Source organism: Neoarius graeffei, chromosome 5 (assembly GCF_027579695.1).
Source record: "Neoarius graeffei isolate fNeoGra1 chromosome 5, fNeoGra1.pri, whole genome shotgun sequence".
Classification (NCBI taxonomy): Eukaryota; Metazoa; Chordata; class Actinopteri; order Siluriformes; family Ariidae; genus Neoarius; species Neoarius graeffei.
In genome coordinates this window covers 8,359,456-8,503,634 of record NC_083573.1, presented here as the reverse complement: position 1 = coordinate 8,503,634, position 144,179 = coordinate 8,359,456, and the positions used below count along the sequence as shown (strand labels likewise).

At 43.3% G+C, this 144,179-nt stretch overlaps 1 protein-coding gene across 6 annotated transcripts; it reads left to right on the top strand.

Annotated features, from left to right (window-relative positions):
- The first annotated feature begins 40,134 nt into the window (after window positions 1-40,134).
- Window positions 40,135-132,555, top strand: kcnc3b (potassium voltage-gated channel, Shaw-related subfamily, member 3b). 6 transcript variants are annotated; one of them, XM_060921137.1, is made up of 6 exons: window positions 40,193-40,819; window positions 94,073-95,054; window positions 97,386-97,388; window positions 103,951-104,139; window positions 113,036-113,056; window positions 132,401-132,555. In XM_060921137.1, exons 1-6 carry the CDS (start codon window positions 40,193-40,195, stop codon window positions 132,553-132,555), a joined length of 1,977 nt encoding a protein of 658 aa, XP_060777120.1. The 6 variants fall into 6 exon arrangements, with proteins under 6 accessions (XP_060777125.1, XP_060777120.1, XP_060777124.1 ...); XM_060921142.1 differs by lacking the exon at window positions 97,386-97,388 and having other exon boundaries at window positions 40,135-40,819; XM_060921141.1 differs by lacking the exons at window positions 97,386-97,388; window positions 103,951-104,139; window positions 113,036-113,056 and adding exons at window positions 126,716-126,756; window positions 128,362-128,379 and having other exon boundaries at window positions 94,073-94,950.
- Window positions 132,556-144,179: the final 11,624 nt, after the last annotated feature.

Sequence of the window (144,179 nt, the reverse complement as noted above, 5' to 3'; positions counted from 1 at the left end):
CCGGGTTATTGGTGTGGATCAGACATCTGCAGTCGAGCTGTACAATGAGCTTATTTTAAGAAAGATGGATCAAATTTTAACTGACCCAACACATCCTCTGTTCCCAAAGTTTTTAAGAAGCACCAGGTCTAATAACAGATTTCTGCAGAGGCCAATCAGGACAGCGAGGTAGCACAAATCATTTGTACCCACAGCAATAAGACTATACAATAACAAACCAAAAACATCTGTTGCACTTTAGTTCACTCATCTGTACAAATTTCCTTTTATGCATTTTTATTTATTTTATGTAGCGCACAAATTTCCTTTTATGCATTTTATTTATTTTATGTTGCGCACAGTTTTTATCTTTGTTTTTATCTCTTATTGTTTTTATCTTACATCACAACTTTTATCACAGATTTATTTTAATGTGGTATGTCTATTGTCTGTCTGTCTATATGTCTTTGGTATGTTTTGAGGAGATGTGCAATATGGACCACTTGAGTTTCCCCCTGGGGGATAATAAAGTTTACCTTGACCTTTCTCCAGCTGCTCCAGTTTCCCCCACAGTCCAAAGACATGCAGGTTAGGCTAATTGGTTGCTCTAAACTGACCATAGGTGTGAATGCGAGTGTGAATGGTTGTTTGTCTCCATGTGTCAGTCCTGCGATGTCCTGGCGACTTGTCCAGGGTGTACCCTGCCTCTCACCCATCGTCAGCTGGGATAGGCTCCAGCTTGCCTGCAATCCTGCACAGGATGAGCGGTTATGGATGATGGATGGATTGTCATATTACCAAGAAACCACAAAGCCTCTGATTCTGGAGATTCCTTCCAAAAATGCAAAACACAAAAATGCCACTATATCTACAATTACATGCTTTTTTGTGAAGCATCCACTTTCCAAGACTTTGTGTAATGCCACGCTATTCTGGCCAATCAAATTTGGGAATTCAACAGCACTGGAGTATATTCTATGTAGCAAAACAGCTAAAGTTGGTAAGAAAGACCATACCTGAACCTCCTATGTTTAAACATTCTCACTTTTCCACCTTGTGACACTCACCACTTCTAGGTCTCCCCCATACTATTCGATGGTTGCTGCCTGAAGATCTTTCGTCAGGGGCCTGACCATCTTGCACAAAGCAGAATCATCCCAATTTCTGAGAGTTCTTCCCCATCATTCCCCATGCCATGTATTTAAAACTGGGCTCGTACTTAACTTTTCACAAAGCAGAAGCATCCTGATGCACTATAGGGCCAAACATATGTGGACACCTGACCACCACACCCATATGAGTATCATCCCCAAACTGTTGCCACAAAGTTGGAAACATGCAATTGTCTGCAAAGTCTTTGTATGCTTTATCATACAAAAGATTTCCTGGATCTATGTGGCCTAGCCCAAACCTGTTCCAGCATGACAATGCCCCTGTGCACAAAGTGTAGTCCATGAAGACCTGGTTTGCCAAGGTTGAAGTGGAAAAACTCAAATGGCCTGTACAGAGCCCTAAACTCAACTCCAATGAACACCTTCGGGATAAACTGGAATGCCAACTTCGCACCAAACCTTAATGCCAGACATCAGTGCATGAACTCTTGTGCTCTTCTGGCAAAATGGCTAAAAATCCCTGTAGCCATGTTCCAAAATATACTGAAAAGCCTTCCTAGAAGAGTGGAACAACTCAATGTTAATGCTCATGGTTTTGGAATGGGGTGTCCAATGGTCAGGTGTACACATACTTTTCGCCATATTGGATGCCTATTGGATGCCTTCTACAATATGTCACCAGATGTAAGGTAAACATTCTTACTGAAACGTTTCACCACAGCAGCTCTAAGAAGTTTCCCATCTTTCAAAACAATACTGATATCCGGATCCTTCTGGGCTTTATTAATAGATTGAAACCCAGAATCGTGTTCCCTGCAGAGAACTACAAGTTGCATGTGATCAATCTTTCATCCTATTTTTGTGGCAAAATGTCAACAAGAACATAAGTGGCGCCTTCAAAACTTTGTGCTTTTGACATCTGGCATGTCCCTGTGAGGAATGTTTGAAAGATACGTCATACTGTAGGAATCGGAGTATGTTAAACCACTACAGTAGTCGCAAAACCTTTTGGTAAACTGGGCAAGATATAGCCAAGACCTGGACAAGATCTGACCTTCAGGCTTATGAGGTTATCAGGCAGGTTAGTGGTGTGTAAATGAGATTTTGTTGCATGTTTCCTGACAGGCTCAGGTAAAGTCTGTGATTTGGTGGTTGCAGTGTCAGTCAAATGCAGGCCTGATAGCTTTCAGGCGCCACGCCGGAATTCCGGCGTACCGACGTGTCTGTGAAAAAAAAAATTCAGGTTCGCCCAGTGATCTGACACTTCTCTTGATCTGACAGGCTCAGCTTTCACTCTAACCCACACCAAGGCCTACTAGCCATTAAGCCAATCAGAAATAGGGTAGGGGCAGGTCTTGGGTTTTGGCCAAACAGATTGATAAAGATTCAGCAGTCAGTCCACGTGCAAATGTGTTTCCCACACTGGCAACGCGAAACGTAGCCTAGGTCATGGAACGCAACTTTATGAAGCCAGGGGAAAACACCAAAAATATCGATAAAGACATCAAGAATAAATGGCGCTGAGCTTGGGTACAGGAGGTGGGTAGAGACGAAAAGCCCTTTGGAAGCTGGTGTCAAAAGCTCCGGCAACCAGGAGCATGCTTCTGCACTTTGTGCGCAAGGAAAATATGATAAGGAACAAGTGGGAAAAAAGTGGTGTCATGGCACGAATTAGACCCTAGTCATCAAGCAGCTATCCGAGCAATCCAACACACCTCACGTTTGCCGGGAGCAACAGCCACGACAGATATCTGACCCTCAATGACGGATCGCGTGGCTGATTTAAAAATTCGCTTGTGCTCCTTCATTGCTGAGTTTGACCTGTCGTTTACTATTGCTCATCCACTCGTCACTTTGTGTCAGAAATTAGCGGAGGATAAACCCGCCCTCACGCATCTGTCCGTCTCAAGGCAGCATGCAAGATATCTTATTACACACGGCATCTTGCCAGAGTTTAAAGGTCTCCTTGCATCGTTTTTTCATTAATTGTGCGGTGGTCTCTAGTATGAATGAATGCCCTGTGAGCTGGTTTTGGTGAAAAAAATGCTGTGGTTCTCCTGTTTCAGGCTGTTCTAGTTTGCTGGAGGAGTGGGTGGCAGGAGAACGACAGGATTTCAGCTCTTACTCATTAATATTCATGACATGTAAATGTGTTACCTCTGATTGGCTAACAGCACTGTGACGCTACCTCCAGTGAGTCAGAACAAGTGGATGTGGGTGTCTTACTACAGCGAGAGAGAAGGAACAAACCGCGAAGGGAAAAATACCGCGTGCTGATGTAATTGAGGTGCGATGCGAGGAAATAAGAAAAACTGTTTTGATTGGCTATTATGTTTGTTTGGCTATTATGTTTGTATTTATGTTTACTGTTTGTAAAAACTGTTTTGATTGGCTATTATGGTCTCGACGTCGATGTTTTGACCAATGACAATGTAGATAACACGAATTTTACATCACGTTCAACGAGATTTAAACGAGACTAAAGATGGTGACTTACAAATAATGTGTAAACATCGTTGGAGTTAATAAAGTTTGAACAGCATGAAGGAACATACCCCAACCCCCCAAAATTAATTTAAAAAAAAATTCTCAACGGATTTGGCATAATATAAAAAGGTTGTTTTTTTACTCAGAAAAAGCGGAAAACTCTTATCCCTGCCTAGCTTGTGACCATGTCATGCATGCTAACGTGGAGAATATGAACATGCTATTTTGTAACAAAAAGCTCATGTTTTACTTACAGCTTGTGAGCTGGTGGTTGATAGTCTTGACGGCACAGATCTAGGGATTAAATGCAACCTCGAAGCAAAACCACTACTGAAGGCACCGAAGTTTGAAAAGTCACTGTGGTTGAAATGATCAGGACACAGTACTAACGCTGTATTATACTTCGCTGGTGGTGTTCCAAAGATAAATTCCAACCATTTCTTTTTCACCTCTTCTATCTTGGGCAAGAAATGCAACGTTGATGTCTTACTGCCACAAATAACACAGGCACAAACTTGTTCAGACATGTTTTCAACTTGCTGTTAGGGCCTCTTCATTAGCTACTGACGAGATGGACGCTGCTCAGTGTTGCCAGATACTGCTGATGTTTTCCAGCCCAAAATATGTTCAAATCCGCCAAAATGCACTTAAAACCGCCCAATCTGGCAACACTGGCTCTGCTATCTCTCCTCGCGCTTAAATCCGAACTTCCTTCCCATGGGCGGTCGCAAGCCAAGGTGGGTGAGGCCATGAATACTAATTTACGAAGTGATGTAAGATCGTATGGCTTTTTCAGATCCGCTTGTTTTTCCGACTATTTTCTTTCATAAGCTAATACAGGGAATGGGAGTAGAATTACATTTTCACATGCAGCATGCATATGCAACTCAGAGTGAACTATGGTATTTCAAAAAGAGCCAGTATTAAACGTTTTTGGTGGAAGGGCACCTTTAAGAAAAATCTGTCCAACAAGCTAAAGAATGCCATGTTTTCACTCAATATCGATGAGGCCACGGACAAAAGGATGGATAAAATTCTTAATATTCTGGTCTGATTTTATGACAAGGATGCAGGCAGTGTAAAAATGCAGCACCTTGCCAGCAAAAGAGTAAACATAGCAAATGCCCCAGCACTGATGCAGGAACTGAAAGATGTCCTGCAGTCATATGGGCTGGAGTGGGGACAAGTCACCAGTATTCTACTGGACAACTGTCTAGTCATGAGGGGAAAGAAATCTGGGCTTGAGACTCTAGCTAGGAAGGAGAATCCTAGTCTGCTGGACATACCAGGAGACACTGTGCATGAATGGTAATTTTTCTGAAGTAAGCTATATTTTTTAGTTTTCTATTAAATAATTTTCTCTGAAGGTGGCACGGTGGTGTAGTGGTTAGCGCTGTTGCCTCACAGCAAGAAGGTCCGGGTTCGAGCCCCGTGGCCAGCGAGGGCCTTTCTGTGTGGAGTTTGCATGTTCTCCCCGTGTCCGCATGGGTTTCCTCCGGGTGCTCCGGTTTCTCCCACAGTCCAAAGACATGCAGGTTAGGTTAACTGGTGACTCTAAATTGACCGTAGGTGTGAACGTGAGTGTGAATGGTTGTCTGTGTCTATGTGTCAGCCCTGTGATGACCTGGCGACTTGTCCAGGGTGTACCCCGCCTTTCACCCGTAGTCAGCTGGGATAGGCTCCAGCTTGCCTGTGACCTTGTAGAACAGGATAAAGCGGCTACAGATAATGAGATGAGATGAGATGAGATGAGAATTTGTCTTCGTTCGTCTATGCCAGCGATGTATAGTGACAGGCAGAACAATTAAATACTCTTCCACTAGATGGCAGCAGGTAGCTAATTAACCTGTGTATCTACCTGTTGCCATTCAAACAATAGAATTAATAATGCTTCGGGTGTGACAGTGGTGATAGCGATGGATAAGTATTTGAAAAGAAAAAGTACACAATCCAAACTGGGTCCTGGAGAAAATTCTGACCCAGATAAAGGCCCTAGTATGAGTAGAGGTCAGAAGAAAGCAAAAAAAGTGATTTTCCACAACCTATATGCGAGCTGGGCTTTTCAAGCATGACTGCTATAAAAACTAAAAAAGGAGAGTGACTCAGAGCTGTTGAGGAAGATCTTCGTGTGTGTCTTTCTTCAATTCCTGCGAGTATATCAGCTTTGTGTTCAACTAAACAGGCACAGGTTTCACACTGAGTAAGTAAATTGTGAGTAAATTGAGACTAGATGATCATTATATTTCATTATATATACTTTTTGTGACATTTTTGTTTGGTGTTGTGCTGTGGGATTTTTCGAATGTAAAATATGTGCCGTGGCTCAAGAAAGGTTGGGAAACACTGTGCTATATAAGCAATAAGTAGCCAGGTATGTGACTAGTTAAAAGCAGGGATGGATTACTGAACAGGCCTGCCAGTCCCAAGAGCTCTGGTGCTCTGAAAAAAGATGCTACTGTAACATAGGCTTATATTGGGTTTGTTCATCTCATGTCTGAATGTTGTCCATTTATTTCGACAAAATTCACCACAATCTATCATTTAAGGGAGTAATTAAAAAAAAATCTCCCAGGGGAACATACCCCTGAACCCCACTTGACAATAATGATGATCATGGTTATACACAGACATATATCTGGGCCCAGGGGCCAACAAGTTATGTGTTAAGTGTGTCGCATACATAGCACCCCCACCCCGCTCACCTCCCGGGCAGGGAAAAAAGTTCAGGCTCAGGAATTTTTTCCACTATCACCCCTGCAAATGGCCAGTGAAGGCTGTATTTTGTTCATTAAAACAGGGTCAGTGTACTACTATATATAGTGCAATTAAATAAGCAATGAAAGGTGGGTGTGATGAAGCTATGATGTAATGAGATACGGTTACCACTCGATTATTTTCCAATAACAGCACATCTGGATGTCACTGATTAAGGAATGAGACTTTTTAACCATTTGTAGTTACATTCAACAGTTATTCCACAAAATCGAGTCATGCGTAAGATGATAGCCGACGAGGCACGTAGCACCGAGTTGGCTATATGCCATGTACAACTCGATTTCGTGGAATAATTGTTTTATTCTATCCACATTCACTGGATTTTGAGAAACAGCATTTTTATTTTTATTTTTTGCAAAGTTGATAAAGAAAAACTTTATACAAAACATCCGACAAACTCATTTCCGCTTAGAATGTAAAGAAACTGGCGAAGTGACAGGAGCAATTTGTGAAAAATGCAATAATAATAATAATAATAAAAATAATTCTTGAAAAAAAAAAAAAGATACGTTCTTACCATCAAATACTTTTATTCCATATTTTGTTGCATTTTTATTTTGGGGGGTTTTGTTTTCGAGTAATTTTTATTTCGTCCTCAGTTGATTCAGCAAAGCACATGTTCCACCATTTTGTTCTTCTTCTTTAGGGTTTTTTTGGCAGTTGGCAAACCAACTTAAAGGTGCATTACTGCCACCAACTAGGTTGGAGTATGGAGCAGGAGGTATTGGGGGGGGGCTATATTCTTTTTGCTATTTCTGTTTCTTTTAAATACTTGATAACAAAGCCACCATTTTGTTTTTCTCTACTCATGGTATATGAGCTGATATCCTAGTAGTAGAGTAGCCAATCAGAGCACGCGATTGCTCATTTCCAGTGAATGTGGATAGAATAAAAACAATTATACCCTCACTAGCCTCTCTTTCATTTTGAATTTAATAAGACAGTAAAACAGCTTGCCATGTTGCTGAGTTCTGAATTCCTGCAACTTTTTGTGTGTTGGAAAACTTTGTGTTGCAAATCGCTGATACTGGAGACTCTTTCCATAAATAAAATCACATTGTGCTGTCAAAGTCGACTAAATGGGAGTTTCGTCAAATGAAGCCTCAGGACACACACACACACACACACTAGGGGTGGGTGATAGGGGTAAAAAAATAATATCTCGATTTTTTTTTTTCGTTTTGACGATATAGATAATTGGACGATATCCTTAAAAATGTGATTTTTTTCAATGCCTGAGTTATAACTCATTCGTTGTTGCTTACCAATCACATCTATGGACACAATGTTTCAGAACAACAGCTCTTGCTTATTTTCTTTAAACTTAAGCATTCAAGTAAAAATAATTCAAAGACTCCTCATAATTAAACTCCAATGTAGAAACACTGAATGGGTAAACATTCAGATTCTCTGCTGTGAGGTAAATTGTGCAGCATACGAGCAAGAGCAAATAAATGAAATATTAGATATTTGTTAACATTGTAAACAAAATGCTCCATGCATGTTCTGCAAAACATTGCACACCAACTTAATTTATCTTATGGCCTTCTGCAAAACATTGCACACCAACTTCATCTATTTTATGGTCATATTGAACATTGACCAACTTCAAGTTATGTCCAGGGCTGTACATAAATCACACAAAACCAAAACAGGAGAATATGCCCAAACAGGTTTGCTCCATATTATCTTAGGTATTGTACAAAAATATAGTAAAAATTGCAAACAAGTGTCATTAAATTAAAATGTAAACAAAATCCACAATTTTAAATCAAATAGACAAACAATACCAAGTATTGTTACTACAGCACACACTGGCATAAACAATATGCTGGAACTCCGCAGAAAAAATTGTAGGCCAACTGTTCACGTGCACAGGTTATTTACTTCAAGTTATGAGCCAAAAACACCAATCTGTCCACAGCATCAGGCTTGAGTGAAGCCCTGTGACAGGTTGCAACGTTTCCACTTGTGCTGAAAGCCCTCTCTGAAGGGCTGCTTGAGGCAGGGATGCAGAGATATTTTCTGGCCAGTTTTGCCAGCCTGGGGAAACTGACCTCTTGCGATTCCCACCACTCAAGAGGATTGACTTCACTGTCCACCTCAGGGATCATCAGGTAGCTCTTGAGCTCATTTTCAATGGTAGTAGCAAGTGACTCCCCTCCTCTGACTTCTTGTTTTTTGAAGTAACGTCCAAACGATTTTTTGGGTGGCTCCCTGGTGTCATCACCACCTGCTGCACCTTCTGCAGTGGTACCCTGAGCTGTAGCGGTTGAGGGGCCTGGGGAAGCGCGGTCTTCCTCTGTTGCCATGGTCATAAGCTCAGTGGTGATCTCATCTCATCTCGTCTCATCATCTCTAGCCGCTTTATCCTGTTCTACAGGGTCGCAGGCAAGCTGGAGCCTATCCCAGCTGACTACGGGCGAAAGGCGGGGTACACCCTGGACAAGTCGCCAGGTCATCACAGGGCTGACACATAGACACAGACAACCATTCACACTCACATTCACACCTACGGTCAATTTAGAGTCACCAGTTAACCTAACCTGCATGTCTTTGGACTGTGGGGGAAACCGGAGCACCCGGAGGAAACCCACGCGGACACAGGGAGAACATGCAAACTCCACACAGAAAGGCCCTCGCCGGCCATGGGGCTTGAACCTGGACTTTCTTGCTGTGAGGCGACAGCGCTAACCACTACACCACCGTGCCGCCCCCTCAGTGGTGATTGTTGATGAAATGGCTTCAATCTGGTCATCATCATTGTAGCAGTTTTTAAAGCGGGGGTCAGGTGTGGATGCCAAACTTAAGAGGTCATCCACATTGTCTTCTTTGTATTTCATGTTTAGGTATTCCAGAATGGTTTCTTTGATTGGTTTGGTTAACCATCAGGACCTCTGTGTTGAACAATGCCAGGACAGGTTTGAGGTACAGTAGGAGACTGTTACAACTTGCTCACCTGAAAGCGCATCCAGAAACTCTAACAGAGGACCAAGTGCTTTGCTGATTGATTTAAGCACCTCAACATCTTGCCAGGTTGGGATGAGATGCCGGCACTTTCTGTCTGCACCCAGCACATGACGAATGGCCTTCTCTTGTTCAACAAATCGCTCAATCATGTGCTGTCTGGAGCCCCATCTTGTGGGTGATTCGGTGATTAGTTTATGTTCAGGAAGCTTCAGCTGTTCTTGAGCATCACTCAGGGCTTTCTTCATTTTCCAGCTGTTGGAAAACGCTCCAACCACCTTCTTACAAACTCCAATGGCACGGCTTACTCTAGGATCATGCATGCTCCTCTCTGGAAAACATTTCATATAAACGAAACATTTGTTCACCAGTTAAACATTTTATGATATAATGATGTTGCACTTCGTATGGGTGGGTGGAGCACAGAAGGACGGCAGGCCAGAACTGAGTTCACAAAACTTTTATTGTTGCTTTTCAGCCTTCTTTCACACTCTCCTAGTCACCCGCGCACGCACACACACACACACACACACACACACACACACACACACACACACACACACACAAGTCGTCTGGTTGGGGAGAGAGCGCCCTTCCTCTACTCTCTCTCTCCTTATGTAGGGCGCGGTTACTGGGGAAGACACACAAACACAGGTTAATTGACATCAGGTGTAGTGATTCTGCCACTTACCTTCCCTGACTCCACCCTCCGGTCACAGACCGACGCTTGACCACGCCCCTGCTGCCTAATACCCCCACCGCCCGACTCAGGCCGGGCGGCTGTCCGGCCTGCAGCCGACTCCCCCCCCCTTTGATGGGAGAGGAAGTCCACCACGACCATCTGTGCCCCTGGCCTGTGGATCACCTCGAAGTTAAAGGGCTGGAGTGCCAGATACCAACGGGTGATCCGCGCGTTGGCATCCTTCATGTGGTGGAGCCACTGGTCCGAACAGAGGGTGAAAGGGCGTCCCAGCAGGTAGTAGCGGAGGGCGAGGACCGCCCACTTGATGGCAAGGCACTCTTTCTCGATGGTGCTGTAGCGCCCCTCACGCACCGACAGCTTTCTGCTGATATACAGCACTGGATGGTCCTCCCCCTCCACCTCCTGGGACAAAACAGCCCCCAGCCCTCTGTCCGACGCATCCGTCTGTAATATAAAGGGGAGAGAAAAGTCAGGGGAGTGTAACAGTGGCCCCCCACACAGTGCAGCCTTCACCTCAGAGAAAGCCCGCTGGCATTGCTCCGTCCACTGGACCGGATCTGGTGCCCCCTTTTTAGTGAGATCAGTCAGTGGGCTAGTGACGTCCAAATAATTAGGTATAAACCTACGATAGTAGCCAGCCAGCCCCAGGAACTGTCTCACCCCCTTTTTGGTCTTGGGCCTCGGGCGGGCCGCAATCGCTGCTGTCTTGTTAATTTGGGGACGCACCTGCCCATTGCCCAAGTGGAAGCCCAGATACCGTGCTTCCACCCGCCCAATCGCAGACTTCTTCGGGTTGGCCGTGAGACCCGCTCACCTCAGCGACCTAAGGACAGCCCTCAGGTGTTGCAGATGCCACGGCCAGTCATTACTATGGATTATTATGTCATCTAAGTCTGCGGCCACGTAGGTGGCGTGGGGGTGGAGGACCCTGTCCATAAGCTGCTGGAATGTAGTGGGTGCCCCAAACAGCCTAAAAGGAAGTGTAACAAATTGGTGTAAGCCAAACGGTGTGGAAAAGGCCGTTTTTTCTCAGGATAGTGGAGTTAAGGGGATCTGCCAATAACCCTTTGTCAAATCCAGTGTCGAGTAAAAGCGAGCCGTGCCTAGTCGATCCAGCAACTCATCAATACAAGGCATTGGGTACGCATTGAATTTAGACACCGCATTGACTTTTCTATAGTCTACACAGAACCGGACCGACCCGTCGGCCTTGGGCACCAAGACCACCAGGCTGCTCCAGTCACTGTGGGACTCCTCGACGATGCCCATTTCGAACATGGCCTCGAGTTCTCCCCAAATCACTTTTTTCTTGTGTTCAGGTAGCCTGTAAGGACGGCTGCGCACTACCACCCCCAGGGGCCTCTCGATGTGGTGTTCTATGAGGTTGGTGTGGCCGGGCAGGGGCGAGAACACGTCCGAAAATTCGGTCTGCAACTGGGCAACCTCCGTGAGTTGAGTCGGGGAGAGGTGGTCTCCACAGGGGACCGGAGAGGTATGCGATGTCAATGTTCCCTTTTGAACCTCTGGCCCCAGCTCTGCCTTCTCCAGAACCACCGACACCAATGCCACGGGGACCTCCTCGTTCCAGAGTTTGAGCAGATTGAGGTGGTAAATCTGTAGCACCCCACCCCGTCTGTTCGCCTCATCTCATAGTTGATGTCCCCGACTCGCCGTGTGACCTCAAAGGGTCCTTGCCACTTGGCAATCAATTTGGAGCTCGATGTGGGCAACAGTACGAGTACTTTATCTCCCGGTGCAAACTCCCTCAGGCACGTACCCCTGTCGTACAGGCGGGTTTGCCGTTCTTGGGCCTGCCGCAAATTCTCCTGGGTTAGGTGTGTGAGTGTGTGGAGTTTTGCGCGCAGGTCAATAACGTATTGAATTTCATTTTTGCTCGGGGGAGGTCCCTCCTCCCAATTTTCTTGCAGTACATCTAGGATGCCGCGCGGCTTACGCCCATATAATAATTCGAATGGGGAGAACCCCGTGGAGGCTCGTGGGACCTCTCGCACTGCAAATAACAAGGGTTTGAGCCATTTATCCCAATTATGTGCATCCTCGCAAACAAATTTTTTAATTATATTCTTGAGTGTGCGATTGAACCGTTCGACTAAACCGTCCGTTTGTGGGTGATAAATGCTGGTGTGGATCGGCTTAATTCCCAATAACCCATACAGTTCGCTCAGTGTGCATGACATAAACGAGATGCCTTGATCAGTCAGAATCTCTTTGGGGATTCCAACTCGGGAGATGACGTGGAAGAGCGCCTCCGCAATACTGCATGCTGAGATATTGCGAAGAGGCATTGCTTCCGGGTATCGCGTTGCATAGTCCACCAGAACTAAAATAAAGCGGTACCCTTGTGTTGACTGATCTAATGGCCCAACAAAATCCATCCCAATTCTTTCGAATGAGGTCTCGATTAATGGGAGAGGGCACAAAGGCGCTTTTGGAATGGCCGCTGGATTTACTAACTGGCATTCGTGGCATGCTGTACACCACCTACGGACATCGCCGCAAATCCCTGGCCAATAGAACCGGGCCATTATTCGGGCTAGTGTCTTATCCTGCCCCAAGTGTCCAGCTATGGGAATATTAATTCCAGGCGGCTCTTTGGAATCAAAAGCTGTGTAATCGGCTCCTTAGTCTGAGTGTCCTGCGTCACTCGGTATAATCTATCCCTCATAATGGAGAAATAGGGGAAGGACAGGGTGGCGTTTGGCTGGAGCATTTGACCATCGATTACTCTCACTTGGTCAAACGCATGCCGCAGGGTCGTGTCCCATGAGTGTTCTAACGGGAAATCCGCAAGGGATTCCCCGAGAGAAGGAGGAGGAGCCTGCGGCTCCTCCCTCTGATGCGGTGATGACGTAGATGGCTCTGTGACAGCTGCTCCCACCAATGCCACACCGGGACCTCCCCCTGCTGAACTACGGCAGGACCCACTCTTCACTAAATGCCTCATTAACTCCCGAAATCCCGTCCAATCAGTCCCCAAAATTATTGAGTGGGTAAGGTGAGGATTAACCGCTGCCTTTACACTAAATTTTTTCCCTCGAAAAAGAATGTGGACCGACACTAAAGGGTAGTTGTGAACATCCCCGTGCATACACAACACCTTCACCAATTGTGCTCCCCCCAATGCCTCGTCTTGCACCAGGCTTTGGTGGATTGAGGTCTGATTACAGCCAGAGTCCACCAACACCTGATATGTATCCCCTTGGACACACACCAGTATGCGATATGCTCCGGCCCGATCGAGGGCGGCTCCTGGTGCGTCGGAGATCCAAACCACCGCGCCCACCTCCATTGCCGAGCACTGCTGCTGGAGGTGGCCTGGCTCCCCGCAGCGCCAGCAAACCGGCCCGGGCTTTCTCTCTGCACCGGCGCTCTGGGGCTCACTCACCTGAGGGGGGGAAGAGACAGACACAGAAGTGGGAAACGGGAGGGTACCGCGGGCTGCGGCAGGTCAGCTGGGGTGGGGCCGGCCCCCGCCTCCACGGTGGGGGAACGGGGTGAGGACGAGACACAGAAGGGGAGAGAGAGAGGAGAGGGGAGAAGAGGAGATCTGCTGTCCTGCCATCAGAACAGCCGCCAAATGGTCCTCCGCCAGCTCGATGGCCTGATCCAGCGACGCCGGGCGATGGCACTGGACCCACTCCACGGTCCCTTTGGGTAGTCGGGCGATGAACTGTTCCAGTACCACCTGATCGACGATTCCCTCGGCGTCACGATTGTCAGCCCTCAGCCACCGCCAGCAGGCGTCCCGGAGTTGCTGGCCAAACGCGAACGGCCGGCCGACTTCCTCCAGGCTCAGAGCGCGGAAGCACTGTCGGTGTTGCTTGGGGGTGCGCCCCACACGCTGGAGGACGGCCCGGCGGAGGTCCGCGTAGACCAGCCAGCTGTCGGCGGGGAGTTGTAGCGCGCCAGCTGCGCCTTGCCCATTAGCAGAGGGAGGAGGCGCGCCGTGCGCTGTTCCACCGGCCAGCCCGAGGCCTCTGCTGCCTGCTGAAAGAGCGTGAGGAAGGCCTCGGGGTCGTCATGTGGGCCCATCTTCGTTAGGGTGAGGTGGGAAGGGCCCGCGGCGGTGGAGGTGGTGGACCCTGCCGACGCGAGGAGGTGCCGGAACGCCTGTTGATCTTCCTGCTGCGCCAGCACCAGGGCCTCGAACCTTTGCTCCTGCTCCTTCCGGAGGGCGATTAGCACCTGGTGCTGGCTCTGCTGGGCCATGGCGAGGGCGTGGACCAGGTCTGCGAAGGGGGTGGACTCCATGGGGCTGTTCTTCTCTGTGCTCCGTCCCAGGTTTCGGCACTACTGTTGCACTTCGTATGGGTGGGTGGAGCACAGAAGGACGGCAGGCCAGAACTGAGTTCACAAAACTTTTATTGTTGCTTTTCAGCTTTCTTTCACACTCTCCTAGTCACCCGCACGTGCACACACACACACAAGTCGTCTGGTTGGGGAGAGAGCGCCCTTCCTCTACTCTCTCTCTCCTTATGTAGGGCGTGGTTACTGGGGAAGACACACAAACACACGTTAATAGACATCAGGTGCAGTGATTCTGCCACTTACCTTCCCTGACTCCACCCTCCCATCACAGACTGACGCTTGACCACGCCCCTGCTGCCACAAATGACATTCTCAGGCATGTAGGCTGAATATTACACAGTTGTATTATTATTATTATTATTATTATTATGCCTTAGGTTACTGCAGTTTAACATCTTTCATGTGGTAGAGTTGAGTTTATTAAATTGTCAAAAAATGTTTCTTATTTTTATTGGTTCTCTTTTATTTTTGTTATCCAAAACAGCTATTTTATATCAAATGCATTTAAAAAGAGTACAGGGGGCCTATTAGGTTACTCACCAATGGCAATATGAAGCCGGTGCCCAAAACATGGTAGCCTGGTCCAGCTGTTGATTCGGAGTGCACTGACTACGTTTGAACCACTGTTGGTAGTCATGCAAGCCATGTGATCTTCACTCAGCGACCATGAGGCGAGGGCATCTTTCAGACCAAGGGCAATGATATCACCTGTGTGGTCCTCTGGAAAGTATGACGTCTGCAAGCAGTAGCTCTTAATTAGCCAGGACTCATCAATAAAGTGCACCATCAAAGACAGGTAAGGCTCGGATGTCCTGCTCGACCATAAATCCGTGGTTGTTGAAAAGTGTGACACATTTTGCAGTTTCTTTGACAATATTTTGCGACTTGACAAGTTAGGTAGAGCAGTTTGGCCAAGATATTTGTGACTTGGCACTGTATATCTTCAGTATCAGATGTTCACAAGCTGTCTAAAGCCTTTGGTCTCCACCACTTGAGCTGACTCATTTCTTTGGCTATGAAATTAGCGATGGCGTTCGTGATGTCTTGCCATCGTTTACTTTTTTTGTCATGTGGCACGTTTCTGCTGAATGACTCACTGAGGGTTTGTTGAGTGTGTTGTGCAGATTTACTCTTCTTTTTTTTGGCTGCAGTAGTGCTTGCGGAGTCGCAAAGTTTTTCATATTCCTCATACTCTTTTGTGTGGTTAGTTGTAGAGCTGAGTTTCATGGCAACAGTTTTTCGGCATATCTTGCAGATAGCCGTATTTTGACCTATGTCAGTCTTGTCAAAACCGAACCACTTTCATGCTAGAGAGGTAGACCCACGTCTCGCCACTAAATCATCTGATGACGTCGTTGCGGGGTGGGGGTGGGGGGATTCCTGTATGTTTCCTCCGAATTAGCATAATCATACGCGGCTCTGATCTGTGTGTTGCCGCCGAGGCTGCTGGTGAGAGATCACATGATCACTAAGACCGTGTGACTGTGAATCCTGCCTGATGTATGGCTTCTGCAGCACGTATTCGGCGAATGAGGAGTTTCAATGCGCCTTTCATAGTTTTTTTCCGAAATAATTTAAATACTCGATAATGTCAAATTGCACATCGTCAAAACAACATTTAAGATATTATCGTAGACAATATATATCGCCCACCTCTAACACACACACAGACACACAGTGTAAAGACAGGTCTGCCCCCTTCTCTCCACTCACTCAATCCCATTCTTGGGTTTCACGTGACGTCACATCCGCCTCATTAGTTATTCAAAACTTTAGCTGGTGGTCTACCAAAGCTCAGTTGACAAAACGTTTGTACGGAGAAGGTGCATTGCTCGCATGAAAAATAGCTTATTTTTGCGTTGTTTTAGATTGTTCGAATCGATCAGACTGTGAAACTGATCAAAGTTTCTTCAGGGTTCTCTGTGAACTAATAAAAAAGGCTGAACGAACACAGGATTTCACAAAAAGACGTCGAGAAAGGTGGCTTTCGAACCTCTCAGTGAAATCGAAGGGAGCCGAGTCGAAGCATGCTCGAGTTTGCAGTGATCACTTGGTGAAAGGTTTGTATTTCCCTCTCAGCTCTGTCCTTAGTGTTTTCCAAGTATTTTTCTTGCTATGTGTCATTATTTTATGGTACTTTTTTTAGTCACAAAACGCTAAAGTCCCCAGCTGTTCCTGTGTTTACTCCTCACAAAGTCCATCTGCATGAAGGTCGCGACAAAATTCTTACCCAGCCGTACAGTTACAATGTGCCGTGATCACGTCTCCATCTTGTTTAACAAAGATCCAGGTCTTTAAAGGAGTTTCTGATGATCCTTGTGAATGATTTCCCTGAGAGATAAGAGCCAATACAAGTGAGAATCAAGCCAACTGTTGTTTGTTCACACTTCAACTTGCAGCACTTCATTGTAAAGATGCGAACAAAAAGCTTAAAAAAAACCATACTTACATGGGCAAAAACAATACAGGATTCATTCTGTAGCGACTTGATAGTGAGGTCCTTTACCCAGCCACATCGAAAAAAGTTGTAAGCCTCCATACTCTTCCACGCTTTCATCTGTTTTGCGGTGTCTGCAACACCAGATAGTTTGAGATGTCGGGGAATTCGACTGAAGGATCGTTTTCGAGATGGTATGACAAATCCTTCTTTTGCAGACTGTAGGGGTCAATTCCATTGCACATAGCGATCTTCTGAATAGATCTAAAGCCAGCAGTGGATTCTAGATTATGAGCATATTCTGAAAAGTTATCACTAGTTGTTTGCACTACAGCAGCCATTTTGGTTTGCGAGACCACCAGCTGTTTTACATGACTGAAACCCAAGAATTCTGTTCTGCAGACTTGTCACTTCCTCCACAATTTTTTGTTGCTCATGCATTCGAGGGCAGCGCAATACAGTCAGAAGAAAGCACTATCTGCCCTATTCCACATACACGGTTTCACAGACGCTGATGATTGGCTAGTGTGACTATGATTAGCAATGATAGGCCGTTTTTTAAAGTAGTCGTCATCGTGTTGTGTAATGTATCAAATTAAAGAGCATGAAGATCTGAATTGGGCAGCACGGTGGTGTAGTGGTTAGCGCTGTCGCCTCACAGCAAGAAGGTCCTGGGTTCGAGCCCCGGGGCCGGCGAGGGCCTTTCTGTGCGGAGTTTGCATGTTCTCCCCATGTCCGCATGGGTTTCCTCCGGGTGCTCCGGTTTCCCCCAAAGACATGCAGGTTAGGTTAACTGGTGACTCTAAATTGACCGTAGGTGTGAATGTGAGTGTGAATGGTTGTTTGTGTCTATGTGTCAGCCCTGTGATGACCTGGCGACTTGTCCAGGGTGTACCCCGCCTTTCGCCCATAGTCAGCTGGGATAGGCTCCAGCTTGCCTGTGACCCTGTAGAAGGATAAAGCGGCTAGAGATAATGAGATGAGAAGATCTGAATTGAAAACTTGTTTAATTTTGTAAATATGTCTTAAAAAATCCAAAGTTATGAACATTTCAAAATCCAGTGTTTTATAAAATTTCCATTTCTGTCCGTTGCCCCGGTCACAAACCAGCAATCATTTTCCATTGGTTTAATTTTCCATTCATGAGAAAAAAACTCAATCAGAAATTAATAGACCAAAAATAGAGAATTAGAATTTTGAGTATCAGGGTAAGAATTACAAACAAAGCCTTCTTCTTCTTCTTGTAGATCACAATTCTGCACCTCAAAGGCTTCAAAGTAATACATCACTGAAATTGGTCCATCCTTTGTGTTTGAACATAAAAGCCAGAATTTAGCGGGTATCTTCACTTTACCGAACATGACTACACACCGAACATGACTTTCCTTTCGACAGTAAAGTGTTCAGCCGATTTTACTGGAAAAATCAAGTCTACGTGAGAGATTCGAGCACGAGGTGGGAGTTTCAAGCTGATTGAACCAACAGTGAGTGAGCGAGCTGGAAGCGACAACAAAACACACGGAGTAAAAGCTCATCACAGCACTGCACAAAATTAACAATATATTCCGTAAATATGTCATTCATTCTTGAATTGACACTATCCATCCATCCATTATCTGTAGCCACTTATCCTGTTCTACAGGGTCGCAGGCAAGCTGGAGCCTATCCCAGCTGACTACGGGCGAGGGGCGGGGTACACCCTGGACAAGTCGTCAGGTCATCGCAGGGCTGACACATAGAGACAAACAACCATTCACACTCACAGTCACACCTACGGTCAATTTAGAGCCACCAACTAACCTAACCTGCATGTCTTTGGATTGTGGGGGAAACCGGAGCACCCGGAGGAAACCCACACGGACACGGGGAGAACATGCAAACTCCACGCCCTCGCCAGACACTGGGCTCAAACCCAGGACCTTCTTGCTGTGAGGCGATAGTGCTAACCACTACACCACCGTGCCGCCTGAATTGACACTAGTTTATGTAAATTAAACACTTTCAAATCTCTTTAACGGCCAAACGAAAACATGCTGTTTTCCCATCCAAACTTACGGGAGGTTCATCAGTACAGCAGCACACTCTCAAGCCAACTATGATTGACGGGGAAAGAGATTATGCCACGCCTACCCAGAAAGCACAGCCAATTTTGCTCCCTTGACTCTCCGTGGCATCACCAGGATTCAAAGTGATGAGCTCTGGATGAGAGGGCAAACACTTTTCAGTCAGGAGCATTCTGTTCTATTCTAGTCTAGTCTATTGTGGTATGTTCTATTCTATTTTACAACCCCAATTCCAAAAAAGTTGGGATGCTGTGTAAACTGGAAATAAAAACAGAATGCGATGATTTGCAAATCATGGAAACCCTATATTTCATTGAAAATAGTACAAAGACAACATGTCAAATGTTGAACCTGAGAAATTTTTTTTTTTAAATATATGCTCATTTTGAATTTGATGTCAGCAACATGTTTCAAAAAAGTTGCGACAGGGGCATGTTTACCACTATGTTGCATCACCTCTAGTTTTCACAACACTCTGTAAACGTTTGGGAACTGAGGAGACCAATTGCTATAGTTTTGAAAGAGAAATGTTGGCCCATTCTTGCCTGGTATAAAATTTCAGTTACTCATCAGTTCGGGGTCTTCTTTGTCATATTTTGCACTTCATAATGTGCCACATGTTTTAAACGGGAGACAGGTCTGGACCGCAGGCAGGCCAGTTTAGCACCTGGACTCCTTTATGACGGAGCCATGCAGTTTTAATATGTGCAGAAAGCAGTTTGGCATTGTCTTCCTGAAAGAAGGAAGGCCTTCCCTGAAAAAAGATTTTGTCTGGATGGCAGTATATTGCTCTGAAACTGTTTATATCATTCAGCATTAATGATGCCTTCCCAGATGTACCGTATAAGCTACCCAGGTCATGTGCACGAATGCCCCCTCATACCATCACAGATGCTAGCTTTTGAACTGTGCACTGATAACAAGCCGGATGGTCCCTCTCCTCTTTAGCCTGGAGGGCATGGGGTCTATGATTTCGAAAAAGAATTTCTACTTTTGATTCATCAGACCTCGGGACAGTTTTCCACTTCGCCTCAGTCCATCGTAAAAGAGCTCGGGCCCAGAGAAGGGGGCAGGGTTTCTCGATATTGTTTATATCTGATTTTAACTTGCATTTGTGGATGCAGTAATGAAGTGTTTTCACAAACGATGGTTTTCTGAAGTGGTCCTGAGCCCATACAGTGATTTCCACGACAGACACGTGTCTGCTTTTAATGCAGTGTCTCCTGAGGGCCTGAAGATCACAGGCATCCAGTGTCAGTTTTCAGCCTTGTCTCTTGCATACAGAGATTTCTCCAGATTCTCTGAATCTTTTTCTGATATTATGGACCATAGATGATGTCTCATCTCATTATCTCTAGCCGCTTTATCCTTCTACAGGGTCGCAGGCAAGCTGGAGCCTATCCCAGCTGACTACGGGCGAAAGGCGGGGTACACCCTGGACAAGTCGCCAGGTCATCACAGGGCTGACACATAGACACAGACAACCATTCACACTCACATTCACACCTACGCTCAATTTAGAGTCACCAGTTAACCTAACCTGCATGTCTTTGGACTGTGGGGGAAACCGGAGCACCCGGAGGAAACCCACGCGGACACGGGGAGAACATGCAAACTCCACACAGAAAGGCCCTCGCCGGCCCCGGGGCTCGAACCCAGGACCTTCTTGCTGTGAGGCGACAGTGCTAACCACTACACCGTGCCGCCCCATAGATGATGTGAGCCCCAAATTCTGTGCAATTTTACATTTGAGGAACATTATTCTTAAATTGTTGTACTGTTTGCCCATAGAGTCTTTCACAGAGCAGTGAACCCCTCCCCATCTTTCCTTCTGAGACAATCATGTGACTGACCTGTTACCAATTAACCAAATTAGTTTTTTTTTTGTCAGCATTACACAACTTTTTCTGCCCCGTCCCAACTTTTCTGAAACGTGTTGCTGATATCAAATTCAAAATGAGCATATATTTTTCAGAAAACAACATTTCTCAGGTTCAACATTTGATTTGTTGTCTTTGTACTATTTTCAATGAAATATAGGGTTTCCATGATTTGCAAATCGGCACATTCTGTTTTTATTTACAGTGTACACAGCGTCCCAACTTTTTTTTGGAATTGGGGTTGTATTCCATTATTATTTTTATTCCATTCTGTTCTATTCTACTGTGTTCTATTCTATTCATTCTGTTGTTTATTATTTTATTCCACTTTGTTCTTGTCTATTCTGAGCATACTCAGTGAGAGACGGAGAGAGAGAAATAGATACAGACAAAGATGGGGGGGGGGTTTGGAGCTTGTGTGGAGATGATCATGGAGGATCATGAAAGGATGTATGAGAGAGTGGTGAGGGGCGAGGGGGTGGGGGCGTGTTGTCACTGCATGGAAGTGGGAGGGGACTGCAGTATTCTGCATGGCTGCAGCACCACCTTTGTCCTGCTGATGGCGCTTCTAAAGGACGCGAGAGAGATAGAAAGAAAGAAAGGTAGAGGACAAGTGCAGGGGACGGAGATGCAGGAGGAGTGCGAGTTTGAGCCTCAGGCATTCTCTACAGCACAGCGGTGGAACACGCTGCTGAAGGACAAACAAATCTCCCAAGCATCTTCAACGTCTTCTCTCTATCTTTCCGTTTTTACCCCTTCCCTGTTTTTACACTTTGCTCTGTTGCTTTCTTCTTTTGTCTTCCTCCCTCCATCCTTCCCGCTGTATGGCCAACGATAGCACCTTTGTCTCTCTGCCTTCCTCTCTTTTTCTTCCTTTTCTCCTTCTGCACTTCCTGCTTACTCCACACCTTACACCTTCCTCTCCTGTCTTCTTTCTATCTGTCTGTCCATAACATTTCTCTTTGTCTGGTTTCCAGTCTCTGTTTTCTGTCCCTGTCCATCCATTTCTCCATCCCTCCCTGTCTCTACACTCCATTTCTGTAGCTCCTTTTTCTTCTTTCCCCGCTCTCGAGCTTCCTCAATACCCTGTCTTCATTTCTCCACCTGTAATCTCCTTTTCTTATTCCTCTATTCCTCCACTTAACTCTTTCTCTTCCTTTCTGTCTCTGTCTGCATCTCTTCTTTCTCTTTCTATCTCTCATTCTATACATCCTTTCAACTCTATACATCCACTCTTCATCCCTCTCTCTCTCTGTGCCTTACTTTACAATTCTCTGGGTATGTGCTTCTCTCTCTCTCTCTCTCTCTCTCTCTCTCTCTTTTTTTCTGTTTGATCTTCTCTCGCTCCCACATCGTTCACACTGTACATGTAAATTCTTGCCTCGCTCGTCCTCCTCCCTCCTCTCACGTCATCTCTCTGCGCTATTCTCCCTTTTCCTCTCCTTCCTCCATCCTGCCATCCTTTAATCCCCCTTCACTCTTTTTACTTTTATAGAAGAGGTTTTGCATTTTTGACATCACTCACTCTCAGTTTCTCTCTCTCTCCCCCTTTCTTTTTTCTTTCTTTCCCTCCCCCCATAGCTGCAGTGTTTGCTCATGTATATTCGGCCCAGATCTCTTGCTCTTTTTCTTGATAACTAGAGTTTTCCTCTCATTTCACACACACACACATTGTAGTGCAGCGGTAGAGGACACAGTGAATGTCATCTGTGCTGTAAATGCTCAGTAATTAAACTCCACTCTCCATCTCTTTTGTTCATTCTCTCATCTACACACTCTCCTCGTCTCCTTTCCTATTGTTTCCTTACATTGTGTTTCGCATCGTCTACCCTTCATCCGTGTCTGTTTCGAACAGCCAGCTGTTGGTTTCTCTGGTTTCTCACCATCTTGAAACTAGCCTAAAAATATTCAACGTCGAGAAAGGGAGATGTGTTTTTCTTTTTTCCTCAGAGGGAAACAAGGTCACTGTGGTGCACACGCATTTCTGATGGACACACAAACCAACTAGGCCACATCATTAACTATTCTGTCCGCTCCTCCTCTTAACACAAAAAATGCTCCTCAACAAATCATGTTGCAGCGTGATTCTTACCCCAGTGAGCCTGTAGGACTGCTTTGCATTGTTAACTCTTTGGTGCAATCATACTGTAGGTGCTTTCAGACCGGTGGAACTTTTTTCATAGTTCTGAGCAGGCTTGTAGTACTTGAGTCCGACTTGTGCCCTAATTTTAAGGACTCGTGACTTGACTTGGACTTGAGCAGTTATGACATTCGGACGTGTAAATTGGAGACAAGGACTCTGATTTTTTTTCTTTATTTTTTGTAACATGCCATAATAATTTGGCAAAGATATTTATATCTGGGCGGCACGGTGGTGTAGTGGTTAGCGCCGTCACCTCACAGCAAGAAGGTCCGGGTTCGAGCCCCGTGGCCGGCGAGGGCCTTTCTGTGTGGAGTTTGCATGTTCTCCCCGTGTCCGCGTGGGTTTCCTCCGGGTGCTCCGGTTTCCCCCACAGTCCAAAGACATGCAGGTTAGGTTAACTGGTGACTCTAAATTGAGCGTAGGTGTGAATGTGAGTGTGAATGGTTGTCTGTGTCTATGTGTCAGCCCTGTGATGACCTGGCGACTTGTCCAGGGTGTACCCCGCCTTTCGCCCGTAGTCAGCTGGGATAGGCTCCAGCTTGCCTGCGACCCTGTAGAACAGGATAAAGCAGCTAGAGATAATGAGATGAGATGAGTGTTACACCTGCGCGCCTTGGCGCGTGCATCAGATAGACTCTCGGGCGCGCTCCAGACAGCGTGCACGCCAAGCGGACTTTCTCGCTTGCCATTAATGGCTCGCACCTGCACAGGATTAAGGCACAATCAGCGTGCCAATATAAAAACTGTGAAAACGCATGCACTTTGCGAAGTATTGAGTTGCGTTACTGACACATAACCAAGCCTTATTTCCTTGTTTGGTTTCCTGATCTCTGATTTCCTGTTTCCTCAGAGGGAAACAAGGTCACGGTGGTGCACACGCATTTCTGATGGACACACAAACCAACTAGGCCACATCATTAACTATTCTGTCCGCTCCTCCTCTTAACACAAAAAATGCTCCTCAACAAATCATGTTGCAGCGTGATTCTTACCCCAGTGAGCCTGTAGGACTGCTTTGCATTGTTAACTCTTTGGTGCAATCATACTGTAGGTGCTTTCAGACCGGTGGAACTTTTTTCATAGTTCTGAGCAGGCTTGTAGTACTTGAGTCCGACTCGTGCCCTAATTTTAAGGACTCGTGACTTGACTTGGACTTGAGCAGTTATGACATTCGGACGTGTAAATTGGAGACAAGGACTCTGATTTTTTTTTCTTTATTTTTTGTAACATGCCATAATAATTTGGCAAAGATATTTATATCTGGGCGGCACGGTGGTGTAGTGGTTAGCGCCGTCACCTCACAGCAAGAAGGTCTGGGTTCAAGCCCCATGGCCGGCGAGGGCCTTTCTGTGTGGAGTTTGCATGTTCTCCCCGTGTCCGCGTGGGTTTCCTCCGGATGCTCCGGTTTCCCCCACAGTCCAAAGACATGCAGGTTAGGTTAACTGGTGACTCTAAATTGACCGTAGGTGTGAACGAGTATGAATGGTTGTCTGTGTCTATGTGTCAGCACTGTGATGACCTGGTGACTTGTCCAGGGTGTACCCCGCCTTTCGCCCGTAGTCAGCTGGGATAGGCTCCAGCTCGCCTGCGACCCTGTAGAAGGATAAAGCGGCTAGAGATAATGAGATGAGTGTTACACCTGCGTGCCTTGGCGCGTGCATCAGATAGACTCTGGGGCGCGCTCCGGACAGCGTGCACGCCAAGTGGACTCTCTCGCTTGCCATTAACGGCTCGCACCTGCACAGGATTAAGGCACAATCAGCGTGCCAATATAAAAACTGTGAAAACGCATGCACTTTGAGAAGTATTGAGTTGCGTTACTGACACATAACCAAGCCTTATTTCCTTGTTTGGTTTCCTGATCTCTGATTTCCTCTTTCTCGTCTTTGATTCTGCCTAGTTTACGATAGCCTGTTTGTGCCTCGCTCGACCTATTGCCTGTTTCACCGTTTTACGATTTTGCCTGCCATTCTGGATTGTTTACCTTCTTCACTTATATTAATAAACACACCTTCTGCACTTACATCCGTCTCCCAACCATCTCTGACAGAATACTTCACACTCCCTGACAAAGAGAAGCACATTCACCTGTTCATACGTCATGTTCAGGAACAAACTAATGTTAATGACGCTAAAACAGCCACCGTCAAATGGTGCGGTTGGAGTCTTGTTCTCGGACTTGACTCGGATCAATAGTGGACTCGACTCGAAATTTTTTTAATGACCTGGACTTGACTCTGATTTGAACACTGGGGACTCGAGACTGAACGCGGACTTGAGGTTTAGTGACTCGACTATAACACTGGTTCTGAGAACCTTTGGAGGAATTTCTCCTTTTTGTGTGTCTGCACTAGAACAATCATAGTTCTTAGTATGCTGTTTTGATGGACTTTTTTTTGCGCATACTTCAGGGTTGGTACTATCCCAGCACAAACAGTACTGTGAGTGACATAAGTATGCGTTGACTGGTCGAACACAAGCCAGTGCAGTGCTGGCAACCACTATTTTGAAAAATCCGTTTAAAACGTCAGCCGTGTAAACAACAACTCATGTTAAGAGTGTTAAAAAATACACAGACAAATGGACCAACAGAGAACTCCAGGCTTTATTTTATGCAATGGAGGAAATACAGCGGGCGGCACGGTGGTGTAGTGGTTAGCGCTGTCGCCTCACAGCAAGAAGGTCCGGGTTCAAGCCCCGTGGCCGGCGAGGGCCTTTCTGTGTGGAGTTTGCATGTTCTCCCCGTGTCCACGTGGGTTTCCTCCGGATGCTCCGGTTTCCCCCACAGTCCAAAGACATGCAGGTTAGGTTAACTGGTGACTCTAAATTGACCGTAGGTGTGAACGTGAGTGTGAATGGTTGTCTGTGTCTATGTGTCAGCCCTGTGATGACCTGGCGACTTGTCCAGGGTGTACCCCGCCTTTCGCCCGTAGTCAGCTGGGATAGGCTCCAGCTTGCCTGCAACCCTGTAGAAGGATAAAGCGGCTAGAGATAATGAGATGAGGAAATGCAGCACAATTTTGACGTGTCTAAGCAAATCATGAAAATCTCTGATAGCGTTTCCTGCTAATGTCACGCTGGCAAGCTGGCTTATGTCACTTCAGTGGTCCTATTGGTGGTGCGAATGCAAACCACCACAAAAAGCCCTTGAAGGTATATACAAACCCCATTTCCTGAAAAGTTGGGATATTTTCCAAAATGCAATAAAAACAATCATCTGTGATTTGTTAATTCACATGAAACTTTATTTAACCGGTAAAAGTACAAATAAAAGATTTTCAATAGTTTTACTGACCAGTCAAAGTCCCTCTCATGCTAGAATCTGGTCTTCCCAGGCAGTCTCCTGTCCCAGGACTAACCAACTCTTTAAAGCATATGGGTGCGGTGCTGATCTCCGTTTCTATGCCCTCGGCCTCTCACCTATACAGCTAGGGTTACAGTGGAAGGCTAGTCCTCTGGTAACTGCGAGAGTTTGACTTCCCCATTCGCATCTGTATTGCAGCATGCCTTGCCAGATGGGAGTAGGTAACATTTTTATGATGGTCTTTGGTATGACCCGATCGCGAGTGGAACTCACGATCTCCCGGTAGAGAGGTGGACACACTAACCACTAGGCCAACTCACGGTTTTACTGACCAACTTAATTGTATTTTGTAAACATAAGCAAAGTTAGAATTTGATGCCTGCAACACACTCAAAAAAAGTTGGAACAGAGGCAAAATAAGACTGAAAAGTTTCAGATATTCAAGTTACACCATTCTGGAAGATTCCACAATAAGCAGGTTAATTGGGAACATGATCAGGTATAAAAGGAGCATGCACCAAAGGCTCAGTCTTTGCGAGCAAGAATGGGTCGTGGCTCACTCACTTGTGCTAAAATTCATGAGAGAGTTGTTAGTCAATTCAAAAAGAACATTTCTCAATGCAAGATTTTAGATCTTTCAAAATCTACAGTACATAATATTGTGTAAAGATTCAGGGAATTCAGAGACATCTCAGTGCGTAAAGGGCGAGGTCAGAAACCACTGTCAAATGTGCATGACCTTTGAGCCCTCAGGTGGAACTGCCTGAGAAACCGTCATGCTGCTGTGACAAATATAGCCACATGGGCTTAGGAGTACTTCAGAAAACTGTTGTCACTTATCACAGTCCACTGCTGCATCCAGAAATGCAGCCTGAAACTGTATTACGCAAGGAGGAAGCCATTCATCAATTCTATGCAAAAACAATGCTGATTTCTTTGGGCCTGAACTCATCCAGATGGGCCAAAAGATACTGGAAACATGTGCTGTGGTTAGATGAGTCCACATTTCAGCTTCTTTTCAAGGAAATCAAACGTCGAATTCTGAGTGCTGGAGATGAAGAAGGTGCAAAAGACAGCATCTATGATGGTATGGGGGGGCATCAGTCCCCACGGCATGGGTGTGAAGGTGCCATTGATGTGGAGGCGTATATTGGGATATTAGAGAGACATACTCATCAAGGTGACACAGCTTCCTGGAAAGTCCATGCTTACTTCAGCAGGACAATGCCAGGCCTCATACAAGCATGGCTTCGCAGACCTAGAGTGCGTGTCCTTGACTGGCCTGCTGCCAGTCCAGATCTGTCTCCTATTGAGAATGTATGTGGCATCATGAAGAGGAGACTCAGACAACATTGACCATGGACTGTTGAGCAGCTGAAGTCTTGTGTCAAGCAAGAATGGACAAAAATTCCAGCTGTAAAACTGCAACAATTAGTATCCTCATTTCCCATACGATTAAAAAGTGTTATTAAAAGAAAAGATGATGCCATACAATGGGATAATTCTGTGCCAAATCACCAGAAGGCTCCCGGCTTACCAACTCAGATTTGCTTCATAATTTTTTATTTTGATGCCCTTGTAACTAATAATTACTGTGCAAAATTTTAGGCCAATATCTCCACTAGTTTTGGAGATATTAAGCCTTCAAAAAGGGGGCGTGGTCCTATATTTAGCAGAAAAACAAGTGTTACAATCAAACATCCATAGTTTGATGGCTAATAACTTTTGAACTGTTCACACTAAATGGTTCAAGTTTTCACACATGATTCTCTGATACAATAAGGCTCTGTACATAGAAGGAGAGCTTTGTATGTGACTTATTTGCAGATTTATGGCGTGCCAAATATGGCTTCCTGGAATGCGCATTTGTCCATGGTAGTACTTTTGGCTCTCTATATCTCCAGATTTAATGACCCCAGATGTCTGATTCTTTTTAATGTATGATACATGGTATAGTACTATCAGGAAAACATGTTATATCTGTGACAAAAATTATACTTGTCTCATATATAGGCCCCTAAAAATGGAAAAAAGCTTGTCACATCTGTATTTTGAATGCTTATAGCAAAAAGCTGACAAGGTCTACCAGAAAACAAATTAGACCAGTGAAAAGAGCAAGGTCTAATTGATATTTGTACCAAATATGAAGTTGGTGCTGTGAAGAAAACTATTTCATTCAACCTGTTGAATATAGAAGGTTTTAAGACATGCGAAAATGCCATTCACAAGGTCACATCACATGTTACATCACTGTATTTTCCCTTCTAAAAGGCAAAATACATTGTAATTGCATGGTTTCTTATTATTCTTTTCGTTCTTCCGCTCTTTCCTTTGGCATAAAACTCCTCCCAGGATTTTAATCCTCGTTAATGATCCATTATAGATTTCTGTTGGGGAGAGGTCAAGGATGTGCAAGTACAATTTATGCACCCTCATGGTCCTGCAAAGTCTTCCAGTTGGCCCAGAAGAGAAGATATCTGTTGGGTTCCACTGATACACGTCATAAAGATCATAGATGCACCAATCACATCAACTGGTAGACAATATGTACCGTAGTTCTGTCTGGTGTGGTGAAAGAAATTGACCAGTTATTCAAACGCTTCAAATAGACATGCTAAGTCTACAAAATAGAATTAAATTTGTCATTGACTTTTGTGAGATTTGTAAATCATTCATCATATTTACAAATATACTACATATATGTATAGTCAAGAGAATTTGAATTAATAATGATGTAGCATGTGATGTGACCTTGTGAATGGCATTTTCGCATGCCATAAAACCTTCTACTGTATATTCAACAGCTTAAATAAAATAGTTTTCTTCACAGCACCAACTTCATATTTGGTACATATATCAGTTAGACCTTGCTCTTTTCACGGATCTAATTTGTTTTCTGGTAGACCTTGTCAGCTTTTTGCTATAAGCATTCAAAATACAGACGTGACAAGCTTTTTTCCATTTTTAGGGGCCTATATATGATACAAGTATAATTTTTTGTCACAGATATAACATGTTTTCCTGATAGTACTATAACATGACTCATATATTAAAAAGAATCAGACATCTGGTGTCATTGAATCTGGAGATACAGAGAGCCAAAAGTGCTATCATGGACAAATGCGCATTCCAGGAAGCCATATTTCTCATCTCATTATCTCTAGCCGCTTTATCCTGTTCTACAGGGTTGCAGGCAAGCTGGAGCCTATCCCAGCTGACTACGGGCGAAAGGCGGGGTACACCCTGGACAAGTCGCCAGGTCATCACAGGGCTGACACATAGACACAGACAACTATTCACACTCACATTCACACCTACGGTCAATTTAGAGCCACCAGTTAACCTAACCTGCGTGTCTTTGGATTGTGAGGGAAACCGGTGCACCTGGAGGAAACCCACATGGACACGGGGAGAACATGCGAACTCCATGCAGAAAGGCCCTCGCCGGTCACGGGGCTCGAACCCGGACCTTCTTGCTGTGAGGCGACAGCGCTAACCACCACACCACCGTGCCACCCGTATCAAAGAATCATGTGTGAAAATTTGAACCATTTAGTGTGAACAGTTCAAAAGTTATTAGCCATCAAACTATGGATGTTTGATTGCAACACTTGTTTTTCTGCTAAATATGGGGCCACGCCCCCTTTTTGAAGGCTTAATATCTCCGAAACTAGTGGAGATATTGGCCTAAAATTTTGCACAGCAGTTATTAGTAACAAGGACATCTCATCTCATCATCTCTAGCCGCTTTATCCTTCTACAGGGTCGCAGGCAAGCTGGAGCCTATCCCAGCTGACTACGGGCGAAAGGCGGGGTACACCCTGGACAAGTCGCCAGGTCATCACAGGGCTGACACATAGACACAGACAACCATTCACACTCACATTCACACCTACGGTCAATTTAGAGTCACCAGTTAACCTAACCTGCATGTCTTTGGATTGTGAGGGAAACCGGAGCACCCGGAGGAAACCCATGCGGACACGGGGAGAACATGCGAACTCCACACAGAAAGGCCCTCGCCGGTCACGGGGCTCGAACCCAGACCTTCTTGCTATGAGGCGACAGCGCTAACCACTACACCACCGTGCCGCCCATATCAAATAATCACATGTGAAAATTTGAACCATTTAGTGTGAACAGTTCAAAAGTTATTAGCCATCAAACTATGGATGTTTGATTGTAACACTTGTTTTTCTGCTAAATATGGGGCCATGCCCCCTTTTTGAAGGCTTAATATCTCCGAAACTAGTGAAGATATTGGCCTAAAATTTTCCACAGCAGTTATTAGTAACAAGGACATTAAAATGAAAAATATATGAACAAATTCTGAGATGGTCAGTTGGGAACTTTCTCTAAAATCTGGTGATTTGGTATGGAATTACTCAATGGTAATAATGCCTCTGTACTAACGTTTTCTGACTGTGTGGCAGGCATCAAATTTTAACTTCAGTTTTTATTGCATTTTGGAAAATATCCCAACTTTTCTGGAAACGGTGTTAGTAGTTCTCAGAGGAGCTCCCCATGCATCGTTCCTCTCAATAAGTCCCGAGAAGTGTTTAACCCAAAAGCACATTGTACCTTAGTAAATCAATGGCTGTCAGATAGCAACAGACCCATAAAATGGTTGATTATTCAAAACAGGTAATTACTATTTCAGTACAATTTAAAATGTATTGAGTTGAGAACGAGGACTTTGTGAAGCTCTGCTCCACTTGCGCCAATAGACGAGTCACCACTGGCATCATTATTTGATAGTATGAACTTTCTTTTTAAGACTTTAGAACACATTGGCATACAGGATACACCCATTTTCCATTTCTGTTCTCGTCACACTGCCTGTCTGTGGTGCTGACACTCAGCTGTCCTGTCTCAAATACACCCTCCACTGAGATTAAAAAGCTTCCCTTCAGCTAAATTTAGGAATTTTCGCTGAAGTTTATAGGTTTGATCACTTGATTCCCTCTCATTCTGCTTGAGTTAACCTTGATGTCATGGACTCTTGCTTGAGTGTATGATATGTAGACCATGAACCTTCGATTTGGGTCTCAGAAAGCTGCACAATAAAAGGCTATCAAGGATAGGTTCTGTACAGAACCCTACAATATACAGGTTTCCCTTCTGAAAAGGTTTCATGTAGAAACTTTTTGGAAAATTAGAACCATTAACCACTTTAGTCAAAGATTATATCTGAGTTATTCTAGTTACTAGTTATGGTAGAGCTGGTTCCAGTCTTTAATGCACTACTGGCTTCATGCCATGTTTCTTCTAAATCACTGATGATCACGTATTACAGATTTGTCGGAAAAATACCAGCGCTAGGGGGCGCATCAAGCACTCTTATCGACTTAATGAAGCTATAATCCGGGCTGGAAAGAAATCAGTCCCAGCCTTGCTTCTTTAGTGTATTATTCTTACGGCCGTTTGTTGGTGCTGTCGCGCTCATTCAAACAAAGGTCCAAATTATTCTGACGTTTGTCAACAGCAAATGATCCGACGTGGACGCCAAAAACGAAACATTATATCTCATTATCTCTAGCCGCTTTATCCTGTTCTACAGGGTCGTAGGCAAGCTGGAGCCTATCCCAGCTGACTACGGGCGAAAGGCGGGGTACACCCTGGACAAGTCGCCAGGTCATCACAGGGCTGACACATAGACACAGACAACCATTCACACCTACGGTTAATTTAGAGTCACCAGTTAACCTAACCTGCATGTCTTTGGACTGTGGGGGAAACCGGAGCACCCGGAGGAAACCCACGCGGACATGGGGAGAACATGCAAACCCCGCACAGAAAGGCCCTCGCCGGCCACGGGGCTCGAACCCGGACCTTCTTGCTGTGAGGCGATAGCGCTAACCACTACACCACCATGCCACCTGAAACATTATATCGATTGATGTATTATTATCTTTGTAAAGCAGGATGGGCTGAGCCTTGCTAGCAGTCATGCCCATGAAAGCAAGTCATGCTGGACAGACTTTGTGTCGGAAGCATCCTACCTCGCGTTCGGCCGTCTCGATCCGTCACTCAAGTTTGCAAACTTATGGCAAGAACCCAGAGATGGAAGGAAGTCAGAAAGAATGGAATGGAAACCGACTGGAATAAATGAAAACAGGATGAAAATGGGGAAAAAAGGAGAGTTGAGGTTGATGCGAGCAAATGGATGCAAGAGAGAGAGAGAAGGGAAAGGGAGAAAGAAAAGTGAAGAATGTGGGAAAGGATCCTAAATGTGGAACCTGAGGGGGAGAGAGAGAGAGAGAGAGAGAGAGAGAAGTTAACATATTAGTTTGCATATGGGCAACCAGGAAGCACAAAGGTAACACAGGCAGCACTGCAGTGACAGAGAGAGAGAGAGAGAGAGAGCAGAGGACGAAAGCAACTCCAGGTTTTACTGCAGCAGAAAACTCATCCCCCCCAACCAACCCCACCTCCTGCGAGTGACGTTAACATGGGAGCGCAATACTGCTGAACACACATTCTCTCTGTCTCTCTCTCTCTCTCTCTCCACATTCTCATTCTGAACACCTCTTACAGTACTCTCCAGACAAATCCTTGAATTAACAGCTACAGTGCAGAATTACACTGAATACCAATGGATTTACACGTTTCATACTGCAGTGCTTTTAAATAAATACTCAGTTCTGATTGGTCAAAAGGTGTGATTAATTCTCTATAACAGCAGCTCTGATAGTAGTTCCTGCTGGATCAGGGGTCATAGTGCTGGCAGACATCGTTAATAAAGAGTCGGTCAGAATTGTAACGAGGAAAGACAGCATTTAAAAGAAACCATGAAGTACAAGGAGCGAGAAAGCAAGGAATTCATGGAGGGGTGGGGTGAGAAACTGCACGATAAGACTTCACGAAGACACCAAGACCCGTAAGGATGTAAATAGACAAACTAATCGAGGGTCAAACAGTGAACAGGTGAGTGCAATCGGGATATTAAAAAAAAAAAAAAAGAATTAATGGGCAGACACAAGACGGAAAATCCAACCCCAAAAAATACTCAGACAATCACACGATGCAAACAAAACCACATGATATGAACATGGTGAAAGGGGAAATCTGTAACAGCTGTGGTGAAGTTTACTGCAAGGAGATGTTTATTTAACATTGAAATGATATTGGCTGGCTTTGCGTGGCATATGAGATACAGTGGGGCAAAAAAGTATTTAGTCAGTCACCAATTGTGCAAGTTCTCCCACTTAAAAAGATGAGAGAGGCAATGAGAAAAAAAAAATCCAGAAAATCACATTGTCTGATTTTTAAAGAATTTATTTGCAAATTATGGTGGAAAATAAGTATTTGGTCAATAACAAAAGTTCATCTCAATACTTTGTTATATACCCTTTGTTGGCAATGACAGAGGTCAAACGTTTTCTGTAAGTCTTCACAAGGTTTTCACACACTGTTGCTGGTATTTTGGCCCATTCCTCCATGCAGATCTCCTCTAGAGCAGTGATGTTTTGGGGCTGTCGCTGGGCAACACGGACTTTCAACTCCCTCCAAAGATTTTCTATGGGGTTGAGATCTGGAGACTGGCTAGGCCACTCCAGGACCTTGAAATGCTTCTTACGAAGCCACTCCTGCATTGCCCGGGCGGTGTGTTTGGGATCATTGTCGTGCTGAAAGACCCAGCCACGTTTCATCTTCAATGCCCTTGCTGATGGAAGGAGGTTTTCACTCAAAATCTCACGATACATGGCCCCATTCATTCTTTCCTTTACACGGATCAGTCGTCCTGGTCCCTTTGCAGAAAAACAGCCCCAAAGCATGATGTTTCCACCCCCATGCTTCACAGTAGGTATGGTGTTCTTTGGATGCAACTCAGCATTCTTTCTCCTCCAAACACGACAAGTTGAGTTTTTACCAAAAAGTTCTATTTTGGTTTCATCTGACCATATGACATTCTCCCAATCCTCTTCTGGATCATCCAAATGCTCTCTAGCAAACTTCAGACGGGCCTGGACATGTACTGGCTTAAGCAGGGGGACACGTCTGGCACTGCAGGATTTGAGTCCCTGGCGGCGTAGTGTGTTACTGATGGTAGCCTTTGTTACTTTGGTCCCAGCTCTCTGCAGGTCATTCACTAGGTCCCCCCGTGTCGTTCTGGGATTTTTGCTCACCGTTCTTGTGATCATTTTGACCCTACGGGGTGAGATCTTGCATGGAGCCCCAGATCGAGGGAGATTATCAGTGGTCTTGTATGTCTTCCATTTTCTAATAATTGCTCCCACAGTTGATTTCTTCACACCAAGCTGCTTACCTATTGCAGATTCAGTCTTCCCAGCCTGGTGCAGGTCTACAATTTTGTTTCTGGTGTCCTTTGACAGCTCTTTGGTCTTGGCCATAGTGGAGTTTGGAGTGTGACTGTTTGAGGGTGTGGACAGGTGTCTTTTATACTGATAACGAGTTCAAACAGGTGCCATTAATACAGGTAACGAGTGGAGGACAGAGGAGCCTCTTAAAGAAGTTGTTACAGGTCTGTGAGAGCCAGAAATCTTGCTTGTTTGTAGGTGACCAAATACTTATTTTACCGAGGAATTTACCAATTAATTCATTAAAAATCCTACAATGTCATTTCCTGGATTCTTTCCCCCCATTCTGTCTCTCATAGTTGAAGTGTACCTATGATGAAAATTACAGGCCTCTCTCATCTTTTTAAGTGGGAGAACTTGCACAATTGGTGGCTGACTAAATACTTTTTTGCCCCACTGTATGTTCCATTCAACTAGCATGATACTGAACGAGTCAAAGACGAGTAGCTGAATGGAATATATCTGATAGACCATGAAAAAAAGCCAGCCAATATTATTATTATTATTATACACACTCTCTTCATATTAACAAACATTCTCAAAGGCCAACGCTAGCGTACCCGTGACTCGGTGCTGTTAGCACGGCGGTGCAGTTACCTTCCAGCCGGTGGTGCAGTAGCGAAGGCCAATGGTAGCGCAGTCAAGCCGAATATTATTATAATTTTCCCTGTGTAATTTGCTTAGTTACTCTTAAAATCAACATCGACAGCTACACACAACGGAGTGACCTGGCAGCCAAAATTCTCTCAAAATCTTCCGCTTTTAATGACGCGAACCTGGCGGCCATGTTTGTTTACAAATCGTCCCAGTCACTCGCTAGCATGGAAGTTTTACGCCTCCAATGTGTGACGTCGTGTTGTCTTGACAACCATGCAATATCGTAAACCATATTCAACGCTCATTCTCCATTGGGTAGAGTGATGTAATACATGTAGTATAAGCGATATGCGAGCAGTATTGCATGCTTTCGAACCAAATGAACGAAACCCGCTAGAAGGGAATAGAACACGTTTTTATTCCATTGAAAAAGTGTCCTGTATGGATAAAAATGTTTATTGAACAGTCAGAGGTAAAGCTGTAGCTTTCGGCTAGTAACAGAACGACTGTTTGTTAATTTTCGCAGATGTTCCACAACATTAAAAGTAACTATAAATGGATAAAAAATATGACGGTATACATTACGAAATAAAATATTCTGAATGTTGGTACAATAAATTACTGCAGTATAGGAGGAATAAACACTTTGGGACACTGCAGCGCCACATCACACCACCCTGTCATTGATTATTTTGCTATAACAGCATCCACCCCCCGAATGTTTTATACCTTATTACAAATGTCATAAGGTGTTTAATGACCTCTCTCTGTCTATCTACCTATCAGTCAGTCAGTTTATCTGACAGTCTTACAAGTAGTATGACCTTTGACCCGCGTTCACCTGTACGGTTGTGGTGCGTCAGGTCCGCATTGTGCAGTACAGCAGATGTTCTTTGCTGCATGCTGTGTCCTTTACTTTCAGCAGAGGGCTTTGAGTGACATCACTGCAGTGACGCCGATCGTTTTGGCGATGACGTCATGTCATAGCCGTGCTACAGAGCTTCAGCACTTCATTCTGTTCCTGTCTGGAGAAATTCGGTGCTGTTGTTCCGGGTTTCGATACCGGTCACTGCAGCTTAATGCTAATGTAACAGTCGCAGAGTCAGAACCAAACCAAACATGCAAAGCAACCAGTTAATTCACACAGCAGTGTGTGTGTGTGTGTGTGTGTGTGTGTGACAAGTCATTACTAGAGCTGTTCATTTAACACAAGGGATCTTGCTGTGCTTCATGGGATCAGTGTGACACACACACACACACACACACACACACACACACCATCTAGATAGATAGATAGATAGATAGATAGATAGATAGATAGATAGATAGATAGATAGATAGATAGATAGATAGATAGATAGATAGATAGATAGATAGATAACACACTCTTCGAACATCTGTGAAATCGAAAACCTGTTCGTGTTCTTCAGGTTTTTTTGAAGGTTCTACCTTGAAACCCAACAACAAAGGATCAGAGAAGGAAACAGACAGACATGAGGATGATGGAGAGATGTACAGAGAGAGCGAGAGATAAATAAATGAATATATAGACAGACACACAGATGGATCTCCAGACAGACAGACAGACAGACAGACAGACAGACAGACAGACAGACAGATAGATAGATAGATAGATAGATAGATAGATAGATAGATAGATAGATAACACACACTCTTAGAGCATCTGTGAAATCGAAAACCTGTTCATGTTCTTCAGGTTTTTTTGAAGGTTCTACCTTGAAACCCAACAACAAAGGATCAGAGAAGGAAACAGACAGACATGAGGATGATGGAGAGATGTACAGAGAGACAGAGAGAGAGATAAATAAATGAATATATAGACAGACACACAGATGATATGATCTCCAGACAGAATAAGACAGATAGATAGATAGATAGATAGATAGATAGATAGATAGATAGATAGATAGATAGATAGATAGATAGATAGATAGATAGATAGATAGATAAACACACACTCTTAGAGCATCTGTGAAATCGAAAACCTGTTCATGTTCTTCAGGTTTTTTTGAAGGTTCTACCTTGAAACCCAACAACAAAGGATCAGAGAAGGAAACAGACAGACATGATGATGATGGAGAGATGTACACAGAGAGAGAGAGAGAGAGAGAGAGAGAGATAAATAAATGAATATATAGACAGACACACAGATGGATCTCCAGACAGAATAAGACAGACAGACAGACAGACAGACAGACAGACAGCTAGATAGATAGATAGATAGATAGATAGATAGATAGATAGATAGATAGATAGATAGATAGATAGATAGATAGATAAACACACACTCAGAGCATCTGTGAAATCTAAAACCTGTTCGTGTTCTTCAGGTTTTTTTTGAAGGTTCTACCTTGAAGCCCAACAACAAAGGATCAGAGAAGGAAACAGACAGACATGAGGATGATGGAGAGATGTACAGAGAGAGAGAGAGAGAAATAAATGAATATATAGACAGACACACAGATGGATCTCCAGACAGAATAAGACAGACAGACAGACAGACAGATAGACACACTCTTAGAGCGTCTGTGAAATCTAAAACCTGTTCGTGTTCTTCTGGTTTTTTTGAAGGTTCTACCTTGAAACCCAACAACAAAGGATCAGAGAAGGAAACAGACAGACATGAGGATGATGGAGAGATGTACAGAGAGAGAGAGAGATAAATAAATGAATATATAGACAGACACACAGATGGTATGATCTCCAGACAGAATAAGACAGACAGATAGACAGACAGACAGATAGATAGACACACTCTTAGAGCATCTGTGAAATCTAAAACCTGTTCGTGTTCTTCAGGTTTTTTTGAAGGTTCTACCTTGAAACCCAACAGCAAAGAATCAGAGAAGGAAACAGACAGACATGAGGATGATGGAGAGATGTACAGAGAGAGAGAGAGAGAAACGAATATATCAACAGACACACAGATGGTCTGATCTCCAGACAGACTGAGATAGATAGATAGATAGATAGATAGATAGATAGATAGATAGATAGATAGATAGATAGATAGATAGACAACACACACACACACAGTTCGAACACCTGTGAAATCCAAAACCTGTACATGTTCTTCAGGTTTTTTTGAAGGTTCTACCTTGAAACCCAACAACAAAGGATCAGAGAAGGAAACAGACAGACATGAGGATGATGGAGAGATGTACAGAGAGAGAGAGAGAGAGATAAATAAATGAATATATAGACAGACACACAGATGATATGATCTCCAGACAGAATAAGACAGATAGATAGATAGATAGATAGATAGATAGATAGATAGATAGATAGATAGATAGATAGATAGATAGATAAACACACACTCTTAGAGCATCTGTGAAATCGAAAACCTGTTCATGTTCTTCAGGTTTTTTTGAAGGTTCTACCTTGAAACCCAACAACAAAGGATCAGAGAAGGAAACAGACAGACATGATGATGATGGAGAGATGTACACAGAGAGAGAGAGAGAGAGAGAGAGAGAGAGAGATAAATAAATGAATATATAGACAGACACACAGATGGATCTCCAGACAGAATAAGACAGACAGACAGACAGACAGACAGCTAGATAGATAGATAGATAGATAGATAGATAGATAGATAGATAGATAGATAGATAGATAGATAGATAGATAGATAGATAGATAAACACACACTCAGAGCATCTGTGAAATCTAAAACCTGTTCGTGTTCTTCAGGTTTTTTTTGAAGGTTCTACCTTGAAGCCCAACAACAAAGGATCAGAGAAGGAAACAGACAGACATGAGGATGATGGAGAGATGTACAGAGAGAGAGAGAGAGAGAAATAAATGAATATATAGACAGACACACAGATGGATCTCCAGACAGAATAAGACAGACAGACAGACAGACAGACAGACAGATAGACACACTCTTAGAGCGTCTGTGAAATCTAAAACCTGTTCGTGTTCTTCTGGTTTTTTTGAAGGTTCTACCTTGAAACCCAACAACAAAGGATCAGAGAAGGAAACAGACAGACATGAGGATGATGGAGAGATGTACAGAGAGAGAGAGAGATAAATAAATGAATATATAGACAGACACACAGATGGTATGATCTCCAGACAGAATAAGACAGACAGATAGACAGACAGACAGATAGATAGACACACTCTTAGAGCATCTGTGAAATCTAAAACCTGTTCGTGTTCTTCAGGTTTTTTTGAAGGTTCTACCTTGAAACCCAACAGCAAAGAATCAGAGAAGGAAACAGACAGACATGAGGATGATGGAGAGATGTACAGAGAGAGAGAGAGAGAAACGAATATATCAACAGACACACAGATGGTCTGATCTCCAGACAGACTGAGATAGATAGATAGATAGATAGATAGATAGATAGATAGATAGATAGATAGATAGATAGATAGATAGATAGATAGACAACACACACACACACACAGTTCGAACACCTGTGAAATCCAAAACCTGTACATGTTCTTCAGGTTTTTTTGAAGGTTCTACCTTGAAACCCAACAACAAAGGATCAGAGAAGGAAACAGACAGACATGAGGATGATGGAGAGATGTACAGAGAGACAGAGAGAGAGATAAATAAATGAATATATAGACAGACACACAGATTGATCTCCAGACAGACAGACAGACAGACAGACAGACAGATAGATAGATAGATAGATAGATAGATAGATAGATAGATAGATAGATAGATAGATAGATAACACACACTCTTAGAGCATCTGTGAAATCGAAAACCTGTTCATGTTCTTCAGGTTTTTTTGAAGGTTCTACCTTGAAACCCAACAACAAAGGATCAGAGAAGGAAACAGACAGACGTGATGATGATGGAGAGATGTACAGAGAGAGAGAGAGAGATAAATATATAGACAGGCACACAGATTATATGATCTACAGACAGACTGAGATAGATGGATAGATGGATGGATGGATGGATGGATATGAAGGTCCCCGTTATACAGGAACTAAACATTCTCTCTCTCTCTCTCTCTCTGTGTCCATGTCTCTCGCCCTCCTCAGACTCCTCCCTCTCCTCCCGGTTTTCTCACCTCCTCCCGCCCCACCCCCCCTCCTCTCTATGCTCAGCTCGGTGTGCGTGTCGTCGTTCCGAGGGCGCAAGGCGGGCAACCAGTCGTCCAACAAGGCATGCGGGAGCGCCGACATGCCGTGCCCGGCGGACAGCGAGCGCATCGTGATCAACTGCGGCGGCGTGCGCCACGAGACCTACCGCAGCACGCTGCGCACGCTGCCCGGCACGCGCCTCGCGTGGCTCACCGAGCCCGACGCGTCCAGCAACTTCGACTACGATGCGACGGCCGACGAGTTCTTCTTCGACCGGCACCCAGCCGTGTTCTCCTTCGTGCTCAACTACTACCGCACCGGTAAGCTGCACTGCCCGGGCGACGTGTGCGGCCCGCTCTTCGAGGAGGAGCTCGCCTTCTGGGGCATCGACGAGACAGATGTGGAGGCGTGCTGCTGGATGAACTACCGGCAGCACCGCGACGCCGAGGAGGCGCTCGACAGCTTCGAGACACCCGAACCGGACCCGCCGGATGACGACGCCGCCGCGATCGCAGGAGGAGCGGACGGAGACCTGCGGCGACTCTGCCTGCACGAGGACGGGCGCAGAGTGGGCTGGTGGCGCGTGTGGCGACCCAAAATCTGGGCGCTTTTCGAAGACCCTTATTCATCCAAATACGCCCGGGTGAGTGTCTGATCTCTCTCTTCTTTAGCATCCTTCTTTCTTCTTCTCCTCCCTTTATTGAATGGCGCGCGCGCATCACCGCAGTGCACTTTTTCATGTGAATTTTTCATCCTAAAACTGCGCGCGCGCGTGAACCAAATCCTCAATACCACACTACTACAGACTAGTCATGCGCATGCGTGTACAGGAATATTTGTGTCATTATTATTATTATTTTTTTTTTGGTAACATGCACAGGTGATGTCCAGGTTACAGGTGTAAACGCACGTGCCCAAGTTTATTGACAAACAGGACGTCTTGTAACAGAAATAATGACAAATCAATCACTCAGCTGGCTAACCAGATGTTTAGTATTGGATTTTTTTTTCCCTAGCAGTGAGTGATAATAATAATTAATAATAATAATAATAATAATAATAAATGCAGGGGCGGCACGGTGGTGTAGTGGTTAGCGCTGTTGCCTCACAGCAAGAAGGTCCTGGGTTCGAGCCCCGTAGCCGGCGAGGGCCTTTCTGTGCGGAGTTTGCATGTTCTCCCCGTGTCTGTGTGGGTTTCCTCCGGGTGCTCCGGTTTCCCCCACAGTCCAAAGACATGCAGGTTAGGTTAACTGGTGACTCTAAATTGAGCGTAGGTGTGAATGTGAGTGTGAATGGTTGTCTGTGTCTGTCAGCCCTGTGATGACCTGGCGACTTGTCCAGGGTGTACCCCGCCTTTCGCCCGTAGTCAGCTGGGATAGGCTCCAGCTTGCCTGCGACCCTGTAGAAGGATAAAGCGGCTAGAGATAATGAGATGAGATGAGAGAATAAATGCGGCGGCACGGTAGTGTAGTGGTTAGCGCTGTTGCCTCACAGCAAGAAGGTCCGGGTTCGAGCCCCGTGGCCGGCGAGGGCCTTTCTGTGCAGAGTTTGCATGTTCTCCCCGTGTCCGCGTGGGTTTCCTCCGGGTGCTCCGGTTTCCCCCACAGTCCAAAGACATGCAGGTTAGGTTAACTGGTGAGTCTAAGGCCCAATCCCAATTCTAATTTCTACCCCTACCCCTCCCCCTTCCCCTTGGCCCTTCCCCTTGAAACTGAGCTACAAGGGATAGGGCTTGAAATTCAACCCTTACGTATTGGGATAGCCCTTCAACGATCGCATACGTCATCGCGTACCTCCGTCAGCGTTTACGTTAGCAAAACGCGACCAAATGCGTCATTGGCTGCGACCAGCCGCTACAGTCAGAGGCAGAAATCTCTGCTGGCAGGGTGTGATTTGTTAACTAACACCACTGAATGGGATATCTTTGGCGCTTCGTGCACCACATCCGACAGAATGAGGTGTCAGAACACTCATGTAAACAATAAAAGCGAGAATAACAGAACAAAACGTACGCAGTTAAGCAACCGAAAACAATACTCACTCCCAAAGCTTTTTAGCAGCAGCTTGGATTTCAGAAATCGCTGCTCATTCTCAGCTCGAAAGCGAATCAAGCGGCGTGTTTCCTCTGGATAACAACTTAAAACACGTAAATAATGGAGAAAATACATTTATGACAATCTTTCGCCGCGGGAGCCACCATCTTTATGAAATCCGCATGAAATCTCGCTAAAATCCGCATGGCATTGTGGGAAATCACTCAAACCCCTTCGTTCGGAGTCTGCTCCAGGAAAATCTCCGTTTGGAGGGGTACAGAAGCCCTCCCCCTTCCCCTACCCCTCCGCGTTAACTGGGATTGGGATACCCCTACCCCTTCACGTGAACGCGCAAAATGGAGGGGAAGGGCCAAGGGGTTGGTCCAAGGGGTGAAATGGGATTCGGCCTAAATTGACCGTAGGTGTGAATGTGAGTGTGAACGGTTGTCTGTGTCTATGTGTCAGCCCTGTGATGACCTGGCGACTTGTCCAGAGTGTACCCCGCCTTTCGCCCGTAGTCAGCTGGGATAGGCTCCAGCTTGCCTGCGACCCTGTAGAAGGATAAAGCGGCTAGAGATAATGAGATGAGATGAGATAATAAATGCGGCGGCACGGTGGTGTAGTGGTTAGCGCTGTCGCCTCACAGCAAGAAGGTCCTGGGTTCGAGCCCCGTGGCCGGCGAGGGCCTTTCTGTGCGGAGTTTGCATGTTCTCCCCATGTCCGCGTGGGTTTCCTCCGGGTGCTCCGGTTTCCCCCACAGTCCAAAGACATGCAGGTTAGGTTAACTGGTGACTCTAAATTGACCGTAGGTGTGAATGGTTGTCTGTGTCTATTACCCTGTCCACACTAGGGATTTTGTACCGATACAATACTGCTTTCGTACCCCAACACCTGTCCACACTAGCAACTATACTGGTACTGTAGCGGTATAACTGTATCGGTACGAAAACCACAAATGCATGGGTTTCATATCGGTACTGTAGCGCTTCGCTGTAGTGTGGACAGATGAAGCGTCTCTGTATCGATACAAATATAATGCGCAAGCGCAATGAACCATTCCTACGTCTTCCGGGTTATTCATACAATACAATACGCACGTGCTTTCCAGCTGTAAATAAAACGTCAAAATGGCTCAAAACGACCATGGAGCTACATGGAGCAAAGAAAGGGGGGAGAGGGAGGGAGGGAGGGAGGGAGGGAGGGAGGAAGAAAGGAGGAAGAGGGGAAAAGGGAGAGAAAGGGAGGGGAAGAGAAGGAAAGAGGGAGAAAGGGAGGGGAAGAGAAGGGAGATTCGTTTTCTTTATGTCTTTCTCAACTGCCTCGTGCGTTTTATACGATTCGACTGAATAAATGACCACCAGAAATACAGACTGTACATTGACAACAAAAAGCGCACACACGTAGTTTCATCCGCCATATTCTCGGAAGGAAGTTACTCGGTAACCACGGAAACATTTCGCGCACACGCATTTCAACTACCGTGAAAGAAAACCGCAAACATTTCTCGCTAGTGTGGACAGATGCACTAAACTGTACCGGTATACTTTGTATCGATTCAGTTATACCACTATCGTACCGGTATATATGTGATCACAGCATTAGTGTCAGCCCTGTGATGACCTGGCGACTTGTCCAGGGTGTACCCCGCCTTTCGCCCGTAGTCAGCTGGGATAGGCTCCAGCTCGCCTGCGACCCTGTAGAACAGGATAAAGCAGCTAGAGATAATGAGATGAGATGAGATAACTGAGAAACAATCAGATCACATTGCAAAATTGTCGGATTCCTGTTTTTCTTCTTGACAGTGGTACCCAAACAGTCAAACTCAAATCAGCATAGTGACGCTTACATAACTTGAACGGAGTTGTCCTGTCCACCTTTGCTATATGTTGAGCACATAAACTTGAGATGATTGTGCAGCATGGTACACCAAAGAGGACATCTTTTAGTTGCTCAATATATCATCGAACCATTATCACGATATCGGGATTGATCATTGAGTCAGAATGGCCTGAATGACCCGAGCTTGGGTGTTCGTTATTTCTGTGTCACTAATAAAGACTGATCAGAAATAGTCACCACTAAGTAAGTTTGTGATAACTGACCTGCTGCTCCTTGTTTCAACTCACTTGTCTTAGGATGGTTACTGTGTTGTGATTTGTATATTTGTATGTGTTCTATTGCATGTTGTAAGACAAAAAAAAAAATTCCGACAAGAGAGAAGATCTGAACCAGGAAAATAAAGCAACACAGCAAGCTTTTTGAAGCACAGTGATGTCTCGTCCTCCAGCCTTTACACATTTGTGTGGGAGCGACACAATTTAACATTGGAGCACGCTGCTACGAGCTATCACCGTCTTTTTCTCCTCGATAAAACACAAGCTGAGCCGATTTACCGTACATATCAGATTGATTTCCGCAGGTCTTCTGTACTCTGTGATATTAACCGACACGAAGCTCCATATCTCATGTGCACTTCCAAAGCGACCTCGCTTCCTGTCAAAAATGCACAACGTTGGGAGTCCATTCAAGTGAAAAAAAATCTATCGATGTATGTTTGTTGGAGTTCGAGTTAGCGAGTGGAAACGCCTCGTTGATGAGAGAGGTCAGAGGAGAACGGCTAAACCGTTTAGAGCTGACAGGAAGACTACGGTGACTCAAGTAACCACTCGTTACAAACGTAATGAGCAGAAAAGCATCTCAGAACGCATGGCCTTGTGGTGGATGAGCTACAAGAGGAACTTGATGCGACAGTGCGGACAGGCTCAACCAAACTGAACTGGATTGGAAAAATGTTGCCTGGTCTTTTTCCAGTCTTCAGCTGCAGGGGTCCAAGCATCATCGTGTTTGGGGTGTACTGTATTTTCACTGTGTTGGGTTTTCATCGTCAAAAAAACCACTATATTGTCAATTTGTCAATAATCATGATAGATAGAGAGAGAAAAAAGTCTCTTTTTTCAGATTTAAGGCCCCGGTCACACCGCCCGAACTTTGCTGGAGCGTTCCTGGAGTGGTGAAAAAAATTCATCACCGCTCGTAACCGTTCACCACCGTTTAACAAAAGTTGGCCCCCGTTAAAGCAACGCCGTATACACTCGGCCACCGCTGATGTTTCTCGAGGGGCCCTCCTACCGCTCCGAAAGTTTTGAGCTGCACAAAATATTGCGAGCGGTGAGGAGGGGGCAATTTTCCGCCCCGGCAAAGTTCGCCCCCGCTCCACCAACGCCCAGTCAAAGTTTGGCACCGCTAGACGCAAGTTCGTGGACGCTTGGGTCCGCTAGGCCAACGCAGAAATCTTGAACGCTGGACCACCGCTGCTTCGCCAGTGTTGCCCGGGCGGCGATTAAACGTTGCACAAACTTCGGTGGAGCGGTTGTAAGCGTTTTACGAGCGGACACGGGGTTGCTGGAACGGTGTCAGGCGTTGAAGCAGCTATCCATGGCAGCGATGAACTTTGGTTATAGAGGTGTCGGAGCGGGACCAGAATTTGGCTATAAATACGGGCAGGGGCACAGATGCGTTTTTTGAACTGGGGGGGACAAAAAACTGGGGGGGACAAAGCTGCCAGCAAACCAACCCCAACCCCGATACGCCTGTCAAGCTTGTTGTGGGTTACCATAGCAACCAAGCTCGAGCTCGCAACCTGTGCAGTCTGCGCAGCTCAACCAACCGAATATCAGTCTTTGTTTTGTTTTATGTGAGTTGTTGCAACTATGTATACACTGCCGTGCACCTCAATAAACCGAATGGTAATTAGTCTTTTGATTTTTCCGTGAGGTTTGCCTTATGCAAAGAAAGACAGCATAGACGTTTTTTCCTCCCTATAAGTGGGGGGGACCGAACGAGGTGAATTTAAATCTGGGTGGGACGAATCCCACCCGTCCCCCCCTCTATCTGCGCCCGTGAATACGGGGAGAAATGGACCAGGAGCTCATTTGGAATCGAGCTGCCGTTGAGTTCAGACCTCATCTATATCGAATTTGCTCAAAGTTACAGTAAAACTGTATCACCATGGATGCTGAGAGACTTGCTATGATTGGTGCTAAACCAACTTTATACCCCCGCCGAGCCAAAGCCCACATGCGCAGAACGCCGCTATATCAACGCTCGCTACCGCTAAACCAACGCTAAAGCAACGCCGGCTTCAGCGGTGCACCGCTAAGCCAATGCCTGTGTTTTCGATTTTTTTTCCCATTTTGTGCGCGGTGACGAGCGTTGTCGAAATTCAGCCCCCCCTCCCTACCGTTCAAGGAACGCTCCAGCAAAGTTCGGGCGGTGTGACCGGGGCCTAATGTCTGTAGCTCGATAGCTGATTGGTCTGGTGAGTTGCCTTCAGCTAAATAATTCACATAAATGCATGCGATTGGATACATCTATCAACCTTGGTACAGTATTTTTCTTTTTCCTACTTGGGATGGTTCATCCACCAGTTGAATCTGTCAGCGAATAAGAGTTTATGGCCTGATCTTGACCCAGTGCTCGAGAACGTTCTACGGTACCTAAGCCTGAACAAACCCCAAGTTTTAAATTCAAACTGGTAAAATTTTCCCAAAACTAAAGACAGTCGGAGCTCGGGTATCACTATTGGAGCATTAAACGAAGAAGAAGAAGAAAAACATGATTGTTGAATCACGAGTCAGAATCTGCTCTGGAGGAATGCGTCTCCATCATGCGAATGTCATTCCCAGGTCAGGACTCACTCCTGCAGCTTCCGCCTGTGTGATCTAGAGCAGAACACCAAGACGCCCGCAGTTACACGAGTGTCGCTGCGGGTGTCTTGGTGTTCTGATGAAACATGTTCAGAACAAACGTGTGTGTGTGTGAGAGACCACATGCAGCTCCGTAACCTAGTTAAAGTATCCGAGTGATCCAAAACCCAGTTGGGACATGGTGTGGAAAGGAAGAAAGAGAAGGAGAGAGAGAGGTTGAAATCGATGGAGGAGGATCACGGAAATGATTTAAAGCAGGACAGCGGGGATTTACGCGGTGGACGGACAGTAAAACATTTATGAGCGGAAGCAATAATCAGCCGAGTCGTTCACGCCAGCGCCGACCTTCTCGCTTGCTCTCGGTCTCTCTCACACACACACACACATGCTGATTTTACTGCAGTGAAAAGAGCGAGAGAGAGAGAGAGAGAGAGAGCGTCCGAGTGAGAGCTACAGATCAAGAGAGAGTGAGGCTGAAGGAGGACAGGAGCAAAAGGAAGAGCAATTGCTTGTCTAATCACGTCCGGCTAAAGACACAAGTAATCTGATCCACCTTCCAGCACTGTGTATCGGTTATCGATCATACTTTATATGTCTTTCGATGGCATTCTGAGTGCTCTCTCTCTCTCTCTCTCTTTCTCTCTCTCTCTCACACCTTTTCTCCACACACACACACACACACACACACACACACACACACACACACACACACATCCAGATAAAGTCGACTCTACTGCTGATCACACTGGAACTGACCCTCGTCAGTTAAAACACATCAACTGATGGTGTTGGTGATGACAACTTGAGTTTTTAATTCACTGATGTCAATATTTATGATACCGGTGCGAGAATCGAGTGAAATCTGGAACGTGTGTGTGTTTGGAAAGTCCAATACGACACATATCGCTTCTCCCGTTTCAGAGTTAACACGCTGGCTCCAAACAGTCCAAATTGGATCATTTTCCTCACGTTACACAGGTTGTTTTCACGACAGTAGGACAAAAATTCATGTCAGCTAAAATAAAATTAATTCGGAGTAAACTGTATTCATAATGATCAATTTGCATTTCACGGAGACGGAAGTATCTTCAAGATGTACGCAGGACGTGTCGTATGTACTGCGACGACTACATACAACCCCGATTCCAAAAAAGTTGGGACAAAGTACAAATTGTAAATAAAAACAGAATGCAATAATTTACAAATCTCAAAAACTGATATTGTATTCATAATAGAACATAGACAACATATCAAATGTCAAAAGTGAGACATTTTGAAATTTCATGCCAAATATTGGCTCATTTGAAATTTCATGACAGCAACACATCTCAAAAAAGTTGGGACAGGGGCAATAAGAGGCTGGAAAAGTTAAAGGTACAAAAAAGGAACAGCTGGAGGACCAAATTGCAACTCATTAGGTCAATTGGCAATAGGTCATTAACATGACTGGGTATAAAAAGAGCATCTTGGAGTGGCAGCGGCTCTCAGAAGTAAAGATGGGAAGAGGATCACCAATCCCCCTAATTCTGCGCCGACAAATAGTGGAGCAATATCAGAAAGGAGTTCGACAGTGTAAAATTGCAAAGAGTTTGAACATATCATCATCTACAGTGCATAATATCATCAAAAGATTCAGAGAATCTGGAAGAATCTCTGCGTGTAAGGGTCAAGGCTGGAAAACCATACTGGGTGCCCGTGATCTTCGGGCCCTTAGACGGCACTGCGTCACATACAGGCATGCTTCTGTATTGGAAATCACAAAATGGGCTCAGGAATATTTCCAGAGAACATTATCTGTGAACACAATTCACCGTGCCATCCGCCGTTGCCAGCTAAAACTCTATAGTTCAAAGAAGAAGCCGCATCTAAACATGATCCAGAAGCACAGACGTCTTCTCTGGGCCAAGGCTCATTTAAAATGGACTGTGGCAAAGTGGAAAACTGTTCTGTGGTCAGATGAATCAAAATTTGAAGTTCTTTATGGAAATCAGGGACGCCGTGTCATTCAGACTAAAGAGGAGAAGGACGACCCAAGTTGTTATCAGCGCTCAGTTCAGAAGCCTGCCTCTCTGATGGTATGGGGTTGCATTAGTGCGTGTGGCATGGGCAGCTTACACATCTGGAAAGACACCATCAATGCTGAAAGGTATATCCAGGTTCTAGAGCAACATATGCTCCCGTCCAGGCGACGTCTCTTTCAGGGAAGACCTTGCATTTTCCAACATGACAATGCCAAACCACATACTGCATCAATTACAGCATCATGGCTGCGTAGAAGAAGGGTCTGGGTACTGAACTGGCCAGCCTGCAGTCCAGATCTTTCACCCATAGAAAACATTTGGCGCATCATAAAACGGAAGATAAGACAAAAAAGACCTAAGACAGTTGAGCAACTAGAATCCTACATTAGACAAGAATGGGTTAACATTCCTATCCCTAAACTTGAGCAACTTGTCTCCTCAGTCCCGAGACGTTTACAGACTGTTGTAAAGAGAAAAGGGGACGTCTCACAGTGGGAAACATGGCCTTGTCCCAACTTTTTTGAGATGTGTTGTTGTCATGAAATTTAAAATCACCTAATTTTTCTCTTTAAATGATACGTTTTCTCAGTTTAAACATTTGATATGTCATCTATGTTCTATTCTGAATAAAATATGGAATTTTGAAACTTCCACATCATTGCATTCCGTTTTTATTTACAATTTGTACTTTGTCCCAACTTTTTTGGAATCAGGGTTGTACACAAAATTTAAATACGAACTGATTTGTTTAACTACAAAGTCATCTGAATTTTTTATTTTAATTTTTTTAATTGTGCATGGCATTTTCCTGTGTCTCACAAGGACTATATCATGCGGACAAATCAGTCGTCATCATTTTGATGTCCCGAGGGTCGTTTTTCTCCAACTTTTCCTCCCTTTGGAGGTAAACAGTATGGCCCGACAGAAACGAGGAGCCTGAACTAATTAGCATAGCTATGGAACTGCATCACACCAAGATGTGACTCAGTATCGACCTTGGAGAGTTTTGAGTCGCAGGGATGCAATCTGTGGTTGACATTCATGAATAGATCCGTGAAACAAAAGATGAATATATATCTTTCTCTCTTCCTGATTTTGTATATCGTTTCTTTCTCTGTCAGATCAAAACATGAGGTGTGTAACTCCATACCATATCGCAACCATGGAGTCGAGTTCATGCATCCTATGGCTAAGATAGCTAAGCGCTAGCTCGAATGATTGAGTTATCTGTCCAGAAAAATGACACGTCATCTACCCAGTTGTGCTCACGAGGTAGGCTTTCCTTTTCTTTTCCGCTGGCAGGAGAGCCGAGTCCACTATATTCACCCACGCCGACTTTTTTTGGTTAAAAGTAGCAATGCCAGCAGCACTTGCCGTGCGGGAAGCACCTATCCGTTTACATAGTATACCGCAAATTTTCGATTGCCGTGTACCAATATAAAAAGTATGTTCAGCTTCACAAGGGTTGGTTATTTTACAGGAAGAAAACTGAATTTTCAGGATATGCGCTCAGATTTGCACGATAGTGATGACTTTTGATATGGCGATTTTTTTTTTTTTCTGAATGTTGATGATGAAACCACTGGGCGCGGCCATATTGGATTTTGGTCGAAAGCCGATGACGTGTCCAGGGTTTTTTCTAGAAAAATTTAGTATGAGGGCGCTCACCATGGCGAGGGAGCGAAGCGGGGGGGTGCCGGTTGTCCGTCGCCCCCCTCCGCCGTGCAAAGCCTTTGAAAAATGCTCCAATGGGACATTCTGAGGCTATCTGAGAGGGAAATTGTAACAAATTGTCTGTCAACATTGAAAAAGAAAGAAGTAATCTTCTTCTGCCCCGGACAGTCTTTGGCTTTCTTCCGCTTCGTGCCGCGGGATGACATCTTTAAATGCCCAAGTGTCAACAAAAACAACTCGCGAACTACTTCTGTCAAAAGCTCCCACGCTGGTGGGTGAAAGGTCATTCAGTCTCGAGAAATCTCGCTCTACAAGTCAGCTGACCTTGTATGTAACCCATGTCAAATCTCGCGAGAGCAGCCGCGACAAGTAAACAACTAAACAACATGGCGCCTCAGTCTGGAAAACGCCAATTCGGATTGTTTTTGCACCGTCTGGCGGTGTATCTACTATGATTGGAATATTTTTTGAGCAATTATAACGTATTTGATGATCAGACACACTGTCACGTAGTGTTGCTGGGATGTTTTCACGGAGTTGGTAAGGGGGCGCACGCCGAGAGTAAGAGGGCGCAGCGCCCCTGTTCCCCCGTTTAGACGAAAGCCTGGTGTCACCCCGTGACATTAGACTCTAGCTCACTTTCTGTTGGTCGACACTGGCCGAAATCGATACTAGAGGTTGGGAACAATCATGACCCCTGGTGGGCCTTTTCATGGTAATTTCGGTCAAACCAGAAGCTGGCCAGAGACAGCGGAAATTTTAGTCACGGTCAATAGGTGTGTATCCTTCTTTGGAAAACAATAAAAATATTGGATTCTGGAGGATGGAGGAAAAAAGAGAAGGTTCAGGGATGTTAATCATATTGTTTTGAAGTGGTTCGCGCTGTCGCCTCACAGTGAGAAAGTCTGGGTTCGAGCCCCGTGGCCGGCGAGGGCCTTTCTGTGCGGAGTTTGCATGTTCTCCTTGTGTCCGCGTGGGTTTCCTCCGGGTGCTCCGGTTTCCCCCACAGTCCAAAGACATGCAGGTTAGGTTAACTGGTGACTCTAAATTGACCGTAGGTGTGAATGTGAGTGTGAATGGTTGTCTGTGTCTATGTGTCAGCCCTGTGATGACCTGGCGACTTGTCCAGGGTGTACCCCGCCTTTCGCCCGTAGTCAGCTGGGATAGGCTCCAGCTCACCTGTGACCCTGTAGAACAGGATAAAGCGGCTAGAGATAACGAGATGAGATGACATTTGATTAGAAACATGTAATACATGGCGCTTTTGAGCGCCAGCCTCTGAAAAGTAACGTGTAGAACTGTGCTGCCACCTTTTGCCTTGTTGTGCCATCACATGCAATAAGGGGCGCTTGTATGCCAATTAGGCGAGTTGTAGAGAAGAGAATACAGTCAGAGAGGACAGATTTAACACTTTAAAAGGAATGTATGTAGATTGTTCTTATCCTTAATGATCTTTAGTTGGGTTTGAATGATTCGGTCCGATGGCCAACAAAGCACCTACAATAGGGTGCATCAGTTGCCCCCTAAAAATGAAAAGTTCCTCCGATCATGATGCATTTTTGTTTTTATGTTCCTTTTGGTAAGAAAACACACTGGGTGAAATATTTTGACAAAATTCTAAAGTTTAATGGAGCTCAAAGTTATGGAAAAAGCTGCTATTTTATGACTTTTATGACAAAATTTCGATCACTTTTCATGAAACATTATGGCACCTTATAGAGTATACCAAATATCTTAGATACACATTTTTAGTACATATTCTAAATATATTATCAAGCACAGTTTGAGTTTTAGCTGTTCATTGAATCATCGTTCAACTACTTTTAAACAATGCAAATGTATTATGAATCACATTAATGCTTCTCAATCCCTTGCAAAGGTTCTTAACATGATCTCTGGCTCACAAGAAATCAATAAATGGAGTCCAACATTGTGATTCAAACCTTACGCCAAAACATAAAATAAGCGTTTTTTGGCAAAAAAATGAACCTCATGGTGCCACCATTAGACTTTTGATTATGGTCAAAAAATTTTACAGGATGTCTTTACTGGTGAAAAGGAACACCTGAACAAAAACGCATCAGATTTTATGAAAGTGAGGGCAACTGATGGGTGCATCAGTTCTGCTCATGCCATTGCTCAGTTGTAGAAATTGATTTGAGTAGTTTACACCGTCTCACTATGCAAATAATGCAGTTAAATTTCAAAATAAATAAAACAATACTGGAGCAAAAGGTTATTTTTAAACTCTGAGCAATTGATAGATGTTTTGGGCACGAGAATTGCTCCTGAAGGTGCTTTACTTTACTTTCTCAAGATTGATATACTGTATATTTCTGGAAGCGGCCAAATAAGGCTGACGGGGGGAAAAAAATTTTCAAAAAATTGAAAATTTCAAACAGCTGTAACTTCTGTTTTATTTAACCTAGGGGGAAAAATAAAAGCAGTTTTGAATTCCGAACCTCATACTCTTTCTTTTGATATGCCACACTCCTTGATCACAACTAGATTTAAAAATGGCCTGCCATTGCTATTAAAAGTAGGTCAAACGTGCCCCACGGTGGTCACGTGATATTGTTGCTTTGGCAATCTCCGGAATCGTAAAACGCAGGACGCTTTTCATCTCAGCAAAACATTTACACACAGGATACATTGTGTGTGTGTGTGTGTGTGTGTGTGTGTGTGTGTGTGTGTGTAGCAGTGCAACATCTGGAAACTCTAACAGCAATAGAAATAGGACGTGTTACCCAAAATTCAACTTTGCAGTCAGAACCTTGAAGTATTTGCGCTAGATGAGTGATGGGAGGTTATGGAATCAATTTTGTGCCAAAATGTTCATACAATACTTTTGAAATATCAAACAAAAATGACAAATCAAAATACAAAAAAAAAAAGTCAATTTTTTTGAGACTGGCAAACAAATTATTCGTGTAATCGTGCAAAATATCAGTCTATTACTCTTCAGAAACCTTTTATTTTTGTTCCGCGTCTTTCTCAGTTTTGTTTGACGTAATTTATTTTGGTTGCGATTCCAGCTTTCCCGTTTGCGCTCCCTGACTTTTTGCTTGCAGTTTTGGCACAAACTTCATGTGTGGGTGGGCTGTCCAGGAATGCATTCCCATTGGCTAACTTGTGTTTGACTGACAGCTACGCTCAGCCATTCCCTACTCGGATTCTGGCGGACTGTTTGACGAGTGACCGATCCATTGACGGTAAACAAGGATCGAGTGGACTTCAGTGGCGACTATGATATTGAATTAATTCAACAGAGTGTAAGTACGGGACAAATGTGTTGTATGTGTTGCAGTAGTGCACATTATGCAGGCGTGTTTAACGTTAGCAAGACAGCTATTATATTGGGTAGTGGAGCGAAGGCTAACATTTGACTTGCCACGAAACACTTGCATAATGTGCACTACTGCAACACATACAACACATTTGTCCCGTACTTACACTTTGTTGAATTAATTCAATATCATAGTCGCCGCTGAAGTCCACTCGATCCTTGTTTACCGTCAATGGATCGGTCACTCGTCAAACAGTCCGCCAGAATCCGAGTAGAGAATGGCCGCAACAGCCTCCAGGGGAATCGCTGAGCGTAGCTGTCAGTCAAACACAAGTTACCCAATGGGAATGCATTCCTGGACAGCCCACCCACACGTGAAGTTTGTGCCAAAACTGCAAGCAAAAAGTCAGGGAGCGCAAACGAGAAAGCTGGAATCGCAACCAAAATAAATTACGTCAAACAAAACTGAGAAAGACGCGGAACAAAAATAAAAGGTTTCTGAAGAGTAATAGACTGATATTTTGCACGATTACACGAATAATTTGTTTGCCAGTCTAAAAAAATTGACTCTTTTTTTTTGTATTTTGATTTGTCGTTTTTGTTTGATATTTCAAAAGTATTGTATGAACAGTTTGGCACAAAATTGATTCCATGACCATAAAGCATGCAGGTTAGACCTTTTTAAATGTCGTCTATATTTTGGCGATGGCTTTGAAGAGAACAGGCATGCTGCGTTAGGACCAGATATCCCCCCCCCCCCCCCCCCCCCCACAATGAACACACAGTGTTACAGTACACTGTAGGAAACATGGAAAACACTTGCATTGTGTTTGCCTTAGTTGTGTGTTTGCACCTCCGAGTGAAGGTCGTGTCCGTGTTCAGTCTCTGCTGATTAGCAGCTCTGGGGCAGATAGAAATGCACCTCGGCGGATAGGTTTGGCCTGAACATTTGCTTCCATCAACAGTTCTCATTTCAACTTGCCATTGACGGACTTCCTGGACTTTATATATAGCAGCAATATTAGCCACATTGCTTTGGGCAGAGTTTTGTGTGACACCAGTGATTTTGTCAAGGACGTTTCCCAAACGGAGATCCAGAGAGAAGCGCACACACACAATACCTGCATTTTTATACCGAGCACGAGAAAGACGAGCCTGCCAGTTTTGTAACACGAGGTGTGATCACTTAATTAGGAAAAGAAAACTGGTTAGAGATCAGCCAGGCTTCATTTTCGGAAGAAAATGGAGCTGATCTGAGATTGGCTGTGCTTCATTATGTATGGTGTTTTCAATCTCGGTGATCAGAGGCCATTCGGAAAAGATGAACTGATCAGAGATGAGCCGTGCTCCATCATAAACCATGCCATCATTCACGGAACAGTTTTGTAACCCAATCTGAGATTGATTCATTAGGAAAATTGACTTGATCAGAGATCAGTCGTACTCCATTGCACACTGTAACTTTGTTCATGAAGAAAGAAGAGCTGATCCAAGAATAGGTTTGTACCACAAGATGTGAACAGTTCATCAGGAAGAGCAGAAGGGTTCGGTCATAGTTTCTTCAGGAAGAAAGACAAGCCCATCACGGACTAGTTTTGTCACACAAGGTGAGATCAGTTCATTCGGGAAAGCAGAAGAGCTGGTGAGAGATCAGCCATATTTCATTGTAGACTTTCTAAGAAGAAAGAAGCGCTAATGAGAGATCAGGTGTTTTTTTTTAACAAAAGGTGAGATCAGTTCATTCGCGACCGAGATCAGGGAGCAGCTGTCTACGAAGACAGAAGAGCTGATCCGAGACTAGTTTTGTAACACAAGGTGAGATCAGTTCATTTGGAAAACAAGAAAATGATTGGACACTGGAGATCAGCTGGGCTTCTGTTCCAATCTGTGCCTTCATTCCAGGAAGAAAGAACAGCTGAACAGAAACCAGTTTTCAAGCTCAAGGAGTGATCAGTTCATTAGGAACAAGTGTAACCGATCAAGGCTCAGTCATGAGCCATTAGACGCTTTTTCATGAGGAAAGGAGAACCAACCAACAGCCATGCTTCATTATCCCTTTGATGCAAAACATATGCACACCCCTTCTAATGCACAGCATGGGTCAAAAATGACCCGCATTCATTTTCCAGGTTATTTCATGCTGACTGAGTTTTCTTTGCTCTGTCTTTTGAAATCAATTTATTTTATGATTGAATATTCCAAGTATACTTTAAATATCCTGTTTTTAATTACCACAAATCATTAATTTAATTTTTTCTTTCCTACTTTATGAACAAAAATACTTTTTATATTACTACACGTGGGTCATCCAAGGCCCAATCCCAATTCTAATTTCTACCCCTACCCCTCCCCCTTCCCCTTGGCCCTTCCCCTTGAAACTGAGCTACAAGGGATAGGGCTTGAAATTCAACCCCTACGTATTGGGATAGTCCTTCAACGATCGCATACGTCATCGCGTACCTCCGTCAGCGTTTACGTTAGCAAAACGCGACCAAATGCGTCATTGGCTGCGACCAGCCGCTACAGTCAGAGCCAGAAATCTCTGCTGGCAGGGTGTGATTTGTTAACTAACACCACTGAATGGGATATCTTTGGCGCTTCGTGCACCACATCCGACAGAATGAGGTGTCAGAACACTCATGTAAACAATAAAAGCGAGAATAACAGAACAAAACGTACGCAGTCAAGCAACCGAAAACAATACTCACTCCCAAAGCTTTTTAGCAGCAGCTTGGATTTCAGAAATCGCTGCTCATTCTCAGCTCGAAAGCGAATCAAGCGGCGTGTTTCCTCTGGATAACAACTTAAAACACGTAAATAATGGAGAAAATACATTTATGACAATCTTTCGCCGCGGGAACCGCCATCTTTCTGAAATCCGCATGAAATCTCACTGAAATCCGCATGGCATTGTGGGAAATCACTCAAACCCCTTCGTTCGGAGTCAGCTCCAGGAAAATCTCCGTTTGGAGGGGTACAGAAGCCCTACCCCTTCCCCTACCCCTCCGCGTTAACTGGGATTGGGATACCCCTACCCCTTCACGTGAACGCGCAAAATGGAGGGGAAGGGCCAAGGGGTTGGTCCAAGGGGTGAAATGGGATTCGGCCCAAGTGTGATTTAAAATTAAATGTCTTAATAATAATTTGTTTCAAGTAATTACTTTAGCAGTGAATGGGGCCAGTTATTTATTTATTAACTATGTCGTTAGCTAAGCCAACTACAATAAAATTAGCTAACTAAAGTAGAATATGTCAACAGCTCGGTAGCTAATAGTAATTACTTGTAACTTTCTGACAAGTAATCTACTCACTCTCAAGGGAACCTAAACATAATCAATTTTTTTCTAAGGTAATGTTAGAACAATTGAAAAACATTACTTCCATGTATGAGATGGGCAAAGGGCGCTGTGCTGAGCTGTGAAATGTCTGACACAAGCACAATTCACAGTTCCCACCAAACGCTGGAGTAAATGCATGCGGGTCGGTTCTGACCCATGTGTGTAAACTTGATGTAGAATTACAAAAGCTGTGCTTGTTCATAACTTAAGAAAGGAAAAATAAAAATGATGATTTGTGCTAAACAAAAACAAGATATTTACTGCATATTTGGAAAAGTAAATGACAAAATGAATTTATTTCAAAAGTATAGCATAGAAACACTCAGCCATACATGAAATAACCTGGAAAATGAATGCAGGAATTTTTGACCCATGTTGTGCATTAGAAGGGTAGTGATACAAAAAGGGTTTTTATTCAAAAAGTAAGAAAGGAAAAAATAAAATAAGGATGTATGATGATCAAAAACAAGTTAATTGAGGAATACCTTGAATACTGAATGATGGAATTAATTTATTGCAAAGATATAGAAGATAAAAACTCAGCCGGGTCACTTTTGAACCATGTTTTGCATCAAAGGGTTATAGGAAGAAGAAAGAGCTGATCAGAGACCAGTTTCGTAACACAAGTTATGATCAGTTCATGATGAAATCAAGATGTCGGCTGTGCTTCCATATCCACTGTACCTTGATTCTTGCAAGACTGATGTCTGGTCAGCTGTTCTTTCATGCTTCATTATACATTGTGTGTTTATTTGAGGATACAAGAAGAGCCGCTCAGATACCAGCTTTTAGCACAGTGCGATCAGTTCATTCGTAATAGAGACTTGATCAGAGATCAGCCGGGCTTGACAATACACCGTGCCCTGACCTTAGAACAGTTTTGTAACACGAGGCAAGATGAATAAATTAATAAATGGTAATTAACTGGTTAGAGGTCAGTCCTGCTTGATTGAACCTTGTGATTTCATTCTCAGAAGAAAGTTAGTTGATCAGAGAACAGTTTTGTAACCTGAAGTGAGATCAGTTTATTCGGAAAAGCAGAAGGGCTTATCAGAGATCAGCTTTGTAACACAAGGTGAGATCAGTTCATTAAGAAATGCAGAAGAGCTGATCAGAGATCAGTTTTGTAACCCAGGGCGAGATCAGTTCGTTGGGAAAAAGTAAGGAACAGATCAGAGATAAGTCATGCTTGATTAAACCTTGTGATTTTCATTCTCTGAAGAAAGAGGAGCTGATCCAAGAAGAGCTTTGTAACACAACGCGAGATTGGTTCATGAGAAAAATCAGAAGAGCTGATCTGGGATCAGTTTTGTAATCCAAGGTGAGATCAGTTCGTTGGGAAAAGGGAAGGAACAGGTCAGAGAGTAGTCATGCTTGATTAAACCTTGTGATTTCATTATTTGAAGAAAGAAGAGCTGATCCTAGAACAGTTTTGTAACGCAAGGTGGGATCAGTTTATTCTGAAAAGCAGAAGAGTTTATCAGAGATCATTTTTTGAACATAAGGGACGATCAGTACGTGAAGAAACACGGAAGAGCTGATTGGAGATCAGTTTTGTAATCCAAAGTGAGGTCAGTTCATTGGGAAAAGGTAAGGAACAGATCGGAGAGAAGTAATGCTTGATTAAACTTTGATTTCATTCTCTGAAGAAAGAAGAGCTCATCCTAGAACAGTTTTGTAACATGAGGTGGGATCAGTTCATGAGCAAAAACAGAAGAGCTGATCAGAGATCAGTTTCGGAATGTGAGGCAAAATCAGTTAATTGGAAAAAGGTAATTAACTGATTAGAGGTATGTCGTGTTTGATTCAACCTTGTGATTTTCATTCTCTGAGGAAAGAAGAGCTGATCTGAGAACATTTTTTGTGGCTCAAGGTAAGATCAGTTCAGTGGGAAAAAGAGAGCGAGTCAGAGATTTGCTGTGCTTCGTTATCTGCTGTAAGTACATCCTATTCAGGTATTTCACTTGCTGAATTCACAAAGACCCCGGTCTCTTTAAGCAGCTTTTTAACTGAGAGGAAAACTTGGCAGATGCAAATGGGACGTCTGTCAGTTTCATTACTTTGTCATTAGCGAGTTAATTTTAACCATAAACGACTTCTGGCACTCTCTGCACACAAATATGACTGCTGGCTATGAGACAAGCTGACGTTCGTAAATGTTTGCATCATGTAGTTAAATGTGTGTGTGTGTGTGTGTGTGTGTGTGTGTGTGTGTGTGTGTGTGTGTGTGTGTGTGTGTGTGTGTGTCCTGGTTTCTAATCCAGATTGCAGTTCAGCTCTAATTCTGCTCAACCTGCTGAGATTATTTTGGGGCCAGTTTTTAGCCTCGAGACCGACCCCACAGCCGATCACGTCAGAGCCTGTCCGTTCTGCTCAGAAAGATATCTGGTCCTAACGCAGCATGCCTGTTCTCTTCAAAGCCATCGCCAATCAATCTATTTACTGTCTTCAGGGACTCGGCCTATCGGAGTGCAGCATGTGTCGGAGGGGGCGGGGCCAATCATTGCGCATTTCAAGCACCGAGCTCTGCAGCTGCAGCTTGTATGGGAGAGAAGACTGTCCTTTATGACGCCATCGTGTGAAGTCACTGCTTAGAGAGACAGAGACAAAGACACATGCTCCTTTTGAAGCTTTTAAATTTGAATTTTGAACAAAACAAGATTCTTATTCCCAAAAAAAACGGGGGAAAAGATTGATTTTTACAAAAGTAAATAAAACATTAAACAAGCAAAAATGTCACCCAACACCTTTTAGCATAAACGCGGAAGACGTAGAATATAGTAATTCAATTGCAATAACGAAATATACAGTATATTGAGCTTGGAAGGAGTCTCCAGTGTCAGAGCTTACTTCTCATCATTCGAGGTAAAACTACCGTTTTCCATCTCTCTCTCTCACACACACACACACACACACACACACACACACACACACACACGTACGTATATAGTGGTTACCGCTGGTGATTGTAGAAATCAGGCAACTTGCATTTTGGTGTTCTCTGACACGTGTGTGTGTGTGTGTGTGTGTGTGTGTGTGTGTGTGTGTGTGTGTGTGAGGAACCTGATCTGTAGGGTTGCTTGGTAATTTCATCTCTGATGTGATTGATACTTCCTGTAGCGATGAGATCATATGCTGCTGAGCAGCATCTCAAAGGCGACATAACACCCTGCTGTCTGTCTAATCCTGATGAGTGCTCTCTCTCTCTCTCTCTCTCTCTCTCTGTCTCTCGCTCACTCAGGTGGGGGGTTGTACTGATTACTACGGCTACCTTTGATTTACTGAGGGCCATTTGTTATAGATGTGATGTCATGATTTAGCAAAATGTTCCTCGGCCCCATTTCTTCAATGTCATAAAAGTGCTGTGTCATCAAAACAAAACAACAACGTTGCTGGAGACGACAGAAAGGACGAAAGAGAACAGGTAACACAAAACTAACTAGTACAGAGAGATATGTCTATTTTACACTACAGATTTGCAACATTTTAATGACGGGATATATTTTTAAAATAACCAAACCTGTGCTTTTCGTTCACCGAAGAAAAAAGAACTGATCCAAGGGCAGTTTTGTAACACAAAGCGCGATCGGCTCATTCGGAAAATCAGAAGAGCTGATCAGAGATCAGTTTTGTAATCCAAGGTGAGATCAGTTCATTGGGGAAAAAGGTAAGGAACAGATCAGAGATGAGTCATGCTTGATTAAGCCTTGTGATTTCATTCTCGGAAGAAAGAAGAGCTGATCCGAGAACAGTTTTGTAACATGAAGTGAGATCAGTTTATTCGGAAAAACGGACGAGCTTTTCAGAGATCAGCTTTGTAACACAAGGCGAGATCAGTTCATTGGGGAAAAGGTAAGGAACAGATCAGAGATCAGTCATGCTTGATTACATCTTGTGATTTCATTCTCGAAAGAAAGAAGAGCTGATCATAGAACAGTGTTGTAACATGAAGTGAGATCAGTTTATTCGGAAAAACAGAGGAGCTTATCAGAGATCAGCTTTGTAACACAAGGCGAGATCAGTTCATTGGGGAAAAAGGTAAGGAACAGATCAGAGATGAGTCATGCTTGATTAAACCTTGTGATTTCATTCTCAGAAGAAAGAAGAGCTGATGCAAGAACAGTTTTGTAACACAAAGCGAGATTGTTTCATGAAGAAAATCGGAAGTGCTAGTCAGAGATCAGTATTGTAATTGGAGGTGAGATCAGTTCATTGGGGAAAAAGGTAAGGAACAGATCAGAGATGAGTCATGCTTGATTAAGCCTTGTGATTTCATTCTCGGAAGAAAGAAGAGCTGATCATAGAACAGTTTTGTAATATGAAGTGAGATCAGTTTATTCGGAAAAACGGACGAGCTTTTCAGAGATCAGCTTTGTAACACAAGGCGAGATCAGTTCATTGGGGAAAAAGGTAAGGAACAGATCAGAGATGAGTAATGCTTGATTAAACCTTGTGATTTCATTCTCGGAAAAAAGAAGAGCTGGTCATAGAACAGTTTTGTAACATGAAGTGAGATCAGTTTATTCGGAAAAACGGACGAGCTTTTCAGAGATCAGCTTTGTAACACAAGGCGAGATCAGTTCATTGGGGAAAAAGGTAAGGAACAGATCAGAGATGAGTCATGCTTGATTAAACCTTGTGATTTCATTCTCGGAAGAAAGAAGAGCTGATGCGAGAACAGTTTTGTAAAACAAAATCGAGATTGTTTCATGAAGAAAATCAGAAGTGCTAGTTAGAGATCAGTATTGTAATCGGAGGTGAGATCAGTTCATTGGGGAAAAAGGTAAGGAACAGATCAGAGATGAGTCATGCTTGATTAAGCCTTGTGATTTCATTCGCGGAAGAAAGAAGAGCTGATCATAGAACAGTTTTGTAATATGAAGTGAGATCAGTTTATTCGGAAAAACAGACGAGCTTTTCAGAGATCAGCTTTGTAACACAAGGCGAGATCAGTTCATTGGGGGAAAAAAGGTAAGGAACAGATCAGAGATGAGTCATGCTTGATTAAACCTTGTGATTTCATTCTCGGAAGAAAGAAGAGCTGATACGAGAACAGTTTTGTAACACAAAGCGAGATTGTTTCATGAAGAAAATCAGAAGTGCTGGTCAGAGATCAGTATTGTAATTGGAGGTGAGATCAGTTCATTGGGGAAAAAGGTAAGGAACAGATCAGAGATGAGTCATGCTTGATTAAGCCTTGTGATTTCATTCGCGGAAGAAAGAAGAGCTGATCATAGAACAGTTTTGTAACATGAAGTAAGATCTGTTCGGAAAAACAGACAAACTTTTCAGAGATCAGCTTTGTAACACAAGGTGAGATCAGTTCATTGGGGAAAATGGTAAGGAACAGATCAGAGATGAGTCATGCTTGATTAAGCCTTGTGATTTCATTCTCGGAAGAAAGAAGAGCTGATCCGAGAACAGTTTTGTAACACAAAGCGAGATTGGCTCATTTCGGAAAACCTGAAGCGCTGATCAAGATCAGTTTTGTAATCCAAAGTGAGATCAGTTCATTGGGAAAAAGGTAAGGAACAGATCAGAGATGAGTCATGCTTGATTAAATCTTGTGATTTCATTCTCTGAATAAAGAAAAGCTGACACAAGAACAGTTTTGTAACACAAAGCGAGATTGGCCCATTTCGGAAAACCTGAAATGCTGATCAAGATCAGTTATGTAATCCAAGGTGAGATCAGTTCATTGGGAAAAAGGTAAGGAAGGTTTATCGATTGAACAGAGTAGTGAGAAGAGTGGTTTTCGACCTGATGCCGCCACCACCATGCTTCACAGCTGTTGACATGTTGGCTTTCCGATGAGCAATATAGCGGTTTATCCTGGAACATTGACTCCTTTTGGTTGCTCCTTGGGTTTCAGGATGCTGTTCTGTAACAGACTCTAGGTTCTTCTAGTAACATTACATTACAGGCATTTAGCAGATGCTCTTATCCAGAGCGACAGACAACATACCTAGATCTACAGTATACTGGGGAGCAGTTGAGGGTTGGGTGCCTTGCTCAAGGGCACTTCAGTCATTCCTGATGGTCTAGGGCATCAAACCAGCAACCCTTTGTTCCCAAAGCTGCTTCTCTAGCCTTTAGACCATGGGTTCCCTACCAGTATGTGACACTTGTCACTGCAGACAGCTCCATTTAACTGTTTGACGTCTAATACCATTTGGCCTTTTAACGTGAGACTTTTAATGCTTCTATGGTTTACGAGTCATGTTTTAGATTGTGTTTGAATGTTCGTAGTAAAAAAAGAAAGACATTTTCTTCCTGCAGACAAAATGTAATCCGAACACCTCATTACACTGTTATTTGAGCCAAGGTTACGTTTTTTTTTTTACCACGTAGATTAAGTTACATTTCTGTCTTCTGTTACAGCCATTCATATTACGCGATGGTTTGGGATGTGAAAGGTAATCATCCGTTTCGCAACAGGCGCTTAAAAACTCGAAACTAAAGGTACACTGGGATGGAAAGAAGTGATACTAAAATGAAAAAGGGTCCCGTGATTGTATTATAGTGAGCAGAGCGCTCATGAGCATGATGCTACCACTCCCGTGCTTCACCGCTCAGTATGAAGCTCTCATTTCAGTGTTATCTGAGATGGTTTAGGATGTGAAAGAATTGTTTTCAAAACGATCCTCAGTTTTGCAGCAGTGCCTTAAAATGTCTAAAGCACAAAGAGCAAAGGAATTGATCGAACTGGTGGTGTTGGGTTTTGTTTTGTTTTTTAAAGAAATTGAAATTCGCAAAAACAGATCAGAACTATGTTGCGTCCTTGATAAATAAATTAAAATGTGTAATTTTTAGCATGTCACTGTGGTATAAGAAGAAGAAAGCATGCTCATGTTGGGGTGTGTGTGTGTGTGTGTGTGTGTGTGTGTGTGTGTGTGTGTGTGTGTGTGTGTGTTGTAGTTAAAGGACATAACGAGGGCAGCCTCTTATTCCCTCAAGTCCTTCGTTTTGGAGAGAGAAAGGTTTAGACAGCCGTGTACTTGGTGTGGTTGAATAGTGTCAGAGTCGGTTTGTTTAACGCATTGTGCACACACACACGCGCGCACGCACACACAGAGTTATTAAAATCAAAACCACAGTAAAGAGCCTGTGTGTGTTGTACCTTGTACCACAAAAGCCATTAAAGTTGTGTGTCAGCCCTCTTTAAGAAGGTGTGTGTGTGTGTGTGTGTGTGTGTGTGTGTGTGTGTGTGTGTGTGTGTGTGTGTGTGACCATCTGCTTGTTAAAGCTGGCAGCAGTGAAGTCCATGCAGGGACGCTGAATGCTGAATTCATCATTTTTGACTTTCTGCTCAGTACACACACACACACACACACACACACACACACACACTATTCCTTAAGGGGCTTTTCTTGTGCAGTTTTGTCAGACGTGTGTGTGTGTGTGTGTGTAAAAACTTTCTATGACTTTCTGTCCGATTAAGGACTGAGCTGAGTGACAGAGAAACAAAAAAGGGATGAACGAAAGAGAGAGATTCTGACAAGTTGTTGGGCGTAGTGTGTGTGTGTGCATTTACCAAATACAGAACGAAAGAACAGGGGGGCGTGTCGCAAGGACAAAATGCACATGGCAACACTGCAGCGATCTTGAGAGAATACAAAACGGACAGAACACACACGCACACAGATTTATGTGGAGCGGTAGATGCTCTCCTGCAGAGACGATCCACTGGAACACACCGATGTTAGGAAAGCGTGGAAGAGTGTTAGCTGTCATTTTCAAACCAGAAGCCAAGGTCAGACAGATGAACATCCCATCTCAACGTGTGTGGGGCTTCAACTGAATCAGTAAGGAGTAAAACACTCGGGGTCATGCTGTTGTAGGAAAATAATCAACAGAACTCGATCTGACGCCGGGCTGCATCACGCCACTCACTCATCGAGTCTCCTCCTTCAGATATGAAGAAGGCTTGGGGATGTTTCTGTGCGAGTCCTCGTTTAATGCTGCGAACACACACACACACACACACACACACACACACACACACACACACACACACACACAGGTTTTCTTAGCTTTATGAAGACTGAGTGATTTTGAGGAAGTCTGACACTGTCCTATCATTGTGAGGACATTTAGCCCCTTTGGTCCTCATAAAGAGCTAAACACACATGGGAATAAAAGGAAAGATGGAAGGAAGAAGAAAAGGACAGAAAAGAGAGAAAGAAAAATGGAATGGAGTAATGAGAAACCGGAGAAAGACAGAAAACCTACAAAAAGAAGGAAACAAGAATGGAAGGAAAGACAGAAAGACCCAAGTGATTGAGAGGACGTCTGGCACTTTCCTCTCATATTAAGGACACTTTTGGTCCTCATAAAGAGCTAAACACACACACACGAGAATAAAAGGAAAGATGGAAGGAAGTAATAAAGGAAGGACAGAAAAATGAAAAATTGAATAAAGAGAAACGGGAGAAAAATAGAAAATCGACAAAAAGAAGGAAGCAAGAATGAAAGGAAAGCCCAAGCGATTGAGAGGACCTCTGACACTGTCCTGTCACAGTGAGGACCTGATGGTCCTCATAAAGAGCTGCACACACACAAAGTATGAAGAAAAGATAGACGGGTGGAGGGAAAGGAAAAAGGAAGGATGAGTAAAAAAGAAAGGAAAGAACAAGTTGGAATGGAATGAAACATGAATGATGAAAAGAAAGACGATGCGATTGTGAGGACATCTGACACCGTCGTATCATACTGAGAATATTGAGTCTCTTTTGGTCCTCATTAAGAGCTAAACACACACACACACACACACTCCGGTCCCACTCATGTCCTTCAGTTTCCCGCAGTGTCCTGTGGTCCCTCAAGCGATTTGCTCCGCCCCCTCTCAGGTGTAGCACAGTGGGCTCCTGCCTCTCTGTGATTGGTTCACGTCACATGTCCGTCATTGTCTCTCCTCACGCGGGTCTCTGTGAGAATGTGGATCGAGAGGGAGGGCAGAAACACGAGCAGCGAGAATTTCAGCTCGTGTCTCTGCAGGAACTCCTTCCTTCCTTCCTTCCTTCCTTCTTTTGTCTTTCAAATGTCCTTACTCCTATTCCTTTTTTCGCCCTCTGTTTCTGTCTTTCCTTTCTTCTGTCATTTCTGTCTCCTTTCTGTCCTTCCTGCTTTTCTTTCTTTGCTTTCTTACTTTTTTCGCCTATCTTTATTTTTTCCCGTCATCCTTCCTTCCTCAGTTCTTGTTTCCTCCTTTATTTCCTTCCATTTCTTTTCTTCCATCTTGACTTTCACTCTCATTTCCTTCCTTCCTTTTTTTCTTTCTTTTTCTTTTTTCCTCTCATCTCTCATCTTTTTTTACCTGCATTCTTTCCCTCATGCTTGTTTCCTTCCTCCCTTGATTCTTTTTTCTTCTTTTCTTCCTTTCTCTCTTTTCTGTCTTTACTTTTTCTTTTTCTCCATTCTGTTCTCCTTTTCATCCATCCATTTTTACTTATTTTTTTCTTTCATCATTCCTTGATTTCTTCTTTCCATCTTTACTTCTGTTGTCTTTTTTCCTTCCTTTGTTCTGTCTTTCTTCTTTTCCTTTATCCTCATACCGGCCACAGTTCCTTTTGTTTTGTTTTTTTGTATTTTTACTTCCTTCCTGGTTTCTCTATTCCCTTTCTGTTCTCCTTTGTTTTTCCTTCATTCCGCTTCTGTGTTTTCCTTCCTTCCCTCTTTTTCCTACGATACTTCCTTCCTTCCTTCCTTTTATTTTTATTTAATTTCCTTCTCTTAATATTGTCACTATAAATGGATGCTTCCAGAGAGAGAGAGCTGCATAAATGCATGTGTATATACGCGTTAAATCAGTGCACGCCCTCGTGTGTTTTAATGTATACTGCAGTGCAGCTTCATGCACCGTCTCCATGGCAACAACTACGCTAGCTTCCTGAGCCAAGGACAGAGAAACACTGCCAAACAGACATCCGTCCATTTACACGAGTGGCGGCGAGTTCTATCTCTTAAAGTAACACTGACCTTGACTTAAAACTACATAATCAATAATTAGAAACACACACACCAGTTCACCGGAGACGTGCAGCGATGATGAATGATTTATATTGCAGACTCTGTCGAATATTTTAATCTCGTTTACAATAACAGGTTTAATCGCCTGTCTGAGTCCACCACTGGAGGGGGAGACTGTTCTCGGAAAATAATCACTGCTGGAGGTGGTGGTGTGAACTGGAGATTTCCCTTTCTCCTTTCTGTTCTGTCTTTCTTGTTACCTTTCTTCCTTTCCATCACCTTGATTTCTTTTCGTGCTCCGCTCGAAGTAACCGAATTAGCGAACAGAGAGAACGTTAGACGGAAAAAAGATCATCATTTTGTTGTTTTGTCCCTTCTTTCATACTTCTTGACGTTCTCCTTTTCCCTGTCTTTCCATCCCTCCTTCTTCTTCTTTTCTTCTTGTCTTTCTTCCATCTTTTGTTTTCCTTCCTTCTGTACTTCCTGCCTTCCTTCCATTTTTCATTTCTTTCCTTCATTCCTTACCATTTTCTTCTTTCATTCTCCCTTCAATTTTCTCGACCTTCTGCCCTTTTTTCTTCTTTCTCGTTTCCATCCTTTCCAGTTTTCCTTACACCCATCCTGTTTTTATCTTTATTTCTTTTCCCATTCCTTCCTATTTTCTTTCATTCTTCCTTCCATCTTTCATTTGTTTCCTTCATTCCTTACCATTGTCTGCCTTTTCTCCCTTCCATTTTTCTTACCTTCTGCCTTTTCCTTATTACCATCCTTCTATCTTTTTTCTCATTTCCTTTCTTCCTGTTTTCTCCTTATCTTCCATCCTTTCAATTTTTCCTAATATCCATCCGATTTTTTGCCTTTGTTCCTCACCATTTTCTTTTTCCTCCCTTCCATTTTTTCCTTCTTACCACACTTCCATCCTTTTTTCTTCCTTTCTTCCATTTGTTTCCTTCATTCCTGACCATTTTCTTATTGTTCTCCCTACCTTTTCCTTATTACCACCCTTCCGTCCTTTTTCTTCTTCTTTTTCATTTCCTTCCTTCTTATCTTCCACCCTCTCCATTTTCTTTACATCCGTCCCACTTTCTTCCTTACTTTTTTCTTCTTTCTCATTTCCTTCCTTTCTCCTTTCCGTCCTCTCTTTCATCCTTCAATCCTTGCTATTTTCTTCCATCCTTTCCATTTTCCCCTCCCTTCCCTCTCTCCTTCCTTTTGGTCTTTTGCACTTCCGTCCGTCCATTATCCATAACCGCTTATCCTGTGCAGGGTCGGGGCCAAGCTGGAGCCTAATCCCAGCTGACTACGGGTGAAAGGCGGGGTACACCCTGGACAAGTCGCCAGGTCATCACAGGGCTGACACATAGACACAGACAACCATTCACACTCACATTCACACCTACGCTCAATTTAGAGTCACCAGTTAACCTAACCTGCATGTCTTTGGACTGTGGGGGAAACCAGAGCACCCGGAGGAAACCCACGCGGACACGGGGAGAACATGCAAACTCCGCACAGAAAGGCCTTCGCCGACCACGGGGCTCGAACCCAGGACCTTCTTGCTGTGAGCCGACAGTAAAGCTTGATTTGTGTACAGTTGATCAGCAAATGTCCAGGTTTACAGTATAAAGTCCACACATAGACGTGTATAATAAACTCTACCGTATAATCAATTCATGATATTCATGATTGACCTGAGGTGTCGTTGTTGGATAGTGCGTAGCTGTTTTATTTCATGGGCGTACAACGACCAAGATTCACTTCCATATAGAAGGATCGGTAATAGACACTGAGCGTAAACATTTACTTTTGTTCTTATGGTCAGATTGTGGTTGTCGAAAACTCGTTGTTTCAGTCGCCCATAAGCACTTGATGTGTTCTGTATATGCGTGATCAGCTCCTGCTTCAGAGTGCAGTCTTTCGAAACATAACTGCCCAGGTATTTGAAGTGATTGACGTTGACCAGTTTTTCATCATCAATGAAAAAGTCTGTATCTGGGCCGAGGCACATGATTTCAGTCTTCTTTACGTTGATTTTTAAACCAAAACGCTTCGCGGTGTTGTTATATGCGTTCAATAGGTTTTGCAGACCAAAAGCAGTATCACTAAACAGTGCGATGTCATCGGCATATTGGGCTTCCCTGAGGAATTCGTAAAATACCTTAGATTTTGCTTTGAGTCTCCTTAAATCAAACAGGTTACTGTCTGTACGGAAACGGATCAAGATTGAGTGGTCGTGTTTGATATCTTTAAAGGCTACCCATAACAATATAGCCGCGTATATTCCATAAAGTGTGTCATGAATATCAAGTGGGATGACTTCATTAGGCCAAAAAAAAAAAAAAGTGTGTTTCCGGTAACCCGACCGATCGAGAATTTCCGCGTCGAAATTGCCGACCGTAAAGTTTTTATTACAAATTTCCCTCGATATTTTAGTGTAAGCGGCGTTAGTTTGTCATAATTTTTTGTTTCAACGCATTCAAGTTGTGAAAGAAACGATAAAAAGTAAAATGTTTCGCCACTTCTATCAGCCCTCCTGCATAAACATGGAAGCGCACTTGTATACTGAAGGAGGAAGGGAAAGCCGAGCCGCCATTTTGAATCCTCATTCAAGGCTGTAATGCAAATTGCTTCCTCTTCAGTATACAAGTGCACTTCCATGGCAGGAAAAAACACTACGTTTTGCTGCCTATGTAGTCCCCTATTTATACAAATAGGAGTCATTCAGGATTCAGCCATGTTTTTGCTCGACCCAAGTTCTACAGTAGGCTAGGCTAGGCCGTCTGCTTTTAATGGAAGTAGCCTAGGACGTTATTTTCACGTTATTTCTTGATAAGGTGTTTTCACATTATTACATGAAAATATCATGAAATAACGTGATAATTTCGTATCATGAAATTACGTGATGTTATGTTATTACATGATAAATATATTGTAAAAACGTGATAACTTTGTTAACAATATCTTTTCACGTAATTACTTGATTCTAAGCCAATTTTTTTGAGTGTGGCAGCAATACGCTTCCGTAGATCATAACTCGAACTCTCGCGATATATATATTTTTTTATTCGTTTAAAGATTTGAAACACTTTTATTTTATTATGATGTGTGGTATAAAGGATTCTGTGCCAAAATACTAGCCTGGCAAGCCAGACTAAATGTGAATATTTAGTCTGGCCTCGATCCATAGACATTTCCGACGGGTGTGGGAGGAACAACCCGCTGTCTTTCAAACTGTCTCTGTGCGTATAGGCCAACGCTCTGACCAATCAGCGCAACAGTGACTGTGACGTAGTCAGAGTCAGAAAGCAGTGGGGGAGGCCTTGAAATAAATAATTTTTCAAAATGCGTATTAATTAATAAACGGGTTCTAGATATTAAGAAGTTTGGAGATAATGACCACAAGTTTGGAGTCTGTACCACATACTTAACATACACTCTTATTTTTTTCAAGTGTTTTTCAAGGGTTTGCTTAAACTGTGTTTGAGAGTTTTTATTTAGTGGTGTTTGGTGAAATAATTTCCCTTAAATTTAAAATAACGGGAAAATAAGAAACAATCAAAAAGTAATGTTTCAAAGCTGTTTATTAATTCTTCGTACTGCACAAACTAGCCCCATCCTTTTGGCTACGAGCAGAGCCAGCTGGTAGATCAGACTTTTGCCATAGCCGGTCAGCAAAACAGCGAAAACGTCCTTCTTGAAAAGGAATGAGCGGAGAGCCTCTTCCTGCTCATGTTTCAACAAAAACTCCAAGTCTAATTCTTCTAAAACTGATTCCAAAGCGGAGTCAAACGCGCGCTGTTCACTAGCCGTAGCCATCTTTCCTCTTGTGCTTTCTCCAGCGTCGCGCAGCTTTGTCGTCACTCCTGCAAAAGCCCGCCCAAAGAATCCAAACAAAAACCTTGCGTTGTGATTGGTGGGCACGATTTGATGCCCGGGGTGTTTTTGTTTATATGGTGCGAGGCTAGACCCACTCGCTAGGCAAAAATATTTTTGGCTGCTAGGCGGGTGGGTCTAGTTTACTAGGCTACCAAAATACTATTTTGTAAGATGTTTACTTGTGTTAATTTTTTCGAACAAAATTTAAAAAAATTAAGGAAAAAAAAACTTTTTCCTACCTACCGACCTTATTTTAGTATTTCATGTTACCGGAAACACACTTTTTTTGGCTTTAGCAACGAAGAAGTTTTGAAAAGAGCCGGAGCAGAGGATATCAAAGTCCTCCTCGCCAAAAATCGTCTACGTTGGCTTGGACATGTTGCTCGGATGGAGGACACTCGAATGGTCAAAATGCTAATGTTCGGTGAATTAGCAGAAGGTGCAAGAACGGTCGGGCGTCCAAGATTACGTTTTAAAGACAATTGCAAAAGTTTATTAAAAGTTGGTGGTTTGCTCAATACATGGTCTGACTTTGTTGCTGATCGTGTTAAGTGGCGACAGAGCATCAAAACGACATGCAACAAATCGAACGAACATCGTATAAACAAATACGAAAAACGAAAAGAAAAAAGGAGATAATATTTAATCATTAATTTATTTTATACGCTTAGCATTCTCTAATTGTTTAGCTGTTTCTGTATTTTGCTCGCTTGTGAGACTAGGCTAATATATAATCAATTCCTGCATCTCATTTGGCTGATTTTTCCGACTTTTGCTATTTACAGTCTTTCTAACATTATGGAATGTTAAAGAACACATCAGGTGCAAGTCATCCTTGAAAGCAAACAGATCTCGCTGCACATCTCTGTTCACACTCCACCGGTCCTCGAGTGCAGCAGAGACTTGCGTATTTTGTGACTCAGCAAAACGTTTCACCATCCGTGGCAGTGAACTACTAATGTCAAACTGCACATGTGGTGCATCGCGGGTGCTCTGGCATCATGGCACCTTCCTCTCTGCCCCCAGCGTTTCTCGCCAAGCCTTGTCAAGCCTCGTCTTGCTGCTGACCTGGTTTACTTGGTGGCCTTCACTCTCTTTGGATTCTCTCTCACTCACTCACTCACTCACTCACTCTCTCTCACACACACACACACACACACACACACACACACACACACACACACACAAAGTTTTATGTGACAAAAGCATTGACACAATGCCAGTATACAGCTGTTTAAAAATATAATCCAGTATACTGCTCATGTTCGACAGATTTGTCAGGATGGAGGCCTTCAATGGCATCAATTTGTTTATGGCATTAAAAAGTATCAGTAAAAATGGATGGTTGGTTGTATGTATGGACCGATTGTAAAAAAAAAATTGAGCTGCAGTATCAGGTAACAACCGGCCATACAGTTACACCATTTTAATTTCAGCAGTAACCATGACAGGAAGAGGGCAGCGCAAAATCGATTTACTTCCTCAAGTCTCTGAGCGATGGACAGGAGCCAGAAAGCAACTCAAGTTAAAAGCCTTGAAACCTTGCGCCTGCAGAACCCATCCTGGGTGTCTTTATTCAATTACTAGCTGTGTTTATTGAATAATCTTTTGCTGTCCACCACCCACGTTGGAGAGAAGTTTGGATGTAAGGAAGTTTAAAACCTCAATGTGGACTCCAAACCACCATGGTTTGCTACACCATGGTTTCACCCTACACCCTGCTGCTTCTTTGCTTTGAATGTAAAATGGCTAACAGGTTTTTAAAAATGGACACAGGGTCCATTTTGTGGTTCTTAGCCAATTTTGCAAATGCACGATGTCCAAGAGGGCTAGTTTCAACTCCACCTACCTAAGAGCAAAAACTAAGGTCTTTATTTTCTGGATTTGAGGGCCATTTGAGCCATTTTATACATTTGGTATAAATATGAATGTGGTTTTCAAGCCCTGAAGTGGTACAGAGACGGGGTGGTCCCTGGTATCAGGTGCTGTTGAAAACGATGGTCTGGGGTTCGCTTCTACCAAACTACCAAACCGAGCATCCTGGACTGAGTGTGGAAGCAATCTGCGCTCGATGCCAGACGCCAAGAAACGTAATTGGTCCAACTTGCCATGGTACTTCCTGTTTTTACTTTTGGGATGCTGGGGAAAAGGTCGGGCGGCACAGTGGTGTAGTGGTTAGCACCGTCACCTCATAGCAAGAAGGTTCTGGGTTCGAGCCCAGCGGCCAACAGGGGCCTTTCTGTGTGGAGTTTGCATGTTCTCCCCGTGTCCGGGTGGGTTTCCTCCGGGTGCTCCGGTTTCCCCCACAGTCCAAAGACATGCAAGTTAGGATAATTGGTGGCTCTAAATCGACCATAGATGTGAGTGTGAATGGTTGTTTGTCTCTATGTGTCAGCCCTGTGATGATCTGGCGACTTGTCCAGGGTGTACCCTGCCTCTCGCCCATAGTCAGCTGGGATAGGCTCCAGCTTGCCCGCAACCTTGCACAGGATAAGCGGTTACGGATAATGGATGGATGGGGGGGGGGGGGAAGGTCGTCATGGTCAATGCAGGACACAGGATGCCTTATTGCTCGAATCAAGTCAAATCAGCCTTTCTTCGGATTGGTGCACTGTAATTAGATCACCTTGTAGTATGATCTAATGGAGAAGCCATGGCCTAATGGTTGGAGAAGCAGCTTTGGGACCAAAAGGTCGCCGGTTTGATTCTGTAGAGGAATGGAACCAGCAAGAATGGTTGAAGTGCCTGTGAGCAAGGCACCTAACCCCCAACTACTCCCCAGGCTGCTCTGGGTATGTTGTACGGTATGTCGCTCTAGAGAAGAGCATCTGTTAAATGCCATTAATGTCATGTCATGTAATGTAGTAGCTGTGTTACAAGAGTTTCTACCGAGATGTGATGTATGGAATTGTACGGTTAAGGAAGCAAACCTTTGATTATGAGGCCAAAATCTGCCCCTAAATGAAGCCAAAATGGGTCCTGGGTGCAAGTATTCTGACCTCCTCCTTCCGGCTGCTCCCATTAGGGAGGCTCATCATGATCTGCATATTTGATTTGTCATAGGTTTTTACACCAGATGCCCATCCTGACGCAACCCTCCCCAATCTATCCGGGCCAGCACTTAGTATACACTGGCTTGTGCAACCCCAGTGGCTGGGTATTTTACCTCATCTGCATGTCTTTGGACTGTGGGAGGAAACCAGATCACCCAAAGGAAACCCACACAGACACAGGGAGAACATGCAGACTCCACACAGAAAAGCCCCTGTCGGCCATGAGGTTCGAACCTGGGACCTCTTTGCTGTGAGGTGACCACTATGCCACCCAATGCAAGTATTCTGACCAGGAATGTGAAAACCAGGCTTTCGTCTAAACGGGGGAACAGGGACGCTGCGCCCTCTTACTCTCGGCGTGCGCCCCCTTACCGACTCCGTGAAAACATCCCAGCAACACTACGTGACAATGTGTCTGATCATCAAATACGTTATAATTGCTCCAAAAATATTCCAATCATAGTAGATACACCGCCAGACGGTGCAAAAACAATCCGAATTGGCGTTTTCCAGACCGAGGCGCCATGTTGTTTAGTTGTTTACTTGTCGCGGCTGCTCTCGCGAGATTTGACATGGGTTACATACAAGGTCAGCTGACTTGTAGAGCGAGATTTCTCGAGATTGAATGACCTTTCACCCACCAGCGCGGGAGCTTTTGACAGAAGTAGTTCGCGAGTTGTTTTTGTTGACACTTGGGCATTTAAAGATGTCATCCCGCAGCACGAAGCGGAAGAAAGCCAAAGACTGTCCGGGGCAGAAGAAGATTACTTCTTTCTTTTTCAATGTTGACAGACAATTTGTTACAATTTCCCTCTCAGATAGCCTCAGAATGTCCCATTGGAGCATTTTTCAAAGGCTTTGCACGGCGGGGGGGGCAACCGGCACCATCCCCCCCCCCCCCCCCCCCCCCCCCGTACGTTATGGGCCCGAATGTTTGGAATGCAGTCAGAATTTTTAGAATGGACTTCTTTGAATATCCCGGAATATACGAAGATATATTTTCATTCTGACGGCATTCCGGCTAATTCCGCCTCTAGTGTGACTACCCTATTAGGGAGGGGAGAAGTTACCAATCAAACTCTGGTGCATAACAAAACAACCGCTCCCTGAGCATCTGAGAGTGGTGGTCTCTGCCTGCTTCCAAGTGAACTACTGAGAAAGAGTCCTGAAACGGTCCACAAAGTGAACCAAACCTGCCACATATATTGGGTTGTGTGGTAACTGCCAGCCACCAGGGTGGGGAACGTTGCCTCTTGTCCATTTTTTGCTTCTTTGTACCATTCTGTGTGTATGTGTTTTTCTTAAAGCGTAGCTAGTTCTACAAAGATATTCCACATATTGCCCATTTACACCAGCTGCCCCACGTTAAGCTTCTAGAAGAAGAAACCTTTATTCGTCACATGCACACTTCAAGTACAGTGAAATTCATCCTCTGCATTTAACCCATCTGAAGCAATGAACACACGCACCCAGAGCAGTGGGCAGCCCAGAGCGCCCGGGGAGCAGTCAGGGGTTCGGTACCTTGCTCAAAGGCACCTCAGCCCAAGGCTGCCCCACGTCAACCTAACTGCATGTCTTTGGACTGTGGGGGAAACCGGAGCACCCGGAGGCTTCGGAGACCACGCAGACACGAGGAGAACATGCAAACTCCACACAGAAAGGCTCTCGCCGGCCGCTGGGTTCGAACCCGGAACCTTCTTGCTGTGAGGCGACCATGCTAACCACTACACCACCGTGCTGCCCATTAGTAACCATTAGTTTGTGAGTTCAGACCTTGTGAATTCATGCCAGGCAGAATTAGTGAAAAATGGAAAAAAATATGAATGTAATTTTTTTTTTTCAACGTTCTTGTTTAGGTCAGCTGAAATGCCATTTCTCAGAATTCAGACAACTCATCATCTCTGACGTGACTAACTAATGCTTTGTAACTCTACGCCTCCCATTGTCGGAAACATTTCCCTTTCCATCAAACGCTCGCTGATGGAATCATTGCTGGATTTGGGCTGATTGCTGTCCGCTCTACCAGAGTTTTGTTTTTTTTTTTCCCCCTGTGTCTATGATTTCCAGAATCCTTTTTGTTTGGGGGGAAAAATAAACTTACAACCAAGCGTCTAGACTTTTATGCAAATGCCTTTTTTTTTTTTTGAGATTCAAAATCTGAGACCAAAGGACGTCAAGCTGCATTATAGCTAAATGGAATATATGTAATGAAACAGCACTTCTTACATCGCACTATTTCTGCTCAGAATATTTGCATCACATAAAGCATGTGCTAACTCCAGCGGCAGGGAAGTAATAAATGATTCTCGCTTAAAAAAGGAGACATGATGTCATGTACTTATATTTTTAAAGGAACGAGTCAGACGTTGTGGTATCAGTGCTCCGGATATAGCACATTAGAACAAGCATATTCTGTTTCTTCAGCGTGGAAGTTGAAGAACTTCTGAAAGGCTCAGATAAAGTCAATTTAAGAATGGCTCCATATCCCAATCGATAGCCCTCCTCACTTCCAGTCTAATCTCACACACACACACTTCCAGTTTAATGCGAATTAGCGGCTAAGTAACATCGCAGTGCCAAACCTTGACGGCCATCTGCACGTAAGCCGAGAGAGGCTTCTGCCTGAAAGGCTCAACATTACATGACTCACTGAGACACACCACACCTAAGCACACATGGGACTAGGCTAACTTTCTGGTACACCCACTTTACCAGACAATATGGAGCCATTTCACAGAGAGAGGGAGAGAAAGGGGGATGAGAACTGAAGATGGGGATCTCACTTGCATCAGATTTTATGTAGGTCAGGCTGAAGATGCAGAGACATTGAGAGAAAGGGGAAGAGAGGAAGAGAGAATTTAGGGATGGCTATCCCCATCCCATAAACGGTATACCTTTTTAGGCATGTAACAATTCACCCAATTCATGATTCAATTAGATTTTCCCATGATATTTTTGAAAAAAAAAAATTACACAATTTTATTACCAAAAAAAAATATTATTTTCCTGTTCTTTATCAACTTAAATATTTCTTCTGATAAATAAAAAAAGTTTGTTGGTTATTAAGAAAATGAAACAATAATTATTTACCAACGTTTGTAAAGGTTGGAGCAAAAGTTGTACATGTTATTTAGCAGCTGGGAGGTCCGTATCGTGAAATACCGTGACCGAGGTCTTGAAAGTACTGAGCGAGGCCCTCTGGGCCAAGGTCAGTATTCAAGGCCGAGGTCACGGTATTTCACCATACGGACCGACCTTAAGCTGGTAAATAATTATATTTATTTTTTTCTTTACCAAATTCTAACAGAAAACGAGAGCACCCGAAAGGGAAAACCGAGCCGAGCCGCCATTTTGAATCCTCATTCACGGCTGTAATGCAAATGGCTTCCTCCTCGGTATACAAGTGCACTTCCATGGCAGGAAAAAAAAACTACATTTTGCCGCCTATGTAGTCCCCTATTTATACAAATAGGAGTCATTCAGGATTCAGCCATGTTTTTGCTTGGCGTTTGCAAGTTACAGGTTTTTAGCTTTCTCCTGAAATGTTTTCTTTTATTTCGTCTTCCTCAGGGTAGTAAAACTCGCTTTCGCTGTGAACACTGTAATTATCGCTATCCATGCTGTAAAATTAATGCTATTCTCCTGAGAAATGCTGGCAAAAATTTACAAGATTTTTGATAATCTTATAAATAAATCTTATTTAAAAAAATGTTGACAAAAAAATTCTACTATGTTTGTTGTTGTTGTGAATGAGCGAGTCGCCAGAGGTCTGTAACCGGGGTCCGTAACTAGGGTCCGTACCGTAGGATACGGACCCGCTCGCCAGCCAATCAGAGCGCAGGATTTGGACCGCGAAAAAATAAAATAGCTTATTAACTAAAATATTCCTTTTATTAAAAATGAAAAGTTAATAACAAATAGGCTTTTTCTTAAACTTTTATGAACATTTGTACTTCCTCATTTGCTTTATCTTTCAGCAGTCTGTAAAAAGAGAGCGAGAGCTCTGATTTCCTGGTAAATCTATTTGTACACAATCACACAACAGCTCTTTCCCATTTTAGATGTGTGTGTGTGTGTGTGTGTGTGTGTGTGTGTGTGTGTGTATTTGCAGTATTCGAGCTGTGTTACTTCTGCCAAGGGTGAAGTCACACGCATTCCCGCTATTTAAATAATATTGGCTGGATATTTTCGTGGTATATCAGATATATTCCATTCAGCTAGCATGGTACTGAACGAGTTGAAGATGAGATACCATGAAAAAAAGCCCGCCAATATTATTAGTATTATTATACATACACATTCCTTTCGGGTGTTCAACACGTCTTTCTCTTTGAAAATTGTCTCAAAATCTTCCATATTTAATGAAGCAAACCTGGCGGTCGTGTTTGTTTACAAATTGTCACAGTCGCTTGCTAGCGCGGAAGTTTGACATCTCTGACGTGCGACGTCATGGTGTCTTGATAACCATGCAATATCGTAAACCATATTCAGCACTCATTCTCCATTGGGTAGAGTGACATCATACATGTAGGATAAGCGATATATGCTAACAATATTGCATGCGATCAAACCAAATGACTGAAACCCGCTAGAAGGGAATAGAACACGTTTTTATTCCATCGAAAAAGTGACGTGTATGTATAATAATGTACGTTATTGCACCCTCTGCTGTTGCACGTTATATCATTACATGCCTGAAATAAGTGAAATGGGAAACTACATTTTTATTCTCCGGTCACTTTTAGATTAAAAACCACGGGAAAAAAATGCACTTTTTGTGAAATTACTTTAAAAAATAATTAAAAATAATATACAGTGGATATAAAAAGTGTACACATCCCATTAAAATGATTCATTTTTTTACATCAGAAAAATCTGACAACGATAAATAATTTCAAAACTTTTCGCACCTTTAATGTGACCTATAACCTGTACAATTCAATTGAAAAAAACACAAATCTGTTGGGGGGGAAAAGCATAAATAATAAAAACCGTACAATAAGCTGGTTTATAAGTGTGCACACCCTTAAACTAATACTTTGTTGAAGCACCTTTTGATTTAATTACAGCATTCAGTCTTTTTGAGTCAGAGTCTATCAGCCTGCCACATTGCAATATTTGCCCACTCTTCCTTGCAAAAGCGCTCCAAATCTGTCAGATTGCGAGGGCGTGTCTTGTGCACAGCCCTCTTCAGATCACCCCACAGATTTTCAACTGGATTTAGGTCTGGGCTCTGGCTGGGCCGTTCCAAAACTTTTTTGGGGTCATTGTCATGCTGAAAGATGAAATTCCTCTTTGTCTTCAGCTTTCTCACAGACACCTGAAGGTTTTGGGCCAAAACTGACTGGTATTTAGAACGGCTCATAATTCCCTCCACCTTGACTAAAGCCCCTGTTCCAGCTGAAGAGAAACAACCCCAAAACATGCTGCTGCCACCACCATGCTTCACCGTGGGTATGGGGTTCTTTTGGTGATGTGCAGTGTTGTTTTTGCGCCAAACATACCTTTAGGAATTGTGGCCAAAAAGTTCAACCTTGGTTTCATCAGACCAGAACACATTTTCCCACATGCTTTTGGGAGAGTTGATGTATTTTTTTTTTTTTTTTATTTGCAAAATTTATCCGGGCCTGGATGTTTTTCTTTGACCCTACCTCATAGTCCAGACATATGGAGAATACGGGAGATTGTCGTCACATGTAGTACACAACCAGTACTTGCCAGAAATTCCTGCAGCTCCTTCAGTGTTGCTGTAGGCCTCTCGGCAGCCTCCCTGACCAGTTTTCGTCTCGTCTTTTCATCAATTTTGGAGGGACGTCCAGTTCTCGGTAACATCACAGTTGTCCCATGTTTTCTCCACTTCTTGATGATGGTCTTCACTGTGCTCCATGGTATATCTAATGCTATGGAAATGTTTTTGTACCCTTCTCCTGACTGATCCCTTTCAACAATGATGCTTTGTAAGCTCTTGGTGAACCCTGGCTTTTGCTGGAGGATGCAACTGAGTAAATGTCCGAACTTTATTTGGGGTTAATCAGAGTCATTTTAATTGATGGCGGGTGTGAACCCAAAAAGACTGAATGCTGTAATTAAATCAAAAGGTGCTTCAACAAAGTATTAGTTGAAGGGTGTGCACACTTGTGCAACCAGGTTATTGTACATTTTTTATTTTTTATGTTTTTCCCCTCGAACAGATTTGTTTGTTTCTCAATTGAATTGTACAGGTTATAGGTCACATCAAAGGTGGGAAAAGTTTTGAAATTATTTATCGTGGTCTCTTTTTTTTTTTTTTCAGAAAAACTGATCATTTTAACAGGGTGTGTAGACTTTTTGTATCCACTGTATATAAAATATGCAACGTAAAAACGTATTCAATGAAAACCATGGAAAAATGAAAGTGTACACAGTTTTATTCAATTGAATTAAATTTCTAATTAAATAAATGTTTTTCGTTTTGAAAAATCAGTTGAATATTTTAATTCATTTAAATCCGCATACCAAAAAAACAAAAAAACCACCATTCCAAGCACAAGCCTGAAACTGTGAGTATCGTGAGACTACGCCAACATGATGATAACGATTGTATGTATGAAAATCAAAAACTTATAGCTCATCTGGGGGGCAGCACGGTGGTGTAGTGGTTAGCACTGTTGCCTCACAGCAAGAAGGTCCGGGTTCGAGTCCCGTGGCTGGCGAGGGCCTTTCTGTGTGGAGTTTGCATGTTGTCAACATGGGTTTCCTCCGGGTGCTCCGGTTTCCCCCACAGTCCAAAGACATGCAGGTTCGGCTAATTGGTGGCTCTAAATTGACCGTAGGTGTGAATGTGAGCGTGAATGGTTGTCTGTGTCTATGTGTCAGCCCTGCGATGATCTGGCGACTTGTCCAGGGTGTACCCATAGTCAGCTGGGATAGGCTCCAGCTTGCTTATGACCCTGTCGGACAGGATAAGCAGCTACAGATAATGGATGGATAGCTCATCTGTCCGACAGGCGATAAGCTTATGCCATCATGTGTTGTCTGGCATTGTCCACACTTCATGAAAATTGCTTCTTCTCTCTCAGTTCTTCACCGGTTTTGATTCTTTCTGGCATGAAGGTAGGGGTACCTAGGGTGCATATAACTTCTACCCAGATTTGCTTAATTACAATTATTAATGAGGTTATGGACTAATTAAGCCTTAATAAGCAGTTCAACAAAAATCGCTGCTTCTCAGTCAATTCCTCACCGTTTTGGATTCTTTCTGGCAAACCTGTAGGTATTCCTCAGGTGGCTATCGCTTCTACAGTATATATAGCTTGTATATCGTATATACAGCTTGCAACATTTATTGCGCAAGGTGGCCCACTTTAGATCGTTCCTTCTGGACTAGACAGGGCCGGAATGAGCTACACCGTCATTGACAGTCTCGTTAAAAAATAGCGTAGGGTATTTGAGAGTATTTCGTATTATCCACTGAGCGTGATTTAAATGTAAAAGTGAAATATTATAAATTTGTAAATAGCACAACATATCTGTGAAGAATCTCAGTCATCCAGGTACATAGTAATCTGTGGTTGGTAGAAGAGAGCAACTGGACTTGCTTGAAGATTCTTGAAGACGTTTCGCCTCTCATCCGAAAGGCTTCCTCAGTTCTGTCTGACTAATAGGGAGTATCCAGTATTTATCCTCTCATGGATCATCATAGAATCCGAATCAGAATGCTGATGGCTGCATCGTAGGTGGCTGATAAAAGATGTCATATGGCCCTTTTCCACTACCCTTTTTCAGCTCGCTTCAGCTCACTTCAGCCCGACACGGCTCGCGTTTCGACTATCTAAAAACAGCACGACTCAGCTCGCTTCAGCCCTGCTTAGCACCCAAAACTCGCACCGTTTTGGAGTGGGGCTGAAGTGAGCCAAACCGAGCTGAGTGAGGCTAGGGGCGTGAGGAGACACTCCCCTGTGCACTGACTGGTGAGGAGGAGTGTCCTCACACGCCCCGCGAGCACGCTGGGATCTGTAAACACCGTAAACCCGGAAGAAGGAGAATTACGAATTACGAGAATTATGAAGCCTTATGCGCCTCGCCTCATCTATACGCTCTTGCCAGTATCTGTTGGCGTTGTCGGTGACAACAAGCCACAGCACCAAGACCAGCAACACTAACGACTCCATGTCCTCCATGTTTATTGTTTACTCTCCGGGTCGTGAGACTACTGCTTAAAAGCTCACTGATGTCACTGTTTGCGCCGCCTAACGACATCACCTGACGTCCACCCACTTTCGCTAACTCCACCCAATGTGTCCACCCACTTCCAGCCAGCACGGTTCAGCGCGGTTGTAGTCGAAATGCAACTCCAACAGCCCCACTCGGCTTGACTCAGCCCGACTCAGCACGGCACGGCTCAGCCGCGTTGGTAGTGGAAAAGCGGCAATAGACACCCACCTCTGTTCAGTGATGGTCGTTCCAGATTGACAAAAATGAACGATCCTCTCTGGCTAAGATGTCTGCCAGTTTTCTGGAAGTCCTCTCATACTCCCGCACCAGTTGAAGGGAACTCATCCCAAAGTGCGTAGAAACATATCTGTGAAGATTCTCTGTCATCCAGGTACATATGGCCCTTTTCCACTACCCTTTTTCAGCTCACTTCAGCCTGACACGGCTCGCGTTTCGACTACCTTAGAGCAGCACGACTCAGCTCGCTTCAGCCCTGCTCAGCCCCCAAATCTCGCACGGTTTTGGAGTGGGGCTGAAGCGAGCCAAACCGAGCCAAGTAGGGCTAGGGGCGTGAGGAGACACTCCCCTGTGCACTGATTTGGTGAGGAGGAGTGTCCTCACATGCCTACACACGCCCCGCGAGCACGCTGGGATCTGTAAACACCGTAAACCCGGAAGAAGAATTACAAGATTTCTGAAGCCTTATGCGCCTCGCCTCATCTATACGCTCTTGCCAGTATCTGTTGGCGTTGTCGGTGACAACAAGCCACAGCACCAAGACCAGCAACACTAACGACTCCATGTCCCCCATGTTTATTGTTTACTATATGGGTCGTGAGACTACCGCTTAAAAGATCACTGATGTCACCGTTTGCGCCGCCTAACGACATCACGTGACATCCACCCACTTTCGCTAACTCCACCCAATGTGTCCACCCACTTCCAGCCAGCACGGTTCAGCTCGGTTGTAGTCGAAATGCAATTCCAACAGCTCGACTCAGCACGGCACGGCTCAGCCCAACTCGGCCGCGTTGGTAGTGGAAAGCGGCATTAGTAATCTGTGGTTGGTAGAAGAGAGCAACTGGACTTGCTTGAAGATTCTTGAAAACGTTTCGCCTCTCATCCGAAAGGCTTCCTCAGTTCTGTCTGACTAACTGGCAGATATCTTAGCCAGAGAGGATAGTTCATTTTTGTCAACCTGGAACGACCATCACTGAACAGAGGTGGGTGTCTATGACATCTTTTATCAGCCACCTACGATGCAGCCATCAGCATTCTGATTCGGATTCTATGATGATCCATGAGAGGATAAATACTGGATACTCCCTATTAGTCAGACAGAACTGAGGAAGCCTTTCGGATGAGAGGCGAAACGTCTTCAAGAATCTTCAAGCAAGTCCAGTTCTACCAACCACAGATTAAATAGCACAACACTTTGACATGCTGCTCTAGGAAATTAATCAACGACAGGGTGGTGTGATGTGACCCGAGTCAAAGCAGAGTTACTGCTCCCACCCTAATCATAGTCCGGGAGCCAAAGGCCCAAATTTGGCTGAACCTGGCTTCGTCGGTTAAAGTTTTTTTTTTTTTGCTGTTTGTTGTTGTCCAAGGTCTACTCATTAAGATAAGAGAGGGTGCCCGGTGATATCCCTTGGGCAATTCCGGATATTGGCCCTTTATTGTTGGATGTGCTGCAGTCATAGCCTAAATTCTGATATTTTGACATTCTTCACTTTATGTTCACCAAAGTCTATATATCATACTTATTTTTGTGTTTGTTAACATAATAGGATGAGTTTAAGGCCTGGGGGTGGGGTTCCAGCCATGGTTGGGGGTGTGGCCATGCAATTGGGGGTGGGGCTTATACCAAAAAGCCCTTTATTACTCTATTACTTTGGCTGTTAATGCGAGCCTTATTAGGCATACACTCCATTGTCATCCTTGTGTTTACTTCTGCAGGGGCATATGAGGGACACAATTAGCTAATTCAAGCCAACTTGTGTAGCTATCTTGCTAACTCTGTCAATCACACTGCCCCCAAAAGATCACAGCACGCATAAGCTAAGCAGAGAAACTATTTGACTGTAATAATGAAAGAGCAGTGACATGTACTCACTGCTCACCAGTGAACTAGACCCATAGTTTCACAACACTGGCTAGCACACCCAACTCTCACCTAGTAAATGCTAGTCACTGATTTTTTTAAGCCAATACATTAAGCTAATAGATTGCTTATTTTAACGATATTGACTGTTGAAATAGTAATGTCCCTGGTTCCCTAGTAAAATTCAGGGCATTGTCCCCGATTATCATCTCAAAAGTCTGTTAACCTTACCCTCACCCCCACTCCAAACCACACTGCTTGTGGACTGAGAGTCATGTGCACTAGCCAGTCCACTGACTAGCACGACTTTTAAAACGTTGGGCAGTAAGGTTTCCTTAAGCTAATACATTAAGCTAATAGATTGCTTATTTTTACGATATTGACTGTTGAAATAGTAATGTTCCTGGTTCCCTAGTAAAATTCAGGGCATTGTCCCCGATTCCCCCCACTCCAAACCACACTGCTCTTCCACTGACTAGCACGACTTTTAAAACGTTGGGGAGTAAGGTTTACTTAACATTCTCCTCTGTACTAGCTGGCATCCAGTACATAAGCATATTTTTACAGACACTAAGCAATGGCAAAGGGTTTAGAGGGTTTTTTTTTTCATCTGAACTCTTAGTTCTTTCCTTAAATAGTTTTTGTGTTTTGTGTGTGTTTGCATACTGTATGTAATTATTTTACATAATTATTGCTCATTAGTGTGTGTGCATGTGTGTGCGTGTGCATGCATGCATGCACGTACATGCTTTATGTACTGTAGGTCTTGTATCAAAATTGTTAATTTTGCAAATTTATGAAAGGGTCAATTACACGTTTGACTAATTTGAATGACAGTAAAGCGTGAATACTGTACAGCCAATTTGGTTAATTGAAAATCAGTATCTTTTGCTATTCTTGTGTGTGTGTGCGCATGCTGTATATGCCATTTTGCATGCTTGATATATTGCATACTGTAGTTTTACATAGTGGATCACTGGTGTGAGTGTATATGCATGCTGTATATAGTTATATTGCATGCTGTATATAGTTCTTTTACATAGTGGATCACTGGTGTGAATGTATATGCATGCTGTATATATTTCTATTTCATGCTGTATATACAGTAGTTCTTTTACATAGTGGATCATTGGTGTGAGTGTATGCATGCTGTATATAGTTCTATTGCATGCTGTAGTTCTTTTACATAGTGGATCACTGGTGTGAGTGTATGCATGCTGTATATAGTTCTATTGCATGCTGTAGTTCTTTTACATAGTGGATCACTGGTGTGAGTGTATACATGCTGTATATAGTTCATTTACATAGTGGATCATTGGTGTGAGTGTATGCATGCTGTATATAGTTCTTTTACATAGTTATTGGTCATTAGTGTGTGTGTGTGCATGCTGTATATAGTTCTTTTGCATGCTGTATAGTTCTTACATAGATATTGATCATTATTTTGTATTAACTGTAGAGTTTATGTAATACTTGTATAAAAATCGCTAATTTGGAAAAGTTATGAAAGGGTTAATTAATCCACATTTGATGTATTTGAATGACAAATATAGAGAAAAATGTGAATACCTATCAGATACAGCCAACTTGGTGCATTTAATATCAGTATTTACACTGATATTATTATTTTTTTTATTTTCTTCCATTATTTGGGCATATAGGGCATTAAAGGGTTAATATATTAAGTTGCCCAAGGGATATCACCGGGCACCCTCTTAAATCTTGAAGAGCTACCTCAAATCTATAAGATAAAGCAAAAAAAAAAACTTTAACCAAAAATTCCGGGTCCGACCCCATGGCTCCCGGACTATCAAGTGAGTTGATGATTATTTCCCAGTAAGGTGTCAGGAAGTGGTTAACGCTTCATGTTACAGAAACAAGCTAGACCTTGTCAACGTATAACATCAGAGCAAAACCTGTTGGCCAATCAGAATTAAGCAGCACTCCAATAAGGCATTTTATCGTCGTATGCTCTCTGCCTTTAATGCAAAACACATAGTCACATAGTCATGTGATTTTATTTTTACACCACCCACGTTAAAACTGTAGTTCTGCTGCAAATCGGATGATTTTTGAATGGGATTAAAAGGGTTGATGATGAGACGTTGACTCCCTGACGTTTCTCTTTTTTAATTCTTTTAATCATTGGAGTAAACACGGAAAAGGTGAGGGGGGGAGGACGGATTGCGTAAGATCAAAGGAGAGGGGATGGCTGGTTACAAAACAAGTGGGTCTTAAAAGGAGATGGGGGGAAAAAGCTCTCAAATACTTGTGCGTTTTATTCACATGAGTGGCTCTGAGTGTGTGTATGGGGTGGAGGGGGGCCTAAATCTGGGTCTTGTAGATGCAGCAGGGCTTTTTGTGTGTGTTCTCTGCAGTGAGTTTGTCTCCAACACCCCACTCTCTCTCTCTCTCTCTCTCTGATTTATTATTTGTCAGTGCTGAGTGAGTAAAATTACTCCGCTTTCCCTCTGTGTGAACATGAATTGTAAAAAAAAAAATGCACCAATGGACCCGATCAGCTTTCCGTCTTCCGTTTCTGCTTCTATCGTCTCTATATTTAGACCTGAGACACGATAAATGCTCACGTTACCAAGATTATGACCAAGGATGTAACTGAATATGTACAAACACGTTACTGGAAACAATATTTGAAATGTGTAATGTGCTCGAAAAGGACACAGATGTTCAGGGTGTTTTTTGTTTTCATTCAAAAGATTGTCGAAGGTCCATAGGACATCTGACATTTAGCAGATGCTTTTATCCAAAGCAACATGCGATGTACCTAGAGCAGCCTGGGGAGCAGTTGTTACGGTAGGTGCCTTGCTCAAGGCCACTTCAGCCATTCATGCTCGCCCAGGGAATTGAACCAGCAACCCTTTGGTCCCAAAGCTGTTTTGCTAACCAGTAGGCCAGGGCTCCTAAGAAAAAAAGAAGGCGTTAGATATAGTGTGCATCAGGATAACTATTGAGGCATTCGTCTTACTCAGGTAGCTGCCAAGATCTATAACCGGCTTCTGCTAAATCGGATTGCGTTCCAACCAAAATGGATTCCGTCCACAGCATTCAACATCATCGCATATTCTCGCTTTACGCCGTATCGTCGAGGAGCTGCATAATCATGACAAAGAAGTAGCCATTGTATTTATTGACTTCAAGAAGCCCTTTGACTACATCAACAGAGAGAGGATGTTTGAGATTTTTGAAGCATAAAGGCCAATTTATGCTGACAACCCAGTCCTCGCAGACGGCGTCGCAGATAGTGTCTGCGTAGCCCCCCCACCTTCGCAGATGCTCTGCGCGCACCTCCCAAAAATTGTGACCACCGCAGAAGCCTCGCAGACAGCGTCGCAGACAAGAGGGCTCTGATTGGTCCACTCTACATCCGCTGTACACGCACTTCCGCTTCCCTACTTTCCCGGTTTGGTTTGTTTTCACGGCCGCCATTTTTAAAAACACGAGCGAAGATGGAGCAGCACGAAGAGCGGTTGATCGAGGAAGTGAGGAAGTACGTACATCTATACGACTCCAGTTCTAGTCATTATAAGTAACCGGAGGATAAACACTCCACTAACCACACCCACCAACTACTCCTAGCGATTTCGCGACTTCACGCCCCCTTGCGTTGTGGCGGTGAATAACATCGCGCACGCCTATTACTCCCCGCTCAACGATAAATTACAACTGTCTGCAAAAAGCTATCTGCGAAAGCCTTGTCGCAAGAGCATGCAGAAGCCTTTAGGCATACCTCCTATTATTGTCAACACTATCAAGACAATGTGCATGGATACTGCAAACCCCTGAGGGCAAAACTACACCGTTTCACAATTAACTCTGATGTTTTCCAGGGGAACCCTCGAGCTCCTTTTTTGTTCATCATTGTCCTCGACTACGCTCGGCGTCAATCTATGTCGTTCTCGGATGGCATCATCCTCAGGCGCTGTCTTAGCTTTCGTCACCCAGCTCACCATCTAGCTGATCTTGACATCACTTTAATGGAAAACCTGGTTCGGAATGCAGAGGCCCTTCTCCACAAAGTAGACGTAGCAACACGAGCCGTTGGGCTCCACCTTAATGGCTCAAAAGCAAAATACATCCATTACAGTCCCTCCTATAAAGAGTCTCTTCACACTCTTGATGGCTCAGAAATTGAAAAAGTCACTGACTTCAAGTATTTGGGTGGTTGGACACAATATTGAAGTGAGGAAAGCACAAGCTTGGCATGCTCTAAATGCACTCAAAGGTGTGAGCATCCCCAATCCATACTGAGACCAAGGTTCGCATCTTCAAACAGTCAGTTGAAACCATCCTCCTTTACAGTGCTGAATCATGGACTCTCACAGAGTCACTTGAGAAATCTCTTGACGGTACTTACACAAGAATGCTCAGGGTGGTAAAGAATGTGTCCTGGTGTGACCATTGACCAACAGCCAACTCTACAGGAAATTACCAAGATTAACCACTATAATTAGGCAGCGTTGCCTTGCCTTCGCAGGCCATGTGTTGCGACATGTGGAACCTGCAACTTCTGTCCTCTTCTGGAAACCCAAGGAGAAAGATTGGTTGTCTCCGACTAACTCTGAAGGATGTCATTAAAAATTATTCTGGCCTTGATGGTGAGGAGCTGTTGGTGGCTATGAAGGATCAAAGTTGTTGGCGAAAGGATTTCATGTCATCGGACAACCATAAGTAAGTGCATCAGGACTGAGAACATTTGACTTTCATGTAGTTAGATATGAAGCTCGTGGGACCAATAGACCACATGCATTTAGCGTGTTCACTCCATCCTTAGTAACTGCCTGAGCAAGGTTGTGAAGGTTGAAATTCAGCTAGTGGTTTGTTTTTATATTTTGGGGAATGGCATCGAATAAAGTTGTGATGAAAAATCAGAAGCAGGTTCAAACCAAAATAGATGTAGTTGAGACCATTTACGAGGTAGTGTGATGTAGCTGAGGTTGAGGAACTGTCCAAGCCAGAAGAAACACGCAAAATTTACGACCTCTGATTTTTTTTTTCCCCACTGTATTCCAGTATTTTCCAGAGGAATAACTGTAGGATTTATGCTTAATTAAAAAAAAAATCCTTTCTGATTTCGGCCACACCCACTTCAGGTTTAAATCCAGATATTTGGACCACTAAACAGATCCAGATGTCGTTCCATTACATGTGAAAGGTTTTACAATCCCATAATAGTAAGCATGATATTTTGTTGACGTGTAACAGCTTCGTAAAGACAGGATCCCTCATGCCGAGCTAGATTTGTTTCAGATGCTGTCTTGAAAAGCCACACTTCCATTTTCAATAGATTGTGAGCTAGCATTCTCATGAGGAGACGTTTTTGATGGAGCACTTCTTCTGGAAAGTAAGTGTAAATTTTTTTTTTTTTTTTAATCTACCGTGATGTCATGACCGTGCTACCTGTTGAGAACATTATAAAAAGATCATCTTTAAAATATTATCGAAAGCTTTTATTGACATGTTAAGACAATAAAAGACGTATTTATACAATCTAGTGTGTCCAAACTTTTAACTGGTGGTGTATGTGCTGAAAGAAAGGTGTGTGTAACCTGAATAGAGGAATCGAGGACAGCATTTGCTCTGATGCTCTACTGATGAAGACCCAGTTTACACATTTAGACCAAATGGAGTGTACTAGACCCAGATATTTAAATCAAATATTTAAATTCCGTATTCTGATTGGTCAGAACGTGTTGAATAATTGACCAAAATCGCGGCCGTGGAAGTCGTTCTGGCTGCAAGGCTTATATTAATAAACGTAAAGCTACCGATAACTTTCTTTTCCGACATGACTTCAAGATGGAGGGCTTAGCAGTTTCTCTGTAACAAGAGTGGCATTTTTTTTCATATCGAGACTGGTGAAGGAATGGATGTTTATAGCTGCTATAACACAAGGAACTCACTTGTTGACATTCTACAACTTTAATGCAAATGGATCTTTCTATGATAAGGGGTTACAAATGCAATATGCTAGGTTTGTGTAGCACGAGTGAGAATAAATAGAAAAAAATATTTATATATAATTTTTTTTGTGGTCATTGGATGCCTGTTGGCGGCACGGTGGTGTAGTGGTTAGCGCTGTCGCCTCAGAGCAAGAAGGTCCGGGTTCGAGCCCCGTGGCCGGCGAGGGCCTTTCTGTGCAGAGTTTGCATGTTCTCCCCGTGTCCGCGTGGGTTTCCTCCGGGTGCTCCGGTTTCCCCCACAGTCCAAAGACATGCAGGTTAGGTTAACTGGTGACTCTAAATTGACCGTAGGTGTAAATGTGAGTGTGAATGGTTGTCTGTGTCTATGTTTCAGCCCTGTGATGACCTGGCGACTTGTCCAGGGTGTACCCCGCCTTTCGCCCGTAGTCAGCTGGGATAGGCTCCAGCTTGCCTGCGACCCTGTAGAACAGGATAAAGCGGCTACAGATAATGAGATGAGATGAGATGAGATGGATGCCTGTTAGATAGTATTGATAAAATGAGCAAGGTAGCTTGTTGGATTTTTTTTTTTTTTTTAATCATTGTCTTTGTCAAATGTCTTGGAGACCCGTTTTGTGACCTGGTATTTTGGGGCTGGTATTTCAATCCAATGTCACTCAAATAAGATAAAATTTTACTCTAGTGCACTGATGGAAAGGCTTAAACTCCAAGTTAAACACGGAAAAAGATTTTCATTGTAACTCTTCCCAAATCCACGTGAGCGCTGATCAAAAAACATCGTGTCACGCGCGTAACATCCTCTGTCCGTTTAAGTTATGATCGTTCAGATAGTGTTTAAAAGGCTATTTTTAAAATGAAATAAAAGCCGTGCTTAACGCATGTGTGTTAAATAGATATAAATCTGACTGCTATCGAGTTTGTTTGGCAAAAAATCCTGATAATTTTTTTAAATGAACAGTTGTAACCCTCTGTCCAAATGTTACACGCGAAACAGGTGCCTGCTAATTCCGACTCGGAAGTGTTAAGACTGAGCTAACTAGGTCATGGGGATCTCTGGACACACTCATGTGATGTCACTGCATGAGATATCCAGGATGCATGTAATGGCGGCAAGGTAGGTGAAAGTCATAGTCTGTCCAACAAAATGTTATTGTATCACTACTCTCGACAGCAAGCTGGCCTAGTGGTTAGTGTGTCCGGCTCTTGACTGGGAGTGCGTGAGTTCTACTCTTAGGCCAAGTTTACATTAGACCATATCTGTCTCGTTTTCTTCGCGGATGCACTGTCCGTTTACATGGAAACGCCGGGAAACGGGAATCCGCCAGGGTCCACGTATTCAATCCAAATCGTGTCTGGTCCGGTGCTGTGTAAACATTGAGAATACGCGGATACGCTGTGCTGAGCGCTAGCTGGCGTCGTCATTGGACAACGTCACTGTGACAACCACCTTCCTGATTCGCTGGCGTTGGTCATGTGACGCGACTGCTGAAAAACGGCGCGGACTTCCGCCTTGTATCACCTTTCATTAAAGAGTATAAAAGTATGAAAATACTGCAAATACTGATGCAAATACTGCCCATTGTGTAGTTATGATTGTCTTTAGGCTTGCCATCCTTCCACTTGCAAGTGGTAAGTGACGCGCATGCCCGACATGCACTGAGATCACACACACAGCGGCTCAGTCCCAAATCACTGCTCATGCGCCATACTCGCGCGCTCTGTGAGCTGCGCAGGGCCAGAGTGCGCACCCTCCAGAGGGCACTCGCTGTTCAGGGCAGAGTGATTTGGAGCGCAGGATGCCTGCGGAGCCGAGCGTATCCGTGTATTGGCGTTGCTATGTGCACGCGAATCGTGTATTGGCGTTGCTGTGTGCACGCAAATCGTTTTAAAAACGTTAATCTGATGATCCGCTGATACGGTCTAATGTAAACCCCACCTCAGTCGGGTCACACCAAAGACCCTCGTAAAAATCGTATCTACTGCCATCTGCAATGCAGATGCAAGTAGGGAGTCAAACTCTTGTGGTTACTAGAGGACCAGCCCCTAGCTGTATAGGCCAGATTTTCACGGTTTTTAATGTGGTCTCCTGCACAGCACGGTGGAGAGTCATCCCCCCCCCCCCCCCCCCCCCCCCAATGGTGCATATACCAAGGTACAATAACTATTAATTGCAACCCCTTATCATAGACGGAGCCAAATATAAATGGATTTTTTTAAATGATGTATGATACTTTGATAAATAAAGGATTGTAATCAAGAGTCCAAAGTCCCTTCCCGTGCCAAGACCTGGTCTTCCCAGGCAGTCTCCTGTCCCAGTACTAACCAGGCCCTTGAGGCACATCAGGTGGTGCTGATCTCCATTTCGATAGCCCTCAGCCTCTCACATAGCTCGGGTTACAGTGGGAGGCTGGTCCTCTGGTAAGATGGCAGTAGGTATCATTTTGATAATTGTCTTTGGTATGACCTGACCGCAAGTAGAACTCGCGATCTCCCAGTCGAAAGGCGGACATGCTAACCACTCGGCTAACTCACAGTGTAATCAAGATCTATCAAAAGTCAAAGTCCCTCTCATGTCAGAATCTGGTCTTCCCAGGCAGTCTCCTGTCCCAGTACTAACCAACTCCCACTTCGAATAGGGTTTTATATGGATATACTGTATACGACACAGATTTGAGGCAAGTGATGGAAATAAACAGGAAGAGTTTATACCCTGCATTAGAAATAAGAGCTTTCGTGATGGCGGCACGATGGTGTAGTGGTTAGCACTGTCACCTCACAGCAAGAAGGTCCGGGTTCGAGCCCCGTGGCCGGCGAGGGCCTTTCTGTGTGGAGTTTGCATGTTCTCCCCGTGTCCGCGTGGGTTTCCTGCGGGTGCTCCGGTTTCCCCCACAGTCCAAAGACATGCAGGTTAGGTTAACTGGTGACTCTAAATTGACCGTAGGTGTGAATGTGAGTGTGAATGGTTGTCTGTGTCTATGTGTCAGCCCTGTGATGACCTGGCGACTTGTCCAGGTTGTACCCCGCCTTTCGCCCGTAGTCAGCTGGGATAGGCTCCAGCTTGCCTGCGACCCTGTAGAACAGGATAAAGCGGCTAGAGATGATGAGATGAGATGAGATGAGCTTTCGTGATGAATGCCAGCCAGTGCCACATGGAATGACTGGCTTTGATTTATTACGACTCTTTAATGCTTTCTGGAGATGAACAAACTTCTACCACCTGCACTTTTAAATTCAGACGTCCAATCCACCAAATGGAAGAAGAGGCTGTCCTGAAATTTGATCCTATTCTTCCAAGACTCGTGTTAATGGCAGAATAACACTGTTCAAGTGTATCAGTAATTTGGTCAATGCACAGTAATTAGTATTTAATTTATACTATTAGCATGACTAGGTTTGTACTTTTCCCATGTTGGACAAATTAAAGCTATAGCTTTATCTCTGGCTGACACTGGAGACTCCTTCCACTCTTTTAATAGGTTTGTCTGGAGCGTCCATAATGTTAGTGTGCGTGTAAGTAATCTTTCTTTGTTTGACCAATCGGAAACGAGAATTCAACAAAGTTAAATATGCAGTAAGCTTTTTTTTGTGAATCGTTTTTGTGAATTCATTCGTGAAAGATGATCCAGCTGATGACCTGAATGTGACACTGCCTTCTTCCCTCTGTTTCTCTGTTTTGTCTTGTTTTGTTTTTCCCTCTGAAGTATGTGGCGTTCGGCTCGCTGTTCTTCATCCTCATCTCCATCTCAACTTTCTGCATGGAGACGCACGAGGCGTTCAACACCTTCCAGAACCGGACGAGTCAAGTGACAGTGGGCAACAAGACACACGAGGAGATCACCTTCGAGCCGGTGACGGACAGCTGGCTTATGTACGTCGAGGGCGTGTGCGTGATCTGGTTCACCTTTGAAGTGTTTACACGTGTCATATTTTGCCCGGACAAGGCTGAATTCTTCAAGAGTGCGCTGAACATTATTGACTTTGTGGCCGTCCTGCCGTTCTACTTAGAGGTTGGATTGAGCGGCCTCTCATCCCAAGCAGCCAAGGACGTGCTGGGCTTTCTGCGTGTGGTCCGATTTGTCCGTATCCTGAGGATCTTCAAGCTCACGCGCCATTTCGTTGGGCTTCGTGTGCTGGGTCATACGCTTCGCGCTAGCACCAATGAATTTCTCCTGCTCATCATCTTCCTCGCTCTTGGAGTGCTCATATTCGCCACCATGATCTATTACGCCGAGCGCATCGGCGCCCGTCCTGATGACCCCACAGGCAATAACCACACCAAGTTCAAGAACATCCCCATTGGTTTCTGGTGGGCCGTGGTCACTATGACGACACTGGGGTACGGTGATATGTACCCTGAGACGTGGTCAGGGATGTTGGTCGGCGCTCTGTGTGCTCTGGCTGGTGTGCTCACCATTGCCATGCCTGTGCCCGTTATCGTCAATAACTTTGGCATGTACTATTCACTGGCCATGGCCAAGCAGAAGCTGCCCAAGAAGAAGAATAAACACATCCCACGAGCCCCGCAGCCTGGCTCGCCCAACTACTGCAAGCCTGACGCCCTGGCTATGGCCACTGCCTCGCCTCAGAGGATCCTGGGTAACGTGCTGGGCGAAGTCATGGGCTCAGGCGGCCTCACTGGAGACTGTCCTCTAGCTCAGGAGGAGATCATAGAAATAAACAGAGGTGAGGAACTTCATTTTTAATTTCATTGTTTATCAGAAATGGGAAATGACCATACCTACCGGCATTGTTTTAAACTAAATATTTAATTCAAATCGCACCATATGTGGACACTTAACAGACTCAGCTAACAGTTTGGCCAAAAGTTAAATGTTTTGCTTTCTTCTTCGAGTTTATACTGGAGCTGTGTAGCTACATGTTTAGCAACAGTGTGTGCGTGTTGATGAGGAGACGCTGAACAACATTTTTGGAAGGAGCCTCCAGTGGATAAAACACTTTGATAAAATACTTAACTTTGTGGTCCCCGTCAGGGTTATCCCTATTATTATTATTATTATTATTATTATTATTATTATTATTCCTATGTGAACTCTGTCATCAACTAAAATGAGCTCGAATGTAGCTGTGTAACTTTAGGCCACGCCTCCTGCCAAAGTCTCATGTTTAATTATATGCGAAGGAAGAAAGTGATTCAGCTTTGTGGGGATCTGCGATGTCCTAATCCTAACCCTGAACAGATATTTAAAAACATGCTTTCTATTCCCTTCGAGGGGGTTTATTGATGGCATGCAATATTATCATATCGCTTATCCTCCGTGCATTACACCACTCTCCCCAATGGAGAATGAGCGTGCAATATTGTTATAATATTGCACGTTGTCAAGACAACATGGCGTCACATGTCGGAGCTCATGCGAAGATCCAATGACACGACTTTTTCTGCTGCGCGTGCACACAATCATTTCTTTGTTGGCTGGGAAAGAGAGAAGACGAGGCTAATCCAGTGCTAAATAAATCAACTGAAACTCAAGATGCGTTGAACACCCGAAAAGCTACCAAAACTTCATTAGATATTCTTCACGCATATTTACAAGAGAAAAACATACCAACGGGCATCGAAAAACTGGAAATGGGACACATTGGAGATGTAAAACTTCCGCGCTAGCAAGTGACTGTGACGGTTTGTAAACAAACACAGCCTTGAGGTTTGCTTCGTTAAAAGCGGAAGATTTTGAGAGAATTTTGTGTAGCTGTCGATGTCGATTTGAAAAGTAACTAAGTAAATTACACAGGGAAAATAATAATAATATTCGGCTTGACTGCGCTAGGATTGGCCTTTGCTAAAACTACACCAGCTAGAAGGTAACTGGACTGCCACGCTTACAGCACCGAGTCACAGGTAAGCTAGCGTCAGCCTTTGAGAATGCTGATATGAAGAGTGTATTATAATAATAATAATAATAATAATGGTTTGGATTTTTTCATGGGCTATCAGATATATTCCATTCAGCTGCATGTCTTTGACTCGTTCAAGATCATGCTAGCTGAATGGAATATATCTGATAGACCACTCAATGCGGTGGTGTAGTGGTTAGCGCTGTCACCTCACAGCAAGAAGGTCCGGGTTCGAGCCCCGTGGCCGGCGAGGGCCTTTCTGTGTGGAGTTTGCATTTTCTCCCTGTGTCCGCGTGGGTTTCCTCCGGGTGCTCCGGTTTCCCCCACAGTCCAAAGATATGCAGGTTAGGTTAACTGGTGACTCTAAATTGAGCGTAGGTGTGAATGTGAGTGTGAATGGTTGTCTGTGTCTATGTGTCAGCCCTGTGATGACCTGGCGACTTGTCCAGGGTGTACCCCGCCTTTCGCCCGTAGTCAGCTGGGATAGGCTCCAGCTTGCCTGCGACCCTGTAGAACAGGATAAAGCGGCTAGAGATAATGAGATGAGATGAGATGAGATGAGACCACTCAATGCCAGCCAATATTATTTAAATAGACACTGTGTTAGAAACCGCACAAGTCTGAACAACTCGCGTGAGGAATGATGCCAACCTGTGAGCTGCAGGCATTGCTTATGAGCTACATTAGCCTCATAGCTCCAAAACATGTCTTGGCTGAACAACTATATTGCGAATAAAGGTATCGTGGATAAGTGCTGCTTTAATGACACTCATTTATCAGAGTATAAGAGGACAGGAAATGGATTTTATAATTCAATTTTGCAGTTTGAGAATGTTGAATCATTCATTATTCAGGGTAGACGCAACAGGAAAACAATGCAGAGAGTTTAAGCGCACTTAAAGCAGTGTGTGTGTGTGTGCTTATGTCAGAATTTTTTTTTCCCTCAACAGGCACCTCCGTTATAAATTATTTCATATTTATGATCAACTAGTGAGTCCATATGAGTCCAAGGTATTCCATCTGCCGAGCATAAACAAACACACACACACGTAGGCTTGTTCATTTTTTGCATACACAGTGCCACCACTGAAGATCCCAGGAGGCTTTTAGCTCAGGCATTTCAGAAACAGTCCTACATAAACAGCACAGTATAAACAGCAGGTGCTGTCGTGACCTGATAATGAATCATTCCAACAAGTCAGCCATTTTAACTTCGCCGGAATTTAATTCACAAATATTGACTGAATAACAGCGCACAAAGTTACCCCCCCCCCCCCCCCCCCCCCATCTTATTAAAATCACACTGACTGAATGCTATGAATTAATTATCATATAGTCGGTGATTATTTAACTCCAAAAGTTGCAGCAATTATGGACGCAAGGAAAGTTACGCGTATTCAGGTTCGGGTTACAACCCTTCTTATTTTCTGGCAGTGCATTTTCATTGATTAAAATCGTTGGAGGTTGGGTTGATTTTTTTTTTTCTTGAGCAGAAGAGTCTGAGACGAAGGGCACGATGAGGAGCCAGTAGCGTCAAGACCACCACCATGTTTAAATCCGAAAGAAAGAAAAAAAACAGGGATAGAAAATGCGCACTGAAGAAGCAAATCGGATTTGTATTTTTTCTTTGCTGTCAAATGTAATACGACGTGATATAAAAGCATGACGTGAAAAATAAAAAAAACGATGACTATGATGATGATACAACATGATCAAGAAGATATCGAGCATTAAATTAAAATACACTAAAATAATCGAATACGAGTCCAATACTATAGCTCATAGCTAAAACGTAGCTATGAGCGGGAATGCCGATTTGCCAGCGAGCACAATTTTTGCTGAATAAAGGATGACGCATCATACTTTTTTATTCATTTCTAGTTACGTTTTACATTGTGGAACATCAGTTACATTCTAGGAGCTACAATGCCCTCCATGATTATTGCCCCCCCCCCCCCCCCCCCCCCATTGTACATGAAGTCGCTTCATCTCGCACTGAAAAAATGAGAAAAATCCAACCTTTAATTGACATCAATTTATTCCGAGAAAAACAAATCCCTCAAGAAAATTATTGAAAAAAAAAACATGTGACACTATTATTGGCACCTCTGCCAAACAGCACTGAGTGTCTCCTAGAACATTTAATCAAGTTGGAGATCCAGAGCAGGGCATCTGAGACCGTTCCTCTTTACACAATCTCTCCAGATCGTCCAGGGTCCTCGGCCCGCTCTTGTGCGCTCTCCTTTTCAGCTCATCCCACACTGGGGTTCAGGTCAGGGGACTGAGATGGCCAGGGCAGAAGCTTGATTCTGTGCTCAGCGAACCATTTTTGTGTTGATTTGGACATCGGATCATTGTCCGACTGAAAGCTCCAGCGACGGCCCAGTTTTAGTTTCCAGATTCTGATTTAAAATGTCCTGGTGTTTCATGGAGTCCATGATACCACCCGCTCCCGCATTGTGGTCCCGCTCCCGCAAAGAATTATGATTTTCAGTCCCGCTCCCGCCCGCGCCTGCCATATTTTGTCCCGCTCCCGCCCGCAAATCCCGCATGATGCAGACGTTCGCGTTATTTCTCACGAAAGTTCTTGTTATTGGCTTGGGGAATTAAACATGCTGAGCTTAGCTGAGCTCTCCACTGACCGATCCTTCACCTAGCGCACGTAGCGAGGGTGCGCGTTGCCAGGCGGCATGCGCAGCTGAGGCTTTACAGAGATACCCAACACACCTACCAAAATCTACAGTGGATATTAAGAATATTGTACATTGCACATAGCTTATATGTCACTCCTCACGTTTACATTCTAGGAAATACAAGTAGGCCTATAAGAAATTAATATAATTTAAAGACATGGTGCCCCGCCCCCTACTTTGAGTGGATTTAATTCGTTAAATTCGTTAATTTAATTCGAGAACCTTTTGGCACTTATCACAACAAGCAAAGGGCAGCTGATTTCCCTCTGCGTCGTACACGAGTGAGAACGACTTCCAAATGTCTGATTTCAGGACTCTTGACTTTTTAACGGTAAATGTACCTCTTTTTAAAGCAGCACTTACTTCTGAAGCACTGTGAGCTTCACTAGAGGAGCTCTGCTCTTCTGCCATGATCGGAGATCTCAAACACGGAAGAGCGGAAAGGAATCGGAAACGTACGCGAGATTAGACCACATCCGCAAATTTAGGCATCTTAAAATGTTTTTATTAATGCCAAATAAAATATCCAGCACAAATTATATATGATAGACATAAATTAATAATTTCTAAATTTTATTTTAAACACGTTTTTAGTTAGCGGGACTGCAGCTTATCACCTCTCCCGCCCGCTCCCGCGTTGTGCACTCCCCCTCCTCCCCGCGCCCGCAATGAGCTTTCAAAATTTGTCCCGCGCCGCACTGCTTTGCGTCGGGTCCCGCGGGACTCCCACGGGAGTGCAGGGCTCTAATACCATGTACCATATAACAAGGTTTGACCGCCATGTTTTATGGTCGGGATCGGGTTCTTTTCATACCAGCCGTCCTTCTTTTTTACACCAAACCCACCTTCAGTTGTTTTATTACCAAGAAACCCTATTTTTGTTCCATCAGACCAGAGAAAAACAGTTCTAGTCAAACTTGTAGAAGCATTTCACAAGTTTCAGGTGCTTACGTTTGTGGTTAACTAACAGAAAAGGCTTTTTTCTGGAACCTTCTAAATAACCTGTTGGCATGGAGGTGGAGTCTGATGGTGGTTTTGGAGACTTGGGAACCCCTAGATTTTACTTTTTCTTGGAATTCACCGACAGTGATCCTTGAAGATGTTTCCTCCCTTGCCCCCCTCCTCACTGTCTGTGGAGGCAAAATAAACTTGGGTCCTCTTCCAGATGAGTTTGTAACAGTTCCAGTTGGCGTCCACTCTTTTATTATTGCTCGAACAGGATATAGGAAATGGACGAAGGTCAGCGCACTTCTCCCTCGTGTGGTTTGTGTGTTCTCATGTTGACGTTGAGGGAATTTGGCCTCTGTGTCACACTCCAGTCAACTCAAGAATACTGTACAATTTAAATGGGAAACATTCTTCAGGTACATTGTGTTTGCCATCATTTCCAGGGGTGCTAAAAATAGTGGCACGTGTGTTTTTTGTTGAAAATAATTTCCTTTTTACCTCTGAATATTTATTTCAATTAATGGTCAGATTTTTCTCATTTTTTCAGTGTGAGATGAAACGACTTCACCAAAAGTCGGCGAGTTTTTTTCTAACCCTTTTTACTCAACTTTACAAGAGGTGCCAATAATTGTTGAGGGCACCGTAAACAGTTGTTGCCTCAGCAGCTTGCCTTGGGACGTCTGGCGATGGTATCGGGAAAGCGAAGAGGACGATAAACGTTCACGGTGGAAATGTGTGATTCGAGCAGCTCTCTTTAGAGTTCATTCCAGTAGAACTAATCAAAAGGACAGAATCAATCAAGTCTCTAATTAAATCGCAGCCCCACCTTGTTTACAGCCGTTACAGGAAGTCGCTGATGTACACTTGTCCCAGAGGCTCTCACACACAAGCCTGCTGCTTATTACTGCTGTCATGATTTGATTGGATGTCACAGCAGCCTGACCACACCTCCTGTTAATATATTCATTCTGTCTCCGCCCCGTTGAATGATCCGGATTGCGGCTGTGATCTAAACAATACTCATCCAGTATATTCTTCTTCTCTTTGTGTGTGTGTGTGTGTGTGTGTGTGTGTGTGTGTGTGTCAGGGCTTTACGTTAGCACCCGCCAAATGCGGGTAAAATTCGGCTTTGGCGGGTAATAACTTTAGTCCCACTAGCCACTTTGGCGGGTGGTTTATTCTGTGGTATGACAATATATTTTAATTGTAGTTTTCTCTGAAGGCATCTGATATAATAAACACATTGCAATGTAATATCACGCGCCTACAACTCCCATGAGCACCTGCATAAACATTCTGACACATGTTAGAATTGTTTAGAACATTCGTTAACGTCTCAGATAAAATCAATGATACGGTAACCTGCGGTTAATGAACGAAGCAGCAAAGTTGCTGACGACTGACAAGCGCACATATAGCTGGAGTTTCAAACCCTGCTGCTCAGGGAAAAAGACGCAGAAATGATCAGGGCCGGAGCAGCATTTTAAAATCACCGAGGTCCGTGATGCGCAAAGCGCACGCTGAAGATTTTTCGACATATTTAAATGAGGGTTGAATTACACGCCACACAAGAGATCTATTCCTGAAATTACTTTTAATGGTGTTTGAACTGAATATCATCAGTTTTGAAAAAAAAAATCATGCATGTGGCAAGAGTAAGAATAATTTAAGCTTGTTTAATGGTTTGATCTGGCCCAAGCAATGAGGACAAAAGATACCCTCACCATGTAGCCTATGGAACTGAGATGCATTAACAATCTGGCATCCGTTACACCTACACACAAAAAAAATTCTGGGAAAAAAAAAAATCAGTATACACCACCATGTTTTAAGCAATGTTATCCAAGGCAAACATAGGTTGAAACTTTCCACTCTATTGCTTTGGCTTATCGAATGATTTATTTTTAAAATCACAAACAAGGCAAGCTACAACTGCGCTGCTTCGAAAATGTCAATTTAACAGCTTGATGAAAGTGCGCTGATGGTTACCATGGAAACCCCGTGTCTGCTGCACTGCGTTCCTCCCCCGAGTCGCACGCTCATTCGCTTTTGTGTTCTTGGTCTCAGAGCCACACGAAACAGACACAGAAGACAGAATCAACATTTAACATAATTAACAAATGCACTTTTTACGGAGACGTTTTAATGTTCTTTGTTTTTTTTATCCAGTTGAATATTTAGCCTACAAATGTTTTTTTAGCTCTTAAAAATGACCGAGGTCCGGACCGCGGGGGCCTCAGAGCTGGCTGCGGCCATGGAGATGAACAAGACGCTAATAGGAAGATAAGACAGTTCAATGACAAATGGAAGTTAGGGCGAGATTGGCTAGTTCATAGCAAAACCGAAAAGACCATGTACTGCGAAGACTGTAGAAAGTCTGGCAAAGACCAGCACCAGTAATTTTAAACTCGAAACTATAAAGGACCACAAAAAGTCAAATGCACACATCAAAACAGGCGAAGACGGCTGGTTCACTACAGGACGGCATTGCTTTCAGTCCCTGGCTGTCATGAAGTCGGCTGAGCTGGAGAGGATGGAGCTGCTGTTTAGAAACGTTCACGCGATTGGAAAGAAGTTGATCTCGCCCCAGCTATCAACTTGCGGCATGCTGGAAGCCTCAGGTCACGAAGACCATTTTTCATATGGACCATTCAGACTCATCTGATGATGAATGAATGTAATGAGGACATTTAATGTCTCTCTCTACACATGTTCACACACGCATCACACACACACACTATTAATAGGTTATACATAATAATACTTGATAATACACAATACTTGCACATCAAATGTTTTTCAATGATAAATGCTTTGAATTGGACTTTTAATATTAGAATCAGTTCAGTTGTACTGAATGTTATTTTTCATATTATACGATATTTCATATTGTAAGGGGCTTGAATTTGAGTTCAATAAACAGAATACTCTGTTTATATTTTTGTCTGAATTGGTTGCATGTTTTCATATAGGGAGCGACCTTAACAGCACTGAATACTTGAGTGCTACTGTAGAGATGCATTATACGCTGCCGTTCATAATTAAATCTAGATCTTCCGAACTTTCTTTAACGTATCATGGTGAAGAAAAAAACTGCAATTTCCTGGCAACAAAATTGTGGCTAGTGAAAAGGCTGAATGGCTAGTGACTCGGGAAAACCACTAGCCACAGCGGCCGGTGAGCAAAAAAGTTAATGTAAAGCCCTGGTGTGTGTGTGTGTGTGTGTGTGTGTGTGTGTGTGTGTGTGTGTGTGTGTGTGTGTGTGTGTGTGTGAGAGAGAGAGAATATAAAAGTGACATTTTTCTCCCTTTTCTTGTTCTGCATCTTTTTTCCTGCTGCTGCAGTATGTTTATTCCTCTTTCTTTCTCTCTTCTCTTCCTTTTCTCCTCCTCCTCCTCCACTGCATTTCTTTATCTCATCTTTCCATGCTTTCCTCTGTTCTTCTCCGCATCGCTCTCTGTCCTTCTCTTTCACTCAAACTCTTCCTTTCTTTTCTGTCCCTCATTCTGTTTCTCTTTCTGTCCTCCCCTTTCTCACTCTCTCTCCACCTTTTTCCGTCCTCCTCCCAATCTGTGCTTCACTCTCCATCCTTCACTTTCTATCCCTTTCTCTCTCTCCTTCTGTCTTCCTGCTCCTCTCCCTTCTCCCCATCCTTCTCATTTCCTTGTCCGTTCTCTCGCTCATCTTTCTCTTTCCCACATTCTCTTCATCTTTTCTCCCTCTCATCCTCCTTCTCTTTCCCGCAACCACTTTCTCACTCTCCATCCCTCTCTTTTCTTTTTTTTTCTCCATCTCTCCGTCACTTTGGCTCGACTTCCTTCTCTCTCCTTCCTCCCGTTTTCTCTTCTCTCCCACTTTTTCCTGCTCTCTTTCTCCTCCTCTTTCACTCCCTCTCCATCCGGTTTCTCTCCCGCTCTTTCTCTTGCTGTGTCACACGTTTGTTTTCTCCTACTTTTTCTCTCTCACATCCCACTTCTTTCTCTTTCCTCTTCTTCCCATTTCTCGTTCCATTTCTCTCTTTCTCTTTTTGTTCTTTCTCCTCCTCTTTCTCTCCATTCTTGTTCTCTCTTTCTCTCCGTCAGACTCGAAGCAGAACGGTGACGCGGCGAGCGCGGCGTTAGCGAACGAGGACTGTCCCACCATTGACCAGGTGCTGAGTCCGGATGAGCGCAGTCCGCTGGGGCGAACACGCGAGCGCTACCAGCAGGACCGAGCCTGCTTCCTGCTCAACACGCGCGACTTCAGGCCCGCAGAATCCAACGTCCGGAAAGGTACACACGCGCACACAAAGCACAAAGCACACGCCTTGTTTTACTCCTACGCTCTAAACACAGTGGTCAGTTTACACCAGAACAAAAGCAAACAGTCGAAAACATACCGTATTTCCTGGACTATAAGTCACAGATTCTAATCCCAGCTCTCTGATGATGTCATGATGCCTGAAATCATATCAAGGGATCGCAACCATCTGCAAAGTGACATGTGGAACACAGAAGGTGCTCTGAGAAATATCTCCGTTACCAAAGCTAGAAATTAATAGCACCCAGGACGAGCAGATTCATGGCCAGGTTATTCTTTATTTCTTTGATTCCTAGCGAACAAATAGATTCCTTCAGCAGAAAAGGCAAAGTGCTCTTTATTGACTTTCGCAAAGCAAAACATTTCCTTTTGCATTAGCGACCACTTTTTTTAATCCCTCGCTGGCAAAGGGGAATTACTGTATGTCGTTGCAATTTCCGTCCGTCTGTCCGACCCAGGAAAGGTGCTCATCTTCTGAAATCAACTCCTTTCACAATTTTTGGAGGAATTTCATGAAACTTGGCGGGATTCTTTGTAATATGTCACTGCTACGCATATTGTAGTTTTGTTAAATTTGGTCACGCTTTACCAGAGTTACAGCCCTTGATTAACAAAATTATATTTTGACAATTTCATGAGAGTGTATTTTCCTTCCGAAATCAACTAATCTCTCAATTTTTGGACAAATTTCTCTAAGCTTGGCAAAAGGCCTTGCTACAGTGGGGCAAAAAAGTATTTAGTCAGCCACCAATTGTGCAAGTTCTCCCACTTAAAAAGATGAGAGAGGCCTGTAATTTTCATCATAGGTACACTTCAACTATGAGAGACAGAATGGGGGGAAAGAATCCAGGAAATCACATTGTAGGATTTTTAATGAATTAATTGGTAAATTCCTCGGTAAAATAAGTATTTGGTCACCTACAAACAAGCAAGATTTCTGGCTCTCACAGACCTGTAACAACTTCTTTAAGAGGCTCCTCTGTCCTCCACTCGTTACCTGTATTAATGGCACCTGTTTGAACTCGTTATCCGTATAAAAGACACCTGTCCACAACCTCAAACAGTCACACTCCAAACTCCACTATGGCCAAGACCAAAGAGCTGTCAAAGGACACCAGAAACAAAATTGTAGACCTGCACCAGGCTGGGAAGACTGAATCTGCAATAGGTAAGCAGCTTGGTGTGAAGAAATCAACTGTGGGAGCAATTATTAGAAAATGGAAGACATACAAGACCACTGATAATCTCCCTCGATCTGGGGCTCCATGCAAGATCTCACCCCGTAGGGTCAAAATAATCACAAGAACGGTGAGCAAAAATCCCAGAACCACACGGGGGGACCTAGTGAATGACCTGCAGAGAGCTGGGACCAAAGTAACAAAGGCTACCATCAGTAACACACTACGCCGCCAGGGACTCAAATCCTGCAGTGCCAGACGTGTCCCCCTGCTTAAGCCAGTACATGTCCAGGCCCATCTGAAGTTTGCTAGAGAGCATTTGGATGATCCAGAAGAGGATTGGGAGAATGTCATATGGTCAGATGAAACCAAAATAGAACTTTTTGGTAAAAACTCAACTTGTCGTGTTTGGAGGAGAAAGAATGCTGAGTTGCATCCAAAGAACACCATACCTACTGTGAAGCATGGGGGTGGAAACATCATGCTTTGGGGCTGTTTTTCTGCAAAGGGACCAGGACGACTGATCCGTGTAAAGGAAAGAATGAATGGGGTCATGTATCGTGAGATTTTGAGTGAAAACCCCCTTCCATCAGCAAGGGCATTGAAGATGAAACGTGGCTGGGTCTTTCAGCATGACAATGATCCCAAACACACCGCCCGGGCAACGAAGGAGTGGCTTCGTAAGAAGCATTTCAAGGTCCTGGAGTGGCCTAGCCAGTCTCCAGATCTCAACCCCATAGAAAATCTTTGGAGGGAGTTGAAAGTCCGTGTTGCCCAGCGACAGCCCCAAAACATCACTGCTCTAGAGGAGATCTGCATGGAGGAATGGGCCAAAATACCAGCAACAGTGTGTGAAAACCTTGTGAAGACTTACAGAAAACGTTTGACCTCTGTCACTGCCAACAAAGGGTATATAATAAAGTATTGAGATGAACTTTTGTTATTGACCAAATACTTATTTTCCACCATAATTTGCAAATAAATTCTTTAAAAATCAGACAATATGATTTTCTGGATTTTTTTTTCTCATTTTGTCTCTCATAGTTGAAGTGTACCTATGATGAAAATTACAGGCCTCTCTCATCTTTTTAAGTGGGAGAACTTGCACAATTGGTGACTGACTAAATACTTTTTTGCCCCACTGTATATACCGGTAATACGCTGATTGCGATTTAATTTTGTTTGTGAAAATTTTCCCAGAGTTTTGGCTCTTGATTAAGTCACTTGCACTTTGACAATTTCATGAGGGTCTACGTTCTTCTGAAATCAACTCCTCTCACAATTTGTGGAGGAATTTCTCCAAACTTGGCAAAAGGCTTTGTTATATGACAGTTATACGCAGATTGAAATTTCGTTTAATTTGGGCAGATTTTCCCAGAGTTATGCCCTTGATTATTAACCAACTTGTACTTTGGCAATTTCATCAAGGTGTGCTCGCTTTCTGAAATCAACCTCCCTCGCAATTTTTATCCCCCGCTGGCCGAAAAGCCCAAAGGGGGATTATGTCGTGGCGATGTCCGTCCTTCCCGGGAAGGGTCCTCACGTTCTCACAATTTTTGGAGGAATTTCATGAAACATGACAGGATTCTTTGTTATACGTCAGTAATATGCATATTGCAATTTCGTTCAACTCGATCGCATTTTACCAGATTTATGGCCGAGTTGCCAGCGGGGAATATTGTGCCCTCAGAGCACTCTTGTTTATTTTTGCGTGGCAACTGAAAATAGATCCCGAAGAACCCACACTCATCGACAGCGCATCGGCTAACTGGCTAGCTAGCTCAGATTGATTTTGATTTGATTTATACATTCTCAGATCTAAAGGTATAGCCAGTGAAACTGGCTTCCCTTCTTCCTTTTTACCTTCATCTGATGAGTTTCAGCGCAATGTCCGCTGATGTCACGACTGGTCAGTTATGTCATTTCGTGATGCGCCTTAAAGTCTGGATAATATGGTACATATCGATGATATACAGTAGCTGCCTTGAAGATGTAACTTCCCCAACACACATACAAGCCAAACTCCTCCTAAATCTGTGCTTTCTCTTTCTCTAGTTCTATCCTTATGTTCCATTTCCCTTTTCTCTCTTGAACTTTAATCGACTGTCAGTGCTGTTACAAACACATTCGTAATTGCGCAATTAAACAGCGCTGTTGTTTTTTGGGGGTTTTTTTTGCTTTTGTTTTCCTCCTAACAGCCAATATTGACAAGTGCTTGGGTTGGGTAACTTGCATTGCTATACATGTCCATTCGCTATTGCTCAGCTGTAAGTGAACTAGATCACGTCAACTCGTAGTCCGTTACAAGCTGTAAATGCACCTTTCAAATACCGTAACTCCTGGAGTAGCCATCCACTGGAAAAACAAAAATCAGGTGATTTATTTATTTTTTTAAACAGCATCCTAGAGATTGTTTGTTTGTTTTCGCAAATGTTGAGTCAGAAAAGTTCCTAAACACACGTGCTATAGAATCGGACACATTTCGGACCCAACAGAAGGCGGTTGTAGTTGCAGGCGATTTCCGAGTTCCGTCTTCGCAACATCCATTCCGGCTAACTATCGCATCAGTGATATATTTGTGTGCGAGTAGGTGTAGGAAACACACTGTACCTACTTCATATTGATTTTATCAAACCTACTGTACAAAGCTCACCTCAAATCTACAGCATGAAACTAGCTAGCTACTGTTATGTTTCAAAAACTGAGGAGTTGTTGACAGTGGACACATTTAACGAGCTAATTTTATTCCAACAAATCAGTCAGCGCCATCTCTTTGGACAGGACCTCGGCTTTCGGTGCCGTGACGTCCTCAAAGCTGTTACTCGATGTAAAACGTTACGTCTTGAGCATGCCTCGAAACGACAAAGTTGCATGGAGAGATTTGTACGCCTTCGATTTCGTTAATCAGGACGCCAGGCCGGAAGGAGCGCGTTAGCTTGGCCAAATGGCGCGCACTCTGTCTTTTAATGGTAATCCTTAGTTATACACGGATAATGTTTTAACTAACGTCAATCCGATTCTTCATTCCTGATTATAACCAAGTCGAATCAGATTGAGGCTCCTTGGGTCTTTTTGGAAACTACAGCAACCGAAATAACACGTCTACCGTAAAACCCCTGACAAACAGGCAAGCTACGATGGCAACTACAGTAGCATAGACAAACTAATTTCTTGACCATTTACCGTAATACACCAAACACATCATCAGATCAATGAACATAACTGCTTAAGCAGGACACCTACCATAAAAATTCTGCTAGAGGGCAGAAAAAAAAAATCTTATAGTCCAGAAAATACAGCAGAGGTACAGGGATATAATAACAGATACACACATAAACACACACATGCAGTGGGTGAACATACATGTCCATGTGTTCATGTGTGGTTTTTCCTCCCTGCACTCTCAACAGTGTGTATATTTGTATTTGTGTGGGTGTTTGTGCGTTCCGTTTAGGACCCGAGTCAAGGGCAGGTTTCACACACATTCTGCTTCTGTAGCTTTCAATGTTTTCCAACTCCAGTCCTGACGCTAATCTTTGTTTAGTGCATAGAATTAGCTAGAATTACCAAGTAGCTAATGGTTGCCTGGAAACCTCATCTCATTATCTCTAGCCGCTTTATCCTTCTACAGGGTCGCAGGCAAGCTGGAGCCTATCCCAGCTGACTACGGGCGAAAGGCGGGGTACACCCTGGACAAGTCGCCAGGTCATCACAGGGCTGACACATAGACACAGACAACCATTCACACTCTCATTCACACCTACGGTCAATTTAGAGCCACCAGTTAACCTAACCTGCATGTCTTTGGACTGTGGGGGAAACCGGAGCACCCGGAGGAAACCCATGCGGACACGGGGAGGACATGCAAACTCCGCACAGAAAGGCCCTCGCCGGCCACGGGGCTCAAACCCGGACCTTCTTGCTGTGAGGCGACAGCGCGAACCACTACACCACCGTGCCGCCCCTGCCTGGAAACCTAATTGACTCAAATAAATAATGGTAGCTAATGTAACGTACAGTAATAACGTGTGGCCAGCTTATTATTTATTCCAGACCTAGAAGAAACAAACAACTACTATATTATTGTTATCATTTTCCCCAAGTTTCTAACATAGCGTGTCATGTGTTCCGAAAAGTCAACAAGTCATTGGCTAATCTTTAAGCTACTGTACAAGACGTAGAATATTATGTTTAATATGTTTAACCGTGACGTGACTGCATGTAGTAAACAGAACATGATGCCAACAAAATGTATTTTGCTCGGTTTCATCAGTGTGTCACGTGTTCCTGATTCTGAAAAATAAAAAAAGATTGGCTGTAGGCACGTAACGATATATTGTGCAATGATGAATTGCGATACAAATTTATGACTCTTCGAATCGATGAAATAAAAAGTGAATCCTGATAATGGTCAGGCTGTGTAACCTCTCCGAGGGCACAATAATATTAAATAGCAGGAATACACGGACACATATTTCACTGTAGGCGGAAGTAACACAGCTCTAATGCTACGAAAACACACAATAAAAAACCAGATCTAACATGGGAAAGAGATGTTGTGCGATTGAGTGTACAAATAAATTTAGCAAGAAATCTGAGCTTTTTTACAAACTGCTGAAAGATAAAGAAAAGAGGGAGTACAAATGTTCATAAACGGTTATTAAGAAAAGGCTTATTTGTTAAAGTGAGACGGCCTTTCGATTTCATAAAATCAGTGAAATTTCGTTCCCTCTGAAATGTGGTCATTGTGATATATGTTTATTTCTGTAATATCTCACAAAATATCAGGCCATTCTGTGGCTGGGAAGTTATTTAAATTGAGGGGATTCCCGAGCAAATAATGTGCGTGAAATCGCTCGCTTCACGCAGCCAAGCAGACAGAGGAAGTCCATGTGTGTGTGCGCATGCACAGGTTTACCTTTGAGCGTGCACTGACAGTTCCATCATTCTGTCGCTAAACGAACAGCTGATCACACCGAGGTGCTCGCTGAGCGCCGATTTTGATTAGTTTGGTCCTACGTTTCCTTTCCTTCGTATAGAACATAACATCTTTTCTTCTCGCTTTCTTTCCGTTACTGTAGTCGGTCTTTCACATTTCTTTCGCACACTCGCGTCCTCCATTTTTCTCTCCTGTTTCAAATTTGTATCCCACAATGCCTTGCGCGAACGAGGAAAGCCCACCATGTGATGCGTGACATAGTATCTTGTATTGGGTCATGGTGAAGCAGGAAAAAATAGCAAAGAATTTAGGGCTACGTGGAGATAAATTCATTAATTGTTCTATTTTAAAAAAACGAATAAAATTGGAAGTCCGTGATTCGAGTTCAGGAGCTTTCGGTCCACCGAACAAAAATAATTGGGTGTCGGGGAAAATTCTTTTTATGACCTGAAAGGCAGTCTGTCTTTAATAACTTTTAAATTTTTATATAAAAGGAATATTTTAGTTTATAGGCTATTATATTTTACTCCAACTTTTACAAATGTTGGTTATTTGGAAAATGAAACAAGTTGTTGGGTTTTTTTATTTAACAAAATAAATATGTAAGGTGATAAAGAATAGGAGAATAAATCTTGCAAAAAAAAATTTTTTTGGTCATAAAATTTTTTCTTTTTTTCAAAAATATCGCGGGGAAAATGGAATTGTGAATTGGGTGAATCGTTACATGCCTAATTGTAAGTTATTTAACTGAACTAGTAGCTTGCAGAATCGAGGTTTGTCTTACCACCATGAAATGCAGAAACGTAAATTATGTACATAAACACAAGTCTAAGTTTAAAGTCCTTCCCGCACCATGCAATTGGACGGCGTCAATCTCCATAGCCCTCTCGTCTGTACAGCTAGGGTTACAGTGTGGGCTGGTCCACTGGTAACCACAAGAGTTTGACTTCCCCACTTCGCATCTGTATTGCAGCGTGCCTTGCCAGATGGCAGTAGGTACCATTTTTATGATGGTCTTTGGTACGACCCAACCACGAGTAGAACTCACAATCTCCCGATTGAGAGGTAAACGCACTAACCACTCGGCCAACTCACGGTAAGAGAAATATACATCAACATAACCATGCATAAAAAAGCGTAAAAATATCGACTTACCTTTGTTTTGCGAAAGTCAATAACAAAGAGGGTTTATTTTATTTTCTGGGTGTTGAACCGACTGAACCACTGGGCTACTGATTACGTTACGCCCCCTACTGAGCAATGTAATATAATGTACAGGATAGTAAGGCCAAGAAAAAATTGTTTGTTTCCTATTACATCTTGGAAAAAAAATAGGGTAGGTAGGTAGGTCTTTTTATTTTATTTTATTTTTTTTTTAATCACACAAAATACCGGGAAGGTAGTTTTTTTTTTTTTTTAAATAAATTTTAGGTGTGGGACAAACAGTGGCACATAGTGGGGAAGTGTCATTCTGTGACTCAACCATCCAGAACCAGGCCTAAGAAAACCAGTGAAGCTTGTGGAATACAGGATTCGGAGCCCATGGATAAAATATGGAGTGCTCGGACACTTAAAGGAACTATAAACATAACTACAAATGTTGAACCTTAACTTTATTAGGAACACTATGTTGTGAACTTGTATGTTTTAATATGAATACAAAGAACATCGTGATATCGATACCGCCGTTAGCCTGGGCGCTGTGTGTAGACTGTTTGCATGACTCGTCCAGCGGAGGATGATAATGTTCGTAGAGTTCTTTTACAGTTGAAAACTTATAAAATGAACTTATTGTCTTACAATCTTCCGTGTGGTCGCAACCGATCACGGTAATCGAGAACACTTCGTTGGCCGCCATGATGCCTAGCGTTGTGTACAACACAAGCCGGAGTTTCCCGGAAAGAGGTCATGACGTCAGATTGAGGCCGTGAGAAATCAATGAGTGTTTCTTGTCCGATATATGCGTTTTAGAATTAGTCACTTGTCAGATCGACAATATTATGCAAATCGTAATGCAGATTTTTTTTTTTTTTTTCAAAATTTATTGTTGGTCGGCGAAAATAAATTTTTTTTTTTTTTTTTAAACATCTAACAAAAAAGTCTAGGGTCGGGGCATTTTTTAAACGGTCGGTCGGGTAACCGGAAACAAACAATTATTTTTTCTTGGCCTAATGATACAATACACATTTTCATGATGGAAAGTATTAAACAATGTTTGTACACTGAGTCTTCGGGGGGGTGCGAGTTTTCAAAGAACGTCCTTTACGGACAGGTATCTTTTTTGCCAAATCGCAGCACGAGTTAGCAACCTGGCTTAATCGCAATCACTCATGATTGGTTGGGTGATAATTAATTGCCTGCTTTTTAATCCAACAGTGATGCAAAATAATGAATTCAACCAAAATATATATGTACATCTCCGAGGCCAAGAGATGCAACACTGCAGATTATGTATAAACATTTTAATGATTGTGTAGCTTTACCTTAGAAGTTCACTTTAAAGCAGAACGTGTGTAAACCTACCCTACACTCTGTGCCAGTGCAGTAGCGTTTACCTGTGTGTGTGTGTGTGTGTGTGTGTGTGTGTGTGTGTGTGTGTGTGTGTGTGTGTGTGTTGCACTGGTTGGGTTCAGAGTCACATGAAAGAACGCAAGAACAGCTTCAACAAAACTAAATGGAACTGTGTGTGTGTGCGTGTGAGACCGCGTGCTTGGTGTTATCTCACCGCCTCTGTATTGTCTCTCTCTTCAGGTTGTGTCATATCACGCGTTTGTATGTGGGCTTCTTCATTCTACTTCCTGTTTTCGTGTGTTACCCTGTCCTCTCTGCGCCGTGTGTGTCTGTTTGACGTGGCTTATCTTGTTCTTAACGTGTTTTGCCCCTTTTTTTTTTTCCTGCTCTGTCCACTTCAGTGACTTTCAGCCCAGGCTTGGGGCAAGAGTCCCTCCAGGGTTAAAGGTCAAAGGTCAAATTGAGGTCAGAGTGAGGTTGTGTGAGTGGTGTCCTCAGGTCGGAGACGGGGGGGGGCAGAAGAAAAACGGGACAGGAGATGAGGAGAAATAGATGAGACCTATGAGACTTCACACACACGCACAACCTCACTACTTCAGTTGTGTGTGTGTGTGTGTGTGTAGGTGGGTAAGTGTGTCAGGTTTGTTGCGAGTTGAGTAATTGTGAGGCGTGGACACACACTGACGTGTGGCTGACTGATTGACCGACAGACACAGCGACATTTGGACAGACTGGCAGGGAAGGTAAGAACGAGTCTTTGAAAATCACAAGGTCCTAATAAGCCTGAAAGGCCTACACACTACACCCTAATCCCTAACCTGCTCAGCTGCAGCACTGTAGTGTAGTTAAACCAGACACACCATGCTGTCCTGTCTCACTCACTACGTTTACATGCACATAGAGAGAATTGAATTTCTGCCGTTGCTCGACTGAAATCGAAGTTCAAAATGCCATGTATACACCTTAATTCGGCTGAAATTGAACCGAACTTGATTTCTCGGAATCGAGCTACACGACCTAGTTTATGCAATTTCTGCCGAGCTACTTTGTGCATGTATACCCTATCGAGCTAGTTGTCGAGCTACTTCCGGAAGTGACGAGTGACGAGACCACAAGCGGGAAACACAACAGCCTCGGTCGGCATGACAACAGTAGTAGCGAGCAGCAGAAGAGGTCAGGAGGAACAAACGAAGAAGAGAAAATGGCGATGTAGAGCTCTCTGAAGTGTGGGTGGAGCACAGAGGACGGCAAGACAAAGCTTCTGGTACTAATAGGCTTTTTATTGTCAGACTTTTCAGTTTAACAGCCTACTTTTATTCTTGAGAGAAAAAAAACACACGCGCGCGCGCGCGCTGTGTTCTAGTCCCGGGATGAGCTGTCCCCTCTGCTCTCCCTCTGCCTCCTTAAATAGGGCGCGGTTACTGGGAAGACACACAAACACAGGTTAATTACCGTCAGGTGAAGTGATTCTGCCACTCACCTTCCCTGGCTCCGTCCTCCTGTCACAGACCGGCGCTTGACCACGCCCCCACTGCCACAGGCAAGCAGAAACGTGCACTTCTGGAGCAATGAGGAGACAGAGTTCATGCTCATTCAGCTTAAGGAGTTGAATATATTAAAATTCATGGACGGGAGAAAAACGCGCAATGGAGAACACGGAACTGATAACTTTGTTTACACTCTTGAATAGCTCTTCTTCATGACGACAACCGGAAGTGTACCAACACGATGGGGCGTGTTGCGCCACCTGTGGCTCGGGTGCACAATGCACCTCACACAATAGCCCGATTTCATTGTGTGCATGTACGATTGGATTTCTCTGGCACCCTGCTGGGACCTTCAGCTCGATTACCGACAGCAGCTCGATTTGGATGTGCATGTAAACGTAGTCACTGTAACATCCAGAGCAAGCTCAATCACTCTCTCACTCACACACACACACACACACACACACACACACACACACACACACACACTTTCTTGCCGATTGACTATCCTACTGAGGACCTTTCATTAACATTACTAATGCAGCTACATCTAACCCTCACCTAACCTTCACCTCACTGACAAAAAAAGGAAACTTTTTGGTGTGTTTCAGCTTTTTTGTTTTTTTAAAGCCACATTTGTTTATTTAAAATAAAAGCAGTTTTCCTTGTGGGGACCAGTCAAATATCCCCACAAGGATAGGAATATTTGACAGCTTTGACCAGGTCCCCACAAGGAAAACTGCTTTTATCCACCAAAATATGACCAACACCCCCCCCACACACACACACAAACACAGGTTTGATTGCAAAAGACTGTGTGCGCGTTTGTTTTTACTTGTTTAAACTCGTTGTGGGGACCTTTTGTGAGATACCTACTTTGTGAGCACCTAGCATTTTCATGATCTTTGAACTACATGACATGAAAGAGTCAGTACCCTGCGCGCCTGGGACGAGAAGATTACGTATCCAGGATGTAGTGCGATTTACTAGTACATTTTTCGGTACCGATACTGATACCGAAACGAGGATCCTGTTTAGTATGAATCATTACATTCAGAGGCGTCACAGAACATTTTATTTAACTCTGTTTATCTTACTTTGGTTTACACACTGGTCATGAATCGTGGATATGTGTGCGTCTGTGCATCTACTTTACTCGGATCATTCTGTACGTCGTTAGCGAGTTGATGTCAAGTGAACGTTACCTAGCTACAGTGGTGCTTGAGAGTTTGTGAACCCTTTCGGATTTTCTCTATTTCTGCATAAATATGACCTAAAACATTATCAGATTTTCACACAAGTCCTAAAAGTAGATAAAGAGAACCCAGTTAAACAAACGAGACAAAAATATTATACTTGGTCATTTATTTATTGAGGAAAATAATCCAATTTTACATATCTGTGAGTGGCAAAAGTATATGAACCTTTGCTTTCAGTATCTGGTGTGACCCCCTTGTGCAGCAATAACTGCAACTAAACGTCTGTGGTAACTGTTGATCAGTCCTGCACACCGGCTTGGAGGAATTTTAGCCCATTCCTCCATACAGAACAGCTTCAACTCTGGGATGTTGGTGGGTTTCCTCACATGAACTGCTCGCTTCAGGTCCTTCCACAACATTTCCATTGGATTAAGGTCAGGACTTTGACTTGGCCATTCCAAAACATTAACTTTATTCTTCTTTAACCATTCTTTGGTAGAATGACTTGTGTGCTTAGGGTCGTTGTCTTGCTGCATGACCCACCTTCTCTTGAGATTCAGTTCATGGACAGATGTGCTGACATTTTCCTTTAGAATTCGCTGGTATAATTCAGAATTCATTGTTCCATCAATGATGGCAAGCCGTCCTGGCCCAGATACAGCAAAACAGACCCAAGCCATGATACTACCACCACCATGTTTCCCAGATGGGATACGGTTCTTATGCTGGAATGCAGTGTTTTCCTTTCTCCAAACATAACGCTTCTCATTTAAATCAAAAAGTTCTATTTTGGTCTCATCCATCCACAAAACATTTTTCCAGTAGCCTTCTGGCTTGTCCACGTGATCTTTAGCAAACTGCAGACGAGTAGCAATGTTCTTTTTGGAGAGCAGTGGCTTTCTCCTTGCAACCCTGGCATGCACACCATTGTTGCTCAGTGTTCTCCTGATGATGGACTCATTAACATTAGCCAATGTGAGAGAGGCCTTCAGTTGCTTAGAAGTTACCCTGGGGTCCTTTGTGACCTCACCGACTATTACACACCTTGCTCTTGGAGTGATCTTTGTTCCTGGGGAGGGTAACGATGGTCTTGAATTTCCTCCATTTGTACACAATCTGTCTGACTGTGGATTGGTGGAGTCCAAACTCTTTAGAGATGGTTTTGTAACCTTTTCCAACCTGATGAGCATCAACAACGCTTTTTCTGAGGTCCTCAGAAATCTCCTTTGTTCTTGCCATGATACACTTCCACAAACATGTGTTGTGAAGATCAGACATTGATAGATCCCTGTTCTTTAAATAAAACAGGGTGCCCACTCACACCTGATTGTCATCCCATTGGTTGAAAACACCTGACTCTAATTTCACCTTCAAATTAACTGCTAATCCTAAAGGTTCACATACTTTTGCCACTCACAGATATGTAATATTGGATCATTTTCCTCAATAAATAAATGAACAAGTATGATATTTTTGTCTCATTTGTTTAACTGGGTTCTCTTTATCTACTTTTAGGACTTGTGTGAAAATCTGATAATGTTTTAGGTCATATTTATGCAGAAATATAGAAAATTCTCAAGGGTTCACAAACTTTCAAGCACCACTGTACATTAGCTACCGTGTTTCCCATCTGAAAAGCGCTTTTGCACAGCTGTTTGTTTTTGTATTGTCGGAATCCCTTGTCAATGACCAATGGTCATCAAGAACAACATGCTGGGTAAGAGCTGATATTTTCACTTGCCGAGCATTGTCTCACACACACACACACACACACACACACACACACACACACACACACACACACACAACTTGCTCTGGATATTAGAGTGGTTTGCTCATGTGTCAGTGCTATTCACACGCACAACGCAAATACACTACCTAGGTTGTGCACATATGTACTGTGTGTGTGTGTGTGTATAAACACACGTGCTTGTGCTGGTTTGGCCATTTGGATCCCAGTGGCTCCGCGCTTGAATATATGCAGCTGACTGCAGTAGTAACACTGTGACTCTACACCAGGGCCTTTAGCTCAGCTCTCTCTATCATGAATTCCTTCTCCTCCATAAGGAATCTCTTCCTTTATCTTTATCTTCATCTTCATTCTTTTTCGTTTGGTGCGTGGGTGTGTTTTATATATATATATATATATATATATATATATATCGATCACTGGTGGTTGTACATGTTCTTTTTGCAGTCTACTCTTCCCCATCATCATCAAAGTAATTTATACATCTGTTCCAGTAAAATGGTAACGATGAGAAATATCACAATACATGGACCTGCCAAACTTGGACGCATTTTGCGTAGGAGCTCGGCAGTTTAATATCAGCGTACATTTAATACGAGTTCACACTCAAATATACCAAATATGAACCTGTAATGATTGCGTCAGTGTTTTGAACTCTCTGATATTAACTGATACCCCGGAAAGCCCTGCCCCCTTCCCATCTATCTCACGTTATTAATTTTGATCAGCATATAGCATGTTTGACTCAGCTAATGTTAGACAAGTGTATATAGTTAAAGTTAGCATCAGTTAATTGCGCAGATTAAAGTCAGTCATGGTCCAAACCAGTGTTGTTGTCAAATCACTAATCTTCGAGTCCGAGTCCAGTCTCGAGTCCCCAGTGTTCAAGTCAAGTCCAAGTCATGAAAAATAATTTGGAGTCGAGTCCACTATTGATCTGAGCCGAGTCCGAGAATAAGACTCCAACCGCACCATTTGACGGTGGCCATTTTAGCGCCATTAACATTAGTTTGTTCCTGAACATGCCGTATGAACAGGTGAATGTGCTTCTCTTTGTCAGGGAGTGCAAAGTATTCTGTCAGAGATGGTTGGGAGACGGATGTAAGTGCAGAAGGTGTGTTTATTAATACAAGTGAAGACGGTAAACAATCCAGAACGGCAGGAAAAATCGTGAAACAGGTCAAGCGAGGCACAAACAGGAGACTTGGCAGAATCAAAGACGAGAAATGGGAAATCAGGAAACCAAACAAGGAAATAAGGCTCAGTAACGTATCAGAAACGCAAATCAATACTTCGCAAAGTAAGTGTGTTTTCACAGTTTTTATATCGGCTTAATCCTGTGCAGGTACAAGTCGTTTACGGTGCGCACGCAAGAGTCCACTTGGCGTGCGTGCTGTCCAGAGCACGCCCGAGAGTCTATCTGATGCATGCAGGTGTGACACTCGCATGAAATTAGTACAAAAATTAATGTCGATGTAAATATCTTACTCCAAATTATTAAGGCATGTTACAAAAAATAAAGAAAAAATCCAAGTCCTCGTCTCCAATTTACGAGTCCGAATGCAGCTACGAGTCCGAGTCCAAGTCCGAATAATCAGTGCTCAAGTCCAAGTCGAGTCATGAGTCCTTAAAATTAGGGCACAAGTCGGACTCGAGTACTACAAGCCTGGTCCAAACTTGAGCCAGCACATATATGGGGTTTTACGGTAACTGAACTATAGTAGAAATCTTTATAGTAACGCATTCTTATTAATTGCTGTCCGTCTTTTTTTCTCGTATAACAAGAAAGAAAATGTGCACCTGAACATTTCGAATGATTCACGAAAAGATGATTGAAAATATATCGTATTGCGTTTTGTTTTGTTTTTTGTTAAATCCCACTCCGCCCTCCTGATTGACGGGATAATGCGTTATTCCTCGTCGAAGGTTGATACCGTAGGTCTGAAAATAGTTGAAGTCGGTAAGTAGAGCTGAATTCTCTAGACTGTAAGGCAAGTATTTTGCCCTCTAGCAAATGCACTAACAGTTGGAGTAGCCTGATTGTTCGTGTTTTTTCCGGTAGACCTGCTACTCAGGCGGTTATGATAATTTGCTCCTCCATTCCCATTATATAATAATTCCTCCAACTGAGGAAAATAACATTAATATCAGTCAGAGACAGAATTTCGTCAGATCTTTGACAGACACCAAGGCAACCTGCCGGTAACCAGAACGTACCGTGCGTCAGAGGAAATGAAAACATTTTAAATTTACAGTTCCGTTGATATCATTTCTTCAAGCTAATACATTGTACGACTCATTTCAGTTGCATTCAAGACGATCAACAGAAACAGAGTTGAACGCTGCTACGTCTCGCTAATATTAGATCGAAAACCGAAAGGTATCCTGAATAATGGGGAAGTTTAATTCTCCTACATGCCATGATTGTGTCATAACATTCATTTAACTGTTCCCTTGATGTTAGCATAATATTGAAAATCTCATGAGCATTTTCGTGCCATTTTAGAGGAATTACAGATGTTTCTATGAAATAAAGACATTTACATGTTGTTCATGTGACAAAATAGAAATCATCGGGGTGCATTTTCTACATCGTAGCGACTTATTGTCTGGAAAATATGGAATTTTTTTCTAAATGTGACATGCTCTAAAATGTGTGTGTGTTTTTTAAAAGGGGTTCACTTGTCAGCACTTTGATATTGATATCAATTCACACATTCCATTGTTCTGCCTTTCAAATGTTCATCTGCATGACCTTTGACCTCAGCATGACCTCATGTATTGTGTATATCTTCAAACATTAAAACCAGTCGCTGAGGGTTATATTGGGTAGCCTAGCATTATAAAGCTTGGATTACAGGCAGTTTAGCCTTTCCTGAGGTTAGCCACTTGGATGCGTATTTAGCTGTGGCTAGGCTAACCCACAGAGGCTAACCAAGTGTTTAAGTGGTTTAGGAGACTTAAAGTTTGTTCAAAAGAGCTCTCATGTTTCAAACTACACATCTTGACGTGCTAAACACACCCTCTTGATTTGCGTTCTGGTCGAGCCCAGATCAATAGAATTTAATTGTGGGTAATACAAACCCTTTCCATTTTTAACTGCCTGCAGATCAATACACTGACATGTCGTAGAAACGGGAATCTCTCGGATCTCTGTGTACATATGGCCTTCATAGCAAGACACAACCAGGACCTAATTATAGAAATGAATACTTACGAACACTAATTTTTATACATACATAGATACATACATGGTTTAATAGGGTAGGGTCTTCAAGGATGATTGATAAATAAGAAATAAAACATGGCGGAGTGTGCTATTTTGTCTTATCAATTCGATAAATCAAAGTACGTTCTCTGAAACATATTTCATTTGACTTTACTTGGACGGACACAAACCTCTTCCAAATAGCTCTTCCTACCATCCTAGTTCGCGGTTTAGCATATTCAAAGCTAGCTTCTGGGTTAACCGTTTTCTACGATGCTAGTCCAAAGTTTACTCCACGTATATCAATGCTAGTTTGTGGGTTAACCATTTTCTACAATGCTAGTTTAGTATTAACGTCCGCAGACTACAGACTTCCTTTGATGTAAATCAGATCCAATTATCTGATATTAGTTTATCCAGTTTCTTGGTTAACCATTGTGTGCAATGCTAGGTCATGTTTTTTGGCTATTTAGTGCGAGAGTCAGGGTTTTACTCCAGTGCTAGTTCACGGCTTCGCTAGTTTGTTAATGGTTTAGTCCATACTTGCCAACTCTACCGATTCACGCGGTAGTCTACCTGCTTTTGACCAATGAGTACTGCCGAATGCTTTTAGTTCTACAAACTGCCGCATTACAAAATAATCAGCAAACATTGTTGGATTTGCCTTTCTGATTTCGCTTCAGCTGTTTTCGGCACACGGGATACGTAGTGATCAAATCTACCGTGAACTGACATCACGGTTTCAAGCTACACGGCCGACTCGAGTCACAGCTGTGGCTCCGCAACCGTTTCCGTGTGTGTAGCTCTACAAATCATGATCATGCCTAGCAAGGCAGGCGATAGCATGGTACACTGCACATACGCAGATCGAAGGTCACGCCGACGTAAACAACAAACATGGCTGCCTCCAGTGAGTTTATGCCAAGATTCAATCTTAACACTTTTTTAGTTTGGAATTTTTTGATGAGGGATATAAAGTGCCTTGCAAAAGTATTCATCCCCTTTGGTGTTTGTCCTGTTTTGTCACATTACAAGCTGGAATTAAAATGGATTTTTGGAGGGTTAGCACCATTGGATTTACACAGCATGCCTACAGCTTTAAAGGTGAACATTGTTGTTTTATTGTGACACAAATAGTAATTAAGATGAAAAAACAGAAATGGAGTGTGCATAGGTATTCACCCACCCAAAGTCAATATTTTGTAGAGCCACCTTTTGCTGCAATTCCAGCTGCAAGTCTCTTGGGGTATGTCTCTATTGGCTTAGCACATCTAGCCACTGGGATTTTGTCCATTCCTTAAGGCAAAACTGCTCTGACTCCTTCAACTCAGATGGGTTGCGGTGGTGTCCAGCAATCTTCAAGTTCTGCCACAGATTCTCAATTGGATTGAGTTCTGGGCTTTGATTAGGTCATTCCAAGACATTTAAATGTTTCCCTTTAAACCACTCCAGTGTAGCTTTAGCAGTATGTTTAGGGTCACTGTCCTGCCGGACCGTGAACCTTCGTCCCAGTCTCAAACCTCTGGCCGACTCAAACAGGTTTTCTTCCAAAATTGCCCTGTATTTAGTGCCGTCCATCTTTCCTTCAGTCCTGACCAGCTTTCCTGTCCCTGCAGATGAAAAACATCCCCACAGCACGATGCTGCCACCACCATGCTTCACTGTAGGAATGGTGTTCTCGGGGTGTTGGGTTTGCCCCACACATGGTGTTTCCCACGATGGCCAAAAAGATCAATTTTAGTCTCATTTGACCAGAGAATCTTCTTCCATGTGTTTGGGGAGTCTGCCACATGCTGTTGGGCAAACTCCAAACGTGTTTCCTTAAGCAGTTACTTTTTTCTGGCCACTCTTCCATAAAGTCCCACTCTGTGGAGTGTAGGGCTTAAAGTCATCCTTTGGACAGATACTCCCATCTCCGCTGTGGATCTTTGCAGCTCCTTCAGTGTTACCAAGGGGGATGAATATCTTTGCAAGACACTTTCGTTATGGTTCTAGCCAATCAGCAGTGAGGTCACATACTACAAGAAATCGCACCAGTATAACTGCACTCTGGTGAGCATGAATAATGAATTCTCCAAAGGCAAAAAGGATTCGCTATGACGATCCGATTTCTCACTCAATTTCTTTCACATATGGCACGCAGAATGCAAGAGAATGCACCATTTTTTTTTTTCAAAATTGGTCACGCCCCCCCCCAGAAGGGCACGAATGTGTCTCACAATCTGACCAACCGCTTTTCATTCTCTGGGAGTTGGCAAGTATGGTTTAGTCTGTGTGTGTTCATGATAGTTTTGGGTTAACCTGCCGTGCTCATTAATGTTTGACACTCACTACGTTTACATGCACATAGAGAGAATCGAATTTCTGCCGTTGCTCGACTGAAATCGAAGTTCAAAATGCCATGTATACACCTTAATTCGGCTGAAATTGAACCGAACTTGGTTTCTCGGAATCGAGCTACACGACCTAGTTTATGCGATTTCTGCCGAGCTACTTTGTGCATGTATACCCTATCGAGCTAGTTGTCGAGCTACTTCCGGAAGTGACGAGTGACGAGACCACAAGCGGGAAACACAACAGCCTCGGTCGGCATGACAACAGTAGTAGCGAGCAGCAGAAGAGGTCAGGAGGAACAAACGAAGAAGGGAAAATGGCGATGTAGAGCTCTCTGAAGTGTGGGTGGAGCACAGAAGACGGCAGGTTAAAGCTTCTGGTACTAATAGGCTTTTTATTGTCAGACTTTTCAGTTTAACAGCCTACTTTTATTCTTGAGAGAAAAACACACGCGCTCGCGCGCTGTGTTCTAGTCCCGGGATGAGCTGTCCCCTCTGCTCTCCCTCTGCCTCCTTAAATAGGGCGCGGTTACTGGGAAGACACACAAACACAGGTTAATTACCGTCAGGTGAAGTGATTCTGCCACTCACCTTCCCTGGCTCCGCCCTCCTGTCACAGACTGGCGCTTGACCACGCCCCCACTGCCACAGGCAAGCAGAAACGTGCACTTCTGGAGCAATGAGGAGACAGAGTTCATGCTCATTCAGCTTAAGGAGTTGAATATATTAAAATTCATGGACGGGAGAAAAACGCGCAATGGAGAACACGGAACTGATAACTTTGTTTACACTCTTGAATAGCTCTTCTTCATGACGACAACCGGAAGTGTACCAACACGATGGGGCGTGTTGCGCCACCTGTGGCTCGGGTGCACAATGCACCTCACACAATAGCCCGATTTCATTGTGCGCATGTAGGATTGGATTTCTCTGGCACCCTGCTGGGACCTTCAGCTCGATTACCGACAGCAGCTCGATTTGGATGTGCATGTAAACGTAGTCACTGTTTCATGCTAGGTTATGGGATAAAACATTTTATATCACTGCTAGTTCATGGTTTAGCTGATGCATATTTATGGTCGCTGTTTTCTACAATGCTGTTTAACGCTAGCTTTTTGGGTTAAAATGCTTTATGACCGTGCTAGTTCATGGTTTAGCCTGTGTACTCTATATTAATGCTAGTTTGTGGGTTGAGCTATGAGCAAACTGCAAAGGGCAACCTACAGAATTCATACAAGATTCACCGTCGACCCAAAGTAGACCACTGACTCCATTTTTAAACGATTTTTCTACTATCTGACATTAATTCATTGGAAATAAAATTGCATTAAATCGGAGCAAAGCTCAAACAAATTACGGGGAGACATCTCTGTGGGTCTGAAAAATATTAAAGCTAGACGGCCTTTCGATTTCATAAAATCAGTGAAATTTATTTCTCGCTGAAATTTGGTCATTGTGATTGATGTTTATTTCTGTAATATCTCACAAAATATCAGGCCATTCTGTAGCTGGGAAGTTATTTAATTTGAGCGGATTAAAGCAAATAATGTGCGCGAAATCGCTCGCTTCGCACAGTCAAGCAGACAGAGGAAGTCCGTGTGTGTGCGCGTGCGCAGGTTTCCCTTTGACCGTGCACTGACAGTTCCGTCATTTCTGTCGCTGAATGAACAGCTGATCACACCGAGGTGCTCGCTGAGCGCCGATTTTTATTAGTTTGGTCCTGTGTTTCCTTTCGTCTTTTCTTCTCGCTTTCTTTCCGTTACTGTAGTCGGTCTTTCACGTCTCATTCGCACGCTCACGCCCTCCGTTTTTCTCTCCTGTTTCAAATTTGTATCCCACAATGCCTTGCGTGAACGGGGAAAGCCCACCACGTGATGCATGACGTAGTATCTTGTATTGGGTCATGGTGAAGCAGGAAAAAATAGCGGAGAATTTAGGACCACTTCGAGATAAATTAATTAATTGTTCTATTTTTAAAAAAAAGAATAAAATTGGAAGTCTGTGATTCGAATTCAGTCGCTTTCGGTTGGGTGTCGGGAAAATTCTTTTTATGACCCGAGCATGAAAAATCTGAAAGGCAGTCTAGCTTTCACAGCTGGTTTTAAAGGTCATATGTACACATTGTAGTATATATACAGTATTTCGAGAATGTTCGCGATTGTCAAACTGGTTTTAATGTTTGCATTTTTTTCTCTTCATGTCTTTCACTCTGCATTGCTCTCCACTGACTAATCCTCATCTCATTCTCCATCCATCTCCAGGCCGCCAGTGCAGCGCCAGTATTTCTTAGGTGTGACTGTGGGTAGGTATTCAATCTGATAATACTGTGTTTTACTGTGTTTACTGAATTCCATACAGCCAATCAGTTGGTCAAGAGTCTGCAAAGGCATTTTCCAAACTTCCAATTTGCTTGCTAAAATAAGAGATTTCAAACACGAGCCAATCAAAATCATGTTCGCTTCGAAAATTTTAAAGAATTTGCTTCCGAACAATGACTACGGTATAACTGGACCAGTCGTAAAACAGCACTTTGCCAATGCTAATAAAAAAAAAATGTTCATGCTAATTAGTTTGAGTCACATTTACTGACACTGGACTGACACCCCTTCCATCACCGCACAGAAAATGTCACCATTCCAACACTTATACAAAGCTTTTAATCTGTTTATGTTCATCATCCACCGTACCATCCATTCCGGTTATCTTTCTTACAGGACAAATGAGAAGTCTGAGAAAAACCTTGCAGCTGCAGTGATAGAAAATTCAACGACTCTATGCAAAATCTATTTGACTTGTGCGTGATTTCATCCTGAAAGGCAGTTGAACATTATTAAACCCTCAATACTTGCTGCAACAGCTTTGGTACAGCTGCGCCATCTGGCGTTCAAGCATGAGAACAGACGCAGGAAAGAGAAACGAGAGAGCTTGACCTCGCAGTTTTGAAAAAAACCTGGGTCAGTCGCAGGGAGAAACAGTGAATCCACGAAAGGTGATGAGAGCTTGTGAAACATGGTGGTGGGTGCATTTGTCTGTGTCAGTCAATAACTTGAGTGTTTTGTGTTTTGATTTTGATGGACGTGGTGCGTAAATGTACATGACCTTGTTTTGTTTAGACGTCCTTGAGTGAGGGGGGGGGGGGGGGCTATGGTTTTCATATATACAGCATTTCAGAGCTTTTCTCGCAGTCTGCTAAAGTTCCCGCAGTACAGACCGAGGAAAACTAGCTCGAGTGAGAAAAGAGACTGATTTTACCACACGCAGTATGACATTACTGACTGAATTCTGTCTCGATGGGTTGTGTAATGAAGTGTGTGTTTTCCTCGACATGGTTGCCACGTTGCTACCAAACTGGCAATTCAGAGAATATTCAGCGTATCACGTTCTACTGCGTGGAGCATTTTTACCTGTTGCCTTCCACAGCCAGTGTGTGTACATATGCATAAGTGTGTGTGTGTGTGTGTGCTTGCATGCGTCCTAATCTATTTAAAGAGGGAACTGTCGTTTTTGGTTTTTTCCCCCCTTTTCTTCATGCTTTCCAGCTAACACACACCAGAAAAGAGAGAGACTGGAAAAAAAAAAAACAGAGAAGGAGGAAAAGAATGAAATGTGGGTGGAAAGAATCTGCTTGCACTTTCGCTTAAGTGTCTGGTCATTCAAGCCAAACCTGGGTACAGTCATAAGCCTGACGTTATATGTTAAGAACTATGGATATATACGGAGCTGTATCGAGTAAGATTCAATGGGAATAGTTCATATTCATGTTTTGTCAGGCTTATGATAACCGAGCGAAGGTTTATGACCACACAGTCAAGGGAAGTGTGATGTTTTGTTTGTTTTTTTTAAAGAGCTCTCGGAGGTGGCCAAGGTATCCACAAGTACCAAAGTTGAACAAAATCTAAATTATTTTCGTCTTTTTTTTTTTAAAAAGTGTTCTGGTTTTAAGATGTGTCCCAAACACTTGTCTAGGAGACAGTAAAAACAATCGTAATATTCCGAAACCTGAATCTCCGGAGGTTCATCAGCGATACACAGTTCGGTGCAAAAGTCTTCAGCACCTTATTTTTTTTTTTTTTTTAACCATACAAATTTTCTCATCTCATTATCTCTAGCCGCTTTATCCTGTCCTACAGGGTCGCAGGCAAGCTGGAGCCTATCCCAGCTGACTACGGGCGAGAGGCGGGGTACACCCTGGACAAGTCGCCAGGTCATCACAGGGCCACTTCCTCTACATTATCGAGTCAAAACATGACAAAAACATTTTAGAATTCCAAACGTCCGTTCATGTTTCCAGCACAAAATTGTTACAGAAAAAAAATTTTTTTGTTTATATCTAAGCAGCATATTCCATAAGAGAGCACTTTTCAGATTAAAAAAAAAAAGAAAACATAATGAAGGCTGCTGGGTTTTGGTGCAAAATTAAGACGCGAGTGTGACACTCAAAATGTCCAGAAGAACTGTGGCCGGTTCTGCAAGATGCTCAGTAAAATCGACAGCTCATTAAGACGACGACTCTTTTTTTTTTTTTCTTCTTTTTTTAATCCCCTGCTGGTCAAAAGGCCCGAAGGGGGATTATGTCGTGGCGATGTCCATCTGTCCACCCGTCCATTCCGGGAAGGCTGCTCACCTTCTGACATCAACTCCTCTCGCAATTTTTGAATGAATTTCACGAAACTTGGCAGGATTCTTTGTTATACGTCGGAAATACGCATATTGTAATCTCGTTAAATTGGGTCACGTTTTACCAGAGTTACAGCCCTTGATTAACAAATTTAGACTTTGACAATTTCACGAGAGTGTTTTCCTTCTGAAATAATCTCCTCTCACAATTTTTGGAGGAATTTCATGAAATTTGGTAAAAGGCCTTGTTATACGTCGGTACTACGCAGGTTATTTTGTTCAATTCGGTCGCATTTTACCAGCATTACGGCCCTTGGTGAACAACCTTGTACTTTGACAATTTCATGAAGGTGTGCTCGCCTTCTGACATCAACTCCTCTCACAATTTTTGGACAAATTTCTCGAAGCTTGGCAAAAGGGCTTGTTATATGACGGTAATCCGTACATTGCGATTTCATTTCGTTTGTGAAAATTTTCCCAGAGTTTTGACCCTTGATTAAATAACTTGTACTTTGACAATTTCATGAGGATGTACGTTCTTCTGAAATCAACTCCTCTCACAATTTGACCAAACTTGGCAAAAGGCTTTGTTATATGACAGTTATATGCAGATTGAAATTTCGTTTAATTTGGGCAAATTTTCCCAGAGTTATGCCCTTGATTACAACCCCAATTCCAAAAAAGTTGGGACAAAGTACAAATTGTAAATAAAAACGGAATGCAATGATGTGGAAGTTTCAAAATTCCGTATTTTATTCAGAATAGAACATAGATGACATATCAAATGTTTAAACTGAGAAAATGTATCATTTAAAGAGAAAAGAGGTGATTTTTAAATTTCATGACAACAACACATCTCAAAAAAGTTGGGACAAGGCCATGTTTACCACTGTGAGACATCCCCTTTTCTCTTTACAACAGTCTGTAAACGTCTGGGGACTGAGGAGACAAGTTGCTCAAGTTTAGGGATAGGAATGTTAACCCATTCTTGTCTAATGTAGGATTCTAGTTGCTCAACTGTCTTAGGTCTTTTTTGTCGTATCTTCCGTTTTACGATGCGCCAAATGTTTTCTATGGGTGAAAGATCTGGACTGCAGGCTGGCCAGTTCAGTACCCGGACCCTTCTTCTACGCAGCCATGATGCTGTAATTGATGCAGTATGTGGTTTGGCATTGTCATGTTGGAAAATGCAAGGTCTTCCCTGAAAGAGACGTCGTCTGGATGGGAGCATATGTTGCTCTAGAACCTGGATATACCTTTCAGCATTGATGGTGTCTTTCCAGATGTGTAAGCTGCCCATGCCACACGCACTAATGCAACCCCATACCATCAGAGATGCAGGCTTCTGAACTGAGCGCTGATAACAACTTGGGTCGTCCTTCTCCTCTTTAGTCCGAATGACACGGCGTCCCTGATTTCCATAAAGAACTTCAAATTTTGATCCGTCTGACCACAGAACAGTTTTCCACTTTGCCACAGTCCATTTTAAATGAGCCTTGGCCCAGAGAAGACGTCTGCGCTTCTGGATCATGTTTAGATGCGGCTTCTTCTTTGAACTATAGAGTTTTAGCTGGCAACGGCGGACGGCGTGGTGAATTGTGTTCACAGATAATGTTCTCTGGAAATATTCCTGAGCCCATTTTGTGATTTCCAATACAGAAGCATGCCTGTATGTGATGCAGTGCCGTCTAAGGGCCCGAAGATCACGGGCACCCAGTATGGTTTTCCGGCCTTGACCCTTATGCACAGAGATTCTTCCAGATTCTCTGAATCTTTTGATGATATTATGCACTGTAGATGATGATGATATGTTCCATAGATGAGGATATATCCTCTTCCCATCTTTACTTCTGAGAGCCGCTGCCACTCCAAGATGCTCTTTTTATACCCAGTCATGTTAATGACCTATTGCCAACTGACCTAATGAGTTGCAATTTGGTCCTCCAGCTGTTCCTTTTTTCTACCTTTAACTTTTCCAGCCTCTTATTGCCCCTGTCCCAACTTTTTTGAGATGTGTTGCTGTCATGAAATTTCAAATGAGCCAATATTTGGCATGAAATTTCAAAATGTCTCACTTTTGACATTTGATATGTTGTCTATGTTCTATTGTGAATACAATATCAGTTTTTGAGATTTATAAATTATTGCATTCTATTTTTATTTACAATTTGTACTTTGTCCCAACTTTTCTGGAATCGGGGTTGTATTAACAAACTTGTACTTTGGCAGTTTCATCAAGGTGTGCTTGCTTTCTGAAATCAACTTCCCTCACAATTTTTATCCCTCGCTGGCTGAAAGGCCCGAAGGGGGATTATGTCGTGGGAATGTCCGTCCGTCCATCCGTCCCGGGAAGGGTACTCACTTTCTGGAATCAACTCCTCTCACAATTTTTGGAGGAAGTTCACGAAACTTGACAGGATTCTTTGTTATATGTCGGTAATACGCATGTTGCAATTTCATTCAATTCAATCGCATTTTACCAGAGTTATGGCACAGTTGAGAACGGAGGATTTTGTGCTCTCAGAGCACTCTTGTTTTTTTAAAGCAAAGGGTCGTCTCATTTTTTATGGCTTACTGACGACTGTTTATAGTATTTCTTCATGTTGAAACACTTAATTTCATTATTTTTTAAAGTCATTTTTTTTGGTCTACAGCATTTCTTTACATGCACCGAAGACTTTTTTGTACCGTACTGTAAGTGCGAAAACGATTCCCATCCTCGGTTGCACCAGTCATGCTGTTGCAGAAGGCGTTCTACATAATTCAAGTAAAGAAAGAATTCCATGTAAAGAAAAAAAAAATGCAAGTCGCTCCAACTGAGAATTTCAAAGACTTCTCTGTAACCATGACGAAAACATTTCACTGTTGAAAATGAAAGAAACAGTGGGAGTAAGAACCGTGAGACGTGTCTAATGGATGTGTAGCTCAGCTGTCTGTCTGAAAATAAACTCGAGAAAACGAGGCTCTTCCTGAAGTGACCCCAGAATTGATCTGGTATACGAGCCAAGTGTGAAAGCAAGCACCCGAGGCGGTAGTGCTTGGCGCTGGTGAGATTGACAGGGTTTTCGAATCGAAAAGGAAAAATATGTCAGCTGGCTGTAAGCACAGCACCATTATTTTGCCGTTGAGAAGCAATGAGTCAAAAGAAGGCATCATGAACCGATTGGAAGTGCTCCAGCACCATTACTTAAAGCTGGATGGCCTTTCGATTTCGTAAAACCGGTGAAATTTAGTTCCCTCTGAAATGTGGTCATTGCGATTGATGTTTATTTCTGTAATATCTCACAAAATATCAGGCCATTCTGTGGCTGGGACGTTATTTAATTAGAAGGGATTAAAGCAAATAATGTGCATGAAATCGCTCGCTTTGCACAGTCAAGCAGACAGAGGAAGTCCGTGTGCGCATGCGCAGATTTACCTTTGAGCGTGCGCTGACATTTCCATCGTTCTGTCGCTAAACAAAGAGCTGATCGCACTGAGGTGCTCGCTGACCGCTGATGTATATTAGTTTGGTCCTGCGTTTCCTTTCCTTCGTATAGAACATGACGTCTTTTCTTCTCGCTTTCTTTCCGTTACTGTAGTCAGTCTTTCACATTTCTTTCCCACACTCGCGTCCTCCATTTTTCTCTCCCGTTTCAAATTTGTATCCCACAATGCCTTGCGCGAACAGGGAAAGCCCACCACGTCGTATCTTGAATTGAGTCATGGTGAAGCAGGAAAAAATCTCATCTCATTATCTCTAGCCGCTTTATCCTGTTCTACAGGGTCGCAGGCAAGCTGGAGCCTATCCCAGCTGACTACGGGCGAAAGGCGGGGTACACCCTGGACAAGTCACCAGGTCATCACAGGGCTGACACATAGACACAGACAACCATTCACACTCACATTCACACCTACGGTCAATTTAGAGTCGCCAGTTAACCTAACCTGCATGTCTTTGGACTGTGGGGGAAACCGGAGCACCCGGAGGAAACCCACGCGGACACGGGGAGAACATGCAAACTCCGCACAGAAAGGCCCTCGCCGGCAACGGGGCTCGAACCCGGACCTTCTTGCTGTGAGGCGACAGCGCTAACCACTACACCACCGTGCCACCCGCAGGAAAAAATAGTGGAGAATTTCGGGCCACGTGAAGATAAATTCATTAATTGTTCTGTTTTTAAAAAATGAATAAAATTGGAAGTCTGTGATTCGAACTCAGTAACTTTCAGTCCACTAAACAAAAATAATTGGGTGTCGGGAAAATTCTTTTTCTGACCCAAGCTTGAAAAATCTGAAAGGCATTCTACCTTTAAGAGACACAAGTCCAGAAAACGACTAGAACTTCCAACGCACGTACACTATTCTTCAAAATGGCTAATGCTTTTCTTAGAATGCGAACTAGACCTGACTTTGGGACACACTCACTCTCTTAATATTCGACGATGATCCGAAACACACTTGTGGGCTGCTGACATCACTGGTGGTGTCCTTGACAGCCTCCAGCAGCACATGTGGTGTCAGGGCTCAGGCGTAGGACTGAAACTAGACCTCCGTGCCACTCTGTCTCTAGTTGATTGAAACACACGTACTGTTTAACACCCCTTGTGGAAGACCTGATCTTTGACGTGGAGGTGTTTCCTTCAGCTGACAGAGTTGCTCAAGTGCTGTAGTCTCTCAAGAATTGTGTGTTGTGGTGGATTTTATGGGATGGAAATGTATGACATAATTCATAACTCGCCTTTTCTTGTTTTGTCCTGTCTTGTCCTGTGTGTGTGCGTGTATGTGTGTCTGTCTCTTCTTGATGTCTTCCCTTTCTTTCAACGTTTGTTTGAGTTCCTTTCATTTCATATCTACTTTTATAAACATTTTTGGTTGACGTTTTCTCACCCATTTCTTGCTAACTCCATCCGAACTCACTGAAATTACGTCCATCCATGAATTCTGACCAAAAACTATTTCTTTAACTACTAACTGACTAATCCAACCTTGAAAACCTCCTCTAAACTTTGACCGACCGATCAAACGGCAGTCACGGGCTACGAGAAATCTCGCAGCTTGAACAACATATCGGGAATGGCAGGGTCATCGCTGCGTTTGACCCCGATCACCGGCGCGCCATATGATCCCTACGAGGCCCCGGGACCCCTGCGCCGCTGCCGCTCACCCATCCCTTCCATATTGTAGAGCGAAAAGCAACAAGAAAAATGCTAGAAACTCAGGACAGGAAGAGACGATGGCGGTCCAGTCTCCCAGTGGATCTCAATGGAAGCAATAACCACCAATAAGCTGAATGTAGAAGGCTCTTCCTCCATCCTCGTCCACTTGGCTTCGGGTGCATGCATATAAGTAGTGCTGAGAGAAGACGCACTGCGTTGTATTTAGTGAGACCAATGTGATCAGTGCAAAGATTTGATTCAAATTAGCTAGTAGGAATATTAATTGAAGCTGATTTAACGACTTTAAGTCGTAAAGCCTTAGCCTAGGTTCACATTAGCAAGTGAAAAGTGGCTCGTGTTACTTGTAGCCTCTTGTAAGGTTAGCGTTAGCCAAAATGTATAGCTGCTAAGTAGTTAAACACAACTCTCCTGCACTAATCACGTCATGTACTACCTAGGCTTCGTTGTCAGGTTAGGAAAGCAAGCTAGCTATACTATCTACATACACTCGCCAGAGGCTTCAACAATCCCTGCGACTTTGAGCTTTATTCTTCTCTATGCACATTTACTGAGAGGCCAAATATGACTGGATAAGATGAAACCGTAAGGTTATGACTATCATTCCATTTCTGAGGACCAAAGTGTAAGTAGAAACTAGCACTGAAGAAACGACGGACCAGGATTTGTCCGAGGAATCATTCCAGCCAATAGCCCCCAAGCATAACGACGTCATCACTCGTTTACCGCAACGCATCGTGGGGGATATCTGGGGTCGGCAGTTGAGCGATATAACGGATGTCAGGTTAATTTTACCTGAGAGCGATGTGAGAGGAGCGATTTTGCCATCGTGGAAGAAAATGAAATTGGTGATTTAAAGAGGTGGAGAACATGTCGAGGGTTTACAGCAGGAAAATCGGAATCCAAATCAAGCTTGGCGAGAAGGTAAGAGTCGAGACCGAGTCTACCACACTGTACACCAACAACAACCTCAAATCTCAGAAAGTCTTATTTCTGAGGACGTATATTTGATCACGAAGCAATCTAAGTCTAAATCTGTTTCTTTTCATTTTCAGTTACAGTGGTGCTTGAAAGTTTGTGAACCCTTTAGAATTTTCTATATTTCTGCATAAATATGACCTAAAACAACATCAGATTTTCACACAAGTCCTAAAAGTAGATAAAGAGAACCCAGTTAAACAAATGAGACAAAAATATTATACTTGGTCATTTATTTATTGAGGAAAATGATCCAATATTACATATCTGTGAGTGGCAAAAGTATGAACCTTTGCTTTCAGTATCTGGTGTGACCCCCTTGTGCAGCAATAACTGCAACTAAATGTTTCCGGTAACTGTTGATCAGTCCTGCACACCGGCTTGGAGGAATTTTAGCCCGTTCCTCCGTACAGAAGAGCTTCAACTCTGGGATGTTGGTGGGTTTCCTCGCATGAACTGCTCGCTTCAGGTCCTTCTACAACATTTCGATTGGATTAAGGTCAGGACTTTGACTTGGCCATTCCAAAACATTGACTTTTTATTCTTCTTTAACCATTCTTTGTAGAACGACTTGTGTGCTTAGGGTTGTTGTCTTGCTGCATGACCCACCTTCTCTTGAAATTCAGTTAATGGGCAGATGTCCTGACATTTTCCTTTAGAATTCGTTGGTATAATTCAGAATTCATTGTTCCATCAATGATGGCAAGCTGTCCTGGCCCAGATGCAGCAAAACGGGCCCAAACCATGATACTACCACCACCATGTTTCACAGATGGGATGAGGTTCTTATGCTGGAATGCAGTGTTTTCTTTTCTCCAAACATAACGCTTCTCATTTAAACCAAAAAGTTCTATTTTGGTCTCATCCGTCCACAAAACATTTTTCCAATAGCCTTCTGACTTGTCCATGTGATCTTTAGCAAACTGCAAACGAGCAGCAGTGTTCTTTTTGGAGAGCAGTGGCTTTCTCCTTGAAACCCTGCCATGCACACCATTGTTGTTCAGTGTTCTCCTGATGGTGAACTCATGAACATGAACATTAGCCAATATGAGAGAGGTCTTCAGTTGCTTAGAAGTTACCCTGGGGTCCTTTGTGACCTCGCCGACTATTATACGCCTTGCTCTTGGAGTGATCTTTGTTGGTCAACCACTCCTGGGGAGGGTAACAATGGTCTCGAATTTCCTCCATTTGTACACGATCTGTCTGACTGTGGATTGGTGGAGTCCAAACTCTTTAGAGATGGTTTTGTAACCTTTTCCAGCCTGATGAGCATCAACAATGCTTTTTCTGAGGTCCTCAGAAATCTCCTTTGTTCGTGCTATGATACACTTCCACAAATGTGTTGTGAAGATCAGACTTTGATAGATCCCTGTTCTTTAAATAAAACAGGGTGCCCACTCACACCTGATTGTCATCCCATTGATTGAAAACACCTGACTCTAATTTCACCTTCAAATTAACTGCTAATCCTAGAGGTTCACATACTTTTGCCACTCACAGATATGTAATATTGGATTATTTTCCTCAATAAATAAATGACCAAGTATAATATTTTTGTCTCATTTGTTTAACTGGGTTCTCTTTCTCTACTTTTAGGACTTGTGTGAAAATCTGATGATGTTTTAGGTCATATTTATGCAGAAATATAGAAAATTCTAAAGGGTTCACAAACTTTCAAGCACCACTGTATTCCTTACCATGTTCTAAGAAATTTTGTTCGAATGAAATCGTAGCGTCTTGATCCAGCACAATGAACGTTACAGGTGCAGTAAGGGAAACTATTCTGGAAGATCTTTTTATCTGCCAATTATCTTCCGATACTACGAAGTTATAACGAGGTTTCTCTTACCTCGTTTCTGGTTCTGATTGGTTCCGAAGTTTATCAAGAAGTAGAACGGGTCATCGAACTTGATCAGGATAAGTGCTGATTGGTTCCAAAGTTTCGTTATTGTTGCACTCATTCTTACATTCTTACAACACGATGACATAGTGGCTTCGCCACTCGTTCTTGTGTACCTTTGATAACGCAAGATCAGCAGTTCGTATCGCGAGATCACGATTCGCCGTTCTGGTGATCGTAATGCTTATGCGCATGTACAGTGCGCTATTGTTACACTCATTCTTGCATTCTTACAGCATGATGACATAGTGCCTCGTTTCGCCTCTATGAGGCAGAAGCCACAAAAATCAACTGTTGGCTTAAGTCTAAGATTGCTTCGTGATCCCGGGCCCAGATCAGCAGCATCAAAACATTTATAAATGAGTGATTAGTTACAGTGCCTTGCAAAAGTATTCATACCCCTTGAACTTTTTCACATTTTTCCACCTTACAGCCCCGAACTTAAAAGTTTTTTTATTGAGATTTTATGTGATAGACCAACACAGAGTAGCACATAATTGTGAAGTGAAACGAAAATGATAAATGGTATTCAAAATTTTAAACAAATAAAAATCTGAAAAATGTGGTGTGCATTAGTATTCAGCCCCCCTGCATCAGTACTTTGTAGAGCCACCTTTTGCTGCAATTACAGCTGCAAGTCTTTTGTGGTACGGTATGTCTCTACCAGCTTTGCACATCTAGACACTGAAATTTTTGCCCATTCTTCTTTGCAAAATAGCTCAAGCTCAGCCAGATTGGATGGAGAGCGTCTGTGAACAGCAATTTTCAAGTCTTGCCACAGATGCTCAATGGGATTTAGGTCTGGACTTTGACTGGGCCATTCTAACACGTGAATATTCTTTGATCTAAACCATTCCATTGTAGCTCTGGCTGTATGTTTAGGGTCATTGTCTTGCTGGAAGGTGAATCTCCTTCCCAGTCTCAAGTCTTTCGCAGCCTCCAGCAGGTTTTCTTCCAGGATTGCCCTGTATTTAGCTCCATCCATCTTCCCATCAACTCGGACCAGCTTCCCTGTCCCTGCTGAAGAAAAGCATCCCCATAGGATGATGCTGCCACCACCATGTTTCACAGTGGGGATGGTGTGTGCAGGGTGATGAGCAGTGTTAGTTTTCCGCCACACATAGCGCTTTGCATTTAGGCCAAAAAGTTCAACTTTGGTCTCATCTGACCAAAGCACCTTCTTCCACATGTTTGCTGTGTCCCCTACATTTCTTATGCCTGTCTTTCAACAATGGCTTTCTTCTTGCCACTCTTCCAAAAAGGCCAGATTTGTGGAGTGTACGACTTATAGTTGTCCTGTGCACAGGTTCTCCCACCTGAGCTGTGGATTTCTGCAGCTCCTCCAGAGTGATCATGGGCCTCTTGGCTGCTTCTCTGACCAGTGCTCTCCTTGCTCGCTCTGTCAGTTTAGGTGGACGGCCATGTCTTGGTAGGTTTGCAGTTGTGCCATACTTTTTCCATTTTTGAATGATGGATTGAACAGTGCTTCTTGAGATGTTCAGAGCTTGGGATATTTTTTTATAACCTAACCCTGCTTTAAGCTTCTCCAGAACTTTATCCCTGACCTGTCTGGTGAGTTCTTTGGTCTTCATGATGCTGTTTGTTCTTCAGTGTTCTCTAACAAACCACTGAGGCCTTCACAGAACAAGTGTATTTATGCTGAGAGTAAATTACACACAGTAGGACTCTATTAACTAATTAGATGACTTCTGAAGGCAATTGATTGCACTGGATTGTATTTAGAGGTATCAGAGTACAGGGGGCTGAATACTAACGCACACCACATTTTTCAGATTTTTATTTGTTTAAAATTTTGAAGACCATTTATCATTTTTGTTTCACTTCACAATTATGTGCTACTCTGTGTTGGTCTATCACATAAAATCTCAATAAAAAACTTTTAAGTTCGTGGTTGTAAGGTACGGAAGCCGCAAGAGGCCCTTCATATAATTTTTCTTTTTTATTCACCTTGTTATCCCGAGATAATGACATAATTAATTCAGGATCTCGAGAAAACAACACAACTAATTCGAGATCTCGAGAAAACAAAACCGTTATTCCGAGATCTCGAGAAAACAAAACTGTTATTCCGAGATCTCGAGAAAACAAAACTGTTACTCTGTGATCTCGAGAAAACAAAACAATTATTTCATGATCTCAGCTGGATCACTGTATCTACGTCGGTAGAGACGAAGCCGGGCCAGTCTTCTGCGTGCCGCAGACTAATTTTGAAATTATCCCTTATTAAAAGACTCAATGCAATCTCTCCCTGTGTCAACCCCTGATCAAAATATTGCCTTATTAGGTGATTGATTATTCCAGAAATTCTAATGACCAAAGTTGCGTCTATACAGAATGAGAAATAGCCCCAAAGTCAGCATATCACAAGTCTCTTGGCGCACCTGAATGAACCATTTCTCAGCTGTTTTCTCAAGATCATGGAATAATTGTTTTGTTTTCTCGAGATCTCGAAATAACGGTTTTGTTTTCTCGAGATCTCGAATTAGTTGTGTTGTTTTCTCGAGATCCTGAATTAATTATGTCGTTATCTCGGGATAACAAGGTGAATTTTAAAAAAGGATTATATGAAGGGCCTCTCTCGGCTTCCGTAGTAAGGTGGAAAAATGTGAAAAAGTTCAAGGGGTATGAATACTTTTGCAAGGCACTGTAAATAAAACTTGATATCAGGAAACATTTACAAAAAAAAAAATCTTTGGAAACCCGCTGAGCTGCCGTGTTGTGTTCAGTATGAATGCATTGTCTTCGATAAATGCCGCTAGTGAGGTACACTGAACATTATACATACTGTACCCGAAAGAGAACCCTTCATGGTTTGGGAGTTTTATCGGTCCGACAGGCTCGTTCGGCTGCCAAGTGCTTCGGTATGCTGAGAGGCAAAGGTCGAAGAATGCTTCTTCATTTTACAGGCTTTGGAATATCGCTAGTTTCAGACGATGAACAATGTTGATTGTTATCTATTATATAATAAGCAGCAAAGTTTGTTTGTTTGTATTTCTTGAGCTAACGTTGCCATTTCTCGACGGACTTTCACCAAATTTGGCAAGTAGGTCGGGAGATCACTCGGAATTTTGCACATATAAACAAAATTCATGTATGGGCCCCAGGGAAGTCCCTGGGGGGGGGCAAGGCAATGTTTGTTTGTTTGTCTTGAATTCACGTCACTATTTCTCGACAGATTTTCACCAAATTTGGCAAGTAGGTCTGGGGACGACCCGGAATTTTGCAGATATAAGCAAGATTCATGTACGGACCACAGGGAGGTCCCTGGGGGACACAACATCCACCCCCTCCAGAACCCGGGAAACGCCCGGGTAACCTGCTAGTAATCTATATAATAAGCGGCAAAGTCTGTTTGTTTGTATTTCTTGAGCTAACGTTGCCATTTCTCCATGGATTTTCACCAAATTTGGGAAGTAGGTCCAGGGATGACCCGGAATTTTGCAGAAATAAACAAAATTCATGTACGGGCCCCAGGGAGGTCCCTGGGGGGCACGACATCCACCCAGCCCCTCCCTCAATGCCTTTCATGTTAAATTTATCAACAAAACTCTCGGCAGATCTTCACTAAACTTGGCACATAGGTACAGGAGATGAACACAATTTGGCAGAACTCAGAAATTCCATATTTAGGCCCCAGGGGGTCCCCGGTGGGCCCCTGGATGGTGGATGTTTGGATTTTTCTTTGTCTTTGGTTAACATCACCGTTTCTCGATGGATCTTCACCAAATTTGACATGGAATTCTGGGGGAAACCCAGAATTTTGCAAAACCCGGGCAACACCGGGTAACCTGCTAGTCTTCTATAACTGAAGGCCGTTCCGCAGACCATGGAAATATTGCTGGGTCACAGTTTAAGTACGCCTTTTTCCCACCAGAGAAATGTAAGCTACAAACACTTCGATTCAGCTCGAAGGTTTTCGTTGCGGATTAAACGTATCCATTTCTTTCTTCTCAACTGGCAGCTGATAAAAGCTCAAATCATGTGTTCTCTTCGTTGTGGAGACACAGTTAGGCACACAGCAATTCACTTTTGGCACAGTTAAAACCGGTTTGGCAGAACAATGCAGTGTTTCACAAAGGAGAAAGTAAACAATACGGCGGAGCTGACCCCGGGATACCCCATAATGCATTGCGGTAAACAAACAATGATGTAGTTATGAATTAGGGTTATTGGTTGCTTTACCTGTTCATTGCTAATTTGCATGAAACGCCACTGTCGCTCAAATCATCTCATACGTAATCGTTTTCACTTGCGGCTTTGTCGCTCACTAGTGTGAACCTAGAGTTAGAGAACAGTACGTGTTTGTGAATTTATACAAGTCGCTCTCGTTCTCGTATCATTGTGGGCCAAATGTCTTCCTTCTCATCAGTAGAGCGAGAACTAAAATAGGACGAAAGGAAGATGAACAGAGCTACTTTTAAAACCTTCATTCCTGACATTTTCGCTAACCTCATCCTTCACAGGACTGGGTAATAATCACTAAACATTTTATATTTATATATATAAAACGTATGTATATGATCCTTATGCAAACAGGTTTAGAAAGAAAGGTCAACGTTGTTATATATGCATTAAATAGAAGACTGGTTGGTTTTGTTTAAATAATACTCTGATGATCTGGTATCTTGGCAAGTACTTAAGCTAATAATATCCACAATTTTTTATTTTTTTGCTAACTAGCAACATTCCATTCATGTCAGGTCAATTTGTTGGAGGATAAATTTCTAATAGGATGCTGCTAGTGGAACTACTAATGAAGTCCCATCATTTTGTTTGTTTTTGAAGACATACAGTATCCTGAGTTTTTCCTTTTCTATTTTTTATTTTACATTCTTAGCACATATCAACATTATTATTACTTCTTGTTCATTCTGTCCAGTTGTTTTTTTTTTTCTGCGTTTGAACAATCCAAGAAAAAATAATGCCCGCAAGTAATCAGGCTGAGACTGCAAAGTAATAAAATTTGGGCATTAATTCACATTATTTGTTTTCACATTTTTCACTCCGTTTTATTTTATTGTATCCAAACAGTGAAGTTGAAAAGTAAGGAATCATTTTGATCTGAAAGATTCAATGCCGTTTATAGTTTTTTGCTATACACCGATCAGCTATGACATTAAAAACACTGACAGGTGAAGAAGTGAATAACATTGTCTCATTACAATGGCACCTGTCAATGGGGTGGGATATATAAGGCAGCAAGAGAAGTCAGTTCTTGAAGTTGATGTGTTGGAAGCAGGAAAAATGGGCAAGCGTAAGGATCTGAGCGACCTTGACAAATTGTGATGGCTAGATGACTGGGTCTGGGTCTCTAAAATGGAACATCGTGTGGGATGTTCCCGGTATGCAGTGCTTAGTACCTACCAAAAGTGCTCCAAGGATCCAAAGGACAAGCGGTGAACCGGTGACAGGGTCGTGGGTGTCGAAAGCTCATTGATTCGTATGGGGCACAAAGGCAAGCCCGTATGGTCCAGTCTATAACAGAAAGGTGTCTTGCGAATCAATGAGCCTTCGACACCCATGACCCCATCGCCGGTTCACCGGTTGTCCTTTGGATCCTTGGAGCACTTTTGGTAGGTACAAACCACTGCATACTGGGAACACCCCACAAGATGTGCCATTTTGGAGACCCAGACCCGGTCATCTAGCCCAGTGTTTCTCAACCTTTTTTCGGTCACAGCACCCTTCAGAAGTATGCAAATTCTCAAGGCACCCCCATTTAAAATATACGTAGTCACGCTGACCATACACTGATCCCAGTAGTGACGTTGTGACATGGGAAAGGGGGCCGTGAGACAAATTTTGATGATGCATGAGGCGGCAATGATCTGCATTAGTGTAACTATCCTTTTTTAGAATTTTAATTCACTTTATTTATTTCAATGTTAGAATATATAATTTTTTGATGGCACCCCTAACAAAGCCAAACAGCACCCCGGTTGAGAAAGGCTGATCTAGCCATCACAATCGGCCATCTGCAGAAATTGGTCACGTGTCAGTTTTCCCTATAGGAACAAGCCCGTGGTGGGCAAGCTAACTTGACATTCCTTGACAACCATAAGAGTTTGTCTGGCGATGCGAAGCAATCCATTTCAATAATAGCTGTTTTTACCTTTTATACTGTCTGTTTTGACCCGAATTTTCGTGTGGACTTGGAAAAAGTTTGCGCTTTTAACGTCTGTCATAAGTTAAAGCGAATCATTGGCCGTAAAAGAGAGGTTTTTTTGGACTCAAGTTGGTCACCGCCAAAAGAAATTCACGTGCGAAATGGCGGATATATCTGTTGTCGTCGTCGAGAGTGTCATCGCCGAATCGGCGCTTGGCGAACCATATCATGCCACGTTTCCCTCTGTCTTGCCAAGACCCAGATGTCTGCAGGGGTGACAAAGTTCATCAAAGTTCTTGAGGAATGTTTTCCTCTGACCTCCCTGGGCTTTCTTTCCCACGATCCTTCCACTGAGGCTGAGATCTTCAAGTGCTTGTTTTCTCACACAGTGGCCAAGAAACTTGAGCTGCCGTTGATCAATCATACGGAGTAGCTCGCGCTCCATACCAACCCGTCGGAGGACCTCTTTGTTTGTAACGTGGTCCACGTATGAAATGCGAAGCATCCTGCGGTAAAACCACATCTCTGCTGCCTCAATATTTCTACGAGTCTCAGTGGTGAACGTCCATGATTCACAGCCGTACAGAAGAATTGACCATACATAGGACTTGAGCAGCTGGATTTTGATCTTCATCGAGAGCTTGCGATCAGTGAAGATCGAGCGCATGTTGCTAAAAGCGTCCTTCCCTATTCCAATTCGTCTACGGATTTCTTTCTTACATCGCGCGTCCGAGGTGACAATGGCGCCAAGATAATTGAACGAGGATACTTGGTCAATAGAGTTGTTTCCATGGCGTAGCTGGCACTTTGGTGGGATCTCTGATTTTGAAATGACCATGGTTTTTGTCTTCTTTGTATTGACATTAAGACCAAGGCGCTGGCTGGCGTCAACCGTAACATCGAAGAGGGACTGGAGCTCTACTATATCTATATACAGTATCTGTATTTATTTTCAAGAATCTTCACACATTAAGCGAATGATAAAGGTAGAAAAGGAGAAATTATAAGTTATACCTGAGAAATCCACCATTTCGCACGTGAATTTCTTGAGCCCAAAAAACTCTCTTTTACGGCCAATGGTTCGCTTTAACTTACGACAGAAGTTAAAACCACAAACTTTTTCCAAGTACACACGAAAATTCAGGTCAAAAAAAGACAGTCGAAAAGGTAAAAACAGCTATTATAGAAATGGATTGCTTCGCATCTCCAGTCAAACTCTTATGGTCGTCAAGGAATGTCAAGTTAGCTTGCCCACCACGGGCTTGTTGCTGTGGGGAAAATTGACATGTGACCAATTCCTACAAATGGCCTATTTGTCAAAGTTGCTCAGATCCTTACACTTGCCCATTTTTCCTGCTTCCAACACATCAACTTCAAGAACTGACTTCTCTTGCTGCCTCACATATCCCACTCCTTGACAGGCGCCATTATAATGAGATGATCAGTGTTATTTAACTTCACCTGTCAGTGGTTTTAATTTCATGGCTGATAGGTGTAAATGCAAGATGTGCAATATACCACTCATGATGCTGGAAACGTCGTTCAAGCACACATTTTTTGTAAACGTGTGCAAAAATCATTTTAATCCTAAAAAAACCCCCCCGAAAAGTAATAATCAATGTATGATGTAGATAAGCAGATTTGAATATTATTATATGACTGCTCTACTCTAATGCTTTCCTGATTTGTTGGTCTTGTCCTTGTTAATGTCCTGCTGTTGCTTTTTAATCTATTTTCAATGAATTTTCAAGATGATTGTTTGTATTGTTAAAAACATTCCTTTTTCTGACTGTTTCATTTGTGTACGATATATACGCAAGTGTTAACTGTGTGTGTATCTTTTTGGTAGATAGATAGAAAATATTCAGGTCTGTCGGACCAAGTGCTTCCAGAATTTCAAAAGAAAACGGGGGAAAAAAAACACAACAAAGCCATTTCTGAGAAAATGCTTCCTTGGAATAATAATAAAAAATATATATATATTGCAATAATTGCAAATTCTATTACTATTTAGGTAACGATGTTTGTTAGCATTAGATGTCACTTAGTTTCTTAATGGAGAATCAGCCAGTTGTTGGTGTGCATAAAGGAGCCATTTTGTTTTAAACATGGCACCCGTCATAGCAAAGCTGGGCTGAGGTTTCTAGAAACGAGAACACGATGATCTTCACATGTAATTTTCATCGTAGGAGGAAATCAGGGCATATTCCAAACGCTAGGGTTTAATCAGAGGGTTCTTATTCGAATGGACAGAGACAACTTCAAATAACATGTTATTTGGGACAACAGGAAATAACAAAGGGTTTCTTTTGAACACTTAAGGGTTTTTAGCTTCGTTTTAGCAAGTCGACGTTTTCTACTTGGAAGTCTCTCGAATTGGGAAACAATACATGGTAATGTTTTGCTAAAACCTTTAAGGGTTCCCCTGAAATACAAATTGAATTCAGAAACCTTTAAGGTTTGAGATTTGACTAATATGACGACTAGATGTAACTTTTTTTTTTTTTTTTTTAACGAGAGCAGCGGCTACAATTATCGACACCTTAATGACCTTTTGGCCGTTGCAAAAGTAGAAAAGACTTTCAAATACATAAATCGTGCCTGAATAATTACTCAAACTTCCAGTGAG

Coding starts and splice junctions, on each gene's coding strand:
- kcnc3b (XM_060921137.1), top strand. CDS start 40,193: ATGCTCAGCTCGGTGTGCGTGTCGTCGTTCCGAGGGCGCAAGGCGGGC. Junction 40,820..94,072: donor ATTCATCCAAATACGCCCGG/GTGAGTGTCTGA, acceptor TTCCCTCTGAAG/TATGTGGCGTTCGGCTCGCT. Junction 104,140..113,035: donor AGAATCCAACGTCCGGAAAG/GTACACACGCGC, acceptor CTCTCTCTTCAG/GTTGTGTCATATCACGCGTT.